This window comes from Arvicola amphibius, chromosome 7 (assembly GCF_903992535.2).
Source record: "Arvicola amphibius chromosome 7, mArvAmp1.2, whole genome shotgun sequence".
In the NCBI taxonomy this organism is placed as follows: domain Eukaryota; kingdom Metazoa; phylum Chordata; class Mammalia; order Rodentia; family Cricetidae; genus Arvicola; species Arvicola amphibius.
In genome coordinates, this window is record NC_052053.1 from 29,418,466 (window position 1) to 29,562,644 (window position 144,179).

The 144,179-nt window shown below is 41.4% G+C and overlaps 2 protein-coding genes and 1 pseudogene across 4 annotated transcripts; all 3 read right to left on the reverse strand.

Moving 5' to 3' along the window:
• Positions 1–1,126: 1,126 nt before the first annotated feature.
• Rif1 (replication timing regulatory factor 1) lies at positions 1,127–52,533 on the reverse strand. 3 transcript variants are annotated; one of them, XM_038336550.1, is made up of 35 exons: positions 52,401–52,533; positions 52,161–52,274; positions 50,503–50,581; positions 48,731–48,827; positions 47,456–47,583; positions 47,273–47,367; positions 45,509–45,698; positions 42,343–42,435; positions 41,180–41,318; positions 40,897–41,048; positions 38,711–38,828; positions 37,744–37,899; positions 37,430–37,540; positions 35,506–35,568; positions 35,188–35,288; positions 33,738–33,824; positions 32,728–32,801; positions 31,586–31,766; positions 30,501–30,608; positions 30,020–30,169; positions 24,264–24,363; positions 20,560–20,824; positions 19,056–19,098; positions 17,962–18,164; positions 16,573–16,672; positions 15,820–15,939; positions 14,991–15,142; positions 14,529–14,612; positions 14,399–14,450; positions 10,818–13,931; positions 7,909–8,055; positions 7,382–7,500; positions 5,686–5,839; positions 3,864–3,972; positions 1,127–3,550 (listed from the first exon to the last, which is right to left on the reverse strand). In XM_038336550.1, exons 2-35 carry the CDS (start codon positions 52,262–52,264, stop codon positions 3,339–3,341), a joined length of 7,200 nt encoding a protein of 2,399 aa, XP_038192478.1. In that variant the 5' UTR covers positions 52,265–52,274; positions 52,401–52,533; the 3' UTR covers positions 1,127–3,338. The 3 variants fall into 3 exon arrangements, with proteins under 3 accessions (XP_038192478.1, XP_038192479.1, XP_038192476.1); XM_038336551.1 differs by having other exon boundaries at positions 33,762–33,824; positions 37,744–37,902; XM_038336548.1 differs by having other exon boundaries at positions 37,744–37,902.
• A 15,006-nt stretch (positions 52,534–67,539) lies between these two features.
• LOC119819509 lies at positions 67,540–67,710 on the reverse strand (annotated as a pseudogene).
• A 3,159-nt stretch (positions 67,711–70,869) lies between these two features.
• Tnfaip6 (TNF alpha induced protein 6) lies at positions 70,870–89,335 on the reverse strand. Its single transcript, XM_038337743.1, has 6 exons — positions 89,204–89,335; positions 84,101–84,238; positions 82,503–82,664; positions 78,084–78,312; positions 75,365–75,405; positions 70,870–71,033 (listed from the first exon to the last, which is right to left on the reverse strand). The coding sequence occupies exons 1-6, from the start codon at positions 89,295–89,297 to the stop codon at positions 70,870–70,872; spliced, it is 828 nt and encodes a 275-aa protein (XP_038193671.1). The 5' UTR covers positions 89,298–89,335.
• Positions 89,336–144,179: the final 54,844 nt, after the last annotated feature.

The following is a 144,179-nucleotide window of genomic DNA, read 5'->3' on the forward strand; positions in this document are numbered from 1 at the left end:
ACTGGGCGGCCGGTACAAACAAGTGGACCCCCCGTAACAGTCCACAACTGCTGGTCTACACCTGCTGACTTAGCTGACAATCATTTCACCATCTGTGCCTGGCAATGCTCAAGCATTGCCCATTAATGGCGGTTCTCCAGTTTTATCCTGGGCAGTCCTAGATGCTTGTTATTGTCATGCTCAAGGTTCCAGTCTTTTATGCTGTCTATTCAGCATTTTTTGGGCCTTCCTCGGGGCCTTAATCCTGTGCACTCTTCCAATTAGTGCTATCTTGCCATCGTTCATTCCCACACTTGGTTCTGAAATCAACCTCAACAATGCAATGAAACCCAAGCCTTAAAGCTGAAGGCGAGACCAGTAAGGGAGTGTTATAAAGTATTTCCTCTGACTTCAAAACCAGCACTTCATTTACTTTAAGCCAAAATTTCATTTACTTTTCATTTTATTTCAAACTTCATTTACTCTAAACTCAAATAAAACCCTCCAATTAATGTTTCCAAACATTAATTATTTTATACTTTCCCCTGGTTTTAAGACAGGTTCTTTTTCTGCAGACTGATCAGACTTGGCACGAAGCAATCATCTGCCTCAGCCTCCCAAGTATTGCAATTACACGAGCCACATGTTCAGTATCCAATTATTAACATTTTAAATTATTGACATTCTAATGACCCTTAAATATGTAAGTGGATTTCCGGCTACATCTAAGTTCCAGTGAAATAAATAGAATCCAAAAGGTATTGTCATTTAACAACTACTTTTAAACTTTAGATTTAAATCCTATTTTTAAACTGTTGTTAATCTGATGAATTGGACTCATAACCCATTATTTGAAATACAAAGACCCTGTAGTGATCAGATTAATATGCAACACCTTCAATAAACTCAGTCAAACATCAAAATCCACTATTTTCTGACACGAAAAATGACATTTGCACACCACTAGCTTCTCTTTAAAAATAGATTTAAAAGGCTCAGCAGTTAACATGGATTTGATTGCGAGCACCCACAGGGTAGTTTGTACCTAGATAACTTTGGTTTTCCCAGGGATCGGATGCCTTCCTCTGGCCATCATGAACAACAGGCACACACATACAGGCAAAACATTCATGCACAGAAAATAGTGAATTTTTAAAATTTTATTTGTATGTGTATGTGTAGGTCCTACCACATGGGTCTCAGGATTGAACTCAAGTCATAACCAGGGTTTGTGGAAAGCACTGTATCTTCTGGGCCATCTAACCAGCTACAGACTTGTTTCAATACACACAACAATTGGGGTCACACTGGAATGTCAGTATGTCTTTTTTTTTTATTAACCATTAGAAAAAAAATCTGAAGGGTTCCATGTAAAAGTGAAACAATACATTGGAGTCAAATTCAGAAATAATGCCTTTTTTCTAGTTTAGGAATTAACGTGGAAATTTGCCCAAAAAAAGTTAAGCCAAGAATACTGAAATAAACTGAACCAACCCTGTTTTTCTATAAACTGAACTAAGTATCAACTAATATTTTAAAACACAATCTCACTGATCATCTGTGCTTTAAGTAAATCATCATTCTGTCACATTCCTGCTATATTTTGAGCTCCCCAAGAATTCTGCTGTACCTACATGTGAGTAGACAAGAGTTAGGGAATGCGGTTGTGAAATGCGCACATCACCCACCCCACATACTCTCCTGGCTAATCAATCCTGCTCACTGAACGTTCATCCACACCTCTTAATACTTAAATATAATGACTGACAATGCAATCCACCATTATCATTGTTTTTAAAAGACAGTCTTATCCTCATTAGTTATTGACTTAGGTCCTTAAGAGTCCGACAGAAAAATATCTAATTATTTATGATAATGAAAAATGTTACCAGTTTTATTTACTAGGTCTCTGCTGGGGAAAAAAGGAGACCTTAAACAACAAAAGGAACTGGCTTTACAACTGCAATGTCCAACAGCAGTTAAACTAAGTTTGAAACTAAGATCATCCACTGATTTTATTTAAAAAACAAGCAAAACATAAAATACAGCCAGGTGTGGTAGCAAACACCTGCAACCCCCAAACTCTGGAAGCAGAGGCAGGAGGATCATAGAAGTTCAAGGCTAATCTGGGCTACACAGAGAAACAATTATCTCCATAAACAAACAAACAAAAACAAACAAAAATCCCAGGTGAAACAAATATGTGAAGCCAGGCACTAACTATTTGGGAAAATTTACAGTTTAATTATATATCCTATTTTTTTTTAAGCCAGACAAAACATACATATAAAAAGGGCAGGTTCAAATTTAGTTTTCAGTGTATGTGATAAAACCAGGTATCTCTATAGACGTTTTATAGTACAACCTACAATGAAAATATCCAGGCTAACTCTCCATTAAGAAGAAACATATGAGGCACATTTTCTAGTGGTTGGGATCCTCTTCCAAACCAAAAGAAAAAAAAAGGTAGTGGCATGTAATATTTTCTGGTTCCGATAATTTTAATTATTTTGGACATTTTAGAAAATAAACTCATGTTTTAACTAAATACAAAACTATCTGTTGCTTTATTTGTAGATACAGACGCCTACAAATATCCACAGTAAGTCATGAAGTACTTTTACTATCCAAATGGATATTGATATTAAATATATACAAATGTTTATATTAAACAAAACAATGGTATTCACAAGAAGCTGCAGAAACTCATGCAATTAATGAAGGCTAAATTTTATAAATTAAAAAAGTCTTCTATACATAATGTACAAACAGTCATGCACTTAAGAGTGAATACTATACCTCATAAGAGCACATTTTCATAGGCAAATGCTGCCGCTATTTGTTAATACCAAATGAATGGAATGTTAGTAAATGAAACATTGTTATTTTAACTACCAACAAGTTGAAAGGGTATTTCTCCAAGTAGTCTACATATCTACACGTCTGAAGGAAATGCTCTCTTCTGTTTCATCAGGTACAACAAATATAAATATTTTGGAAAAATATAAACACCTTTCAGTTCAATAAAGTGTAAATAAAACTCTATCTTACTTAAAATATCTGTATTATGAGCTACACCAAAATATGCATGAGTTAAAGTATGAAAAAAAAAGTATGTATATCTCATTTGCTTTCAAGTTTCAGAAACATTTCAATTTCTTAAAAAACTATGTGTACTGGCCAAGAAAATACAGTAGGGAGTATCTTTACTAATGAACTTATAAAATTGACCTAATAATTCATTATCTTCAGGATTTGATATCAACTTTGCAAAGTTTCTTTTTAAACGGTGCAGATATTTCTAAAAGCCAAAAAATAAAAATCTGGTGGTGAAAAACTTTACATTTCTCTTTAAAATATTAAGAATTTTCATGGGCTGGTGATCTCCAACGTGACTGTAGATTTCTTATTATAGAGTTTGCCATGGTACCAAGTTTCTCATGCATTTCAAATAGCTGGCTTCCAGAGTAACTGTAGAGATCTTCTGAATCCAGCTGAAGAGCCAGAGCACTAATCTGTGCCACAAGATTTTTAGACAATGGGGTGTCTAAGGTCACAGGGTCAACCAAATCTAGAAACAAAGCAAAACACATTAAATCTATACCAGTTTGTTTAAAAATGATCTATATCTCCAATCAAATTGAAAAGGAGAGAAAATAGGCTAAGGTACACATTTGCTCAAGAAAACAAAATGCCAGAAAAGTCTACCTCAGAGTGTTATTCTGTGTATGATATAACTAAACAAAATTTCAAAGTCCTTATCTACACCTTGACGGATAAACTTTTTTTTAAATGTAAAGATGTGAAGAAAGTTAAGTTTTTTTTTCAAGAAAGTGAATTTTCCAAAAAAAGAACCAAAAAACTATCATGCTTGGATAACATACCTGAGGCAAGTCGTTCTTCATCAGTTGAGAGGGGCTTGCTTTCTACTCCATTTACTGCCCTTTCAGAAATATCAAAAACTGGTATCTCTTCAAGTCCACGAGATTTCATCTTGATTATACATTTACATCAGTAAAAAAGAGAAATAAAAAACAAAACTAACTTTTAACTGGAATGACATGAAATGCCCACAGTCTATAACTCATAAACCGCCCTACTAAGTACACAAAGATCGTATAGTATTACAGCAAACATGGTGGAGCAGTCCTGTAATCCCAGCACTCTGGCAACAAATGCAGGTGCAGCTGTAAGTTAGAGGCCAACTAGGGATAGTTAGTCTTGACCCAAGTATTTCCTCAAAGAGCACAGAGATTTATAATACATTAATTTCTTAAAAAACAGCAATAATTATCTAAGTTCAGAAATGTAGAAAAATAACTACGGCTGAATAATCATTGGCTATGTTTTATTTTCAAAGCTACCGACAATTCACTAGCAGAGCACTGCCCAGCATGAATGAGGTCCTGGTCAAGGGCCAAAACCAGAATAAAACTCTAAAGGTATTCTCAGGTTTCATGGAGCACTGCTCAAAGAAGTTACTATTTAAAAAGTTGTCATGACTCCACAATCTTATTCAAAGGCACAAAAAATGTGAAAACAATGCCACATAAAAACTTGGATATGAACTGTGGGAGGATTTCTTATGAAAACCAAAGAAGCAAACCAAAGTCCATCAACTGAGGAACAAATAAAAAATGTGGTATACCCATGGAATACTGATCAGCCATGAAGAGAGAGAGTAAGAGACTGAACCTAAACCTAGAGACTGAAGTGCACATGCGCGCACACACAAATTTTTTAAAAAACTTCCTGACATTGCAAATTAATCGCATAGTGTCTGGGTTTTGCTTACTTCTTTATACAATTAACATGGTCAACAAAAATGTTTTATGTATCAGAAATACAAAAATCAAGTAATTTCAAGAATACAGTACATAGTACATACCCTGAATAGATGTTTGAACATCTAAACTTTGTCCCAAGATAAATATAATATGGATCAGAAGAATTATGAAAGGAAGAAAAAAAAGGCGGCGTGATGGTGAACGCCTTTAATCCCAGCAGAGACAAGCGGATCTCTGTGAGTTGGATGGGAACCTGATCTATAGTTTCAGAACAGCCAAAGATACGCAGAGAAACCTTATCTTGAAAATACAAAACAAAAGACTAATGCATAAATTTGCAGTAGTCTTAGACTCATTTGGATTTGAGCACCTACATCTTAGGAATACTATAGCCATGGAGCCACCAGTTGGCAAAAATTAAAAAGGAGAAAAGATTTTTGAATAAAATTTAAAAGTGAGTCTAGGATACAGTACATAAAAACAGAATAAAAAAAATAAAGCTCCCACTGAGGCACAGAAAGGGTTTTGAACAATAGTCTAAATGCAAGCTTTTATTACTTTGGTAGAGCTCTTTTTGCTTGGTTCTTTCTCTTGCTCTGTGACCCTGACTGTACTCAAGAAGTGTTGATCCAACTATCTCTGTTTCCTAGGTACTGAGATTAGAGAGGCACAATACCACTTCCAGATGAATCACTTATTAAAATATGACTCTTGGGGCTGGAGAGAGAGGTCAGCAGTTACGAGCACTGGCTGGTTTTTCTGAGAACATGGGTTTGTTTCTCAGCACCTCCAGGACTGCTCACAAACATCTGTAACACCAGTTCCAAGGCATCTAGTGCCCTGTTCTGGCCTCTAAGAACTGCAGACATGTGGTACACAGAAAACACGCACGCAAAACACTCAAATAACAAGTTTTTACCTGTTGCTCGTGGTATACCCTGAGAGCCTTTTTTACATTAAACACCTTTGGAGAGCGAATAGGCAGAGTTTTTATTTCAGATGCGGTAAGAGTACTCAAATCACCAATTGTTTTTATGTTCTTGGCTCTGATAAGCTGTCCTAGACCTCTTGCCCTTTTAAAGAAAAAAAGAGAAAACATAATTATACTTTTAACTGATATCTGTGAGCACTTCTCCATTTAAACTCAAAGAATTTATTCATATAGTCCACCCAGCCCATCACCACAATGTGATGAGCAAGCATCTGGGGAATTTAAAATGAAACTAGAATCCTAATGTGTACCTGACTTAATAATGAAAATCCAGTAATTCTCTGTAGTCTACATTTTAGCAACAGCATAGCTGTGTTCTCACTGCTGCACTGAAACAGGCACAGCAGGATGGGAAACTCGTTTTCACACCACAGCTTCCTGTCTATGGCTCAGGCATTTCACCAGCTGTAAGCTATTTCCATTTAACCTATCCTATCCTAGATCCTTTATGTGACTTCCTTTTATGTACATGTCTGAAACAATTCTTTAGAGGAATATAAGGATTGCTTAATTAGGAATTATGCCGTGGTTCAGACTAGTAACTTAAAAAATTACCACTTAACAAGTTATGTGTAACAATTCTCTTAAGACTTAGCAGTCTGGGGCTAGAGACGGCTCAGTGGTTAATAGCACTTGCTGCACTTCCAGAGGACCCAGAATCAATTTCCAAGACCCATAACAGGATATAATTGAAGCACAAACAAAATTCCCTGTCTACACTACAAATTCCTTAGCTATGCAATGTTCATAGACTAACCTCTCTAAGCTTCTACTTTAAAATGCTTCTGGCCCCTCAAAGGTTTACAATGGGACAGAACCAGATATGTATACAAAACATGCCAACACTGTGGGAAATAAGCACTTATTTCTATTAGGATGCAATGCATAGTTTTACTTCTAAAGCAAAGTGAGAAGTAAATGCCAATTAATTCTAAATTTGAGAAGCCTGACCATTAAAGACATTAAGTCAGACCTGGCAATTCAATCCCGTAATAACAGCATGGAGGAAAGGGACAAGAGGATTAAAAATTCAAGGACACAGAACCTGTGTGTGAAGCATGGGGTTCATACAGGTAAGGCTCAGGAAGGTATTTTATTTTTGTGACCCTCCACATTGTCTTGGAAATTTAGTCATTGTGAGTCAACAATCCACAGGGTTCACCAAGTTCTGGCTGACATCAAATTGTGTTCTGCTGTGTAAGAGGATGCCCATGCCCTTGAGCTGGAAATTCCCTAAGAATTACACAGGTCTCAGATCACCTCAAGCTCATGGACTGTGTCGCCAGGAGTGCTCCTGGCCCTAAGGTTCCTTCAAGCAGCATTTCTGACTTCTGTAGTGCTCAGCCTGAAAGCTGTGTCTTCACCAATGCTAAGCAAGCACTCATCAACTGAGCTTGCACCCTAGCCCCAGATCACCCTCATCATTACTACAAAAAACTGAAATGTCATCCCAAGAAAGCCAATGACCTGGTAATCCACCTGACTCAGTTTTCCTTAGTAGCTGGACTCCCTCCTCAAACTGGGAAGTCTTAGCAAAACTATGGCACAAAATAACGTTGGAAAACAAAAACAACAACAAAAATCCCTTCACCTCAGGGTATGAACCATAAACTTGACCACTTACCACATGTTTGATGTAATCTGAGGTAAAATGATGTCGACTGATGCTGCACAGTTTACCAAAGCTGGGTAAACGCTCTCTGTTGTTGGGGATAGCATGGGTTCTTTGGCCATTTCTGTAATCTTAAAATAAATTTCAAAAGTCATTAAGTAGAGGCTACAAGACTGAACATGAGAGTATATAAAGTCACATAGAAACAAACACTTCTGTGAGCCCTTAACCCTAGAGCTCTGGTCCTGGGGACAGAACTTCTTTGGCTGAAGTGGTATTATGCTAGATAGAACAAAGTAGAGGGAAAAAAATTCAGAACCCCAGACAACTAAAATGTTACAACTTAAATTGTACAACTAAAAGCCTCTGTAAATTTTTAGGAAATGAAAATGGAACAGGATAACCTAATAATTTACCTGTGGAATAGCTGACTGGCCTTAAGCCTCTACAAGAAAAGCAATCCATCAAAGCAAAGAAATCTTCAAATACAAGTTTTATTTACAGACAGACGTACATATATTTTAAAGTCCATAGCTTACCTTGGAGTGTGAAGTAGGTGAAGTTTTAGCACTTTTTACTAAGGGGGAGCTATTTGAAGAATGAGGCTTAGCAACAGAGCAGCGCCTATCAATGTCGTCTGCCAATCCTGCTTGGTATATTGGATCTGCAAACGAAACACGCCTGACCTGAAAGTACAAGGCAAGTTTTCATTAAGGAGGCAACATCCTACCTAAAGTGTTGAGTTTCTGTAAAAGCAAAGCAAGACAGTGTTTCCAAGCTTACTTCACTAGAAGCCTCCTGCAGAGTTGTTCCATCTTGTAGATACTGCTTACTACTGCAGATCATTCTAATTATACCCTCCACTGTAGTGTGAAGCGGCGGGGCTGTGTCCCGCCACCCAGCCGCCGGCTAGCTTTACCCCCGAAATAATTACACGGAAACTGTATTCTTTTAAAACACTGCCTGGCCCATAGTTTCAGCCTCTTATTGGCTAATTCTCACATCTTTCTTTAACCCATATTTAGTAATCTGTGTAGCACCATGAGGTGTGGCTTACCAGGAGAGATCTTAACCTGCGTCCATCTCGGAGAGGAGCAGCATGGAGACTCACTATCGTGACTGCCTGAAGCGTCTCTCCAACTCTACTTCCTTGTTCCCACAATTCTGTTCTGTCTACTCCACCTATCTAATTTTCTCTTAAAGGGCCAAGGCAGTTTTCTTTATTAATAATGAAAGTAACACATAAACACTCCTCCATCACTCCACTATCTCTGCAGTGACAGAAAGTTAAAAATGTACAATGTGATGGTTCAAACCTTTTAATCCCAGCACTCAGGGGGCCTTAAAGGCAGGTAGATTTCTCTGAGTATGGGGTCAGTCTAGTCTACATAGTGTAGACTTCCAAGTTCCAACCCAGTCAGGGCTACATACTAAGACCCCGCATTAAAAAAAAAAAAAAAAAAATCCAGGAGTGGTCGTACTCATGTAAATCCAGCAACCGGGAGACTGAGGCAGATCATCTCCAAAGGGAAACCAGTTTGGGGCTACATAGTGAGACCTTTGCCTCAAAAATCAAAAACAAGGGCTAAAGAGACAGTTTAGTGGCTAAAAGTACTGCTGCATAATCATGACATCCAGAGTTCAAATCCAAGCACCAACATTAACAAGTCGTTCTATAAAAGTCTGTACCTCCAGCTCCAAGGGTCCTAATTTGCTCTCTTCTGGCTTATGCATAAACTAACACACACACCTACACGGATTATTCCTTTATGCTGATGTGTCACTAAGACTGATTTAACAAAAAGCAACACAGCCAATAGCTAGAAAGAAGGATTTCTGAACAGGGAAAGCTCTGGGGAAGAAAGAGTTGGCAGCAGCCAGATGTGGAATAATCAGGATGAGCATAATAAAGATGAGGTTCATAAAGAACATAGATTTAAAAATATGGGTTAAATTGTAAGAGCTAGTTAGAAACAAGCCAAGCTAAGGCTGAGCTTTCATAGTAAGTCTCTGTGTCATCTTTTGTGAGCTGACGGCCCAAAAAGGAAGGTCAGTCTACTTGCACACACATACACAAATAAAATCTATACGAATACTGTATAATTTGCATAGCCAATTGGTTTACAGACTACAGACAATAACAACTGGCTTTAGTCATTCTTCTAAACTTGTGAGATTGTGTGTGCACACGCGCGTGCACACATACACACTGACACATGACTATATGTAGAAGTCAGAGAACTTTGAATGGAAGGGGGTTGTTCCTCGGATGTTGTACAACTTATTTTTGTGAGATGGAGCCTCTCATTAGCCTCAAACTCCCTAAATAGACTAGGCTTACTGAGCAGCAGACCACATGCCACCAAAGCCAAGGAATTTTATCTTCAGTGTGGGTTCTGGGAATTGAACTCAGGTCCATATATGCTTGTCTTGCCACTTTACCTAAGCTATCTTCCTAGCCCCTACTCTAAACTCTTTGAAAGCAATACAAGTATCATGGCCACAAGGCAGCAATCTTAACTATTTTAACCACACTGTGGCTAATTTATTTGGCTTCTCTAAAGGTCTACAATATGTCCACATTGAGCTACAATTTTTTATCAGAGAACTCATAATTATTAATATCATTCCGTATCATCTAAGATTGATTTTTCAAGAATGGGCAACATCTAAGTATCTACCATATCCTGTTTTGCCTTAGGCAATAAACCTGCCCTAAGGTATAATAACAAGACTTTAATCCCAGCACTCAGAAAGCAGAGGCAGGTTGAAGATGTCTGGTCTAGAGAGAGGGTTTCCAGAACAGACTGAGAAAACCTGTCAAAAAGACCTAAAACAGACAAAAAGAAAACATCGCACTGTACTTTCAAGGTCTCAGCACCCACATCAAACAGCTTATAACTCCTGATGCCTCTAGTTTTCATAGGCCCCTGCACTCCTGTGCAGACCTTAAAACATACATATAACATATACATATAAATAAAAGTATAAAAATAAATCTTAAAAAATGTGCCTGCTAGCCAATTTCCAAGACTATAACCCTAGCTAGCTGAGGGTCCTATGTATATGTATGGCCCAGGAGTCACTCTTTAGCTGGATTAGTGACCATTAAAGGCATCATGTTTAAGAACATATGAAGTAAGTGCTCAGCTTTTCAATCAACCCCAATCATGATGCCTAGTCCTTAAAACTGGTTCCATATATTGTATCACAGAGAAAGGTATTAATAGGACCCACTCAGGATGCTAACAGTGGCCCACATGCACAGCTGCATCAAGTTCTTGTGTGACACAAGAGACTACTTGAAAGGCTTCCTGTCCTTTCCACAGCAACCACAGCAAATAATCAGTGACCACGACCCTTACACCCTCAACCCTTACTAGGTTTCACCCTGTGACCACATATTCCAAGCAAACATTAAACTCATTACAGTCAGCAACATTCCTACCTTGTTAACTGGTGATGACAGCTCATCTTCGTGGGATCTTTTGAGTCCTCTCTTTAAGATGCTTGTGGACGGAGAAGCCAGTGGCGACCAAACACACCGTGCTTGCATACCACTAGGACTTTCAGTTGCTGATCCAAGGGAGGGATCCAGCTCTAATTTTTCAGGAGAAGCATTATTGCTTTCTGCTACCAGTTCAAAAGTCACTTCGGATGTCAGAGACTGTGGGAATTCCTCCACTTTCTCTGAAGTGAGACAAGCTTCCGGCAGAATGTCGCTGCCCATTACAGTCTGACTGTCATCTGACTTTGTCTCATCCGACTGATTATGTTCTTTTGTTTCAGTTTTGTAATAAACAGTTCCTTCTTCAGCACTCACATCAAGTGCGTCACAAACAAAGCTTTCGGTTTTGACATCTGGTTTTCCAACTGGTGCTTCCTCAGGTGCAGGGGTGCTAACAATTGTGTCCCTGTCCTCTTCCCCAGTGTTGTCAACTTCAGTCTTCAACTGAGCTATCACTGGTGCTTTGTAATTTTCCATTTCTTTGTTCGTTTCCTCACATGAGCCTGAATCAGATTTAACACTATCCCCCTCTAGTTCTGCCCTCGTGGGACGCTCAGTCTGCACAGTCTTTTTGCTTAAAGGTGTCACGTTATCAGGAAGACTCATACCAGAATTAAAATCCTCAGGGGCTGTTTCTTCAGCATTTATTTCAGTTGTGACTGTATCAAATTCATCTTTTTTATTATCTTCCTCTGGTGCCATATCTACAGAAATATCCATCTGGGCACTCTTTTCAGAGACAGCTGCTTCAAATGTGTCGTTTCCTACATCTAATTCCATAGCTTCAACACCCTCTGAACTGGATCCTGCTATTACTTTGGATACCCTCCCTAAGTCACTAACATCAAATTCTCTTTTCAGAATTGCTTCTGAACTTTCTACTTTATTATCTACAGAATATTTCTCTGAAATATCCTTGGAATCACTTAAGCATTCGTCTTCAGCATTAAATTTCTCATTACATGACTTTTGGATTTCATATACTGTTTCACTAGAATCTCTATCATGAGGGTTTTCTTTTACTATTTCAGATGGCAGATTTTTTCTATCTTCTTCCAACCCAGTTTCAGATCTAATTAAATCACTAGTAGTGCCATTCTCTTCTTTAAGACCCAAATGAAAACTCATACTAGGATGTTCATCTACCAACTTTGTTTCAACAAGCTCATCAGCTTCACAAGTTTCGGGTGTGGTTTCAGGTACTTGCGCATCTGTAGTTTTTGTCTCCGTGCTCTTTAAAGCACAACTTTCTGTGTTCTTTAACCCAATAAATGACTTTTCCTGATATTGTGATTTTTCCCCACAGCAGTCACAGCCCTTTGATCTCCTGACTCTCCGGCTTCTCTTGTGTTGGCATTCAACTGCTTGGCTCCATTTCTCGGAAGGCACAGAAATGTCTGATGTCTCCATTTTTGAGCAGTCTCCCACACTGCTATCCGTTTCTCGTTTGTGCAATCTCTTAACAGCATTCCTAGTCCTGAGATTTGATTCAGGCACAGGAGTAACTGCAAGTGAGTTATCTACGCATTTGCTAGTCTTACTTGTGTCATCAGTAACTTGCAGTGAATCTGAAGACCCAACAGACTCCTGAAGAATTACTCTCTTTGTATTTTCTTCAAGAACCTGAGCCGCTGTTTCTGAATCAACTTCGTGTGTCTCGTCTGCAGTTTTTACACATTCCTCTTTGACCACCTTTTCTTCTTGTTCTTCAGTATCAACACTGTCACTGCTTTTGTTTTTCCATTTCCCAGATCGTTTCTTTCTGGAAACTTCTTCCTTTGCCTCAGAACTATCAGATTCTGAGTTTTCAACACTGGAAAGCAACCCCTGAGATGCTCTTCTTGTTTGGTAACGTGTACGTCCTCTCAAAGGTTTCTCAGACGACTTATCTACACTGTCCTGGGTACCACCTCCCTCGGAACTAATGTTCTCCTGGTTTGGCTTTCTTTTATTTTGATCAGCTTCAGCATTACCAATGGGTTCCTCTAAAGTTTTATCATGTAAACCATTTCCTTTTTCAGTCAAATTTTCCTGTGTAAGGGATTCGGCAGTTAGTTTTTGCTTAGGCAACTTGTCATCTTTTGTATGTAGAGGACTCTTCAAAATTGTTTTCTCTTCTTCCTTCCGTCTTTCCTTTTTTTGTTGAATGTTATCCTTATCTTGGCTGTCCGTAGAAGACTCTACTATTTCTGAACGCCGCCTTGAAGACCGTCTGAGGGTTTTTGGATTTGGAGCTACTACAGTTTGATTATCTTCATTTACTATTTGATCTGCTGGTGCTGGAACCGGGAGTTTATTTTCTTTAGATCCCATATTAATGCCTATGTTTTTCTCTTCTGTTGAGGTTTCCAATGAAGCATTTTCTACTGCAGGTTTGGAATTTCTATCTTCATGCTCTAGGGTAGCTCCAGAAGGATGATTGTGATTATCTGACACACATTCTGCTTGACTGAGCAAATCAGGAGGGTTATTTTCTAATACACGTTCCTCCTCCTGTCCAGATCTCACTGAAGGCTTAGACGTTTTATTAGTCAATTGCTCAACTTTACCCCCCCTCCGGCCTGATTTCTTACCACCATTCACTAATTTTTCTGAATCAGATTTTGAGTGAGTCATTTCTCTTTTCCTTGTTTTTGGTGGCATATCAGTTTTAGTTGTGTTTTCCTGGTTATTTCTCACTGTAACGGTGGATGACATGTTATTCAAAGGGGATGGGCTAAAAGGTCTATTTTCTGAACCATCAAATTTCTCCAGAGTAATAAAGGTTTGTCTCCGACTCACAGGCTGTGGAGGAGTTCCAGAAACGGTGGCATTAGAAACTGAACTACTGCTGACCACCAGTGAACTTTCTATACTAGAACATTCAGCTGACACTATCTTTGATGAAATTAACATGTTTTTTGTCGCATCACTATCGGGGCCCAATGCTTCTGAATTGGTTCCAGCAACAGAACAAGAGTCATTTGGTAAATAAGCCTTTTCAGGATGTACATCCATACCAGAGTTTTCCACGGCATCTTGAGAGATGAAAACAGCACTCTCCATTTGCTCTTCCTACCGAAAAACATACAAATAACAGAGTAAACATTAGGTTTATGAAAATTTAAATATAATACAGTGGTAATCCAGATTTTCTTGGAAAACTTAAGTGTAAACTCTGATAATTCAATATACTAACATTTACAATACTGTTTCAAAATCAGCAACTGTCAGTGTGCTTTAAATTGACTTAAAAAACTTAAGTTCAACTTAAGTTACAATTCAGGCCAGGACTGCTGGGAGGCAGAGGCAGGAGCCTGAGAAGAGCCACTGCACAGCAGTTCCAGGCCATCCTGTACTTCAGCTCCAGAAGTCACTTACACATATTTATGGGCAATTCATTAGCGTACAGCTCAAAGTTAGGAGATTGTAACAAATTTTAACAATCAATGAAACAAAGATCTACAACCTTATAATTTACTAGACCTCAAAACAGCAGGATGATTTTTGAAAAACACCAAAGCATCAAAAATTGCTTATACCTTAATTACCCTGGCATCTTCTTTTGGTTTTTCAGTTAAAGTGTGGCTTTCCCTAAGATAAATAATTGTACAAATTAGATTATTTTTAATTATGTAATTATGAAACTAGTCATAAAAGTTTTGTACTTACATAGATTCTTCTTGGCTAAACTGAGCGGAAAATAAGGTGTCTTGTGAAACATCTAGATTATTATACAAGGCAGGAATATCACACCTAGAAAAAAAATCTTATAAATAAAAATCTAAAAACCTGGTGATAGTCCCACTATCAAGAAAAAGTTATAATTCTACCAAAGTGTATTTAATAATCATATAAGAACAGATTTTTCTCCTCCAAAGCTTAGAAACAATGGGCATATTACTGGAAAGATAAAATGTTATTAAATGCTACCATGTATAGTTCCGTCATCTGCCATTAAAATTTAGTATGCTCTAGCTAGATCTGGCTAGATGTGGCCCAGTGGTAGAGCACTTACCTACCATTACTGATGTCCTAAGTAAGATTTCCAAGGCATTCCAAAAACAGACACCTGACACAATGACACATTCTCACATAAGTCACATAGAGGTCAAGAGAAAAGTGTCCACAAACCTTTTTGTCTTGAGGACTTCTTTCTGGTGCTCAGTCAAAATCCTTGCCTTTGCCTCTTTTTCTTCAGGAGGTATGAACACAAAGTCAGTAGATTTTTCCTCTTCCAAAAGCTTATTACTCCTTAATTTTGGAGATGAAGATTCTAATTTCAGCTGTGGGTTTTTAAAAAGATGTGAGTTTCCAAATTATTTTCTAATCTTTCTATGTTTTCTAATACTATGGTATTATTTTTTAATTCTGATTACGCAGTTTGAAATTGACATACATTTTTCTCATCTGAAAATAATGTCTATTTATGCAGTCCAGGTTAAACTGAACATGAGATTCTGTCTCAGACTACAACTACTACAAATGTTAAGATTAGAAGCACACATATAAAACAATATTCACAATAAGAAATAAAATGCCCTTGACTTTCCCCTACCTCTAATATTCAGAAGATAAAGTAGTAAGCCTTTTCGGAAACAATTCTATGGAGTTAGATATACACATTTTACTGGACAACATAAAGTTCTAATCAAAGGATCTAAATTATTGTCATGCAGTACACTGTGCTGTTCATTCATCCTTTCAGCTCTCATCAGGAAAGCTGCCCAGAATAACCACATGTAATACTGAGAGTGACCATGAGGCTAAGCATCATACAGATCTGTCATTACTAAGAAAAAAAAAATCACTGCAGGTTCTATCAGGCCTGTATTTTACATTATACCACAAACCCAAAATATATTTGGTCTTCCACAACTCTTTCCTCCAAATATGAGGGTTTGTGTCCTAAAGCTAGCAAACATTATTTAAAATGCCAGTAAATATACTTTTGAAAACATACTTTGGCCGACAGCTTCGTATTTTCTTTTTTATCCTTAGTCTGTGCCAAAAAGGAGTCTCTTTTTCCACTTGATTTTCTTTCCATGCCACTTATCTTGACATTTAATTGTGAATTTTCTGTCTATTAAGAAAAAAAAAAACATATTAAGTATGTCTACTCTTTGCTTCTTTTGATTATCCAAATTTCAGTCTAATGATTATTCATTTAAACTGGTATAAAATTTCTTACTATTTGAGTCTACTGAAAATAAAGGAAAGCCGCTGTTTAAAAAATCTATTTCTACAGTCAGGTTACAGACTTTACTTTTATAAATTCTGAAGAAAAAAAAAACTTGTTACACTTTTTAAGCTTTGTATCAAATTACTAGACACAACAAATACACATCAGTCTTGAAATTCAGAAGAAAATACACGAAACATACAACATTTGAGAATAAAAAAAACTCATGTAGGTGGAGAACATAAATGTATTCAGCACATTTTTCTCTTACAGCAGGATGTACAATTTGACACGCTAAATTATGTTGAACAAATAGTAAGAAGCTGTTTTCTCTGGTGAGAATTCTTTAGATAAAACAAAAACCACACAGTAAACATCTGTATTTTTTCTCTGGATTATAAACAAAAGTACACATTCCTTCCTAAATGGAAAGCTTCATATGGAATGAGAAACAGGTGGTGCTACTGAATTCTTCCCTGTTCAAATACTCATTTAAACCAATCTACTCAAATTGAAGAAAAAAAATCTACTTACTGCATCTGAATATGGCCCACTGCATTCATCCATCATTTCAACGTTTTCCAAACCAGGCAACAGAAGCAAAACTTTTTGTTTGGCTTCTCTTAATACTGGTCTTTAAAAATAAGTACAAAGATATTAAGTAAAGTACACTCATAATGTTAAAAATATTATGAATCAGGTTCTCATGAATCCCAGGCTGGCCTCAAACTTGTGATTTAGCTCTATGACCTTGAATTTCTGAAGCCATCACTTCCAGTTTATGCTGTGATGGCAATAAAGCCCACAGTTTCAGGTACACTAAGGAAAAACAGCGCCAGTCCGATTTAAAATTGTTATGTAGCAATTATACCTAGTTTATGTCTCTTACTTACACGTATACAACACTGATAATTAGAAAATATTTGGAGATTTTCCTCTATACCTTTCACAGCATTCTCTCTTTCAACTTAATTTTCGAGCAAGGCATAGCAGGCTTTGTGCCTATAATTCCAGCATACTAAAGGTGAGATAACACGAAGTGTTCAACAACAAGCTACGCTACAAGTGTGAACCTTGTCTCAAACTCAAAATGATAAAAACAAGCAAACAACCCCCCAACCCACAAACCCATGAAAGTAGTGGGCTGATGGCTTAATGGTTAGAAGCACTAATTGCTCTGACCCTGGTTCAATCGCCACCATTCATAACTCCAGCTCCAGGAAATGCAATGACCTTTTTAGCCTCCAAAACCACCAGGCATGCACACTGTGTAAGAATATACTTGCTTGAAAAACACTCATACACAGTTTTTTAAAAATATCAGAGTTTTCAAACATTAGGGATTAGTGAGGTGACTGCTCTTCCAAGGGACCTAGCAGCGAACAGTCTAACTCCAGTTCAAGACAGACCCGATGAAGGCCCTCTCTGGCCTCCACAATGACCAGACATGGAGTTGGTACACAGACCCACATACGGAAAACATTCATATAAAATAATTTTTTCTCAGTTTGGTTTTAGAATATGCTAGACATTGTGGCAAATGCCTTTAATCCCAGGACTCAGGAGGCAGGGGCAAGTGAATCTGGGTTTGAAGACAGCCCAACTACATGAGTTCTAGAACAGTCAGGGTTATATAGAAACCCTGACTAAAATTTTAAAAAATTTAAAAGTTTACTATTACTACTCTCCATGTCTGGCTTTATTAATAACCTACAACTCTCTGCCCTTGTTTATTTAAGGATTTTTCTGTTGCACATACTGGTTCCACAAAATGTTAAGTCTAATAGAAGTCAACCCAAGTTTAATTGTTACTACATAGTCTGGGGATACAATTAAACTGTGCAGGTTGTATTAGAACCCAAATACAGGTTTACATCATCATAATGGATTAAGCAGGTATAGGAAGTTGCAATGCTAACATACTTTAATTCTTCAGGATAAACCAGAGTTGTCGCTTTAGCGAATGTAGTGTTCCACAACAGAGCACTCTGCTTTCGAATCTGTTTATTCTTGTGAAGAAATATTATGCACAGAAGTGGAGAAAGTTGTCCAAGAAGTTCACTGTCGTAGGCCCCAGGATAGTTGTGTTGTAGACAAGCAACAATTTCTCCTAATAGCTTTTCTAACTAGGAAAGAGTGGGAAATGCAAAATGTATATTAAACACAATTACTATTTCAATTTTAAAAATATCAACCATCTTTAAGCAACACCATGGTCACCATACATATATACTCCTCTTTAAAAACAATCAGGTAAATTTACTTTAAATGCTAGTACTGTATTTGAAGTTATTTCTTAAGATAAAAAATGTTATTAATTATAATTCCAATTAATAACTATGTATGCAATTTATAATATTATAGCAAACCCCACATAAAGGGTTAATACCTGAGGATTACATGAATTCGAAATAGTAAATTCTAAAGAAAAAACCCAGCTACTAAAGAATGTATCCATACCCTATTGTTTTATGACCATTAAAAAATGAAGCAATGGAAAAGGTAGTGGTGGAGCACACCTTTAATCCCAGCACTTGGGGGGCAGAGGCAAGTGGATTTCTGTCAATTTGAGGCCAGCCTGGTCTACAGAGCAAGTTTGAGGACAGCCAGGGCTAGAACACAGAGAAACCCTCTCTCGAAACGACCCCACACACAAAACAAAAAAATGGAGCAATGGGGCTGGGGGTTCAGTGGTTAACAGCACTCAGTGTTAACTCCAGAGAGAAGACCTCTTCTGACCTCTAAGATAGCACTCATTTATCCATAATTATAAACGCATGCCCATAAATGCAGTAAAATAACAAGGAATGGAGGCACTTGACATTAAAGCTCACAGGCATAATTTCAGTCTCTGGATTCTACACAGTAGGAGAGAACCAACTCCTGTACATGTCCTTTGACCTCCACTCACACCACGGCATGCATTTAACATCAATTATGTTTAAAAAAGATAACTACAGAAACCATATGGTGGTCCTTAGTGATAAAGTGTATTTTTTTGGACACTATCTACTTACCTTGTTGTTCAGACTACTATACACTTTAGGAACTTCATCAAGCCTGAGAAGACAGATATAAAATCAGTAATATTTCAAGATGCCATCGCTGCACTAGTTATCAAGCTAAGTCTCAAAGAGAAGACACAGAGCCACAAAAATAAGGAAAAACAGTCATAGTAATGTAAAATATCCCAAGAATCAAATATCAAAAATGAAGTAAACATAACACTTAGAAAACAAATCTTTAAAAACACCTAGAACAGACTTCACGTGTCTGTGATTAACTACTTGTCCAAGTCTTGTCATTTGTGCACAGGAACAGAACCTCAGGTTTGTGTACACTAGGTTAGTGCTGTACTAAGCTATTTCAACAGAAACACACACACACACACACATTTAAGTGTGGGCAAGTGCCTGTGGAGGTCAGGGAAGAGGCAGAGGTCAAAAGAAGCAACAGTTGAAGTTTGGGTTACCAGCAGTTTAAGCCTACCCAATGTGGATGCTGAAAGCTACACTCCAATCTTCAATAAGAGCAGCAATCTAACTGCTTCAGCCACTGCTCTGGTTTCTCCTTATACATTCTAAAATAATGATTTTTTAAAAAATGTGGCCAGGTGGTGATGCATGCTTTTGATCCAAGCACTTGAGAGGCATAGGCAGCTGAAATCTCTTGACATTGAGGCCAGCTTGGTCTAAAAAGTGAGTTCCAGGATAGTCAGAGCAATTAAACAGATCTTGTCTCAAAAACAAAACAAAGAACCTTGACTTAACAGATGCCATGGTCAAAACAAACAATGATATGCGGGCAAATAATGCTTAAATGTTATCATGACAGACGAGGCTGGATATAGAACCAATGGAGTCCACTGATCAGAAACTGAGATTAAGATGAGGTTTTCGTGTATGTAACTACATACAGTGTATTATCCAACTGCACAGTATCAAGTAAAATATATCCATATTATGTATTTAATAAGCATGTTTCTTTGTGTAAATAAGTATGAAAAGTCACATGTAAAATTGAAAATTACAGGGAGAGGAAAAAGTCAAATGAAATAGTTCTAAGTTGTTTCTATTTGAAACTTTTACATTTTAAAATACATATAGATATATTCTAGAATTTCACCCAGGACAAAAAAGCTGATGCGAAACCAAAAAGTTACTAATTATACTTAAATTACACATATTAGGCTGAGAATATAGGCTCTGTTGGTTAAGTGTTGTCACACAGACAGAAGACCTGAGTGAATTTGGATCCCTAGAACCTGAACACAAAGTCAGATGAGGACACACAGACTTGCAAACCTAGCACTAAAGAGGATATCCTGGTGCTTCCTAGAGTTTGCAGCTGGAATTGGTGAGCTGAAAGTTAGAGGCCCTGTCTCAAAAAGCAAGGTAGGTAGTTAATAGAAGGCAGCCTGTGACAAACATATGTACATAACACATTCATAAACCATGCATACATGCAAATCACACACACAAACTCACATATACTTAACATGAATAAGCTGAAAATACTTACTTTGAGTTTTCATATAGTAAAGCCAGAGGTCTTGTAAAAGTTGCAAATATTTCTCGGATCATAGAAGGCAAGGAAATGTGTCCAAATATATTAGAAAGCATGCTGATGACTGAGTTAACAATGTTAACCAGTGTATCAGAATACGTTTCCTTGAAGCTCAGAGTGTGGAAAGAATGGATCAGTCTCACAATTAGCTTAAATAAAGAAGCCAATTTCCCAAGGGGTTCCTTCTTCTTTCTGGACCACTCTGAAGACCTCTGTGGTGCTAAGACAAAATTGGATTGAGTCTGCAATGTATCACTCACTTTTTACATTTTGCATTCAAATACTAACTACATCATCAAATACACATGTTCTTGTTATCTAAATCCTCAGATAAGCCTTCAAATAATACTTCAAAGTATTACTGAAAAACTATCACTAGACTAACTTTAGAAGAAAACCAGGACAGGTGGTGGTGGTGCACGCCTTTAATCCTGGTACTTGGGAGGCAGAGGCAAGTGGATCTCTGTGAGATTGAGGCCAGGCTGGTCTAGAAGAGCTAGTTCCAGGACAGGCTCCAAAGCTACAGAGAAACCCTGTCTCAAAACTCAAAAAAAATAAAAGAACTGGCAAATCTCAAATAATCCCCCCAAAAAAGGAATTTCAAAGAAATTAAAATACATTTCAGTTTCTGCTATCCCTCAGAATTCCACAACTATTTTACAATTACTAAATCATACAACTGAAATAACAAAGCTAAATTATAAAGGGCTTCCTATACTACGTGATTTCAATAGAAATTAATATTCCTGGCTCATTTGCATGCACTTCATTGGTTCCTACAAATGAGACACTACAAAGAAACTCTAGTATCTATTTTCTACACTGGAACATTTACTTAAACGTACACATTCTCCTTTACATTCCCTCTTCGATCATCTCTACATATTCCAGGTATAAAACAAAGCAACGTTTCTTCTGCACTGAAAGTCATTCTTACTCCAAAGTCACCTGTTTCTGTAAAACAATCAAGTCTTAGGAGAGCTTCAATTTAAGAAAGGGGAAAAGTCTAATTCGTACCTTACTAGCCAGCTTCATAATGAACTAAAACCAGAATTGCTACCAAAAAAGGTCAATCATCCTCTCTAGAATCAGTTTCTTCAACATAAACATGTTAAAAATATGACTCAGAAATTCTCGTACAAAATGTTAAGCCTGAGGTGCCGGGCTATGGCCGAGATGAAAGGGGATGTCAAGAAGCTATCACCCCCCCCCCAAAAATTATCTGGCCAAATTTTATGTTTGTATATTAAGAATACTGGAAGTAAGGTTCTCACTTAAACTGGGTAGGTACAATGCAGCAAGAACCCATGCAGAATCATATGACAACCAAAAGCATATCCACAGAAACCAGTAACTCAGACACGACATTGTAGTGTGGAGCTGCAGGCTGTATTCCCGCCGCCCTGCACCTGGCCACTGGCTAGCTTATGCCCCAAAATAACAACACACAAACTGTATTCTTTTAAACACTGCCTGACCCATTAGTTTCAGCCTCCTACTAGCTAATTCTCACATCTCTTGCTTTAACCCATATCTAATAATCTGTAATACTATAAATGGTGTCTTACCAGGAAAGATTCAGCACGTCTGACCTAGTGGCTGGCTTCATGGCATTTGTCTCCCTGAGGAGAGGCATGGCGGTCTGCCCCAGAGAGGCAAGGCATGGCGATTTATCTCACTTAGGAGAGGCGTGGCATGACTGAGCCACCTACCTCACTTCCTTCTTCCTGTTCTGTCTACTCCACCCACCTAAGGGCTGGCCCATTAAATGGGCCAAGGCAGTTTCTTTATCAATGAACACAAACAGAAGACCCTCCCACATCACCACATCCACATCCATGCCCAAGCTTTCCTCGGTAAGAGGACCCAGAAAGAACAATGAATTGCTCTGGCTTTTTATGTGTAAGTCTCAGATAAAAAGAACAGTTTCTGCGGTAAACAGCTCCAGGTATTAAAAAAGTACAAGATATAGCTGAATACTCTGCAAAACTCACAAGCAGTGGAAATTTCTCAAATTACCATAAGAAAAAGATGTCATTCAGTAATAAGGTGCTTTTCTAGCAAGTAAAGGCTCTGGGTTTGATGCCCAGAACTCATACAATGCAAATGGAATCTACAAAAGAAGAAGAGGGAACAAGGAAACAGTGGAGAAGGTTAAACATCGTGTTAGATACATAATCCCAGTGCTGGGAGGAGAAACAGGAATATGAAGGTGGGAGTTTTGCTGGCCAGTCACTTTAGCCTATCAGTGAAATCAAGGTTTAGTGAAATCCTGTCTCGAAAATTAAGCAATAAGAAATAAGAGCAGTGTTTTTCACCCTTCCTAATGTTCTTCATGTCTCCCAACCATCAGATCCAGAAACTCAAAACTGATAGCTTGAGCTATTATATTGGAACATGTTATCAAACTATATCAAACTATAATCCCACTCAATAACTGTGAAATAAATATTATGAAAACAACAATTCAAAATAGGATCTCATGATGTAATAATGGGTAAGAAATCGACTTCTGATACAGGCTAATTTAATGTAATCAAATAAAAACAATGTGATCATTTCAGAAATCATGAGTGGCAGCCAAGGATGATCATGACTGTAATCTTAGAGGGATCACCAACAAATCCTAGAATGTCATAAGCGATAAGACCATATATTCAAAAAAGTCTTACGACCAAGTGATTTAGGAAGATGAATTACCAAGTAATGAGTCATGAGTCAATGTGCTAGAAAATAAAGTACTTGGGATAAAGGAGATATATATATCTCAATTGGTACAGTGCTTGCCGACCATGCACAAAACCCCCAGCTAAAACCCTATCCCAGGAGTTACTAGGTAGAGACAGAAGACCTGAAGTCAAGGACGTCTCTGGCTGCATATGAAGTGAGAAGCCAGTCTAGAGAGACTAAATAGACGAGTTCCTCCTTGTGACAAGCAACCAACAATATATGTTAACATTACCAGGAAAGAATGAATTATAAATTAAAAGCACCACTACATTAGTTTTGAGGTATTTGTTTAAAAAATTCAAAGTTCCTTGAAGAAATGTGGCAAGTTCAAATTAAAAGGCTGGCCAAGCGCTTCATCTATGAAAACCATGAGACAATAATAATACTGAGGTGATATTCCAGGCTCATCAAGCTGTTTGCTTGTATACCACGCTTTTACATTGGGAACAGTAATAGAACAAATGCAAATTTGAGTTTTTGTTCAAGACTGAGGGTCATGTTATACATATACAGCCCAGGCTACCTGGTGTATTTCTCCCAGATAACCCTGACAACTGCTAGGATTAGAGGTGTGTGCCCAGACCAGGACTGTTACTGGAGAATCTAACCAAAAAATGAGGTTTCTGTAACTTTGCGCTAAAAATTTGCTTAAGTGGTGATATTAGCAAAATAATCTGATAAAAAGTTTGTAAAGTGAAAGGAAAGAGGTGTTAGGATTTTCTCTAGCCAGGTGTTGGTGGCACACCCCTTTTATCCCAGCACTTGGGATGCGGAAGCAGAGGCAGAGGCAGAGACAGGCAAATGTCTGTTAGTTCCAGGACATTCAAGGCTGTTATGTTAGAGAGAAACCCAGCCTTGAAATACCAAACAATTTTTCCCTGAAATGCTATGAAATACTGTATAAACAATGATAAAAAGAAAATACTTACATTTGATTTTGGGCTGATACTTAACATTATACGGTGAAAAGTCGATACAATCAACCATTACAATAATAATTTGAGAGATCCTGTCCAAGAATAACAAATCCTAGGAAAAAAATGTAAGTACCACAATCAGAAACGCTTACTACAGGAATAGTATTCAAGTGTCAATTCACATACAAAAATTTTATTATTTATCCTACAAATACGTGGTCATTAACACTTCTCAACACTCAGAAAATTATTGATCTTTACAGTACCAAAAATAAGCCATATCCACTAATAAATCCCATTTATTTGTTTATTTGTTGATTGACTGATTGGGATCTATGCAAGGTCTTAGCCATAGCTCCATCTAAAACCCCACCCTCAAAACTAGAGTGACAATTCATCTGCGAAGGTACAAAAAAAATACACCCACGGAAGGAGGTTCCAGGGCATCCAACAGCCACCTCCATTCTCCATGGGCACCAGCACTCACACACGTGCGCTCTGCGCTCGCTTGCTCTCGCTCGCGCTCTCTCTCTCTCTCTCTCTCTCTCTCTCTCTCGCTCGCACGCACACACACGCACACGTGCACACACGCGCGCGCGCACACACACACACCCCTACATAATTCCAAGTCTTGAAAATTAATATTAAGCCCCATGAATACAAACACAATGAAAGCCGCTAAATAAGCTCCTCTACATTTCTTCCTCATCCTTAACAAAAAAGAAACAGAATCTAAAAATGCGAGAAAGACGGTAGAAAACACAGGAAGGGTAACACAGCTTTCCCCTCCCACAACATCTACAGCTACTACTTTTCCAGGCATGCAGTACACCTCCGACAAAAAAGAATATAGAGTACAGAAGAAAAAAGACATTCTCCACCACAAGATGAACTATCGACATTCACAAGACTTCCGCAGAATGCACAGGATTCAGAGTCTCTTAAGCACTTTCAGAGATCCAAACATATCCATGAGAGACAGGATTCCATAGTGGGAACTGATACCAGGCTCAACAAAGCAATCTAGGTCAAACAAAATCAACAGTATTCACCATCATATCCAAATGTCCAAAAACTAAGAGGATAAGGATTCACCAAACAAGCGCTGTGCGTTGGCCCATGTTGGGGATTGCAGACCCCTGACCCCTTGACTTTCTTTGCCTGCCTCAAACCTTTTGTCTGCTGGAGTGAACAGAGTAAAAAACTTGTTTTCCTGTGCCTACAGCTGCTCTGAGTAGGAGACCCTAATGAGTTCCTGATGGCAGGGGAGTGAATTCTGGTAGGTTTTGCAGATGGGCAAGGCTATCAGTTAAGGATCCTGATATATGGTTCCCTGGAGCACAATCAAGTTGTCATTCTTAGCATTCTTATTTCAAGGATGACCCGCGTCTCCGCGTCTCTGTGTGTCTCCAGCCTAGCTCCCAGCTTGCATAGAGCAGGCACTACAGGTCCACACCTTTAAACATAGGGGAACAGAGCTAGGTAGATCTCCTGAGTTCAAGGCCAGCTGGGACTACAGAGTAAGCTCCAGGTCAGGAGCTGCACAAAGAAACCCTATCTCAAAAATGCAAAACTCTAAGAAGGCTAGTGAGATGGCTCAGTGGGTAAAAGCGCTTACCACCAAAGCTGACAGTTTAATCCTAGGAACCATTATAGTGGAAGAACCGCCTCCCACAGTTGCCCTCTGACTTCAACAGGTACACTAACACGTATACATGTGCACAGTATAGAAAAATCTAGTCAGTCAGTGTAGATGAAGAGCTGCTAATCGCAAAACAGAAGGGTCAGGCACAATAACCAAGGCTTGGAATGTCAGCAGTATAAAGTCTTACCTATGGAAGTTCTATTAAATTGGAATCCAGTTAGAGTTACAGTGTTTCCCTGTCTCAAAACACACACACACAACTGGGGATGGATGCACACACCTGTAACTCAGCACTGTGAGGAACAGAGTCAGAAAGATAGCTTGGGCTTGCTGGCTGACAGTCAAACTTAAACAGGAAACTCCAGGTTCAGTAAGACTTAAGAGTAAGATGGAATCATAAACCAAGACAGCTAAAAACCCTCCTTCGACCTCTACATGCACATAGGTATCACACCCCCATCCCACACTATGTCCTCATGTGAACCCACCCAAGGAGAGGGGTTCAAGATGGCTCAGGAAAGAAAAGCAATTACCACACAAACCCGACCCCAGAACCTATTGTGAAAGGAAAAGTCAACTCCCAAAGGTTGGCCCTGACTTCTACAACACAGGTTCCCATGTCCCCACCCTAATATTAATAGTAATTTCTAAAATGAAATCAATGGAAGATTAATTAGGACAGTTAGTATGGTAGAGTCCCTGAATAGCATGCATGAAGCCTGACCAAGTAAACCAGGTATTGTAAGTCGCACCTGTAATATCAGCACTCATGAGATGGAGGAAGAAAATCCATAGGACAGACAGACAAGTGATCTCTAGTCCTTGACCCTCCAGTTCAGTTCCCCAGTCCTCAAATCCTGAACCCCACAGCCAAGCTTCCAGTCAAACTAACGATAGATGCTAAGTCCCAGCACAGAAACAAAAAGGCAAAAGTCCAAGACAGCAAATGGATCCAAATAAGAATCTGGAAGGGCTTCCAAAAAAAATTTAAAACTGGTTATATTCTAAGAGAATGAAAACAAAGAGATCAATGAAATGAGGCTGCTAATATAAGACATAAAAAAATAATTCAATAAAAAGATATAATTTACTGCTGAGCAGTGGTGGCTCACATCTTTAATCCCAGCACTTGGGAGGCAGAGGCAGGCAGATCTCTGTGAGTTCAAGGCCAGCCTGGCCAAAGAGTTCCAGGACAGCTCACAAAGTTATACAGAGAAACTCTGGAAAACAACAACAAAAAGATGTAAATTACTGAAGAAAAGCCAAGCTGAAATGGTGCTGGAAAAAGTTCTGTGAACCAATAAAAATCTCAGTAGAAAGCGTTACTAACAGACTACTTATTAATATAGAAAACACAAGGGCTGAAGAAGAGAGGGTAGAGAATTTGGATCACTTAGTGAAGGCAACGACAAATTTACAAAATCCATAAATTTACTTTGGGACACCATGGAAAAACCTACCTTTTGGGTAATGGCCATAAAAAGACTACCAAAGTCAGAATATTACTTTCAATAAAATATAAAGGAAATTTTTCTACACCTAGAAAAAAAAGATGCCCATCAGGCAAAAGCCTATAGAATTCCAAATAGAACTAAAAAATGAAACTGCCCTTAACAGTTTAAATAATTCAGCAGGGCGCTAGTGGCACACACCTTTAATCCAAGCACCTGGGAGGTGGAGATAGGCGGATGATCTGAGTTTGAGGCCAGCCTAGTCTACAAAGCTGGTTCCAGGCCAGCCAAGGCTATAACAAAGAAACCCTGTCTTGGGGGAAAGGGACGTGGGAAGAGGGCAGAATAAAAGAAAGTATGTTGAAAAGCTACTAAAGGGGCAATTCAAGTCTGAAATGAGACCTGGTGCCCTCTTCCGGCCTGCAGGCATGCATGCAGACAGACCACTGTATACTTAATAAATAATCTTTAAAAAAAAAAAAAAGAACGAATGAAAAATGCCATACCAAACAAATAAAGGCCAACACTCAGGAGGCAGAGGCAGGTGAATCTTTTGAGTTCAAGGCTAGCCTAGTCTACAGAGCAAGTTCCGAGACAGCCAAAGCTACAGGGAGTTGGGGGGGGGGGGAGGAGCAGAAATTAACATAAATCTTTCAAAACTCTGATCATCAACATTGTCAATTCTTCAACAAAGTGGTAAGACTAGGCCAGGAGGGCTGGAGAGATGGCTCAGCAGTTAAGAGCACTGACTGCTCTTCCAGAGGACACGGGTTCAAGTCCCATCACCCACATGGCAGCTCACAACTGTCTGAAAATGCAGTTCCACGAGTCTGACACCTTCACACCAATGTACATAAAGTTAAATAAATCATTAAAAAAAATTAAAAAAAAAAAAGACTAGGCCAGGAGAGAGAGCCCAGAGGTTAAGAACATTTGCAGCTCAGCTCTTCCAGAGCACCCACAGGGAGGTTAGCAATCTAGTTCCAGGTCCAGTTTCTCTATGGGCAGTACATGCATATAGTACAGACATACATGCAGGCTAAACACCTACTCACCTGCATTTCAGAAAGAAAAACTGAGGAGCACATGGTATTTAAAAATAGGATCCAAGAAACATACTTCACCATCAAAGACAGAAACCACTTTAAGGTAAGAGGAAAGAGGTATTCCAAGCAAACAGATTTAGGAAACTATTAGTATATTCTAGTATCTGACACGACTCAAACCAAAATAACTCAAATGAGATAAGGTCACTTCATAAAATACACCAAGAGGAAGGATAGTACAATCAATCCTAAATATATGCACATACACAGGTATACCCATTTGATAAAAATTTGTGGATGTAAAACCACAGATAACCAACACTGAGATAATAATAGGTGACTTCAATAAAACACTTTGAGCAAAAGACAGGTCACCTAGACAAAAACTAAACAATCAGACTCCATACAACAAATGGACTCAACACTAGAGACTGAAACACTGAAGAATAACTCTTCTTGGCAGAGTCCATGATCTTCCTCCAAAACTGACCACACCAAGGAAGCCTCAACAGATAACAAAATTAAAATATCCTGTATTCTAAAGCTAGGTATCAGTAGCAAAACTATAAAAAAAAGGAAAATTGAAGAAAAATTTAACACACCAAATCTATGGGACATAAAAGACAGTCATGAGGAAAAGTATTAAAGGACTATATCAAAATGTGAGATCATTTTAATAACTTAATGATGCTCCAAAAGACCCAAGAAAAACACAAACAATCCAAACCCCAAATAGTAAATAGGGATAATCAAAATCAGGTAATAAACATCAACACAAAGAATCAACAAAAGGAAGAGCTTGGGCTTTGAAAAGAATGACCAATGGCAGCTGGCTGCGCTGTAGAGTCTGTCTTTAATCCCAGCAATGGGACAGAAGGAACAGTTATTGTATTGCCATTTCAGTAACTGCTTTCTAGTTGGATTTGACATGTACTTTACAAGGAGGTTATTTTCATGCCTGGTCAAAAGTCCATGGCTGGTGAAGTCATATATTCTGCTCACCAGAATAAGTCCAGAAGCATCAATCAAGTGGCAAAAGAGAACACAGTGAAGTGGCCAACCCAAGTGTTGCAGGAAAGTCTGATTCAGCAGTCACATCCCTCTCTAATGGTCAAAGCCCATGAATTTTCTCTCTGCTGTCAGAAACAGGCAAAAGCTGTGCTTCTTCCCCATTCCCAAGAAAGCTCCAGGTTTTGCTCTGAGTTCTGGACTTTTGATCCATTCAGAAGGAAAAAAGCTGTCCAATATGCTTTCCTTTCCATGCCAACTACTTCCACCCAGTATATTCTCAAAGAAAGATGATCTCATATAATCTATAGCAAAAAAGGGAGACACACACACAGCTCCATGCAGACACACTTAGCAGATTGCATTCTCCTTATCATATAGGAATTTTAACTCAGGCCTAAGCAAGATTCCTACTTTGATGTAGAGAAAACTTCAGAACTACTCTGTACAGGTGAGCACACAGACACTGTAAGGGAGCTAGACTAATTACATTAACAAGACACCCAAGGTAAAGACTTGTTTCTCTACATTAACTGGACCTCTAGTACAGCTTTAGTAAACTTCATTTTTTCATGTTATCTCCAATTTACAAAATATATAGTACAGGGGGAAACTCACTGAAAGTACTTCATCTTCCACACTGCATAGTATTTTAGAAGAAAGCTCTTCACAGCACAAATTCTCTTCTGCTGTTGCCACCAAAGCAGCACAGCGTGCAAATGCTCTATATAATTCTGACCAAGTTTTAAGTAAAGTCTTCATGGTAGCCTAATAACAAAACAGAAGTTAGGTAAACTGACACCAGCATATCAAAAATAACAGGATTAGTACAATTTTGAGACTGTGAAAAGAACTGAGACACTTAAGGTCTTAAGACACTTAAGAAAGACCTGTTATAACTCCCTATTATAGTCCATGTGAACAGTGTCAGAAATTACCAAAAGTCAAAAGCCTATTTCACCCTCTTTGCCTTCGCACAAGTATTCCTCCACCCCACAATTGTAATTTAAAGAAAAATTCAGAGTTGGTACTAATCATATATAAAGGTATTATTTCCAGAAAGGCACAAAACCCTTACAGAAGCAATATACATTCTTACCATAGGAAATGTCTGAGCTGAAAAAATATGGTTTATTGGTAAAGTCAATGCACCATAGATGGCACTAAAATTATGTTCTAAGGCATCACCTTGATTCACTTCATTAGTCTGAAATAAAAAATATGGAGTTAGACATATTACCAACTAATTCAAACCCTACCCAGCCTTAGCCTAGATATAAGTATGACCTCAGTGAGATGAACTAAAACCCTAGGCAGACTCAAGATGGGATTATATTCAAGTATGATGAGGTCACATACAAATAGCAATCCGCCTGCCATGGCAGACAGCTGAAATTATGTGTATACTATTCAAGGTATGGAACTCCTGTTCATGTGAATTTGTTCTCCAAAACCTTTGAGAACTGAGACATGGAAGAGAAACAGAAACAGGGACAGGGAGATTCTAGGTTCCCCAGAAAACAGTATATTGATTGTGCCCCTGAAAGGAGTGGCACTAGAGGGTGTGGCTTTGCAGGATTAGGTGTGACCCTGTTAGAGGAAGTGTCACTGCAGGGGTGGGCTTTGAGGTCTTCTTTGCTCAAGCCTCATTCAGTGAGGCAGTCCACTTTCTGTTGCCTTCTAATCAAGATTGTAGTCAGCACCATGTCTGCCAGCATGCTGCCATGCTCCCAACTATGATTATAATAGACTTAATCTCGGAAAATATAAGCCACCCCAGTTAAATACTTTTTTAAAATGAGTTGTTGTGGTCATGGTGTGTCTTAACAGCAATAAAAACCGAACTGAGACATTGATTTCAATTTTTTAAACAACCCTAAGCTCCCAAGTATAACTTGTAGTTATACTTCACACATGTAATCACATCATTTAGAAAGCTGAGGAAAGAATACTACCGTGAGTCTGAGGCCAGCCTGGGCTACTCTAGTTCTAGAGAAAGCTGCTATAGAGGGACACCATCTAAAAACACACAGAACCTCAAACATTTCATAAGAAATTAGTCAGACAAAAGCCCCTGTTACCATTAAAAAAATGTTTTTAATTTTTATTTAAACACATAGTTGTACCCTAACCCTAACCGTTAGTCCAGACCCCAGGGAGGGAGCCGCAGCAGCTGTGCAGTACCTGATGAATCACATCAGTCAGAGGAGTGACTATAATACTCCACATTCTCCACAGATGCTCCTTGTTTGCCAACTGCTTCGCATTCTGATTAATCACACTCAGTACAGAATCACTAAAAGCCAATGGTGAAGTTGGACCAGAAAGTACACATCCTACAAGTGTTTCCAGATTGAGAAAAAACCTAAAAAATTAGAACAATGTATCAGAATAAGTACTTCATCCAGAAAGACATTTATGCATTAGCAAAATTCTAAGATTAACAGCTGAACACAAGAAATGATGAAGTTGTCTGTTTTTTATTTATCTCCCTAGGCTCTAACACGACTACCAGCCTCTAGGTGCGAGAGTAGTTATCACAACCTGCTACCCACGTACCCCAAATATTAAATTATGACACAAGAGCACTTGTTCTTTCCAGGATCTGGGTTACAGTTTCCTGCCCCCATCCATGATTCCACATCCAAGTGATTTGATGTGGAATCCTGGACTCTAAAGGCAATAAGGCATATACATGGTGCAGAAATACATGCAGGCAAAACATACGCGCACACACACACAAATATCTTTAACACAAGACCGGGTGACAAACCCCAGCACTGGGGAATCAGACACTAAAAGATCTACAATTAAGATGGTCCTGGGCTACAAAGCCACATCACAAAACACAAAATGACCAACTGAGTTTAGTGGGTTATCTGTAACCTAGCAATTAGGAGGTGGAGGCAGAACTGCCACAAGTTTGAGGCCAACTTTGGCTGTTTATAGATAGGATGCTTAAATAATTTTAATTTTAATTCTATAACCAAATTTTAATCTCATTTTATAATCATCTTTCATGAAAAAGGAAGAGGGAAAAATAAGGCATAGGACAGAATTAGTTGTACAGTTTAATCCCAGCAGAGACAGGGAGACCTGAGCACAAGCACAGCCTGTTCTACATAGCCAGGTTAAACACGATGCTAAATAAAAACACGGTCTAAATAAAAACAGTGAAAAACAAAAAGGCCAGTGATAAACACTTTTATCCTAGAAATTAGTAAGTGGAGAAAGGAGAAATCAGTTCAAGTCTGTCTCTTTCCAGGCCATCGAGATTGGTACTCTTGCAACCGTGACAGGACTTAAAAAACAAGGTGCAAACTTACTTTTCATCTGCAACACCACATTCTAAAATATTGTTGTTAAAAATTAACTGGATTAGGAACAAAGCTGGAGTTCCCTGAAAAGAAAACAAAGTCACAATTCCCAGTAAAAAAAAGTTTGTTTCCTACAAGCATTTATTATGATTTATTTTAGAATGAAAACGTTTAGCCTTACTTAGAGTATGATGGAAACAGCAGTTTATTTTAAAAACTACACAGTGCAAGACATAACGGCACACACTTTTAACTATAGCAGCCAGTAGATTGAAGAGGAAGAATCTTGAGTTCAAGGCTAGTGTGGGATACCTAATGAGACTCTCTTCAAAACAAAACAAGCCAGGTATGACGATAGCACTATGTATGAGCTTGAGATTTAGAAGCAAGCCTGGTTTACAGAGCAAGCCCAAGGCCAACTAGGGCTAAAAAGACACAGTCTTAATTTTTTTCTTTTGAAAAAGAGATAGCTCCGTAGTTAAGAGTGTTCTGCTCTTACAAAAGGACCAGGCTTCAGTTCCCAGTACCCAAATTAGGTGGATCACAACCTTCTCTTGGCATCTCATTTCACATTACTGAGGCACAAAGACACTAATAAAATTAAATGAATAAAGAAAAATTTAAAAAAAAAAAACAAATCAAATTCTATTTGATTATAGTTCTCCCATGAGAAATCAAAGATGGTGAGGCATCAGATGACACACCCTAGAACTTGCTGGACTCAGAATACCTGTGTTTCAAACAACAAAGTATATTTCACACTACTAAGCTAATATTACTAAGCTTTCAAATACTTTAGTAGTAACAAACAGAAAACATTCTGTCGAGTGCACTAATGAACCCAGGGAAGAACAAAGGTCATCTACTGGCCCAGTACCATCTTTAATTTTCACAGCAATCTATCATTCTACATACAAGGTTTTAAACGTAACCAAATTCAATTGTCATTTAAGAAATCTAAAGGAATTTTTGTTTTGCCAATCTTTATCATATCACTACACTACATTTAAGATACTTGCATTAAGAATATCCATATTAGCAACCTGATATGCTGGTGAACCTAATACTTTCTGAGGAAGTTCTTTAACTGTAATTTCCATGAGAACCTAAAAGAAAAATTTTACAATAGTTAGCCATAAAAACCTGTTCCTCAGTAAAAACTTTACATCATCTATGTTTCTAACTTAAGTAATAATCACTTGTAATTCATCATAGTATATTCCTAATATATATAATATATATTTACATTGTGATTCATTACAGTATATTCATAGACTATTGTGTATGCTTACATTTTTCATTACAGTATATTCAGACTTGTGTATAATGTTTACATTATTTCAAATGTTCAAAGAGAAAATATCAAAGACCTACTTTTACAAGTTTTTTTTATTAGTATAAAAAGCCAGTATATGAACAAATATTCAAAATTTAACTATTTTTCTAGAATTGGACCTTCATAGTAGTTCATTGTTATAAGAAACTCTGCAAGTCAGGTGGTAGTGGTGGTGCTCGCCTTTAATACCAACACTCAGAAGGCAGAGGAAGGTAAATCTCTGTGAGTTCGAGGACAGCCTGGTCTACAGAGCGAATTCCAGGACAGGCTCTAAAGCTACACATACAAACCCTGTCTCAAAAAAAACAAAAATAAACTGCAATCACATATACACCAAACAGGCCTAGAAAGTCTATTTAAACAGCTTGTTAACTACAATTCTCAGATTATAAATCCAAATACACTAGAGTCTCCCAAACTGTTCCCCAGGTCTTCCTGTGCTTGTAAGAATATGAACTACAACGTGTTAAGTGTCATTAATAGTTACCTTAGCAAAGACATTTTTAGCAAAATTTGGAAATACACTAAAGCTAACAATATTTAATTTGTGCCTTGTCCAGAATGCTTTGTAAACATAAACTCATTTAACTATTTAAACTACTAACTACACTTTTTACAAATACAAATTCAGAACTGATAGGCCAAGTAAGCAAGGCAATTATTGTTCAAATTCCCTTAGATAGACAAAGATTCAACTTAATTTGTTCTAGAGTCCTTGATACCATCTACTATGCTACACCAGCAGTGTATTAAACGATGTTATTTTTTACACTATTATAAAACCTACGTTATTTTTTCCAACTTATTTTTTCATTCTTACTATTGAAGTTTTTAAAGCATATTTAAAAACTGACAGTTTACTATTGTTACCGACCAACCACCATAAACATTAATTGTTCAGTTTAAGTTGCACGTCTTCCTTTAACAACACTGTAGATGTCTGTAGCTGCTGCTGCTACAGCTAATTTACTATGCAGGTTTCAAGTGACATTTGAATGGCAGCTACAATACATTCAGTTAAATTACTAGTCAATATTTAGTATTATAGGTCTGTGCCAAACATTAACTGAACAAGTATCAATATAAACTGAATCACAAAATTAGACTTTAAGGCAATTTATAAATATATTTACCAGTGTTTTTGATACAGGAAATACTTCTGACTTCACTATGTTTTCCAAAGATTTTAGTAGGAGAGTCAAAACTTCAGAACCTGATCTTTCTTTTCTGTTTCCTATGAAAGAATAAAAGAACGGCTATAATTCCAAACATGTTTTAGGTGAGTATACCTACTAAGAGCTATGAAAATTTTATTTTAATTAAACAATTTAAGTAACTTGTTAAAGGATTAAAAGATTAATTTCAGAAACAGTACAAATAAGGTTTACCCTGGCAAGTGAAGCGCTGCATTTTCTGCTGTGAAGGTTACTTAGCAATGTAATAGTACTTACCTGACTCAGTAACTGACTTCACCAAACTAATTAGCTCCTTCCAGATAGCACTAACTACAGCATCTGTCAAGGAAACGAAACTTTTTAAGATAAGGTTCAGTTCCTAGTAACCCATCTCTAACTCCAGTTTCAAGGAATCTGATGTCCTCTTCTAAGCTCCTTCAGCACCAGGCACTAGTACACATACACAGGCAAAATATTTGTATATATAAAATAACTCTAAGAAAACAAGAAAGCAAAACCTATTCTGTGGTTCCTTATACTAATAGCAAATTGAGAATTTGACTATTTACTTATATTTATAAAACCATCATTTCAATCTTTCTTTATAGAAATTAAGCTTTTAAAAAGACAACATGTTAACAATGGGCCTGTCCTATAACAAAGAATAAATGTTTTCACTTTTATTTGTATTTTCTACGTTGAATGCCCATCACTTCTGCAAAAAGGAAAACAATGATTTAAATGGTAAAAGTCACGCCCGGTGTACAAACTTATTTCTTGCACTTAGAGTCAGAGCCAAGCCAGGCGGTGGTGAAGCACCTTTAATCCCAGCACTCGGGAGCTCAGGAGGCAGAGGCAGAGGCAGGCGAGACCAACCTGGTCTACAAAAGCTAGTTCCAGGACAGGCTCAAGCTGCAGAGAAACCCTGTCTCAAAAAACAAACAAAAACAAACAAAACAAACAGAGACAAGAGGACTACCACTGGTTTCAGGTCAGATGTTTTCCAAAGAATACAAATTTCCCCAGTCTAGACTCCATAGCTACACCTTTTATTAAATACAAAATAAATAAAAAGAACCAAAACAAAATGTCTCAGCAGGCACTTTTGCCAACTCTGATACCCTGTGTTTAATCCTGAGACACAACCGACATTAGTGGAAGGAAAGAACTTCCAAGTTGTCCTGTCTATCACACATGTGCCGTGGCAAAGCCTTAATACACACACACATGCATACTTTGTAAAATAAAGCATAGTAATATGCTTTATTTTACCTACTTATTTTTGGGTGACAGGCTCTATGTTGAAAATTGGGTCAACCTTAAATGAGTGACCCATTTTTCTCAGCTTCTCCAAAGCTCAGATCATGTTTGCCATCATACTCATTTTGAAGCATAGTATCTTTGTTGCCTAGGGAGGCATCAAACTTTTGGCAGTCTTCCTGTCTTACCACCTCTATTATGCATTATCTATCTCTTAGTACAATCCAACTATTTTCTTTTCCTATGTAGTCTTGGGTGTCTAAAACATGCTAGATAGACAATGCAGGCAAATATCACAGACTAGCCTGCCTCTCCCTCCCCAGTGCTGTCTGTCAGCCAGTTACAAGTTACTTCAAGGAAAAAATACAAACTTTTTGGTGCACAAATAAATTTTTAGCTTTGTTTGTTATTTAAGACAGGATTTCATTGTGTAGCCCTTGCTTTCCCTGGAACTGGCTCTGTAGCCCAGGCTGGCCTTGAACTCAATACCTACCACCTCCATCCACCTTCTGAGTGCTGTGATGTAAAGGTATGTCCCACCAAAACTCAGGAATATTTTTCCCCCGCTTTAAAGGGGTGGGAAGATGGCTCAATGGGTAAAGGTTCCTGCTTCCAACTGAGAGCCTAAATTCCCAGGATCCACATGGTGAAGAACTTGAGTACTAAAAAGTTTTTCTGACATCCCCATGTGCTGTCGCACATGTAGGGCCAAACACATGGGAACACATAAATAGTTTTAAAAAAAAGACTTTTTTGAGTTTAAAATGTCCTAAACTTATGCTGGGCGATGGTTGCGCACGCCTTTAATCGCGGTTCTCGGGAGGCCAAGGCAAGTGGATCTCTGAGTTCGAGGCCAACCTGGTCTACAAGAGCTATGCAGGATAGGCACCAAAAACTACAATAGAGAAACCCTGTATGGAAAAAAAAATCCTAAACTTACCTGAAGCATCTTTTCCAACTGCAACAAAGCTATCGTGAACAGCAGTGATAAGTGTATGCGCATGCTTAGAGAAGAAAGAAGGGCTGCTGATTAGTGGGTGCTCCAGTGGCTCTAAAGGGAAAAATAAGACAAGTCAAAGATTTATTAAACAAAATTTTCCAAAACAATTATCTAAAAAATGCTTTCACTTAAATTTATACTTATTTCACTCAACAATATCACTATTAAGTTGTTGTGAAAGAGGCCTCTCCTCCATCCACCACAGTAAGTTTTAGATTATTTCAAAAACATGAAATTATTTCCAAAACAAATACCTAAGCTTAATACAAGCTTGTGTTGCTTAGCAAAATTCAAGACTTCTGGACCCAACAAAAAATGAAGCATCATTTCCAGTCCCAAAAGCTGAATGGAAGGGATTGAAGCCATTCCACCTATATTTGAACTCGGATTCATGCGTGGCGTTGCAGGAACTCCTTTAAAACAAAGACAAAATCACTCAAGTTATACTTCCTAGCGATACAATGTACCTTCAGAAATGACAGACACCCTGAAATTAATATTCAGGCCTTTCTGAAACTTGAATAGAAAATCAAGAATGACATATATTAAAGACAATTACTTTCCAATGCCGTTTTAAGTATATTTTAAGACCCATTTTCAATGCAAGCAAGTAAGTTTTTGCTACTTTCTTGGTCATTCCTAGTTGTTTATTGGCAATCAATTCGTGCAGCATGAAATGAGCTAGGTCTGACTGTACACCTTTGCAATCCCAACAACTGCAGGAGGACTTTTGTCAGTTCAAAGCCAGCTTGGTCAACACAGTGGGTTCCAGGCTAGCCAGAATCACATAGTGAGAGCATGTCTCAAAACACAAAGAGCTCTAGTCAGTCTTAAATAATAGGGGGGAAGAATTCAAATCTGGGCTATATACAAAGATAAAAAGAAAACCGAAAAAAAAAAATATTTTCCAATCACCCAAGTAATCCAATTAAAAGTTGCAAAATCAGTAGCAAAATGACTAACAATCAGTAACAAAGAGCATAGATAAGAATGCATTAGAGGTACGGCCTCTGATTCCAATATTTGAAAGGTAGACGTAGTCCTGAATCAATTCAGGACTAGCCTCAGCATGTCCTGAGACAGGGCTAAGTTATAGGAGATCCCGTCTCAAAAAAAAAATAAAAAGAAAAAGAACTTTTTGCTTAAAGGACTCCAGATGAAAGTGCAACCACTCCTTCAAAGACTTTTCAAAAGAAAAGGAAGGAAATCTCTTCCTCTCACCTTTATGTCCAGGAGTCAGTGGACTTAAGCCAGGAGACGTAGACCCTCGAGATGAACTGCCTTGCGGTGAAGCAATACTATCAACACTTATTGTACTCTGAATCAAAGGCACACAAACCTAACAGAAAAAAAGACAAAACAGCAGTAGTTTCACTGTCAAGTTTGTAAAGGTTTACAAGTGATGTGTTTTTGAGGCAGTGTTTCACTGTGCAGTCCTGCGTGCCCGGATCTCACTCTGCAGACCAGGATGACCTTCAACTCAGAGATCCACCTGCCTCTGCCTCCTAAGTGCTAAAGGAATGTGTCACCAACCAGCAAGATATATATTTTCTCAAGAAGCAATCTTAATTTCTCCTGATATGGAGACAGATCAGGTCAATTAAAAATTAAAAATTTAAGATCTTCTACGTTCTAAACACAAAACTGTTTTTAAATCTAAACATGACCAGTCTCATGGAAGAGGCAGCAAAATAAAGTTGCCATGTACCATTCTATATATACTATAATTTAAGATAAACAAATTTCATGGTTAAACTTGGGTCCTATCCCTAATAAATAGCCAAATATTCAAAAGCTTCGCTTAGAAAGAGTATTTCTAAGAGTATTTGTTGTTCTTACAGATCTGGGTTCAGTTCCGAGAAATCACATGGAGCCAGAACCATCTAGGTTCAGAGGACCTAATGCTCTCTTCTGACTTCCATGGTCACCAGGTAAGAACATGGTACACAGACATATATACAGGCAAACTCTCATACACTTAAAATCTTAAACAAATTCTTTAGATGAAAGATTACTAAGATCTAAAAATATACAATACATTCTAGTTCAAAGCATTTTATTTAGACAACAAGTATTCAAACCTGTACTGAATTTTATTGGCTACTTTTATACATTAAAAACTAAAATGGGCCGGGTGGTGGCGCACGCCTTTAATCCCAGCACTCAGGAGGCAGAGGCAGACAGATTTCTGTGAGTTCGAGGCCACCCTGGCCTACACAAGCTAGTTCCAGGTCAGGCTCCAAAGCCACAGAGAAACCCTGTCTCGAAAAACCAAAAACAAAAACAACAAAAAATAATAATAATAATAATAAAAGGTACCAATGGGGGCAAAGGCACCTTCCAAGAATGCAGTTTCTGCTTAACATTGTTTACTTAGAATGTAAGAAATATAGAACAGATCTACAAGTGAAATTTTTAAGGTTTTTAATCACAAACCAACAATAGAATTGCATACAATAGGCTTAGACCAAATTAAATTTAGTGTTTAGTGTCAGTAAATAAATTAAACGACTGCTTGAAACTATGTCATCTAGAAAAAGGAAAAAAAAATTTAGGATTTTTATTTCTCCTAACCTTGTGGCATATAGCACTTGGTATTTCATTAATGGTGATTAGATGACTGCTAAACACTTATAAATAAGCTGGGGAGAGACAGCTCACAGTTAAAAGTACTTGTTGCTATTCAAGATGACCTGGGTTTGACCCTAGTGCCCACATAGTACTTATCTTTAATTCCAATCCCAGAGATTCAACAAATACTTTTCTAGTCACCTCTGAGATGTAGACATACATGCAGGCAAAACACTCACACATAAAACGCTGGAGTTCTTTAGGCAATGAAGCACTGGCTGCTCTTCCAGGACCTAAGTTAGATTCCCCACATCCGTATAACTCACACCCTGATAACCCCTGTTCAAGGATCTGAAGCTTCTTCTGGCATCAGAGGGTACAAACACGCTACAGTATGTAGGCAAAACACCCATACATAGAACTAATGAGATAATTCTTAAATTTTTAAACAAATGTTCTACATTGGTATGCTGGCGTTTGCTGACTAAAGGTTTATGGGTACTCCATCTTAGGCCTCTGGAGAATACTGCACATGAAAAAAACACACTGAAGTTTTTATAAAGAATAAAAGACCTTTAAAATATTGATACCTAACAAACAAACACTTCTGAAATTAGAATGGTTAGAATTTAAGGACACATGTCAGGCATGCTGGTGAATACTTCTAATTGCAGCACTCAGGAAACAGAGGCAGGTAGGTATACTCTGAGGCCAGCTTGATCTACATAGAGAGTTCCAGCCCAGCGAAGAGCTACAAAATTAAGACCCTATAACAAAAAACAACGAACTACAAAGACACATGAATTTAAGTTAATGGTTAATAATTACAATGTTACCTGTTCAAAGTTGCCAGGGAGTTGAGGTCCAAGTCTTATCAGCAAATACCACCAGACTTCTAGTTTTGTTAATGCTAATGTTTCTGTTCTCACATGGATGGAACTCAAAGGCTGCATTAACAACTTGAGTCTTTTTGCACTACAAAGTATATCTTAAAAGAAAATATGGATAAAGTAAAAAAATTACTGAACCAAAATAAGTGAGAATAAACTTCTCACTTTAACAAACTCAGTACAGCTGGACCAAAAACAAAGAAGAAAGAATTTAAAACTATTTACATACCTGGGTTTAAAGCAAAATTATCTATTAAGCTTTTCCAAGCAATGAAAGCTATCTTTTTAATCATGGGTGTTCCACTACGGAAGCCCAGTTCTTCCAGCTGTAACAAAGAATTGATGAAACTCCCACTTCGGTGCAAGGTCTAAAAGAGAAAACACATCAAAATAATTCATTTATTCACTTGATACATGTTCTTGGCTCATAATCAGTAAACAGAGGTCACATTGCTTACAACATAAAAGACCTTTAACATGAGTAACGAGGATGTTTTAAGCAAATTAAAAACAAGCTGAAGGTATAGGGGAAACAGCTTGTTCAATAAAGTGCTTGTGCATTGATGAGGACCCAAATTAAATCAATCCTCAGAACCCAGGTTCAAAAGCTAGGCAGCTGGATGTGGTTGAATTTAGAAGGCAGAGTCAGGCAAATCTGCCTTCAAGGTCATTCTGAGGAACAGAGCTCTAGCCTAGCCAGGACTAAATAAGAGCACGTCTCAAAAAAAAAAAAAAAAACCACCACCCTGAACAGAAAGGCCCCCGAGAAGGCTCAGCACAAAAACCTGAAAACCTGAGCTTAATCTCAAGTGGTGGAAAGAAAAACGTCACAAAGTTGCCTTGACCTCCACGTACACACCGACGTGCACGTACATATAACATACACCACACATGCTGTTTAAGGCTGGACATGGTGGCAAAGACTTGTAATCCCATTGCTAGAAAGAAGCCTGCCTCAAAGACAGAGGTTAGGCAGATAGTAGCAGATGCCTTTAACACCAGCAGAGAGGCAGGTGGATCTGCCACCCTGAGTTCAGTGGGGTGAACAACTCCCCCAAGGAGTCCCAATGAGTCTTGATGGGTGTCTTTTCTCACATTTCACAAATAAATGTAACAAAGAGTTATTTTTTTAAAAAAAGGTAGATGGCACTTAATGAGCACCACCTGAAGTTGAGTTCTGGCCTCCACATGCATGTGGACGTTAATGTGCATCAGTTCACATAAGCATGCACACCCACACATAAGCTGGGCACAGTGGTGTCCTGGGCTTGTGCTGTGGTGGTGAGTGGTGAGCTCCAGAGCAGCCTGAGTGTGGGATACTCTTAAAAAGTAAAAATTCTGGCAAATTCAAATTATGAAAATATCAACTAGTTCTTTATCTGTAGCACTTACCTTTCCAAGAAGTTTGACAAACAAAGGCCACAACTTTAATACATAAGTCTCATTTTTACTCATAAATAGCTTTTGGAGTTCTGAGATTAATTTCTGTAAATAAAAGTAAAACATCAATACTTCAAAAAGAAAAATATCGACAAGTCTAAAAAATTTTCAAGCATTAATTTATTGAGCCAAATAACCTTTCCAAATGTAAACATACACTTTTTCCACAGAAAGCAAAAACTGAAGCATATAAGCAATGTGAAGAAGCTCATAGTTAAAGAAAAAGCACCTAGTTCTACAAATACCAGTTTCATGTTCATCTGACCATCCACATTATCTTTATTAGGCACATCATTAACTAGAATTCAAATGATACTATAGTGATCTTCTTACACTAAGAGCTTCATAGTAAGATGTCTAAAAGCTCAAGAGCCTATGAGACAGCTCAGTGGGTAAAGGCACTTTACTGCTCAAACCTTACCATCTGCAAGCCTACCAATGAGACACCCAATTTGCCCTCTTATTGGGCATGGTGGCACATGTCTTTAATTCCATTACTCAGGAGGCATAGGCAAGCTGATCTCTGTAAATTCAAGGTATATCTGGTCTACACAGTGAATTTCATATTGAGACTGTCTCCAAAAGTAAAAACTATCCGCTGATCCTCTGTGCACCCGAACATGTATCCTTGCACCCAAGCATGTATATCCTAGCACTCACAATATACACAGAATAAATCTGAAAAGCAAATTTAAAAAAGAAGTTTTCACTCAAATGTATAGATTGGTCTATGTGGAGAATTAGTAATAAAAACTAGCCTATGTGGAGAAAGCACATTAGTGAAAGTCTTAAGGGATCTTTCCATGGCTCCTTCTAATTCTCTGCTTCCAGTACACTATTTTATGATTTTTAGTTTTGATTTTTTTCTCAAGATGAAGTCCCACTATACTGCTGTGGATCACCTATTACTTTCTATTGTGGTGGAATAATTTTTGTACACTGTGAAGATGTATCACTCAGATTGGTTTAATAAAAAGCTGAATTCCAATCACTAGGCAGGATTTTCAGGGCACAGAGGATACTGGGAAGAATAAAGGGTATCACAAGCCAGATGCAGAGGAAGTAAGGCAGGAGGAGAGGTAAAAGCCACGAGGCAATATATAAGTAGAAATGGGTTAATTTAAGCTGTAAGAGCTAGTTAGAAACAAGCCTAAGCTATTGGCCAAGCTTTCATAATTAATAATAAATCTTCACGTCATGATTTGGGAGCTAGCTGGCAGGACAGAAAACTCCTCCTACATGCTATGAAAACCAACTTCAACTCACAGAGATCCTTCTTATCAATGCCTTTCAAATTCAGGGATTACAGGTGTGTGTCGCACACTGTGAGAAGCAGCATATACTCTGCCATACACTCCTGCCACCATAAAGTTTATGATTAAAAAATGCATGGTACCAATTAACCAAATGTGCACCCTAAAGAAATCTCCCTCAGGCTTATTAATTTTTCCTTTCTTGGTGTTTGAGAGTCTATGCTTATTCTTCTAAATATTACATCAAAGCTATAAGTAACATGTGGCATTCCATATAAATCATGGTACCAATAAAAACTTCATGGGCTGGTATAGGGCTTGCAAGACAAGCAAGAGGACCTAGATTTGATCCCCAGAACCTTTGTTTTAAAAAAAAAATTAGTACATGTTTGAAATCCCAAAGTTGGAAAGATAGAGAAAAGAGGACCCATTGGGGGCTGGAAAGATGGCTAAGAGGTTAAGAGCATTGACTGCTCTTCCGGAGGTCCTGAGTTCAATTCCCAGCAACCTACATGGTGGCTCACAACCATCTGTAATGAGATCTGGCGCCCTCTTCAGGCCTGCAGGCATACATGGAGGCTGAACACTGTGTACATAATAAATCTTAAAAAAGAGGACCCAAAAGTCTCACTGGCCATCAGGTACCAGGCCAGTGAAATAGTCATTAGAAAAGGGGGAGAGTTAGGAACTGTGCCTGAAGAACACCAGAGAGACTGTCCTTTGGGCCTCTCATGCTTGTATCCATGCAAACACAAACATACACAGAAAAGTCAAGACCTAATAATAAACCAGGCTTGGTCACACATGCCTTTAATCCCAGACTCAGGAGGCAGAAAGTCTGAATTCAAGGCCAGCCTGAGCTCCAGGCCACTCAGGACTTACCCAGTCCTATAAAATGAGATCCTATCTCCAAACAAAAACCAACTTACAATAGTCCTCAAGTCCTATTCCTTTGTGATTAGGTGCTCTGTATCTGTCATTCTCTTCCACTGAAGAAAAGAATCCCACAACATTCCTTGAAAACCAATAGGGTGCACAAACAAAGGGGCCCTTGGCACTCATGACTTTCTCACCTAAAATGAGCTGACACTATTATTAATTATACTTAATAATTATTATTTTACAGTCAATTCTTATGTTTAATTTCTACTCGTGTCTAATTCTAATCTTTTCTTTATACTATTATGTCTCATCTGTTTTGTTACAGTAGGAAATAAACCTCACAGGTTTACACAGTACCACTAACAATGCCTTAAACAATTCACCTTAACACACACAAAAACAAATGCTCAACAGATGTTGCAAAGAATAGAGGTTGGTGAACTTAAAACCTGAATACTCTTTACATGTGCTTACAAGCATTAAATGTGTATCTACTAAGATGCTATACTAATATTCATCATTCACTAGAGAAGTGATAAAACATCTAGACTTTTAAATTAAAACACTTCGCTTGTTATAGGAGTAATTTGAATGTTAACATTTCTACATTTGATTTTATCTAATATTTAAGACTGCACACAAGACATTGTGCAAGCTAAGCTAGCAATCTACCATTGAGTCTAAATCTTTGTTTTGATTTAAAAATAAACTCCTTAGTCATGGTGTAACTACAATAATAATTCAGGCTGAATTTGTTGTTTTGTTTTGTTTGAAACAGGGATTCTTTGGAGCCTGTCCTGGAACTAGCTCTGTACACCAGGCTGTCCTAGAAGTCACAGATCTCCACCTGCCTCTGCCTCCAGAATGCTGGGATCAAAGGCATGCACCACTATCACCTGGTAGCTGATTTCAGGCTGAATTTTAAACTCAAGGTAAAAGCCACTAATACAGAATTCAGCAAACTTACAAAAGGCAACACTTACAGTAGTCATAAGGTGCTCTGTAATTAAGGCTATTTCTTGTTGTTTCTGGAGCAGCAATGGCATCCCCATCTCCAAAGCAGTGGCTCCCCGCAAATGGACCTTTTGTGCCGAGTGAACAACTAATGGTATGACCAATTTGGCCCACCTCACAGACTCTTCTCCCATTTGAACTGGGGCTTGCTCAATTAGCCTGCAATAGAGAATCAATAACTAAGCTAAACTTAAAAAAATGAGGTCAAGTTAAATCATCAAGAAGCAAAGCCAGGCCGGGTGGTGGTCTCGAAAAAAAAAAACAAAACAAAAAAAGAAGCAAAGCCAGATGATACAGGCCTATAAATCCAACTGTTCAAGAGGTTATGATCACAAGGTTCAAGGCCTACCTGAACTACACTGTGTTAAGTCCAGTCCTAGGCAACTTAGTGAAAATGTCTCAAATTTATTTATTTTTTGTTTATCAAGACAAGGTTTCTCTGTTGCTTTGGACCCAGTCCTGAAACTAGCTCTTGTAGACCAGGCTGCCCTTGAACGCACAGAGATCCGCCTGCCTCTGCTGGGATTAAAGGCGTGTGCCACCACTGCCCTGCTGTCTTAAATTTTTAAAAAAGAAAAAGGACATCTGGTTTGAGCAATTTAAGCGGTAGAGCATTTATCTAAAATGCTCAAATCACTCCCTAACACTGCAAAAGAAATTACCAGAAAAATGAGCATCACACAGGATAACGGCCCAATTATTTCAAAATGTATGCATCTCAAATGTATGCATTTGTACAGAAATACAAAAGGTGTATACAGAGAAATAAATTGTACCTGCATACATCTGTATTGCCCATGTGCATATGCCCCGGAATTCTCTTTTTGAATTAGTATGGTTCTTTTTCTTGCAGCACTAGTGACTAAAGCTAGCACCTCATGCTTAAAAAGCACTGACTTTCAGGAGCAACACTTCTAGACTTTTCACAATCTTCATCTTAGATAACTTTTGTTTCCAAGTCAAAGCTTCAATGGGTAAAGGTGCTTGCTGGGAAGCCTGATGACCTGAGCTTTGATCTCTGGAACCCACACTGTGGGAGAAAAGAACTTAATCCCTCATTTGTCCTCTAACCTCCACAAAAGCACAGTAGTATGTACAAACCAAGAATTGTAATTACAAATAACTATACTATCAAATTGAACATTATTAAAGGTGATCATAATCTACCAAGTCAGTCATATAGCACCAGAACACAAAGCAAAGAGCTGAACAACTAAAGAAACCTTAGAAAATTAAACTATGTAAACTGTGCTGCAAGCATGTCTGAGACGAAGTGCAAGAATGCTCCTGGCTAGCTCACTAAGATTCTGAAAGCCTTTACATACAATTTTAGGACCAAACTGTATTACCAACAGAAATATAGCCAAGACTGTTTGAGTAAAAAATAAGAACAGCAACTTACAAGTATGTTTTTTCATCTTATTACCTTTCTCTTGTTTGGTGTGGGTCTAAAGGATACTCACCTTTGTTTTTTTAAACCTTAGTCTTTTAATTTTTTTCCTGTGTGCGTATGTGTACATGTACTAGCATATATGTCTACACATCCAGAGTGCTTGGAGGTCAGAGAACTTGCAGGAATCGGTCTCTCCTTAAACATGGGTTCTAGGGATTGAACTCCGGTTGTCAGGCTTAGGCTTCGTAGCAAACTGCCAACTCCATTGTTTAATATCTATCTCATCTTCATATATACAACCCCCAAAGCAAAACTTCTAATTTATACAAGAACTGCATACCTTATAATAACATTTAATGCTTCAAAATCAACAACAGCAGACTGTATCTCTCCTTTACTTAGTAGCAGTTCCAATGAATCAATAATACTGGATACCTAAACGACAGAACAAATACACACGAATCAAATGAGCCAGAACAGTTTTATTATTATTAGTACATAATTCAGATGCCCCAGTACTCACCATTTTGCTAATAGCTTCAGTAGGAAACGTCTGTTTAGATAATACCCACAGTGCCCTGGTACACACATTTTTGTCTGAACTCTTAATGATACCATTCAAAGTTACAAGCAGTTGTTGAATATTTGCCTCTGAAAAACAAGCAAGTTTTAATTTCAATTATGTATCATAGTTTAAAAATCTTTAAAATCTCAAACACATAATAAAAATAGCAAAGACAGATGAGGGGATCAGAAATTCCAATTTCTTATATGTGTGACATGATGATCGGACAATCTGCAGAGACAGATATCACACTTCTTGTCAAAATACAAAATCCTGACTAAAGCAGAAGACGGTAAAGAAAACAGTAGCAGACTGCAAACCTTTTATTTATCTCACACAACTCAACTATTGTCATCTTCAGATGCTAACAAGTCTTATACAAGAGAAAAAACTGCAACACTTCACTGAGGGGGAAGATGTTAACAACTTCACGATATCCTTATTGCCCACCTCTCAATTCTTTTCCAAGCTGTAGGTCTCCTTTCCAATTGCAGACTATAAAGCAATAGAATTACTTAACACCTGGAAAATATCAGGCTCTATACTTTCAATACCACTTCAAAACTAACATTTACCACTAGTATAGAAGACCTCTTCATCTCATTAAGTTCCTTAGGAAATATGCCTGACACATAAATCAGATAAATTACTGTTAATTTCAAACTTAAAAAAATATTCTATCTGGGTGGTGATGATGCACAACTTTAATCCCAGCATTCAGGAGTGGAGTTCGAGGCCAGTCTGGTCTAGAGAGCAAGTTCTAGGACAACCCGAGCTATGTAACATAAGGAGACATAATAAGGTTCTATTTTGAAGAACCAAAAAGGGGGAAAAACTGTGTGTGTGCATGTGTGCGCGTGTATGCATGTATACATATATGCACACACACATTTTTTTGTAGGATATGTGATTTTATATATTTAATTTTTAGTAGGGGTGTGTGTGTCCCCTACTAAAAAACAGTTTGGGGCCAATCCAAGACTAAGCCAGAAAGGCCCTTGTCATCAAGCATAATGATAATAAATTCAATCCCAGAACTCCCTTGGTAGATGGACTACTCCAAGTTGCTCTCTGACCTTGAGTGTAGGTACATACATACCAAGTAAATATCTTCCTAAATGGGGAAAAAAAAACTACAAATTATAAAATTAATCCATTAATAACAGTACTTTAACTGCATTAAACTATACTTTAAACTTAACAGATATTAACAGCTATAATCATTTTACCTACCTGATAGTCCTGAGGTGATTTTGGGATTATATAAGCAAAACCCCAAGGCTTGCAGAGCAGCACTACTCAACTCTGAGTTCTGGCTGGAAATGTGAGCCTACAAAAATCAAAATGACACTCACAGCAGAGAAACAGTTTCTAGAATCAAATCCAACTACAACCCAAATTCAATGCATTTTAATCCAATCAGTCATCAGGCAACCTTTTGGGAGTAAGTGAAAACAGGCAAAGTATGGCAAAGATCGACTGGAAGGGGTTGGAAAGATGATAGCTCAGCAGTTACTCTGGTAGATCTTGATTTGGGTCCCAGTGCCCACATGGCAGCTCACAACCTGCCTGTTAACTCCAATTCATGGGGTTCTGATACCCTCTTCTGGCTTCTATGGTCATAGCACACGTGTGGTACACAGACATACATGCAGGTATTAAAAAAATTTTTTAAATCAACTGAAAACATTTTTTAAAAAAGATGACATCTCCCACATATTCATGCAAAAGCAAAGAAAAGGCCAACAAATGAAAGATGTTAAAATTAGTAGACAGGAAACAAATGGGGGCATGGTATCTCTACAATGAGTAAACAAAGTCTCAAATGAAAAAAAAGTTGCCATCCTAGGTTTAGAATGGAGCAATGCCTTCTTCCTCTAAGACTAGGAGGGAAGCAGCTGCAGTGTAGCAATTCCCAAGTATCTACTATGTATCAGGCATTTTATCTCAATCCTAAAGTTTAAAAAAAATATGAAGAAATTTGGGGCTGGGGATGTACTTTTCAGTTGGTATAGTACTTGTCTAGCATGCATAAAGCCCTGGGATCAATCCCCGGCACTGCATAAATGCAAAGTGGTGGCACATGCCTGTAATCCCAGCACTTGGGAGGCAGGAGGATCAGAAGTTCAAGGTCATCCTCAGCTATATAGGAAGTCCAAGGCAAGCCTGGACTAGAGACCCTGTCAAAAAAAATAGTAATAATTTCAATAAGGTTGGGATATTTAGTTCAATATTTTCATTCTAAAAACAAAGTATTTGTTAAAAAGTGTTGACGGCATGTCATGAAGTCACTAAGTGGTCAAGAGAGGCTAAGACTACAGACTGCCCGATAGTAACTATTACCACTAAATAAAAGGAGCAAGTTAACTATAACTTTTTGTGTTTACAATTTTTCAAGCAGGTATAATTATCAAAAATTGATCATGAATGAAAACAAATTAACATGTACTGTGGATTTTGCTAGTCCCAGCCTATAATCCTAATATTTGAGAGGCAGAGGCAGGAGGATTGTCACCTAACTACCTGGCTCAAGGCCACGGCTTTACTGGAAAAGTGTCTCAAAAACTTCCTTGCTCCACCAAAAACACGTATAATTGCCATTTTCGGATAACATACTTGTATACTTGAAAAAAAGCAAACAGATTTTATCTGCGACAACTGTTTAGGCTTTGAATTCAAGCAGTCCTGAAGACTTCAGCAAACAAACCAGTTTCCTGACCTGCTGCGGGTATAGCTTGATGGTACATAGAAAGCACTTCACTAGCATGCCAGAGGCCCTAGAGTACAGAAATTAAAGTGAGAGAACACAGAAGGTAATTAACGGTACCTGGTGAACAATACGTAATAAAGAAGAGAGAGCAATCCTGTTAATATAACCGCTGCTATGGTGTATTCGGGGTTAAAAATGCACTGGGTAATGCTAGAGCCCTAGTGAAGAATCATTTACTGTAAAGACAGTCAGGAGTTGCACCTGGAATCCCAAAGATTCAAAAATAAACACAGACCTTTAGAACTGTATAGAGCCGAGGAAGATTTTTCTCAATTTCTGCAATGACTTCTTTTCCTTCTTGTCCAGTCATACGACTTTAAAAGGAAACAGAACACAAACTTAGGCAAAAAGGACAAACAGAAAAGTACTGTAATCACTTTTAAGAATTACTTTCAGAAGCCAGGCAGTGGTGGCGCAAGCCTTTAATCTCAGCACTAGGTGGCAGAGGCAGGCGGATCTCTGAGAGTTTGAGGCCAGCCTGATCTACAAGAGCTAGTTCCAGAACAGGCGCCAAAGCTACAGAGAAACCCTGTCTCAAAACAACCAAAAAAGAAAAATAAATAAAGGAATAAATAAGTAAGTAAATAAATAATAAATGACTTTCAGGAATGAAGAGACAATTCAGTGGCTAAGAACATATCACTCGCCGGGCAATGGTGGTGCACGCCTTTAATCCCAGCACTTGGGAGGCAGAGGCAGGCGGATCTCTGAGTTCGAGACCAGCCTGGTCTACAAGAGCTAGTTCCAGGACAGGCACCAAAGCTGCAGAGAAATCTTGTCTCGAAAAACAAAACAAAACAAAAAAAAGAACAAATCACTCTGGCAGAGGGCCCACGTTCAATTCCTAGCACCCGTCAGGTGGCTCACAACCACCTCTAGCCATTCAACACTGGCATCAAATATTAAGAACTTTTAAGTTTCTGAAGATTGCTTTCAAGCCCTTGGGGGAAAAAAATCAATTCCTTAAAAATGCTTTAGAGTCTATAGAAAACATATTGTAAACTAATCAAAAATAAGTGGTAACTTGATCCAGGTGGTGGTGGCGCACGCCTTTAATCCCAGGCAGAAGCAGGCGGATCTCTTAGTTCGAGGCCAGCCTGGGCTACAAGAGCTAGTTCCAGGACAGGCTCCAAAGCTACAGAGAAACCGTCTCGAAAAACCAGAAAGAAAAAAGGAATAAGCGATAACTTGCACAATTTATTCAATTTTTGACTGTTTTAGATTAGAAAAGAAAATGGGAATCCCCTTCCCTAGTCACATATTTTCTAATTTTATGGTCATTTGCAAAATTTTAGAAAATCTCTGCACTACAGTCTTTCAAATAAAGTAAAAAACCAAGTGCCTGGCGCTATGGGGGGGGAGGGAGTAGACGGGCAGATGTGATGCATGCCTTTAATTTCTGCACTGGGAGGCAGAGGCAGGAGGATCTCAAGAGTTCGAGGACACCAGGTCTCCGGGACAGGCAAGGCTATGACACAGGGGAACCCTGTCCGGGGGGGGGGGGTGAACAATTCTGGGAGCGATTTGAAGGCTCGCGCACCTGTACCCTTAACCCCGAGAAGGCGTCAGCGGGGACCCCCTGCCCCTAACTACAGCAAACCATCCCGGACCGCCGCCAACTTTCGCACCGCGTCCGGGGCCTGCCGGGAGAAGCGCGGCTCTCTTCAAACTCCTTCCCAGCTCAAACTTTCCCCCAAAGCTCCCGCTTGCAAACCAAACAAAAAAAGGAAAAAAAAAAAAGCGCCTCCCCAAGAAGCCCTAGGGCGCCGCCGCTGCGCCCCGCATCTTCTTCACCTGGCAGGCATGGCCCGGGGCGCCCCGCGCTGCCCGCTCGCGTCCCCCCACGGCTCCCCGCGTCCTCCGCCCCGGCTCGGTCTCCCCGGGCGGCCTCACCTGGTCAGAGTTAGGTAGGCGTCCGTCTGCTCGCCGGGCGACGCCGAGGGGTCCTCCCAAGTCTCCAGGAGCGGCTCCAGGGGGCTGCGACCCGCGGCCGTCATCTCGGCCACCCTGAAACGAGGCCGGAAGACACCGGTGACCGGTGGCACGGCTCGCGAGGCGCCCTCACCTGCACGCCGGGCCGCGCGCTCGCAAGGCCGCCCTCCCTCCCGCTCGTCCGCCCGCCCGCCCGCCTACCCGGTTCCCGCCGCCGCGTCTCAGGACGGCGCGGCCGCGAGGGGGCAGAGGCAGCGCCGGCCGAGCCTCCCCCGCGCGCCTCACCCCACGCGGGAAGTCCGCTCCGCCGCTCTCCGCCCCGGGCCGCCGTCCGCTCCCGGCTCGCGCTATTTACACACGCGTGCCGCCCGCTCTTCCACGACAAAGATGGCGGCGGGGGGCGGGCCCAGCGGCGCGCGGGAGCCGGGCAGGCCTGGCGGGAGAGGCTCGAGCCAATCCAACGGGCGGCGGCGGCGCGCCGGGCTGCTCGATGGCCTGCCGCCCGCCCCCGCCCCCTGGGTCACCTTCAGGTGGGGAGGGTAGCCCCGGGGGCGGGGGCTGGAAATCGGGGGTGGGAGGGAGCGCTCGACTCCACCTGATCCAATCCTGGGCTCCTCCGCCGAGCAAGTTTGCAAACTCCCAAGTACGGTGCTTTCTAGAATGAGCGAGCCAATTTGATTGAAAAGTCGATGGCAGGCTGTTAGGCTTGTTTTGTTGTTGTTGTTGTATTTTTGTTTTCTGGGGGTCCAACGCTGATCCTTGCGCCCTGCAAGCCTAGCTCTCTATTTCTAAGCCACACGCCCGAGCCCGATGGCTATGTCAGGGGCACACCTCCAGCGTGCCTACTTTGAAGCGTTGGTCTGTGAGCTTAGCAGATTGATACCAGCTCAATTTTTTTTTCCTCTAGCACCTTTCTCAGCGAAGAAAAAGCGTGGGGGAGGCCAATGCCGTGCATAACAAAGGCCTGGAGATAGGCGGTATTGATGTGCAGATTTCAGAATACCGCCCCTTCGGCCTTGGGACTCCTCAGATTCAGGCCGCTGCCTAGAATCTTCCTTCGGTTTGACCCCAGGTGTGGAGGGTGAGCTTCGCTCGGTGTTCCACAGGTGTAGGGGAAACTACACTACAGGAACCCTTAAAGACGGCGGTTCTCATGAAAAGCCTTCCGCGTGCCTCTAAACACGCTCCACACCCGTTGTCTCAACCCAGAAGGTCCAGGGACCAGGAAGGACCTTGGCCCACGGCTTTACTCCCTACTCCCAAGATGGAGTACGCCGAGACGGGCAGACGAGTTCAAGGCCCCCTGGTCAACACGGGGAGTTCCAGGCCAACTAGGGCTATAGAATGAAACTCTTGTCTCAGAAAGAAAAAACAAAACTGTTAAAACAACAAAAAAACCCGCTAAGCCGGCCCTGGGCCAGGCTCGGTAAGCAGATTACTAACCTAGCACACACGAAGCGCGGCGGGGTCCCAACTTCGGCGCTGCTGTCAACAATCCGCCAAAACTTTTTTTCCTCGTGAAGAACTCTTATTTTTAGAAAGATTCCTTTTCAAGAGTTACGGTCAGTTAAGCACTGTGGTACACCCCTCTATCCCAGCATTCAGGAGGCTGAAGTAGACAAGATCCCAGTTCCAACCCAAACTGACCCTGTCACAAAAGGAAAAAAAAATACATATATAGACGAGTGCTCAGCTTCATTTAGGAGGATTTGAAACCCACCCTTGAGATGAAATCCTTCCCTCATTTACACTTCTCCCACCCACATTCCTTCCATAGAGATTTAAATTCTGCTGCTGCCACGCTAAAACTCACCGAGATCCGCCAGGCTCTGCCTCCCCCGTGCTGGGATCAAAGGCGTGGGCCACCACACCTGGCTCTTGACCTCCTAAAACGACTTTAATTTTGTGTGGTCTGGAAGTGTTGAGAGTTTAAGTAGAGTGACATCCAGCTACAGACAATCTCAGTGGGGTCCCTGCTCCGCGCTTTGGTGTCGTTTTTTCTGTTTCATCTAAAAAGCTTAAAGATTTAAAAAAAAGCCAGGCGGTGGTGGCACACGCCTTTAATCCCAGCACTCGGGAGGCAGAGGCAGGCGGATCTTTGTGAGTTCAAGGACAGCCTGATCTACAAGAGCAAGTTCCAGGACAGGCTCCAAAACTACAGAGAAACCCTGTCTCGAAAAAAACAAAAGCAAACAAACAAACAAAAAGATTTAAAAAAAGCCCCCCTCCCAACGCAGACTCCTCCACACATCTTCTGAAATGCTGGCTATCTCCAAGCTTCTCTTTTCTAGAAAACCTAGTCAACACAAATCTATAATCCCAACACTTACATGTCTGAGGCAGTAGGATGGCTGTGAGTTCCAGACCCACCTGGGATGTATAATGAATACCAGACCAGTCAGAGCTATGTAGAAAGACCATTTGTGTCTCCACAAAACAAGCCAGGTGTGGTGGTGCACGCCTTTAATCCCAGCACTTGGGAGGCAGAGGCTGGCGGATCTCTGAGTTCAAAGGTCAGCCTGATGATTAAACGCAACAAGTTCCAGGATAGCCATAGCTACATAGAAAGAACCTTTTTAAAAATTAAATTAAAGATTTTATATTTATATATACATAAATATAAAAATTAAAATATATTTATGTAAAAACTATGTAATACGTCTATTAATATCTATATGTTTACGTATACACATATCTTTCAGAAGAGTCAGGGATAGTGGAGGGCCATGCCTAGAGTCCCAGCGCTTGGGAAGTAGAGGCAGGAGGATCAGAAATTCATCCTCAACTAAACAGTATGCTAGGAAAGAATTCACCTATGCATAGCACAAATCTTTTTTATTCTTAATTTTTTTTGTTCTTTTTTTTATTGGTCGGGGGCAGAGCTGAGACTGGATTTCATGGTATAGCTTTGACGAGCCTAGAGCTTAAACTCATAGTGGTCTGTTTGCTTCTGCCTCCTAAATGCTGGGATTAAAAGCATGTGCCTCCACACTCAGCTTTTCCTTTTTAATGTGTGTGTGTGTGTGTGTGCGTGCGCGTGCGTGTGCACACGGTCTATTTGAAAAAGAAATGTAAGTCAGACAGTTTGAGGAAGATGGTTCTCTCCACCATGTGAGCTCCAGGCCTCCAACCCAGATTGTTAAGCTTGCTAGTAAATAAACACTTTTACTTGATGAGCCAACTCACCAACCCCCTTTTTCTGTATTTTAAATATATCGGAGTGGGGGATTTGGAATCTCAAGAGCTACAAAAATAATCGGAAAAGAAGAAAAACAGTGTTTTATTAGATGTTGGGCCTTCTGAAAGAACAAACTTAAGAGGATGAACTGAAGTCCTCATGCCTAGGAAGGCGGATGGGTAATAATAGTAAGCATTATTTTGATGGGGTCTCATCATGTATCCTGGGCTAGCCTCAATCTCCTGCCTCCATCTCTTGAGCGCTAGAATTACAGGACTGTGTTGTTGTGTTGGGGGTCAGTCTTTTTTGATTGTCAGATTAAGAGTATTTTTTTTTTGGGCTGGAAGGTAGCTTCATGGATAAAGTGCATCCTCAATAATCGTGAGGACTGGAGTTCAGATCTGGGTGGAGTGGCACATATGCACTATAGCAGTAGGTGGGGGACAGGAATGAGCTATTTGTCTGTGATTCTAGTGGAAGTAGAGGCAGGAGAATCAGGAGTTCAAGGCCATCCTCGTACATACTTGGTTCTAGAACAGCCTGAGCCACATGAGACCTTCTCTCAATCCCTCTGTCTGCCCCCCACACACACTCACAGAGAAAAGGCCAAACACGTGTTAATATAAATGCCATATCGTATTTGTTTCCAAGAGAGGGTTTCTCTGTGTAACAGCCCTGGCTGTCACCCTGGAGACCAGGCTGGCCTCAAACTTACAGAGACTCGCCTGCCTCTGCCTCTGGAGTGCTGGGGTTAAGGGTGTGCACCATCACCACCCAGCTATTCTTTTGTTTTTTGACATAGATCTGTGTAGCCCTGACTGACTTGTACTCATTATAAAGCCAGATTGGCCTTGAATTCCATTCTTCTTCCTCAGACAAAAAAAAAAAAAAAAAAAAAAGCTAGGATTGCAAGTGTTCAATACTTCTAACCCTTTTAAAGCATTTTATTTTGAGGCAGGCAGGGTTTGATCAATCAGTGACCCAAGCTGACCTTAAACTTGTGATCCTCTCACCTCAGCCTCCTTAGTAGCTGAGATCAGAAAGCTGAGCAATCATGCCCAGTTTAATTTTCTAAAGTTTATTGGTATACAGTAATTATATAAAATAACTTATGTCATTTTATACATGTGTGTAATGTAATTTGATTCTATCCAGGCCCCATTGCCTCTTCCTGTCCCTTTCCTGCTTTCCACTGTCCCCAAAGAGGTACCTTTCTAGTCTCATAAATTTTTCTCCTCTCCGTAAGTCTGGATTCTGTACAAAAAAACAAAAACAAAAACTTGATACTTGTTTTTCTGAGTCTGGCTTCATGTTACAGGAAGGTCTCTAGTTCTACCCATCTTCCTGCAAACATGATTTCACTCTTCATTATGGTTAAATCATGGGGGTTAAGGATATAGCTCGATGTTAGAGTGCTTGCATGGTGCTTTCCTCTTACCCTGTCAGAATGGCTAAGATCAGGAAAATAAGTGCCAGTTCATTCATGCTGGAGAGGATGGGGAGCAAGTAGAACACTCCTCCATCACTGGTGAGAGGGTAAACTTGTATAGACACTATGAAAATCAATATGGGTTTGGGATTCAATCTACCTCAAGACCTAGCTATACCACTCTGGGCATATACCCAAAGTACAATTCATCCTACCACTAGGACACTTGCTCAGCCATGTTTATTGATGCTCTATTCATAATAGCCAGAAATTGGAATCAGTCTGACTCTCTCAATAGAAGAATGGATAAAGAAAATGTGGTACATTTACACAATGGAGTATTGTTTTAAAAAAAAATTGACATCATTGCAGAAAAATGGATGGAACTAGAAAAAAGATATCCTGATGTAACCCAGACCCAGAAAAATAAATATGGTATATATTTATATGTAGATATTAGCTGTTAGATAAATGATAACAAAGTTATAACCTATAGATCCAAAGAGGTTAGGCATAGAGGAAGGAACTAGAAAAAAACACATAAATATTCCTGATGGGGGAAATAGAATGTTTTGTGGGTGAACTGGGGAGGGGGCTGGGGGGATGGGAGGATCAGGCGGACATGAGGATGAGGGACTGAGGGATGGAATGCGGTGAGAGACAGAATTGAGGGGCATTTGAGGAAGGTGGGGAAACGTAGTACAGTAGAAACTCCCTAAAATATATGAATGCAATTCCTAGTGAAATCTGCAAATAATGAGGGAGATGGGGCCCCAACTGGTCATCTCTTGTCACCCAACTAGGCTTCCATTACTAGGACTGGGTTATATCTAATTAAGTGGTTGACCAAAGGGGTCCCATGGAAATCCTCAAAAAAACCTGGGCTATTGGCAAGACAATATGTAGCTCTAGCATATAAAAAACAAGTCCCTTTTGCTGAAGATAACACCCTTACAACTCATGAACATGGAGAGATAATGTAGTGCCTACATAGAACCTCCACCCCCTTCCTCGTTCTAGTGTCTTTGGTACAGGAAGGTACTCTGCAGGCTACCAAAAGAGAAGCATGGACATCAATCCAGCCACAAACCCTTTGGTCTACAATCTGTCCTGCCTGTAAAATATGCTAGGGCAATGGTGGCACATAGCTTGGGGGAGTAGCCAGCCCATGTCTGATTTGACTGAAAACCTAATCTAAGAGATGGCACCCACACCAGATACCTCTTGGATGACCAAGAACCAGAGACAAAATAGTCCAGAGAGGAAGGGCAAAACCAAACACTACTAGCCTAAAAAAACAAAACAAAAACAAAATCAATAAAGTGACCCCTGATGATATTCTGCTATACTCTTAGCCATCGCCAGAGAGGTTTCCTCCTACAGCAGGTAAGAACAAATAGAGAGACGCATAGCATAGCCAGACATTATGAAGAGGGAGAGATCTTGGAACACAGCTCTAAATGAGATGTTGCCATCAAATCCCTCCACCCGTGGCTCAGGGAATCCAGCAGAAGAGGAGGCAGAAGGAGCGATGGAGACAGAGGGGATGGAAACACCAGGAGAACAAGGCCCTCTGAATCAACTGAGCAAAGCTCATATGAACTCACAGAGACTGCAGCAGCAATCACAGAGCCTACACAGGTCTGCACCAGGTCCATGTATATTTCAGCTTTCAGTGTAGTACCTTTATGGGACTCCTGTGTGTGTGTGTGTGTGTGTGTGTGTGTGTGTGTTTGAGTGGGTCTCTGATTCTTGTGGCTTCTCCTGGGGCTTCTGGGGCTTCTGGGGCTTCTTCTGGGGCTTCCTTCTGTTGGTTTGCCTTGTCCAACTTCTCTGTGATGATTTTTGGTTTTTCTGATTATATCTTAATTTGTTTTGTTTTGTTTTTGTTTAAAAAATAGGAAATTAAAAAATTAAAACATGAAAAAAGAACTAATGCCCTCTGCTGCCAAGCATGCACCCGTATTCTCATGGGATGTGACCTGTGATTGGCTGACTGAGGAAGAGAAGACTAGGGCCTGGTTTACTGATGGCTCTGAATGTTACACAGGCATCACCCAGAAGTAGACAGCTGCAGTATTACAGTGCCTTTCAGGGACAAAAGACAAAAGAAATCTCCACAGTGGGCAGAACTTCTGATGGTACACATGCAGTTACATTTTGTGTGGAAGGAGAAACGGCATATGTGCAATTGTTCACTGATTCAGGGCTGCAATCAATGGACCAGGGACTTGGGAAGAGCATAATTGGAATAGTGGTGAGAAAGACATCTGGGGAAGAAGTATATAGGTATATCTCTCCACATGGGCAAAGGATGTGAAGATACTTATGTCCCAATGTAAATGCTCACCAAAAGATAATTTTACTTTAGGAGAAGTTCAGTAATCAAGTAGGTAGGAGGACCCATTCTGTGGACGGTCTACCGCTTTCCTTGCTATTCCTGTCATTGCTCAGCAGACTCATAAGCAAAGTGGCCATGGTGGCAGAGATAGGCATGATGCATGGGCTTAACAACAATGGCCTTCCACTTGCCAAGGCTGACCTAACTACAGCTGCTGCTGAGTGCCAGATCTGCCAACAGCAGAGACCAACTCTTAACCCCAGATAAGGCACCATTCCCCAGGGTGACCAGCCAATGACTTGGTAGCAGGTTGACCACATTGGACTACTTCCTCCATGGAAAGAATATTTTGTCCTTACTGGAGCAGATATTTATTCTGGTTATGGATTTGCATTTTCTGCACATAATGCTTCTGCCAACATCACCATCTATGGACTTATAGAATGCCTTATCCATCATCATATATTCCACACACTATTGCTTCAAACCAAGGAATTTATTTCACAGTTAGAGAAATATGACAGTGGGTCCATGATCATATAATCCACTGGTCTTACCATGTTCCCCATCATCCTGAAGCAGCTGGGCTGATAGAAGGATAAAATGTCATTTGAAGACACAGTTACAGTTCCAATTAGGTGGTAGCAGTCTGGAGGGTGTGGGTAGGGTTCTCCAGAAGTCAATATATGTTTTGTGTCAGCATCCGATATATAGTACAGGTTCTGCAATAGCCAGGAAACATAGGTCCAGGAATCAAGGGGTAGAAAAGGGAATAAAAACAAAAGAAAAAAAAAAAGAAAGAAAGAAAGAAAGAAAGAAAGAAGGAAGGAAAGAAGGAAGGAAGAAAGAAAGAAAGAAAGAAAGAAAGAAAGAAAGAAAGAAAGAAAAAGGTAGATCTAGAAATCATGTTACTTAAAGGAAAGGAAACATTACTGTATTCAAGTAAAGTCTAAATACAATGTGCCTTCAAGTGTGGTTACCACTGTTCTAGAGCACTTGTCAGCATCTCTGCTTCTGCCCTTCCCTCTCTCTAGACCAGTAGTTCTCAACCCTCCAAATGCTGCGACCCTTTATTACAATTACTCTTCTTGTGCTGACCCCGAACCATAAAATTATTTTATTGCTACTTCATAACTGTAACTTTGCTACTTTTATGAATCATAATTTAAGTATCTGATATGGGACCCCAAGGGGGTCATGCCCCACAGGTTGAGAATTGCTGCCCTGGACCATTTTCACCCTGCAGCAGTCAGCAAGGTGAACCAATCCTACCAGAGAGATCTTCTGGAAATTGTGCACAAGTGACAAGCTTTTGGCATTAAAGTGCGTGCACACATACATGGCCTTTAGCAACATTTAAGCATATTTTCTTGAACTATTGGCAAGAAGAGATAAACATGCTTTATAACAACATCAGAAGGTTTAAAATTCAGGGTCCAACCGATTCCTAACAATTCCTTTGTAGCTTCAATTAAAAATATTATTATTGTTTTGGTTTTTTGATACAGGGTTTTTCTGTGTCATCCTGGCTGGCCTGGAACTCACTCTGTAGACCAGTTGGCTTCAAACTCAGAGATTTGCCTGACTCTGCCTCTGGGATTAAAGGCATGAGTCCCCATTACCTGACAAGTTTCAAGCCTTAATACTATAGAATTTATGCAAATAACATTAAAGAACTCAAGCTTGGCAAAGTGTAGCCAAGCAGGTCATTAAATTAGATAGATATGCAGAATGACAATAATGCAGGATATATGAGTTCAGGACATCTTTGGCATTAGTAATGAATAAATGGCATTAAAATTGCTTCTGCCATTCCCAGTCAATAAATTGTGCTTTTACCAACAGTACTGACTGAGGCAAACAAATCCTTTACTGAGGAAGTCTTTTTTTTAAAATATTTATTTATTTATTATGGATACAATATTCTGTCTGTGTGTATGCCTGAAGGCCAGAAGAGGGCACCAGACCTCATTGCAGATGGTTGTGAGCCACCATGTGGTTGCTGGGAATTGAACTCAGGACCTTTGTAAGAGCAGGCAATGCTCTTAACCTGTGAGCCATCTCTCCAGCCCCCACTGAGGAAGTCTTAAGGAAACTATGGGGCAAATAGCATGCTTGATTAGCATGCTCAAAGCCCTGAGTTCAGTACCCAGTATTATTTTTCAAGCATTTGGTGCATTCCTGTACTTCCAACACTTGGAAAGCCGAGCAGGAAGGTCAAGAGTTGAAGGTTATGCTTGGCTGCAAAGTAAGCCTGAGGCTACCTTGGGCTATCAGAGGTGCCATCTCAACAAAACCAAAACCATTCATTTGGAGATTAAGGACAGTAGAAAAGGTTTAGCAAAATAATCACACCATTTTACCTAGAAATCAACTACAGATGGAAATGAATATGATTTCCAAACACTGTCTCTTTATGGAATCTTTAACCACTTAAAGATTCTCATATAAAAGTTATATGAGAATTGAAGGATCAGAGTCTCCTGTGAGAGGCAGAGTTCAGACCAGTCTGTGGTCTACAGAGTGAGTTCCAGGACAGGCTCCCCTTTAGTGCTGGAATTAAAGTTTGTGACACCCCTACTTGGGTTAAAGGTGTGAGCCACCACCACCTGCATCTTTTTCTGTATTGATCTTGTATAGCCCAGGGTGGCCTTGAACTCACAGAGATCCACCTGCTTCTGCCTCCCAAGTACTGGGATTAAAGGTGTGCGCCACCACCGCCCGGCAAAGTAAGCCACTTTTATCCATGTTTCCAATGTGAGGAATGACCATATTGGACTTGGAATGCTACTGGGGATCTTCTAACAGGGTTGTCAAGAGAGTGGCCCTATCTCTCCTTAAACAGCATAATTACTGTAAAAAGTCTGCTGCACCTTGTGACAGGATGAAAAGGCTCCTGCCTTGGCTTCTCCTCTATTTGGAATTTACTCTGTTGCCCTTCATTGATGTTGCCCATCATTTATACATAAACTCTATACCAACAGTGAAGTTGCAGCCTCTGCTGGGCGGTGGTGGCGCACACCTTTAATCCCAGCAATCGGGAGACAGAGGCAGGCGGATCTCTGTGAGTTCGAGACCAGCCTGGTCTACAAGAGCTAGCTCCAGGACAGGCTCTAAAGCTGCAGAGAAACCCTGTCTCGAAAAACAAAAACAAAAACAAAAAAACAGTTGCAGCCTCTGTAGCAATAAGCATAATTGGCAATATCTGTGTTGCTGCTGCTGCTGCATTTGGCCAAGCATAAGAAGGCCCATCAGTGCCAGGGCTCATGACTCCTCTGCTTGCTACTTTCATAATTTCATACTGCCATGTAGATCTTTAGACTTAACTCCTTCTGAATCAATGCTCTTTCCCTAACATTATTTTTCCTTGAGAATCTAGAATGTCACATTTTAGCTTCCATCTAGTAATAAGATATAGAATCAAAGGCTCAACCAACAAACTCCTTCTTAGAAGAAAGAAATGAAAGATGTGGCCGTCTTATACAAACGTTGCTGAAAAACAGCAAAAGCAGTTCTAAAATATACTTACTGTCCAATAAGATGTGGCTCATAGAAGCAAGTATATAAAGCTACAGCAGCCGAGTACCCACCTATAGATAAAACTACAGCAGCTGAATATCCATCTTTAGGGTTGGGGGTGTAGCTCAGCTGATAGCTTACCTAGCATACAAGAAATACTGGGTACCGTTCCCAGCACTGCAGAAAACCAGGTGTGGTGGTGATCACTTGTAATCCCAGCACTTGGGAGGTGGAGAGAGAAGTCAGGAACTCAAGGTCCCTCCTTGGCCATTTAGCAAGTTTGAGGTAGCTTGGAATTCTGTCTCAAACAAACAATCAAAACAATGGTGGTGGTGGTGGCAGTATCATATATTGTACCCGACCCTGTCTGTATTAGCTAAGCACGGGATCTGTCTGCCAGCTATTTTTGGTTGATAGTTTTTGCAGTGTTTGTCAGGAACTGAGTCCATAGCTAGGTAGCATAGATCCTCTGCTTCAGGTCCTTGCATTTGAAGGTGGATTAACTTTGTATTTGAATGTGAGCTGACTCCGAATTTTACTTCATCATGTTCTCTACTTTCTGCACTGAAATGAACTCTCTAATTACTGAGGATGGGCCAGGAAGTCTGTGTCTCTCCAGAGACAGGAATGTCTGCTCCTTTAGGAAGTTTGGCACCAGACTCTCTGTTCTGGCCAGTCTGGCCTTTGCTGGTCTCCCTCCAACACAGAGTTCAGTTCCTTCTGCTCCAGTCTTTCTGGATGACCTCTGAGGACTGTCATTCTTGCTTCTCCAGCTACATGTCCTTCTGATTCAGCTTACTCAACGCTTTCAGCTCTCCTAAGCATTGCCTTCTCAAGACATGCTCTTCTGCAAAAAGGGGTTCTCAACAGTTTCTTCGGGGCTGGAGAGATGACTCAGTAGTTAAGAGCACTTGTTGCTCTTGCAGAGGATCCAGGTTCAATTCCCAGCACCCACATGGTGGCTCACAACCGTTCATGACTCCAGTCCCAGGACCAGGCATGCATGTGGCTTACAGATATACATGTAGCAAAAACATTTGCACACATAAAATAAATAGATCTAAAAAAAACTTTAGGGAAAGAATTTCTTCAACCTAGGTGGATGATAAGTCTTCAAATTAATTTCATTGTCATAATAACATTTAATTAATATTCTAGCTGGACTGAACCTCCAAGCTTGCAATTTTGCTTGCCATTGAGGAAGATATTGGCTGGCTTCAGATTCCCATGAAGTATGGTATGATCAACGTTTTTTGTCTGTAAGGTTCTTTTAGCACCAGTGTCTGATGTGGGAGTCCCCTCTATGTGCTGTGATTACCATTAATGGCCTGTTGATAGAGCAGAACTTAGGTAGGCAGGGAAGATGGAACTGAATGATGGGAGGAAGAAGGTGGAGTCAGAGATACACCATGATCTAATACCAGAGATAGACATGCTGAAACTTTGCTGGTAGGCCTTGACCTCGTGGTGATACATAGATTAATAGAAAAGGGTTAAATTAAGATGTAAGAGTTAACCAGTAAGAACTAGAGCTAATGGGCCAAGCAGTGTTTTAATTAATATAGTCTCTGTGTGGTTATTTCAGTTCTGGGTGGCTGGGACTAACAAGCGGCCCTCTCCTGTAACAAGTGTTAATAGAGTAATATAGTTGTTAATGAGGTCAAGATGAGGTCAAGTGATGGTTTGAAAGAGAATAGCTCCATAGGCTCATATATTCGAATGCTTGGTCCCCAGTTGGTAGAACTGTTTGGGAAGAATTTAGGAGGTGTGGCCTCGTTGGAGAAGGTGTGTCCCTGACACTGGGAGCAGGTTTTGAGTTTTTTAAAGTCCATCCCATTCCCAGTCTCTCTCTCTCTCTCTCTCTCTCTCTCTCTCTCTTGTGGATCAGGATGTAAACTGTTATACTGCCCCAGTGAGTGCTGTGCCTGCTGCTATGGTCCCTGCCATGATGATAATGGACTAACTCTCTAAAACTGTAAGCAAGGTAAATTCTTTCCTCTATAAGCTGCCTTGCTCATGGTGTCTGCTTTAGTGATAGGAAAGAGGCTAAGACAGGTCTGTAATTCATACTAATGGACAACTTGTGGATATTACAATTCATGACACAAATTCCTACTTTAGAAACAAACCTCTGTCTCTAGGCTTGCACCATAGAGCCAGGGTCAAGAACTTTCCAGACTGCTCTCTTGGCATCTGCCTGCATTGGTATCTTTGGCTGCAGTTATAGGAATCCTTGGTGACAATGAAACTTCTGAAAGCCTTTGCCTCGAGTCAGCAGGGCAGGCCACCTGCAGAACAAGTTAAGGAAGTTGCAGCAGGGTTCAAGAGGTTTCAGAAGTTGTCTGAGACTCTGAAGGAACCAGACCAATGTGGAAGGAGCTGCTACTGGAGCTCCTAAAATACTAGGACTATAGGTGCCACCTCACTGGACTTGCTTCTATCTGTCTGTCTGTCTGTATATCTATCATCTATCTATCTATCTATCTATCTATCTATCTATCTATCTATCTATCTATCTATCTATCTATCATCTATCTATCCATCTGCTCCTAGCTACTCTGCTTGCATTAGTACTATCGTTAGATGTTTTACTCTCTTGGCTTTTAGTCTTTTGACTTTTCTTGGGGAGGGGAGGTGCCACCCAGCTCCCTAATAAATACACAGAGGATTATTATTACTTATAAATATTATTGCTTATAAATATATTATTACTTGTAAATGCCTTGCCTTAGCTTGGCTTATTTCCAGCCAGTTTTTCTTAACTTAAATGATCCCACCTGTCTTTTGCCTCTGGGCTTTTTCCTTTTCTTACTTCTGTATGTCTTACTTTCATTCTTACTCTGTGACTGGCTGGGTGGGTGGCCCCTAGCAGCCTCTCCCCTTGCTCTCTTGTTCCTTCTTCCTTCTCCCAGATTTCTCCTATTTATTCTCTCTGCCTGCCAGCCCCACCTATCCTTGCTCCTGTCCCTCTATTGGCCATCCAGCTCTTTATTAAACCACCGGGTGTTTTAGACAGGCAAAGAATCACAGCCTCGCAGAGTTAAACAAATGCACCATCATCAAGAGCAATGCGCCTTAAAACAAATGTTCCACAGCAGAGACAAAAGTAATACTGCTTAAAATCATATTCTACAACAAGTACTCTTCCATGTTGGCTGCATAATGGTCCATATTGAATGTTTTCCTTTTCAGTTTATTGTGCTGTGTTTGTCTTCTGAGTGGACCAGACTGATGGATATACAACATGCGTGCTACAGTCCTCAGTGTTCAGAATATGGATTGCGACTGCTTATATTAACTCAAACTTTCATTGTCATACTGTGCTGATTATTTCATTGTGGGCATGGGAATAATGCTAATTCTTTGCTTCATTTCATTGTCCCTCTGCATGTCAGCCTTTATGGAGACTGTGTGGGTGCAGCCATGCAAGAGAGCCACTGTTTTTAATGAAGCTTCACTGTAGAGAGGGAGAGAAAGGAAGGAAAATGTGTTGAACGATGAATGGGGATCAGTTCTAGGGTTAAAGAAAATAGGGGATATACACTTTTGCAGAGAGAGAGAGAGAGTTGAAATAAAATACCCAGAAAGACCTCTATGGGACTTGTGATGGAAAGCAAGTGGAGACTGAAGTAATCTGGGGATTGGTCATTTCAAGAGAATTGCAGCAGAGCCAGTGAGTGACGAGCAAACCCTCTGCAAGCCTTTTCCGCCCAATTGGAAGGGCGATCGCGTGTTACTTCGGATCACGGAAATAGTCATGAATCATGGTCTCTTTCTTCCACTCTCTCCCGACTTGTTTTACTTGTTTTGTAGGCTTTTGATTAACTTTGCTTTCTCAGCCCCATGCTACATAACTAGCTTATAATCTATGCCTTTCCTGTTAATTATTTTCCCCCATACCCCTTCTTCTACCCTGCCCTCCCTTCCCCACTGCATTTAACCCTCCCTGTGCCATTATTCTTTCCCCCATTGATACCAGTGTCGTTCCATACCCCTTTAGAGTACCAGCGTTCCATACCCCTTCCCTTGAAGACTCCCTACCACTGCCTGTTGGCCTTTTCTACTGTTCTGCCTTCTGTGGGTATTTCAATTTAAATACCCATACCCAGAGATATAAAGCTAATATCCACATGTAAGAGAGAACTTGTGGAATCTGCCTTTCTGGGTTTGGGTTACTTCACTTACGGTGATTGTGTCCGACGCCATACATTTACTAGTGAATTTAATAATTTTATTTTTCTCCCCCACCCCCCAAGCTGTGACCATGTAATTGTTACTCTTTTTTTAAAATATTTATTTATTTATTATGTATTCAATATTCTGTCTGTGTGTATGTCTGCAGGCCAGAAGAGGGCACCAGACCTCATTACAGATGGTTGTGAGCCACCATGTGGTTGCCGTGAATTGAACTCAGGACCTTTGGAAGAGCAGGCAATGCTCTTAACCACTGAGCCATCTCTCCAGCACCCTTAGTTGTTACTCTTAAAGACTTATTTTTGACTAGACTTAGACATAGAAATAGAAGCTCTCACGAGGACAACCTACGTCTCTTGACAATCTGTTCCTGGTGTTTTTCTTTGGCTTCCTTCATTTCCTTGGCCACAAGTTTAGCAAATTCTGCAGCCTAGTCCTAACTTTTCTTGGTTCTTTGTTTCTCCAGAGCAATACATGGGCATGTGTGTTGCAGGACATGTTGGGTAACAAGACACTGAATCTTTGTGGGTTTGGTCCTGAGCTTCTACCTTCTTTGTTTAAGGGCTTCCTGACAACATGCTGTTGGACATCATCTTTAGAGAGATGGAGAAGTTTCCAGCTTCTCCTAGCCCTGATCTTTTCCACTGGGTAGAGTCTTGAAGAATCCATTCAAGGTCGCTTAGTCCAACTTAATGAAGCCGATGTCCTTCGCGCACTGCCGGTAACACTGGCGGCACAGGTTCAGTCAGTATTTCCGGATCAGACCGTGGCGGTTTGAGCAGACGCGGCAGGAGCGGGATCCCTGGCCGAACTTCCGCGGGTGACTCCAGTAGAGGTGCTGGTGACCCATCTTGCCTCACTGACGGCCGACGAGCCAAAAGGCGACCCTTTCCTTTTTAGGATAACCAAGTTCCAAACACTCTTGATTGGAGCCACACCCTCCAATAACCTTGCCACTCCTCTTCTCTTGATCTATGATAAGAAAGTCTACCCAACAGCAACTTCACAGGAAGACCTTGTTTATGCTCCCACCACTGATTTAGATCTCACTACCTTTCACTCCTCAGCCAGAGCGTCAGTAGCTACTCCTGTGGCCATGTTCCTCTGAGAAGGAGACTTCTAACTTCATCTTTACACAACCAGTTGCCTAGGAGGTATCACAAAAAGAGCTTTTCCTTGCAGCTAAATCTAATCTCCTCTCTGTCGTCTCTCTCCCCATGCCCTCTCTGGGACAGGATCTCACTATGTAGTCTTAGATGACTTTGTAGAACAGGCTAGCCTCAAAGTCACAGAGATCCTTTGCCTCTCTGCCCATAGGGTGCTCGGATTAAAGGAATACACAGCCACATCCAGCTTTAAAACTTTTTAGGTTTATTTAATTTATTTGTGTCTGTGTGTTGCTCACATGTATATTTATGTATCATGTATATCTTGGACTGAACGGATGCCCACTTATGAAACACCATCTGGGTGTTGGGAATTGAACCTAGGACCTCTTAACCACTGAGCAATTCTCCACAGCCCTCTTTAAATTTTTTTTTTTTTTTAATTTGGGCTTGGAGAAATAGTTCAGTGGTTAAGAGCCCTGATTGGTCATCCGGAGGACCTGGGCTCAATTCCCAGCACCCACACGTCAGCTCACAACTGTCTGTAGCTCCAGTTCCAGGGAATCTAACACTCTTACATCTTTTCAGGCAAAATACCAATGCACATAAAATAAAAATTGAAAAAAATTTTGAATTTATTTTGCGTGTATGAGAGTTTTGCTCCCATGTTTGCCTGTATATCGTGTGCAACCTCCAGCTAGAGTTATGGTTCCTTTCTTTTTTCTTTTTTTTTCTTTTTGTTTTATTGAGACAGGGTTTCTGTGTGTATCCCTGGCTGTCCTGGAACTAGCTCTGTAGACCAGACTGGCCTTGAACTCAGAGATCTGCCTGCCTCTGTCTCCCAAGTGCTGGAATTAAAGACATGTACCACTATGCTCACCTTCTGCTTTTTAAAAATGTGTTCTTTTTTTCATCCCTGCAGATGCCTGTGCACTATGTGTATGCCTGGTGCCCTCAGAGGCCAGCGGAGGACAACAGACCAACCCTCTGTTTTCCTCTGGAAAAGCAGCTAGATGTTCCTCTTTCCTTCCTAACTTCCTTTTTTCTTCCTTCCTTCCTTCCTTCCTCCCTCCCTCCCTCCCTCCCTCCCTCCCTCCCTTCCTTCCTTCCTTTCTCTCTTTCCTGTTTTGTTTGTTTGTTTTTCGAGACAAGGTTTCTCTGTGTAGCTTTGGAGCCTGCTCTGGTACTCGCTCTGTAGACCAGACTGTCCTCGAACTCACATAGATCTGCCTGCCTCTACCTCTCAAGTGCTGGAATCAAAGGCGTGCACAACCACTGCCTGGCTGCAGCCAGTGTTCTTAACCATTGAACCTTATTTCCAGATCCTAATCACTTTTTAAAATATTTATTATTGGCTGGGCACGCCTTTAATCCCAGTACTCGGGAGACACAAACAGGCAGATCTCTGTGAGTTCGGGGCCAGCCTGGCCTACAAGATCTAGTTCCAAGACAGGCTCCGAAGTTACAGAGAAATCTGGTCTTGAAAGCAAAAACAAACAAAAATTAATTGATTAATTATTGTTGGGCCTGGAGAGTTGGCTTAGCTGTTAAGACCTGGATAGCCTAGAAACGGAGTTACAGTGTAGTTATGAGCCATCTGACACAGATGCTAGGAACGACTCATCTCTTAAGGGCATGCTCATCGTGTAAATGAAATTTACAGGAAGCTGCTGCTTGGCTTGAGCTCCAGCACTAGGCCCAACAAACAGAACAGCCCAATGAGTCACCCAGGCTGACTGTGTTGTTTGTCTGACCCTGCAAGGAATCCAGAAAGAGAGCTAAAACCCAAATAACCAACCAGACTACACTCTTGTGTCTCTTTTCTTTTGCTTTCCAAAAGCGAAAAGTTCTGGAACTAGAGATGTGGCTCAGTGGTTAACAACACTTGTTTCCAGAGGACCTGTGTTCCCGTCCCAGAACCCACATGGTAGCTCACAGTTGTTTGTAAACCTAGTTCCAGGGGATCTGATATCCCTTGGATCTTCTGACTTTCACAGGCTCCTGCATATTCATGGTGTGTGTGAGTACACATACACACACACACACACACACACACACACACACACACACACCCCCCTCAACAAATAAACTATTAAAAAATATTCTATTTTAATTAGCTTCTGTTTTTTATTTTTTAAAAAGATTTTATTATTATGTATACTGTGTTCTGCCTGCATGTATGAACATATGCCAGAAGAGAGTACCAGATCTCTTTATAGAGGGTTCTGAGCCACCATGTAGTTGCCAGGAATTGAACTCAGGACCTCTGCAAGAGCAGTCAGTGCTCTTAACCTCTGAGCCATGTCCCCAGCCCTGTTTTATATTTCTTTATCTAGGCCCATGTTCCCATAAAATTAATGACCTGCAAGATATTTATCTCCAAGGGTATTTATTACAGCAATATTTATGAAAACAACCTAAAATCCAAATATAGATTTGACTTAAATAAAGCAGGAAATAATCATACCAGGTGATATTTACAGCTACTCAAAGTCCCATTTTATAGAAAACGCAGCGATCTTGGGAAATGCTCAAGCTAGAAATGTTAACGTTAAAAATACCCGGTTTTAAAACTATACATAATGCAGAATGCTAAAATTAAAAAAATACATATAGTTACATATATACATATACTACAAGTAGAAAAAACAATGAATGACAATTACTGAAAAATCTTAACACTAGCTATTTCTATGTAGAAGAATTAAGAGTTTTTTTGTTTAACTCATTTGAAGTTTTCTGTGTTTTTTTCAATTTTTCCCACAATTATACACTGCTTTCACATTTGGAAAAGTAATAAATACATGTTAATAATAACAACAATACAAAAGTGAGAACAAAGGAAGTCAAAGACCACAAACATAAATACTGTATGTTTTGAATATCTTTTTTTTTAAAAAAAATTATAGATGGCTAAATCGTCCAGCTAAGAATTTTTTATTCCCAGTCGTACTTGTGTTTTTGGCTTGGCTGGATTTGGGCGCAGGATCCACTGTGACATATTTAATCTGGAAACCTCCAGCTGTGATGGAGGCGTCACTCAGAAACTTCAAGGTCATGACGTTGCCTGTGTGTGTGGGAGGTACGCGTTAGAACAAAGAGATGACTCCAGCTTGTTTTGTCTGACAGTGCAATGACATCTCACAGAAGAATACATCATACAGGGGCTGGAGAGATGGCTCAGTGGTTAAGAGTATTGCCTGCTCTTCCAAAGGTCCTGAGTTCAGTTCCCAGCAACCACATGGTGGCTCACAGCCATCTGTAATGAGGTCTGGTGCCCTCTTCTGGCCTTCAGGCATACATGCAGAAAGAATATTGTATACATAATAAATAAATAAATATTAAAAAAAGAATACATCATACAATGAGAATAAGAGAGGGACCAGAAGTAGAGTCTCAAGTTTTATAGTCCGTCTTTGTCTCTCCCAGTAGAGTCAGTGAGGGTTTCTCTGTGTAGCCCTGGCTATCTTGAAAATGGTTCTATAGACCGCGCTGGCCTCAAAACCCAGAGATCTGCCTCCCTCTGCCTCCTAAATGCTAGGATTAAAGGCCTAGTTACCAATGCCTGGTGAGGGACCTTTATATCTAACTCCGAGCCTCTAATCTCATGTGGGAAATGTTTCTATTTCAGAAGATTCTCCGGGGCTCAGTGCTCCTGAACCATTCCACCCCTCAAATAAAATAAATGAAATAAATAAATAAATAAATAAATAAATAAAATTTTAAAGTAGGGTGCTTGCCTAGCACGTTGAGGCTCTAGATATGATCCCTGGCACCACAAGGGAAAAAAAGTCTCCACAGAATTATTAGAACATAACAGTAGTTCAAGCTCATGCGGTGTGGATGGCTGTTTACTAACTGATGGGGAACAATCAGCCTTGCGTTATTAAGAAGCAAACTTAGGGCCAAGTGCTTCTACTAGACAGAAGTCTGTGAGGTCAAGGCTTAGCCTTGTCTATATAGTGATTTACAGGCCAGATAGATCTACATGGTGAGAGAGAGTCTATCTTAAAAAATAAAATCAATCAATCAACTAATTAATAGAAAACCAAACCAAAACAAAAGAAAACCAAAAAAATAAATCTAAATGCCTGCTTCTTAGAGTGAACTCAAAATTTACTTTAACATGTGGACTAGAAAATGCCCAAATAACATATAGGAATATTTCAGGAAAGATTTAATAAAACATTTATTACTATTATTATTACGTATATGGGTGTGTTATTGATGCTTATATGTGTGAGAGCTTGCCATGGGGTGCATGTGAAGTCAGAGGACAACTTTGTGGAGGTTTCTTTCCTCCCTCTTTTACCTGCTGAGCCATCTTTAAAACATTTTTATTTTATTTTTGTATTTACTTATGTTTATTTTATTTTATTTTATTTTGTTTTTCGAGACAAGAGTTTCTCTGTGGCTTTGGAGCCTGTCCTGGAACTAGCTCTTGTAGACCAGGCTGGCCTCGAACTCACAGAGATCCGTCTGCCTCTGCCTCCTGAGTGTTGGGTTTACTTATGTTTTATATGCATGCGTGTTTGTCTGCGTGTATGATGTGTGTGCACCACACAAACGCCTGGTACACTCCAAGGAAGAGTCAGAAGAGGGCATCAGAGCCTCTGGAATTGGAGTTACAGATGTTTGTAAGCCACCATGTGATTGCTGGGATCTGAACTCGGGACCTCCGCAAGAACAAGTGCTTTTAACCTTTGAGCCATCTTGGTAGCCCAGGAAGTCTTTTTTTTTTTTTTTTTTTTTTTTTTTTATATTTATTTATTATGTATACAGCATTCCTTCCATGTGTGCCCGCAAGCCTGAAGGGGGCGCCAGGTCTCATTATAGATGGTTGTGAGCCACCATGTGGTTGCTGGGAATTGAACTCAGTACCTCTGGAAGAGCAGTCAGTGCTCTTAACCACTGAGCCATCTCTCCAGCCCCCCAGGAAGTCTTTCTTAACTTCAATTCTCAATCCATCTTCCAATTAAAGTCTAGGGGGCTGGAGAGATGGCTCAGTGATTAAGAGCGCTGACTGCTCTTCCAGAGAACCGGGGTTCGATTCCCAGCATCCACACAGCAGCTCACATCTGTCTGTCACTCCAGTTCCAGCGGACCTGACACCCTCACACAGGCACATGAGCACACCTACACCCCCCCAACAAGTCTGTATATTACATGTCCTTAACAGAGAGAGCATGTGACCTTTGCCAAAGTCACAGAGCAAAGGTCATACAGTTGAGGCTAGCTCAAGCCCAAGCAGCCTGCCTTCCGGGTTCATTTTCCAGTTGTCACGCTGTATTTTTCTGACACTGGAAGGTTTATCTGAAGACGCATATTCTGGCACTGTAGAAGAAGCCCTGGTTAGCCAGGTCTGGCTTGGACTGTGTGGTCTGAGACAGGAGGGTCAGGATTTTGAGACTAGTGTCAGCTGCGTGGAATTCAAGGTCCGTCTGGCTTGGAACCCTATCTCAAAATTACTAGGTGGTAGAGGAAGCCAAAGAGGAAGTAAAAGCAAGAGAAAATAGTACCTCTAAGATACAAAGAATAATCATGTAACCAAAGTACAAATGATTTAATAAAGGACTGCTAGACATAGAGTGTTCTAAAAATAGGCTGGTTTGCTTGTCCTCCATGTAAGTTACCTGTTTGGGGCTAAGCAAGGAATTAGTCAGATTTCAGACTCTCCCCACTAATGTTTTTTTGTTCTTTCTGAGACAGAATCTCCCTAGCCCTGAGACTCTTTATGTAGCCCAGGTTAGCCTCAAATTCCTGGGTGACCCTCCTGCTCCTGCTTCCATACCCAGCTCTGCTGGTGGTTTTTTTTAAGGAAACTTTTTATACCCCAACTCCCTTGTAAAGCTCTAAAGCCAACCTTGTTCCAGTTTTCTGTTAACATAAACTATCTCCTTGAGATAAGAAAAGTAAGAGGGCCGGGCGGCGCTGGCGCACGCCTTTAATCCCAGCACTCGGGAGGCAGAGGCAGGCGGATCTCTGTGAGTTCGAGACCAGCCTGGTCTACAAGAGCTAGTTCCAGGACAGGCTCCAAAGCTACAGAGAAACCCTGTCTCAAAAAACCAAAAAAAAAAAAAAAAAAAAAGAAAAAGAAAAGTAAGAGGTTTATAGTGGGTTTCCCTTCTTGGGAAGATCGTAGCAATGATAAATTAATAAGATTTAAACAGTAATCATTCAAGGATAGAGCAGAGAGCTTCACAGCTTGTAAAAATGACGCCCCAGAACCCAGAGTGCTGCAAGGCAGGGCGTGGGAGGCAGTTAAAAAGGACTTAGTAGGCCTGCCTGTCTCTGGACGCCACTGCTCTTAGGTGCGAAGCGCTGTGATAATTTTATGGCTTGGCGAGAAAACAGAACCTATCAGAATGCCAAGTCCCGGGCGCTGGAAAGAGAAAGAAAACAGAGACTTCCGAGAAAACAAAGGTTTTAGCTAAAAATAAAAGTTGCTAAAAGAGGTTTAGGGTAACTTAAAGAGTAGTATGGCCTATTGTGATCAGTTTATGTTACTATGAGGGCCTTTTGAAAGGGCATCACTTCTTAGAACATAAGCATGTGAAATAACTCGGGGGAGGGTGTGTGTGCCGTAGCAAGCCTCGCCTATTATTATATCTAGTCTTTTGAGATTGACTACATAAATTAGCATACGAAAACTTTCCTGTGGTTGCCAATAAAGAAAACTTCTTATCACTGTCTAGCCCAGCACTTCCCTTTTGGTTTTTTCTTTTTTTTTGTTTTTCGAGACAGGGTTTCCCTGTAGTTTCTAGAGCCTGTCCTGGATCTAGCTCTTGTAGACCAGGCTGGCCTCGAACTCAGAGATCCGCCTGCCTCTGCTGGGATTAAAGGCGTGTGCCACCACCGCCTGGCTTCCCTTTTCTTATGCAATGGCTGCTGAAAGTATCACAAGGAACTGGAAGGAACATCGTACTGAGATGGAAATGTGATACAAACGATGGGGTCATTTACTAAGATGGGTGTTTAACTACCTGATAGTTCACTTCAGTCTTTTCTCAGTGACTATTTCCAGCTATCATTATTATTGTTATCATTATTATTGACGGGCCTGGAAATAAAACCTAGGGCGTGGGCAAAATGAGCACTCCTCTGTGGAGCTCAGTGCCAGTCCCCGCTCATTTACTTCCACTCCAAACCCCTGCGGATGCCGGCACCAGTTTGTAGGGACTTGTGGATTAAAGCTGATGCCTGCCAATGAGAGCTGTCCATCCACACCATTTTGATCACAGACCTGAGCAAAGCCTTAAGAATAAAAAAAAACTGACATTGTCACAGGCTAACGAACTGCCTCTAGTCTTAGTTCTGTTGGGTTTAGAGGGTGAGTGATAATAACTTTGAGGGCATTATGAAAAAGCAGATTAACATTTCCTGCAATTTGGGTCTTACCTGTGCTAATGATGTCTCCTGGAAGTTCATCACCACAGTATCTGAAAGAGAATTTTTAGAAAAGAGACGTCACACCCAAAAGTGGCAATTATTGACGTGGCTCTTACTTATGATAAAATACTCCTATGCAGACAAGGCAGGGCTGGCCTAGAACTCACAGAGGACATGTACAACTGGAATAAATAATACCCCTTATAGAAAAACCTGAAAATAGGACTATCTCATTTTATTTCGGTCTGTAGTTGATTTTAGAATTAAAACATCTTCTAGTTCCAGGCTCAGGGGATGCTTTATGTGTGTCTATGTGTATGTGTTCATCTTCATGCTGGGGTACCAAGGATCAAATTCAGGGCTTCATGAATACTAGGAATACTTAAGAAAAGTGAACTTGTTTGCATTTCCTAGTCCAAAAAGTTCTCATCTCTCAGTCTCCTGTGGTTGTTTGTCATAAATACTTTCAGTCAAAAATCCCCATAGTTTATGCAAGAAATCCCCAATTTTTAATTGTTTTTGTTTGTTTTAAGATAGGGTTTCTCTGTAGCTTTGGAGCCTGTCCTGGAACTAGCTCTTATAGACCAGGCTGGCCTCGAACTCACACAGATCCGCCTGCCTCTGCCTCCCGAGTGCTGTTTTTAAGTTACAAATTTCAACATAAAATAAAAACCAATTTTGACCAAGCTGAGTGCATACCTGCAACCCCAATCAACAGGAGGACTGAGGGTTTTGGGTGATCTGGACTTACACAGTGAACTCCTGGTCAGAGACCCACCTTAGACAAAGGGAAACACTGAGCCTGCCGTTTTCAATTGCCCCCTCTTCCAGGTTCTTCTACTAAACTCCTGTCAGGTATGGTAGAAATTTGGCAAGTGATAATCCACTGATAAACAATAGCACAAGTTATTAAGTGGGACTTGTATTATAAAACACCTAATTATTTTTCTCAGTTTAGAAATGTGTAGTAAGGCACTCAAAATTTAAACTATATAAATATGTTGGATCATGTGTAAGGTCCTAGATTAACCTGTAAGCCCCATCTGGCAAAAACTAGGTAACTTCCTGGAATGTCGGGAGTTGTAGTTGTAAACTCTATAGTCCCAAGGACCAGGTAGCTAACTTCCTGGGGTGCTGGGAGTTGTAGTTCTTGGAAAATAACAGCAAAGCTTCAAGGGGAACTACAGTGGCCTCCGAGTTTTGTCCATAAGAGCCCTGACAACAGGTGTCTAGGGGCCGCTCAACTGGGTCATCTTGGTCAGTATTTAATATTTTAATAAAGCTTGTTTCAAACTTGGCCCGAAATGCTGGAACTGAGTTTTCGCCAGCGAATCTCAGGATTAACCCAGAGTTTCTTGGATCACACTCGTAATCCCAACACTCAAGAGTCTGAGGCAGGAAGATTTCCATGAATTCAACTGTCAGCCAAGAAATCTGGATCATCTTCTAGGTCAAAATCCTAGACCCTCAGGGCTGGAGAGATGGCTCAGAGGTTAAGAGCACTGACCACTCTTCCAGAGGTTCTGAGTTCAATTCCCAGAAACCACATGGTGGCTCACAGCCATCTATAATGAGATCTGGTGCCCTCTTCTGGCATGCAAGCATACAGGGAAGGAATGTTGTATACATAATAAATAAAATCTTTAAAAAAAAATCCCATGCCGGGCGGTGGTGGCGCACGCCTTTAATCCCAGCACTCGGGAGGCAGAGGCAGGCGGATCTCTGAGTTCGAGGCCAGCCTGGTCTACAAGAGCTAGTTCCAGGACAGGCTCTAGAAACTACAGGGAAACCCTGTCTCGAAAAACCAAAAAAAAAAAAAAAAAAAAAAAAAAAAAATCCCAGACCCTCAGATGAATACACCAACCATACTGAGTCTATTTACTGTGCAAATAGCAGATCAAACAGATTATGACCATACCCAGTCGGCCCTGTACAGAGCAAGATCCTCACTTTCCCAACCTGCCCAAACTGGGGTGAGAACATGAAAAGACTGTGTCCCAGCATGTTGAAAAATAAAGGAAGATGGCAAGGAATTTATTTTAGTTGGTAGAGTGGTTGCCTTGCGTGTCCAAGGTCCTGGGTTCCACCCCCAGCATCTAATAAATCAGGCATGGTGTCACATACTTGTAATCTCAATACTTGGGAGGTGGGGGCAGAAAAACCAGGTTCAAAGTAATTTTTCTTTACACAGTAAATTTGAGGCTAGCTTGGGCTACAGAAAAGTTGCTATGTACACAAAACAAGGCAGAGAGGAAGAGACTGACTTGAACATTTTAACAGTAATTTCATTTCCCATGCCTTTAGTCATGTGAGGTTTTGAATAACTAGACAATGAGGTTTTATAAGTCCAAATCAAAGGCAGCTTCTCTGCTTTTGTAATTAGTGTAGGTACAGCCAAGTAAGAACAATCTTTGTTGATAAATTATTTAGAAGTTGGGGGTGGGTGTGGAAGCATGCCTGTCATCCCAATACTTTGGAGATAGAGGCAGGGGAGATCAGCAGTTCACAGCCTGTCTGAACTATAAAATGAGTTCAAGGCTAGTCTGCAACCCCAGCTCCCCAGATAAGGAAGAGGAGAAGAAGGTTGAGAAGGAAGAAGAGGAGGGAAAAGAGGAAAAGTGTATTTTCTGCTGGAGACAATAGAAATACTGAGGTATCAACAATACTCAACAACCGGAACAGGGAAGAGAAAACTAAAGAAGCTCCCTGGTGGGGAAGCATGACCCACCTTCCTACAAAGCCGTGGACATCATCGTAGCTGTCATATATCTCAACGTAGTCAGCTAGGCAGCCTGGATCATCCTCAAGGTCAAAGTTCAGAAAGCTCAGGTGAATGCGCTGACCGTACTTGAGTCGAATGTGCCAGTAGCAGACCTGGTTGTCGTCATACTCATTTGGGAAGCCTGGAGATTTGAAAATTCGCTTTGGGTCTGTAAAGACGCCACCACACTCCTTGGCTGCAATAGGAAAAGAAAGTTTACTTAGATGTTATTAATTTTATATTATCCATAATATATATATTATATATATATAGTGTATGCTTATAGCTAATAGCAATTTCTAAATTTTCTTTAAACAAAATTTTTTAGTGTGTGTGTGCATGTGCATGTGTGTGTGTCTGCTTCCTTTAGGAGTCAGTCTCCTTCTACCATGAGCCACAGCGACGGTTAAACTCAGGTCATTAGGTTTGGTGACAAGGTTCTTTTACCCATGGTGCCATCCTGCACACCTAGTCCCTAAATTTCCTAAAATTTGAATGGGAATTGTAGGAGGAGGCCGCTTGTTGGATCCAGGCTGTTTAGCCTAGAAATAATCACACAGAAACCATATTAATTAAATCACTGCTTGACCCATTAGCTCTAGCTTCTTATTGGCTAACTCTTACATATTAATTTAACCCATCTCCATTAATATGTGTATTGCCACGTGGCTGTGGCTCACCGGGTAAAGTTCCCAGCATCTGACTCTGGCTGTGGCTCCATGACTTCTCTCTGACTCCACCCTTCTTTCTCCCATCATTCAGTCCAGCCTTCCTGCTCTGCTCTGCCCTGCTCTGCTATAGGCTCAAAGCAGGTCTTTATCCATTAACGGTGATCACAGCACACAGAGGGAAATCTCATATCAGTGGACTACTTGTGAATTTTTAAATGTGAAACTAGCAAGAATAGCAACATTTGTGTTTGTGTTTACACTTTTCCTTGCTTTGATTTTTTTTAAGTCATAAAATGTAAAAGCCCTTTACATATACTTCGGTGTATTTTGTCAAAAACACCTTTATATTGCCAACACTCTCATCAAGATGATGAGATTTTATCCTGTAGCTGGCAGACTGGCTTTAGGAACTCGTTTAGACCAACAGATGCTGTAAATTCTTTTTGCAAGATCATTATAAAAGTCACTTTACCCTGTCTCGAAAAACCAAAAAAAAAAAAAAAGAAAAAAGAAAAAAGAAAAAAAAGAAAAAAGAAATAAAAGTCACTTTAGCTGGGCAGTGGTGGCATACACCTTTGATCCTAGAACTCCGGAGGCAGAGGAAGAAGGAACTCTGTGAGTTCAAGGCCAGCCTGGTTTACAGAGTGAGTTCTACGGCAGCCAGGGCTACACAGAAAAACCCTGTCTTGAAAAACCAAAACACCAAAACTAAAACAGACAAACAAAAAAGTCACTTTAATTAAAATAATTTGTAAGCTATGTCCCCTTTTTCTCTTTCTCCTTTAGAGACGGGATCTCCAGGCTGGCTTGGAACGTGCCATGGTAGAGCAGGACAGCCTTGAATGTGTGGCAATCCTCCCTACGTCTACTCCTTGTACTGGGATTATTGGTGTGCTATGCCACATTGGTTTTCTCTTGCTCTTTTACTGAGGCTTCAAGACAAATCTAACATGTGCTAAGCAACACCCCAGCCCTAAATCTGTATTCTCTAGAACTCTAGAATTCAGGATTTGGCGGCAGATTGATGTTTGTCTTTGCCACTTGTTTCATAGACTGCTTCATATGTGGATGTCATAACCTGGTTAAGAAAAACGAATGAAAGATAAAAGCTAAACCCAAAGAAAGTCAGGATTGATGATCTGCAATGTGATCTAGAGAGAAAACTACAGAGGAGCCTAGGTCATTTTAAATTCTCTGTGAATTAAGTGTCTGTCTAGAGGTTATAGAAGGTGGAAGCTAAAAATCTAACCTATTACTAGGTGTGGTGGCGCACGCCTTTAATCCCAGCACTCGGGAGGCAGAGGCAGGCGGATCTCTGTGAGTTCGAGGCCAGCCTGGTCTACAAGAGCTAGTTTCAGGACAGGCTCTAAAAAAGCTGCAGAGAAACCCTGTCTCTAAAAACCAAAAAAAGAAAAAAGAAAAAAAAAAAAAGAGCTAGTTGCCAGGACAGGCTCCAAAGCTACAGAGAAACACTATCTCGACAAAACAAAAAACAAAACAAAAAAAATATCTGGAGAAATGGTTCAGAGGTTAAGAACTGACTGCTCTTCCAGAGGTCCTGAGTTTAATAACCAGCAACCACATGGTGGCTCACAACCATCTGTAATGGAGTCTGGTGCCCTCTTCTGGCCTCCAGGCAGACATACACGCAGAACACTATGTACATAATAAATGAATAAATCTTTAAAAAAACAAACAAACAAACAACAACAACAACAACAACAACAAAAATTCCAGGTAAGTCAGGGCTACATAGAAAGACTCTGTTTCAAAAAACAAGAAACAAGATCATCACCAACGACAGAAAATTAGTTCTGGATCTTGAATTCAAGTCCTCACGCTTGCAAGGCAAGCACTTTATTGACTGGGTTCTCTGCACAACAGTTCTGGGTGTCCTGAAACTCACTCTGTAGACCCTACTGGCCTTGAACTCACAGAGATCCGCTGGCTTCTGCCTCCCGAGTGCTGGGATTAAAGGCATGAGCCACCATGCCTGACTAACTACATTATCTTCTTAGCTTGAAAACTTTTTAAAAAAATATTATTTTTATTAAGAGATGGAAATTCCATTTGTAGCCCAGGTTACCCACAATTTCCTGATTTTCCTGCCTCAGTCCACGGGGTACTAGGATTTAGCCAGGTGTCACAGGTCAAGTAGGAATATACTCAATAAGTAGCTATTAATACTGTTACAGGTCTTTTAAAGACCAGGTCTCATAAAGCCCAAGCTGGCCTTGAACTTGCTACAAGGCCAACACAGGCCTTGAACTCTGATCTTCCTGCCTATATCTTCCAAGTGCTGGATTACAGGCCTGTGCCAGCAGGCCTGACTAGGATTCTAATTGGTGAAGAGAGAACATTCATACGTATTGACGATAGCGGTGCACTTTGGAAGCAGAGGTAGGCAAATCTCTGTGAACTGGAGGCTAAGCTGGTCTACCTAGTTCAAGGCCAGCCAGGGATGCTCGATGAGACGAGGTGGTGAGTGCTCATCTATTCTTTGCTTTGCAGTGAAACTCTGCCGTCAAAACCAAACCATTCATACATGAAATCAGTCCACATCATTTCACACGTTCTGCACGTGCATGAACAACTGTATGATTGATTGCACACTTTCATGCGGCTACCTGGTGCCCTTGCGAGTAAGAAATGGGCTTTGGAGTCCCTGGCACTGGAGTTATGGATGGCTGTGAACCACCGTGTGGATGCTGGGAATTCAAGTCGGTGCTCTACAAGAGCAACAAGCACCCTTCACCTCTGACCCAACCCTCCAGCCCCCAGCTTCTGTACTGTGACAGAGCCTAGGATATTGCTGTCACTCTCCTACTGTGAGATGGGATTCCATGTAAGGTAGACCCAACCAGAACTTCATCACAGCACTTCAGTGTGTTAGCCGATGCCAGGAACGTAACACACTACCCCACACTCTGTGGTGCTGTCTGGGGGAACAGATCTGAAAAGCAGAGTCTGCTCTTCTCTCCAGGAGCACGAGCAAAGAATCACTCTCCTTTAGCGAGAACGTGAAGGAGGGAGCACAATGACCCGAGCAGCAAGGAAGGGCCTGTGAACCGCAGGGATAATTTAGCATCGGCTCCACCTGTGAGGTCCCACAGACACGAGCTCGTTCCACCTTGACGAAAGGTCAGAGAGTTTGAACTTAGTTTTACTCTTTCAAAGGTGTTGGCAACAGGTGTGGCTACAAACAAGCGATCCTGACCTAGGCTGTGGTTATTGAGCGATTTGAGTAAAGAGGTGAATCGACTCCACCTTGGTATTCTTGCTCCTTTAGAGGAGATTGGCAGGAGGCTCCAGAGAGTAGCTACCTGCGTTATACTTGGTCTATTCCTTGTATCATGTTAATGAAGACTGTTGCCTCCCCCACGTCTACTTTTATAAGCACACGGAAAATAAATGTGGGAATTCATTCAGAATTCACCGAACATCTCTCCTGATGCTGTTCTGTGTTTCTTATTTCTCTCATATCTCTGTTCCTTTAGCTTAATAATTCTAATCCTCACGCTCCTACCCTGGAATTTCATTGAGGCTGGTCCCCGACAGATGGCAGCCCAACGTGTGGCTTCCGACAACCACATTCCCTCACTTTTAGGAGGAAAAGCTGTTTTCTTTTAGTAATCTCTTGGTAGGTAACTGCTTTGAGGCTGTTGTTTGTATAACTGCTTTTGCAAATGCAGAATTATTGTTTTAAGGAACAAACCATGTGGGTTGTAGCAATAGGCATCCCATCGCTCACTCCTGTTGAGCCGGATTCCATAATCGATAATACCAGTTTTCCCAAATCCGCAGTTGGGCCCGGGCTTCACGATGGGGTATCCAACTCTACCCTTGGCCATCCATCCAGCAGCACAGACGTGAAATCCTGAAAGAGGGAGAAAAGTTTATGGACTCACCCCAAAAAAGTCCCCAACCTGGTAGGAGGAGGCAGTCATTCCCTATCATAAGTTTCTCAAGTGTCCAAACCCACCTTGTGTAGAATGGGAACACCTACAACTGTAGCACTCTGGAGACTGACCAGCAGGATTTACAGATCAAGGCCAGACTAGGCTATAGAGACCAAGCATGGGGCCTTAGGCTAAGCCTTTAGCGCCGCAAACACAACACCAAACCAAACCAAAGTTTGAATAAATCATACCTTCTCTCTCTCTCTCTCTCTCTCTCTCTCTCTCTCTCTCTCTCTCTCTCTCTCTCTCTCTCTCTCTCTCTTTCTATTTTGAGATAGGATTTCTTTGTGTAACAAGCCTGGAACTTACTTTGTCCTGGAACTTACTTTGTAGACCAGGCTGGCCTTGAACTCATGGAGATACCTCTGCCTCCTGAATGCATACACCAAGTTCTGCTTGCTTGCTTTCTTTCTTTCTTTTTTTCTTTCTTCCTTCCTTCCTTTCTTTCTTTCTTTCTTTCTTCCTCTTTCTTTCTTTCTTTCTTTCTTTCTTTCTTTCTTCTTTCTTCCTCTTTCTTTCTTTCTTTCTTTCTTTCTTTCTTTCTTTCTTTCTTTCTTTCTTTCTTTCTTTCTTTCTTCATGATTTCATATAATCCAGGCTGGCCTCAGTCTCTGCTCTTGCCTTCACCTCTGAAGGGCTGCTAGGATTGCAAGCAAGCTGCACCACCATGCCTGGCAATGAACTTTGAATTCTGAGTTTTACTAGCTAGTGGTCCTAAAACAAATGCAGATAGACTAGGCTTAAGTTCCACGATGAGTATGAGAACCGTCTGATTTCAGATTGGAAACTGAGTGTGTATTTGAGTGTGAGATCTCCCTTTATTCCGAGGTCTCTGATGGCCTTTTCCATGGAGATCCCTGTCAAGATGTACAGGGTGCCTATCTCACCTACTCTCCCACTTGAAGCTCTCTCCAGGTCTTTTGAGGGAGGTGCTCTCTCACTCCACGCCCACAAAGCCTCATCTTTCTCTCTGGCAGGATGCTTTATCTCTTTGCTGATCTCTAACTTTTCAGGTCCCAGTCACGTCTCCCTGCAGCCCCTGATGATCTCCGGAGGCTCTCTCTCCTCACCAAGCTCACTCAGATGGGTAATGGCCTATCTCAGCCATGACATTTATTTCCTTGGTTCTCACTGGGTGGTAGGAACCCAACCCCCCATGGGTTGCTGTTACTAGGAACTTCTGACCCAAAGCAGACAGAATGAAGGAATCTCCAGAAAGTAAAGATATCCTCACAATATAGAGAGCATTCCCAAAGGGCTAGAGAGAAAAGTCTTAATAAGCGTTATAGGAGAGGTGGAATCCCCCACCCCCCCCAGGCTGAATAAGAAGAAAAACTGTTATCAAGTTAGTTACCAATTTTTCTGGCTGCTTCCAGCTGCTTGTAGGTGGCGAGGCGGCCGCCTTCAAACTCACACACGGTCTTGGCCTCTGAATAGGTGAGCTTGTATCTGCCAGCCCGACCTTCTCGGTGGTACACGCCCGCAGCTTGTTCTGTGAATTTACAAAATGGCATCAACGCGCTATTAATTACTCATTCTTATCAACACACTATTATTCGCTCTTGTAGAACAAAGGAAATTTTGCCTCAGCAGGAAGATTACATCAGATACATGTTCTTGCCAAAGAAATTTCTAGGTCAGCTGCCGTGGTAGTTAGGTTTTTATTGTTAGAAAGCTTGGGGAGAAAAAGAACGAGGGGGAATATTAGGGGGAACAGAGGACATATAAAGAAAGACTGGTGTTTAGATTGTTTCTGATAGCATGAGAGAAAAGGTTTTTGTTTTTTTTTTTTTTTTAAAGTTTTATTTCCAGACTAACTACAAGTAATAAAGTTTTGGTATTCTTTTGGCTTTAAGCCATAAAAGCTTAGAAAGGTGGATGAAGGAAGCTTAGAAGGCAAAATAAACCAGGAACAATGACTTCATTATGGTAGCTCACGAGGAAGCCAGACATGTCCATTTGAGAGAGTGATTGAGATAATACAATTGAGATTTCTCAAAGAACTTTAAAATAGTGAGGGAATCTTGTGGAACCCCAGCAAGCAGCAAGTTGAGCTCTAAAGAGAAGAGATTTGAACCCCGCAGAGAGGAAACTGGCATATTTCTACTTTTTCTCATTTGTTTGTCCCCATGTTGTGCCCCAACATATTTTAGGCGATGACGAGGCACACACATCCTGTCTTCCAGTAGGTCACCATTTCAGTGGATTGTTTGGGGACTGCAGTCATGTCTCCATAGAAACGATATGAAGAGGCTCCCCAGACAATAGTCACAAGTTTATCTCCAATGGTGTTAGTAGTCCCACCCTGTTGTCTGGATTACTATTGAGCATTTGTACTGCTCTGCCCAGTCGGCCACTGTGGAGATGCTCCCAGTGGATTCTCGAATGCCTCAGCGCACAGCAAGACACAGATCCAGAAACGTGTCCTGATTCACTCATTTTCTCCTCCCCAAGCTAAAATCAACTCTGCCACAGTTTGATGGGAAATGATGCTGGTTGTGTTTCATGTTTTCCTAGACTCCATGGAGCCCGTTCTCATAAATTACACGGTAAAGGCTTAGAGAAGACAACAGTCAATTTGATACTTCTGTTTATTTGTTTATTTTAATGCAAGTTCTCATGTTGACCTCTAGCTATGCAGCCAAGGAAGATCTTTGAATTCTGATCTTCCCGCCTTTACCTCTTGAGTGCTGGGATTACAGGCATGTAATTCTTGGTTTTATACGGTACTAGGGAATCCAACCAGGGTCTTTTGCATGCTAGGCACACACTCTACCAACTGAGCTTCCATCCCACACTTACGAACCAGAAAATACTAGCAGAACCAGGCCTTCACCAGTGAAGATGATTTTCGCTTTGTAAATGACCTGTTCCCATGTCTTCTTCATTTGCCAAAGCCTCAATACACTCGTTAATTTCCACTTTTATTCTTTTAAGCTCATAGGTTGGTGAATTTTCCTGGGTGTTGTGGATCAAGCCCTATCCCCTCAAAAAACTTAAACATGCACGAGTGGGCAACTAAAGTATATTTATCAGTTTTTTAAATTAATTTAAAAATTTATGTGTACTCATCTTTTCTTCCTGCACATATGCCTGTGCACCACATGTGTGCTTAGTGTTTGAGGAGTCCAGAAGAGGGAGCTGAATCCCCTGGGATTGGAGTTACAGATGGTTGTGAGCTTCCAGGAGAGTCCTGGGAATCAAATTCTCATCCTCTGGAGGAGCAGCCACTGCTCGTGACCACTGAGCCATCTCTCTAGCCCTGTTCTTTGGTTTGGATTTTGTTTTTACGTAGGGTCTTAGTATGAAGCCTGGGCTGGTTTAGACCTTGTGATTCTCCTGTCTCAGCTATTTAAGTATGAAAATTAAAATACTTACCACCACACAGAACTAAGTATATGTATCTTAGACACTATGCCTTTTGGTAGAGAAAAAGGATGCATGCTTAATTAAATTATTTATTATAATTATTGTTGTTGGGGCTGGGGAGCTGGCTCGGTGGTTAAGAGCACTGACTGCTTTTCCAGAGGACCTGGGTTCAATTCCCAGTATGCATATGACAGCTCACACTGTCTGTAACTCCAGTTCCAGGGCTGTCATCCTCACACAGACATACATGCAGGCAAAACATCATTGCACATAAAATAATAAATACAAAATTATTGTTGAAAATGAAAATTGTACAAATTATTTTAATGGGTGTCAGTTTTTCCTCAAGCTTGTTTCCTTAATATTTTACTCCAAACATGAAATACATTTCTGGGGAGAGATGAGCAAAGAGTGTTGGAAAATAATTTTCAATTTTCTTACCAGTAATTTAAAAAAAACTATCGGAATCTGATGTCATGTCTGGTAATAAAATTATTATAACTAAAACAACAAGCTTCATGTGCCTAATCTTAGTTTGTTAAATTTGCTTTATAGGCAAACACACTGAGAATTCTTGATGTACATATTCAGCTATCTAACTAAGGAAGTTAATGAAATAATTTATGACAAAGTCTCACTATGTAGCCTCTGCTTTCCTTGGACTTGCTATGATCCTGCTTCAGCCTCTTGAGTGTTGGTGATCACAGAACTTCTTTCTCAGGAATAATTCTATGTGACTTTTTTTGGTTTCTTATTTGTTCTTTGAGACAATGTCATTTTCTATCTCCGGCTGGCCTGGAACTCACTATGTAGACAGGATTGGCCTCGAACTCATTGAGATCTGCCTGCCTCTTGAGGGCTGGAATTAAAAGCATAGACCCCTACACATGATCCTGCCTAGGAATGATTATAAACAAAGCATTTTGTGTGTGCTCTTGTTTATTTATTTATTTACTTCTTGAGTCAAATTTTTGTTATGTATCCCAGGCTAGCTCAGAAGTCCCCACCCAGTCTTCCCAGCTCAGTCTCCCAAGTACTGGCAATACAAAAATATGAATACTACTACCTTAAAGTATTATTTGTTATTTAAAATATCTCTGGGTTTAGAATTATAAGCTATGAAGATGAAACTAAGTACAACAAAACTCTAACTTTTAAAAGATGCATCTGTCTAAAGAAGCAATATTTTATTAATTTTCCTTGGTTTATTCCACTTAATTTATAAAACTGATTTTTTTTCTCCTTTTGGCAAAGGACAACAGTGGACTAAGGTTCTGGTGTCTGCTGGTTCTTCTGGGAGGAGTTAGGTAAGCTTGGAGACGTCCCCACTCAAGCCTCAGTTTTCTCATCTAACAAATGGGAATAACTATAGCTATGCACCCTGGCAGGAGCTCACGGCATGCTACTTTCCTGTCTTTGGCAGACTTAGTACGAAGACTCGAAGTAAATGTTCTCTGTGTCTTCAGTGTTCATGATCCATGCTGACCGACTGACATCTCTTGTCCCTTAGCTCCTTTCTTGCTAAGTTGCAGTTAGGAACCGAGTTCCAATGTCCTGTTCATCACAGTTGCTACCAGATCCTGCCCTTCAAATCCAACTCTCTTTTCTCCCTTTCTCAACAGTTACTAATATTATATCGACTCAACCAACTGTAAACAATTTGTGCTGGGCTGACTGGGCAGTCCTTTGTTCCAGATGGAAGCATTTGACGGGGTCTGAAGCCCCTGAACCACAGTGTGCCCTTAACAAAGGTTTGGCTTGCTTCTCTCCACTGTTGGGCAGAACTGCATTTTATTCACGTTTACATTTCTGTAGCATACATATTCATTGCAAAAACAATGAGTTCAAATTACTGTATCCCAGGAGAATTTGGTAGCATTTCTAAACATCCCCATATGTCTTTAATTCTGCCTAGCTTTATGGTGTTTTCCCATTTCTGACAAGTGTGTATTTATTTCCTCAGCTGGATTGTGTGTGTACACATCTACGTTAATTTCAGAACCCATCTTGACCAAATGGTCACACCGCAACTAGTTACTGGCTCAAGCTGGAAAAAGAGGCGGCAAGGCTGTGCCGTTCAAATCCAGCTTCTTAATGAAATCCTCCTGGTTTCAATTACCACCAAAGAGAACCCCGCTGAAAGGGAAAAATAATCTACAACCATGTGTTGCCTCGGAAGCATAAAACCAAGATCTAGGTTAATTTTGCTTTCTCTTTATTTCTTTATTCTGTGCAAGAATAAGATGACCCCCTACCAAGCAATCAAAAATTTTTTTTCTCTACTAAATACAATAATGAGCAAAATGCAACACCAACTTGAATCATAAAGAGTCTCAGCATTGCTTTGAGTGCTATAATGGGTTAATATTCATGGCTGTACTAGTATTCGTTATTGGCCTATTGTTCATCTTTAGTGTTTGGCCTATGTCATCCCTTACATTTAACAAGACAAAAAGAACTTCCCTCAGTTAACCAAATGTCTAGGAAAGTTCTCACATGGCAAAAAGAACCACAGCCCGATGAATGCATGAAAGAGTACAAAGCATGTTCATTTTCTTTCCTGTATCACGTTCTAGTTTTGTTAAAATTGTTGAAAGATGGTTAGGAAAATTAAGATGGACCTAATAGCTCAGAGAGCATGGAGCTCAGAAGTACTGTAGGAGCTCTGCATCTCCTGTCTTACCTGAATTCCTTCTGTGAATGCAGTTGAAATAACAATAATAATTATTAATAATAAACCAGTATTATAATAAACCGGTAGGTGGTCTAGTTTCATAAAGAAAGACTCACCAGTGAGCTACCATGTCTGCTTTGAAAATCTTAAAATATATTTTCACCAGGACACACCTTAACCCGTGATTTTTTTTTTTTTTTGAACAATACATTGTGTAAAAGGAGAGCCTTAAGTTTTAAAAGCAAACTTCCTTTGTTCGGTGGCATGCCAGTTCAGTATATCTCTTTTTAAAGATTCTTCTGTGAAAACATCAACTTCGAACATGCTAGAAACTTTTACTCCTTCAATTCAGTCCTCTGTTGAGGTCAAAGGATCGACATTCCCAACAAGAAGCTCGTGAGTGAGATTTCTTACCAAGCCATATGGAGTTGTGAAAGATTCCATTCTTGTAGCCCCATCCGTGAACCTCTTCCCACAGCAAGACGCACAGGCAAAGGAGAAGGACCATGTCTTCAGTCGCTGAGCCGTTTACAGTGTCGGGGCTGCCCACGAGAAATTCTCAGAGTAGCGGCTGGAATGCGGCTGAAACATCTGGTTTCCACATCTTTTAAATAGCCCCTTTCGGCTGTGAGGTCAGCATGTACTCTCCAATGGCTCTTTCCGTTGCAGAGTTACACAATTAGTTCAGTGTCTGAAGCAAGCCCTCTGACTCATTTGCATTGGCAACCGGAGCGGAGGGTGCAGGATGAGCATCCACAATTTTAAATTCCCTTTCTCAGAAACATGTCCGTTTATTCTGTCGGTCACCAACACTTTTAGGGAGTTTGTGTTATTGGGGGCAGATTCAGAAGACACTAAAGAAAACCAAACTCCGGCAGGAATTCGCAGAGAAATCCAGAAGGTCCTTGTTTGCACTGTTAATTTTGGGGTTTGTCTTAACATTAATCTTAACTTGATTGTGATAGTATCGCATAGCTTTTCCTAAAGGTTGCCAAGAATGCAAGAATGCCTGTGTAGAAAGTAGAAAATTTAAAACAAAAGTGTATGTCGTTTGGCAAACCCAGCAAGGAAGAACATTCTCCCTCTCTCTCTCTCTCTCTCTCTCTCTCTCTCTCTCTCTCTCTCTCTCTCTCTCTCTCTCTCTCTCTCTCAGCTTTAAGAAAAAGAGTCCAATTTCAGAGAGTCTTAGGACATTCAGGTCGCCTTGGAATATCCTACTATAGCAAGGAGTATTTTAAGTTTTTATTAGCAGACTTGGAGAACTTCAGAGCTGGGCAACCCCACTCCCCCTTATAGTCGACAGCCTGCCAGGCAATGGACTGCAACGCTGCATTACTGGTTAGAAGGATAGAACCTGAGTCATATTTCTGGTCTTGGGAGGAGACCTGGCATCCTGAACTGTCTAGAAAGTCGTTGATGGATAGCTAGCTAAGCCTGACTCCAGTATCCCTAAGCCTTGTGAGATTACTATATAACAAGAGGCTTTTCTTTCTACTAAGGACCAACCTGGCCGGATGGCAAAGCGTTATAATCTTGGCAGACTTGAACTACAAAACTTCTCCTTCCAGAGATGCATATGTACCCACCCACTCCACAGAGATGTCTGTGCACCTACCCACTCAACCTGTTCTCACACCTGTCACCCTGGCCAGACCCTGTCTCAAAATAAGAAAATAAGAGAGAGAGAGAGAGAGAGAGAGAGAGAGAGAGAGAGAGAGAGAGAGAGGGAGGGAGGGAGGGAGGGAGGGAGGGAGGGAGGGAGGGAGGGAGGGAGAGAGACAGAGAGAGAGAGAGAGAGAGACAGAGAGAGAGAGAGAAGAATCTAGTGGTACAGTGCTGGCCTAGCAGCATATAAGATCATAAGATCCTAGGTCCTACGGCAGCACCATACAGACACAAACGTATGCCATTCTCCTTCTTGTCAGAATCAGTACAAACAGGCTTGTCAATCATTTGAGGAGGACAAAGCCTTACAGAGAAGAAGTCTTGTCTAGAGGTTTTAGAAAGCACTAGGAAGCCCGTAAAACACAACAACAAAACCACATAAGTTGGGGTAGTAGTCCCTCTGGACCCTCTGGCTAAGACTATTTCTTTTTGTTGTTCATTTTTTTTAGACAAGGTTTCATTTTTTTTCCATGATATTTACTGAGCTCTACATTTTTCTCTGCTCCCCTCCCTGCCTCTCCCCTCCCCCCTTCAACCTTTCCCCAAGGTCCCTATGCTACTCGGGAGATCTTGTCTTTCCCTAACCCTCTGACTGACCTAGAACTCAGTCATGTAGACCAGGCTGGCCTCAAACTCACAGAGATCTGACTGCCTCTGCCTCCCAAGTGCTGGGATTAAAGGCGTGCGCCACCATGCCCAGCTAATCCTGTCATGCCAATCCGGTTTCATTTGCTGTATCACAACCCTCGTTTCTACCACACTTTCCTAGTTTTTTTTTTTTTTTTTTTTTTTTTTTTTGGTGAGGGAGGCAACCTTCTAGACTTGCTTTAGTATGAAGTTAGCTTTAAGTTCTGGAAAAGTCTTTTTGTTGGTTTTTTCTTTAAAGATTTATTCATTATATACACAATGTTCCTTCTGGCTGTACACCTCCATGCCAGAAGTGGGCATCAGATCTTATTACAGATGGTTGCGAGCTGCCATGTGGTTGCTGGGAATTGAACTCAAGACCTTAGGAAGAGCAGCCAGTGCTCTTAACCTCTGAGCCATCTCTCCAGCCCCTTGTTGGTGCTGTTTTTGTTTTGTTTCTGAGACAGGGTTTTTCTGTGTATTCCTGGCTGTCCCGGAACTCACTCTGTAGATCAAGCTGACCTCGAACTCACAGAGATCCGCCTGCCTCTGCCTCCCGAGTACTGGGATTAAAGGTGTGTGCCACCAAGCCCAGCCTGGAGACATCTTTTTAATGAACGGCATATGCTTCTCCTTCTCTCTTTCCTCAAAAGGACAGTCTATGGGGTAGAGAGTTTACTGGACCCTATACCTATAGTTATCATAATTTGAAAATTTGAACTTTGTGCCCTGGCAAATGAAAGATGGAGAAAAAGTCCACTGATTAGTTAGAGTTTAAATTTGGTGCCCATGTGGGAGAGGCTATGGAGAACAAAGATGGTCCGTGAGAATTGTAGCTGTCTCTGGAAAGCGAAATTACGTATTTATAGTTTGTGGTTTAGGAAGCAAACACAGCCTGACGTCCGCCCTGCAGCGGGAATGCCACAGCCTCCCCTCTGTGCTGTCGCTTTGCCCGCTCACGCAGTTTCAGCATCTTTCTCAAATATCTCATCTCCCCATTTATCAAAATCCCCCCCCCCCAGGAAAGCATCTGCAAAGATGCTCCAAGGACAGCAGGGTATGAGCAGTTAAGTCGTTTTCTATGAAAATCTCAAACATTTCTCTGATGGAGCAACCCAATCTGAGACAGGATTTCTTTCCTCCCTCTTTTAACAGCTGTGCAGAACATAAAGATTTTCTTACTTCTTAAATACTTACAGTATTTGACAACCTTATCCCTCATCTGTCACTAAGGAAATAGGAAACACTGACTAAGTCTGGCATGCTGGTAACACACAGAAGAATCCCAGTATTCGGAATCCCAAGTTCAAGGCAAGCATGGCAATGCCTAAGGATGTGGGCTCTGGTTTTGCGTGTGCTCAGTTCTGCTGTGGAAGAACTGATGAATAAGGTTATATATGGAAGAGCTGTAGGTGGATAATTGGGGCTAAGGAGGGGAGAGAGAAGGAGTGTTACCAGCGAACTTAATATGGAAACTGCCGAAGAAATGCTCAGCTCCAGGTCACGCTACCCAGATCTTCCTTTTGGGGAGCGAAGAGAAGATGCAATAGCAAAAATGTCCTCTCAAGGCCAGGAGACTCCACCAGTCAAGACTTTTTGTACCTGACATGGACCGGCGAAACCCAGCAAGGCTGCCTTTTGAATTAGAGACTGTCTTCTGGCATTTTTTTTCTATAGGAGTCCCACACTTACTTATAAGGCAATGGAGTTATATTGGATACTTGAAGGCCTAGAGGAGCACTATGCATTTGAATTGGGGAGGTGGCTAGAGCAAGCACTCAAGATCTCCTGAGCTGGTGTAGTGGCCTAATGATGCCATTTGTGTAGAAATCTGAAGGAGAAAAATAATAATAAAATAACAATAATAATGCTAAGGCAGAATCCAGGCAGTCATCAGAAAGTGAGAAGGAGATATTTTGTCTTCTTTTCCCACATGGTCAGTCTCAGCTGGGCGGTGTCTTGAGCATTCTGTACTTGGCTTCCAGGTTAACTTTGACACAGTCCCCACATTGTCCAGCTGCATCCCTTGCATATGAAAACCCCATGAACTGCCTCCATGATGCCATGCTTCCCGCCGTGATAATAGACTAGACCTCTGAGCTTGTAAACCAACCCCAATTAAATGTTTTCCTTAATGAGAGTTGCCCTGGTCATGGTGTCTCTGCACAGCAATAGAAACCCTAAGACACCTTATCTTGGAAAAAAAAAAGAAAAAAAGAAAAGAAAAAGAAAAGGAGAGAAGAAAAAACCTCTAAGTCTCAATGACTTAAAACAACAAAGGTTTATGGTTCATATGTTACTATAGATACATGAGATACTGTAGTCTTTGGTACTGTAACATCCAAGGGATGCAGATCCATGGATACAGAGCAGCCACTATCTCAGATATTTCCTGCCATGCCAGAAGGAAAAGGCATTCTGGATCCCTAATAATTTATTCTTCATTCTGAGATGACATAATCATCTCGTTGGTGAGAAATAATGATGCAGTCACACCAAATCTGGCCACGAGTACAACATTGCCACATACGAGGCCGAGAACTGGAAAGTTTGTCGGTTGCTAATGGCATACTATGGAACTATGGGAAGTCCAGTATCTTTCAAACATCTGTTTTCCCATAAACTCAAAAGCACATTATTCTGTTCAGTGCTGTGCTTGGTTCTGTACTTGCTGTCCAAAAGAGTTGGGAGATACAACTCTCCAACATTTCACTTCTTCAAGAATTTCCTCTTGTTCTGGTTTATGCACCATCTTATTGCCTGGCCCCGAACAAGTTGGCAGTCCTTACTGATGGGTAGAAAGCCAAGCACACGTATAGTTTCTCAAATGTTTGAGAGACTGAAATGTTTCTCAAAGGGCCCCCTGCTCTCAAAGGGCTGCTAACTGATCGGCTAAATTTGGGAAGTCATTGAATCATTTTCTAAATCAGTTAATTTATTCCAAATTATATTAAAGAAATTTTAATTGTCTGTGTATAGATACGCCCCCTTGTGTGCAGGTGTGGGCCATCACACCTGCTGTATGTAACGTCATGCTGGAACTGGAACACAGGGCTTTGTGCAACCAGACCAGCCCTCCGCCCTCTGAGCTCCTTTCCAACTCTGGTGAAGGGAGCAAGCAGGGAGGCCTATGGCTGTCACAAGGGCCTGTGTTTTGGGGACATCATAATGAACTTCGACTTCTTGTAGCTAGTTGCTGAGAGGTGACAAAGGCCACTTGGGTTTCATGTACCTAAAGAGTCCATCTAAGTGGGGCTTCTCAGCAAGAGGATTAAGCAGGGACAAAAGAAGAGGAACAGAACAAAAAAAAATTCAGGGAACCCTTGCTATAAATATGCTATTTATGTAGTGACTGAATGGGCTTATGATTGACTACACAGGCGTAAAGGTACTGGCTTAATCACATGACAATAGCAATACTAAAAATCATGACCAGGCAGATCATTCATATTTTGTAAGCTCTTAATGAAATGAGTAATTAAACAGGTCAGTCCGGGAAAGGATTAATAATTTTTCTAAGGAAAAGAGAGAGATTCATCATCATCACAGCGTCAAAACCAGGTCGTAATTCACAAATCTGTGCTGCAGTCCAATGGCACACAGATGGTAATTCTGAATTACTTTTGAGATGGCATTTGAAAGGCATATCTTCTGTTCCCCCAAGACTTATTTAGTTACTATTTATGTGTCTGTATATCTGTCTATGTGATTCTATGTGGATCTGTGTAGGTAGCCAAGGAGATCAGAGTGTCCAGATCTGCCCCAACTGGACCTACAGGCAGCCGTGAGTTGCCTGATGTGGGTGCTGAGAATTGAACCCTGGGCCTGAAGGAGCAGAAAGAGCTCTTAAACACGGTGCTATCTCTCCACGCCTTAAGTAATTTATTTATCCGGGCCGTGGTGGCTCACACCTTTAATCCTGGCACTCAGGAGGCAGAGGCAGGCAGGTCTCCGAGTTTGAGGTGAGCCTGGTCTACAGAGCGAGTCTCAGGACAGCCAGGGCTATACTGAGAAACCATACTTTAAAAAACCAAAAATCAATCAATCAATATTTATTTATTTTTTTATTGATAACAGAAAGAAAGTGCTGGGAAACATGATCACAGCATCACACAGAGATGATTTGATGTTTTTTTGTAAATTTTTTCTGAGAGTAGTTTCCATCCAGCAGTATGCTGTGTAGAAAAGTAAATAAAATACAGTCTTGTAACCATCTGGCAAGAATGAAGCTGTTCTAAAGAAGACACTGGAGACTGTTGAAACAATGAACCCACAGACTTTGAAATTTCCCAGAAGTCTTATGCCGGAAGAAGGAGAAGGCAGACTTTGAGCTGGCAGCCAGAGGAGGAGGAACTTGTTCCCTGGAGATTTCACACAGTTCTGATGACCTGTCTTTTGACCTGCAGAGGAGACTGGAGCCCAGACAATGATGGTGGGCAGGAGCACTTGGCTTCATAGTTATGCTTACTGCTTGTTCTCTATTTAAATCAAAACCTTCAGTCAAAACCCTGACAATGGACTAGTGTGTGTATGTGTGTATGTGTGTGGCCCATGGCAGAATAATTTCTATCCTGCCTCTAGAACCAATCACTATGCCCATCAAGCATTACATATATACCATCAAACTCAGTAGGATGGGTCCTCAAAAACCTGAAGATAGAACTACCCTATGACCCCTCCCCCCAGTAGATGCGTATCTGAAGGAGTCACTTGTACGTCTGTGATTTTTGCAGCACTGCTCATAATAGCTGAGTTATAGGATCAGCCTAGATGCCCTTCATCAGGAGAATGGAGAAAATGTGGCATATATTCACAATGGACTTTCTTTAGCCATAAAGAAATGAAATTATGTTATCAGTAGGAAAATAGATGGAACTCTGTTGCTATGGGCAAGATGTTTATATCTTCTTTATATCTTCTTCAGCACATGGGTAGTGCTCCTCTCTCTTACTTTTGGTCGCAGGGTTCCACTATGTGACCCCGACTGGTTGACCTGGACCTTGTGATCTTGTTGCCTCAGGCTCCTCAGTGCTGACATCACAGGCCTGCATCTCCTTGCGCGACTTTATCTCTTCTTTTGGTGCAGCAGACAGAGCCAAGTAGAAGAAGAATCGAGCATGTTTTGTATCTTTTCTTTCTTCTTTATCTTTAAGAAGCATCACTAGTAAGGAAGTCCTAGGTTTCATCTGTGACTCCCTTTCTCTCCCAGCAGTCCTGTTTTCTCTAGGGACTGCTCCAGGTGGCTGCTGATGTCTAGCTGGTAGCTGAACCAGGAGGAGTTTGGATGCCCTCGAAATCAGGTGAAAAGTTGAAAGTTTGTGGCCAGCAGGAGGAACCCACCAATCAGGAACCTCCAATGACATTCAAGTGTACTAAATCTCTGAGATGCGGGTTTAGTGAACCTAAGTGGTACAGGGCCACCACTTAGTCTGGTCTTCTGTCTCTATGCTACCGTGGCACTGTGTTTCATGTTTCTTTTCCACTGTTCCAACAGCTTCCTATCTTCTAGCAACTGCCCTTGGTCCTCAGAATCCTTCATAGAGCAACCAGGGTGGGTTAGGGATGTAGATCAATGGTAGAGTGCATGCCCTAGATTCGACCCGCCAGCAACTGCACACCTCCAAAGCACAAATCAGACCCTGTAGGTCTCCCAATTAAGAGCCCAAATTTTCTTATAACAGCAAGAATAGCATTTCTTTTCTTTCTTTCTTTTTTAATGATTTTATTTCATGTGCATTGGTGTTTTGTTTGCTCGTATGTCTGTGTGAGAGGACTGGGTCCCCTGGAACTGGAGTTACAGACAGTAACTCCATGAGCTGCCACGTGGGTGGTAGGAATTGAACCCAGTCTTCTTGAAGTGCAGCCAGTGTGCTCTTAACCACTAAACCATCTTTCCAACCCAAGGATATCATTTACTTTATTTTTCCGAGACAGGGTTTCTCTGTAGCTTTGGAGCCTCTCCTGGAACTCTGTAGACTAGACTGGCCTCAAACTCGTGGATATCCGCCTGTCTCTACCTCTGGAGTGCTGGGATTAAAGGTGTGTTCCACCACTGCCTGGCTTGATTAACACTTCTTACCTGAGCATGTGTGGAGCATGAGCAGTTTATCATTGGCTTTATCACTAAGAAAATGGTACTTCTTTCCCTAGCATCCATTAACTGCCATTGTCCTTCAAGGAGGTATGGGACCACATGGCCTCTCCCTCATCCATGATGAAATGACTGGCCCAGTCTTGTTCAGAGCTTGTGCAAGTACTGACAGCTGCAATGGCTTCATGATCACACAGGCTATGTCATGACCAGAGGAGTTCTACGTTCTTTCTGCCTCTCTTCCACAATGTTCCTGGAGCCCGGGAAGGGGTGATACGGCTGTCCGATTTAAGGCTATGCAGTGCACTGACACTCGGTGCTCAGTATTTGACTAACTGTGAACCTCTGTATTAACCATGCCAGTAACAGCAAGAAGCTTCTCTGACCAAGGGTGAGCAAGGCATTAAGCTGTGGATTTAAACATGACTATTCAGAAGAGAATTTGACAAAATGACAGGGTCATTTCTTTCTTATGGGAGTTTATTTATTTATTTATCCATAGGCAGGATCTCATGTAATCTAGGCTGGCTTGAAATTTATTTTGTAGTTAAGGATGACCTTGCATTCTTGACTCCTGCCTCTCTCTCCCAAGTGCTGAGATTATAGGTGTGTGACACTGTCTCTGGATTATTATCATCATCATCGTCATTATTTTGGTTTTTTGAGACTGGGTTTCTCTGTGCAACAGCTCTGACTGTCCTGGAACTCAACTTTGTAGATCAGGCTGCACTTGAACAATAGAGAACGGCTAGCCTCTGCCTCCCGAGTGCCGGGATTAAAGGCGTGTACCCACCACTGCCTAGCCCTGAGTTTATTCTTTTTAATTATGCATCAAAATGCATAGTTTACATGCAGGAAGGTGTAGCATTTTATAAACTCCGACAACTCCATGCAGAGATAGCTGATTAACATTGCTAACGCTAATACTAAATGACTGATACCGACTAAAATTAGCGGAGAGAGACAAAGAGGAGAGCTAGGCGATGTGGCACAAACTGGGGAGAGAAACAGGTTCAGTCTGGTTGCCTTGACTTCCTTGCCATCGTGGACTATATAACCTGGGATTGCGAACTATTATAATTTTCTCAGGGAACTTTATCACAGCCACAGACCTGAAATAGAATGGTAGCTCCGAGTCTTCCTATCGCCACCGCTCCGGTGCCCGGATTTCCGGCACACGCAACTGAACCTGCTCTATGCCATAGCCGGGATCAAATTGAGGATTGCGGGCATGCTAGGTAAGCGCTGTATTGACAGACCCACACCACCAACCTAGGTCCACTGCTTTTATTCTTCTCTTTGCTATTTCATTCTACACATCGGCATTCCATTGGGCCAAGGCTTCTTTCTCACTGGCGTCAACTCTTTAAGTCAGGGTGGTCACTAACCTCCCTCGGTAGCTTCCTTGGTCTTTGGAGAGACAAATTTCCAGGCTCCTTCTTGCCCCCAGACCCTGACCTCGTGAGTTAAGGAGTAAGAGGAGGAATTCTTTGCTGTTTCCTGTCTTTACGGCCTCAGTGATTCAGGGAGTTGAAAAGCTTAACCCCCCACTACCACCGGCAGTCCTGGCTCTCAAGGATTTACCCCCTTCCTACCTTTCCTTGACCTGAACCTGAAGGACATCAACACCCAACCTGTCCACCTTGGCGTGCTTTCCAGAGATACTGTGTCGTACACAGGTGACACTCACTTCTATGGGCTGCAAGGTTCTGATTTCCTGTGACATTTGACACTGTCAGCATTCTCCATCTCAAGGGGACTTCTTTCCTTTCTTTTTAGCTAACTCAGTGTGAAGACAAGGCCAAGAGCACAAAGTTTCTGCTGTACTTAAAACAGATCTATCTTAGAAGATAACATGACTCAGGAGGACGTTCGATCTAATATCGTTCAACACATACAGACCGGAAGCCATCATGATGTTAGCTGACAAGGAAACCATTAAACACTAGCTTCTGGTCAGAACACAGTGAGTCTAAGGAATGAGAGGTAAGAATTCCAATATTAAAGGCATGGTGGCGCATGCCTTTAATTCCAGGACTCAGGAGGCAGACGCCTTCGGACCTCCGAGTTCAAGGCCAGCCTGCTCTATATCGCTCTATAGACTGAAGGTGCGTGGTTGATCGGCAGTTATGATTCACCAGACAAGCTTTAATATATATAATTCAGTTTTAATAAAGGAAAGGAAAGGGAACTTACAAATCCAAGGTTCCAGCGAGGAGGGCAGGAAAACAAAGAGCAGGCAGGCCGCAGGCCCGCAAGATTTTATAAGTCAATATTAGCCTAAGGGGGACACGCCTAAGAGGGACACGCCTAAGAGGGACACGCCTTTAGACCAAGGGGGACACGCCTTTAGACCAAGGGGGACACGCCTTACAAAACAAGGTTTTTGGCTAGGCTTCCCCTTCATCTCCCCCTTTTGTCTAAATAAGACAGAACCAAACCAAATACAACTGTATTCAATAGGAACAAATAATAAATATAAAATTACAAACAATATTAAGAAGAAACATATGCATTCTATTTCAAGGAGTCTAAATAATGTAGAGGGAAACTACAATTATCTAATCTTCAACCCCATCAAAGATCTGAGAAGGGAAGTAATATTACTTAAGCAACCAGGAAGTACAAACAAGAAACTTCCAAAATGTGCAACAAATGACAGAGACAACTAACTACCTGGGCAGTCACCCAAAGTTTCATTTTGCAATGTTGAGGCAACCAACTTTGGCTAAGGCCTAACACAACTGACATAACATTTTTCAAAGGCAAGGAACTTTTTGTAGAACTGTCCAACCCTGTCTTGGCAAGATAAGACAATCCTGTTTTTATCCATTTACGGATACTCTGAAACTCTGTCAGTGGTTGAGGTATGGGCTTTTTCTTTGCCTAAAGGCCACTTCTGCCAAGAAGAAGACAAGCTCCCAGTGGAGTGTCTTTGGTGCTCAACATTCTCTCGGGAGTAGAGTGGTGTTGCCAGGAGTGATTGTGTCTCATAAGTACCAAACTCTAGGTTAGATTAAAGGCCATGTTCTACAGCTCTTCAAAGAGGTCGAAGATTATACTATCTATACTAAATATAATTTCTATGTATCTAAAAAACCTGAAAAACAACTGTGCAATAAATGAGGACAATATCCCTAAACGTAAACAATGTCATTATACAAATAATATCAGAGGTAGAAATGTACATTGCAATATGATAAATATCTCAATATAACAATTGTTTTAAACAGAGGTAGAAGCATACTCTCATACAATAGAGGTAGAAGCATACTCATATACAATGTTCAATATACAAGAATCAACACCAATGCAATTTTCTAATAACAATAATTCACAAATACCAATCATCCCATCAAACCAGGTAATTCCCCCCCCTTTTTTTTTTCATAAACACCCCTGAGTCCATATAATACCTCCCCCATCCCCTCAACCCTATACCATCTACTAAATGATGTCCCTAAACCAGAGGGCAAACTCTGTTGGGAGAGGGGGCGTCGTCCTCTAAGATTGCTTCTAGCTGACATGGGGGCGACGTTCTTCTCAGGGGGTTCCATGAAAGCAAATGATGGTAAAATTCCCAGAATAACATTTTGTCGAGGAAATTGTAACTAGCCTCTGAGTGTTTTGAGGAGGTCCGGCCAGAGTGTTGTCAAAATTGTACACCATTTGAAATTGTCTTGTGTAGTTGGTACCAAAAAAAAAAAAAACCAAAAAAAGGTCTAATTTTAGCGCTATTAAAAACATGACGTCATAGTAACCAGGTGAAATTGATGTTGTGGGGCCCCATCTTCATCCTGGAAACTTCAAAGATTACTGAAGGAAAATTTGTTGTTTGTTACAGGAAAGGTAAACATTATCTACAAAGACATATACAGACATATATATTCGATGGAAGGTATAATAAAGACAGACAGATATGAGGAAAGGCAAAGAAAGTTTATCAAGTATCATCATCATCATCATCATTATCATTATTATTATTATTATTATTATTACTATTATTATTCTGTCCCATTTCATGGCTCCTGACCTGAGACAGAAACTCTGAGATATCTCTTATAAACAGGCTTGGAATTGAAGAAGGACTGAGCCATAGTCCAACTCCAAAACCAGCTCTATATACATATAAATAAAGGCACAGTATATATGTAAAAAAAATGTTTTATACTTACTAAACATATTCGGGTTCTGTGTTGATCCATATTAGGTTGTAACTAGTGTCCATGCATCAGTATTTAAATATCCAGGGTCCCTTAAGTTCTTTGAAGATGAGTGGTTTCCTGTGGAGATAAGAAAAGAACCCTGCCCCCAACCTATATGCTTTTCTTACCATCAGTATGATCATCATCCTTGTGAATGAATTATTTTTCTTCTCCAAGGGGCTTCTTCTCTTCAAACCGAACCTTTATTAATTTTGACGGTATCCACAATTTTTCCTCTCCTGTGGAGACAAGAGCAAAACCCCTTCCCCAACGCAGCACATCTCCTGGCTTCCACTGCGAGGTCAGCACATCCTTGAAATAAACTGGTTGATTTAATTCAGCAGACTTTTCCATTATCCAATGTCTTTCTGCAGCCGTTGTCCCCTTCTCATTAGCGTTGAGAAAATTCAAGGTTAATAAAGCACTATGTAACCTATTTCTAGGGGTATTTTCCACCCCTTTCTGTTTGTTTAACATATCCTTTATAGTTCTATTTGATCTTTCTATGACTGCTTGACCTGTAGGATTGTATGGTATACCTGTAACATGCTTAATATTGTAATAAGCAAAAAACTGTTTCATTTTCCTAGAGACATAAGCTGGACCATTATCTGTCTTTATTTGTGTAGGTATACCCATGATGGCCATAACTTCTAATAAATGAGTGATTACTGAATCAGCTTTTTCTGAGCTTAAAGCAGTTGCCCATTGAAAACCTGAATAAGTGTCAATGGTGTGGTGTACATATTTTAATTTGCCAAATTCTGCAAAGTGAAACACATCCATCTGCCAGATTTCATTCCTTTGAGTGCCCTTTGGATTAGCCCCTGCAGGCAGTGGTGTTTGGTTATAAAAAGAGCAAGTAGGGCATTTCTTTACAATTTCCTTAGCTTGTTGCCATGTAATAGAAAACTTTTTCTTCAAACCTTTGCTATTGACATGATGTTTTTTATGAAATTCAGAGGCCTGCAGCACACTACCAATCAACAATTGATCAATTTCTGCATTACCTTTTGCTAGAGGACCTGGCAGACCCATATGGGATCTGATGTGTGTTATATACATAGGGCAAAGCCTGTTCCTGATCATGTCTTGTACCTGGATAAACAATGAGGTTAGTTCTGTATCATCAGGTATAAATTCAGCAGTTTCAATATGTAAGATTACTCTTTCTGCATATTGTGAATCAGTAACTATATTAAGTGGTTCTTTAAAATCCCTTACCACCATAAGAATGGCATATAATTCTGCCTTCTGGACAGAATCATAAGGGCTTTGTTCCACCTTACTCAAATCTTCTGATTTGTAACCTGCTTTCCCTGATATATTAGCATCAGTATAAAATGTACGTGCTCCAGTTATCGGAGCATCACGGATGATTCGAGGGAGAATCCAAGAAGTTCTCTTTATAAAGTTAAGCCTCTTGCTTTTCGGATAGTTGTCATTGATTTCTCCCAAAAAATTAGCGCAAGCTCTTTGCCATGGTTCGTTATCTTCCCACAACTTTTTTAGTTCATCAGCAGTGAAAGGCACTATAATTTCTGCTGGGTCTATGCCTGCTAGTTGACGAAGTCTCAATTTGCCTTTTATAATTAATTCAGAGACTTTTTCCACATAAGTTTTTATTTTCTTACTTGGTTTATGTGGTAAAAAGATCCACTCTAAGATAATATCATCTCTCTGCATTAAAATTCCTGTAGGAGAAATTTTGGAAGGCAATATGACTAGAATACAACTGAGCTCTGGATTCACCCTGTCCACATGTGTCTCTTGTAATTTCTCTTCAATCATTCTCAGCTCCTTTTCTGCTTCAGCTGTTAATTCTCTGGGACTGTTTAAGTCTTTTTCACCATCCAAGGTTTTATTTAAATGAATTATCATATCAGGTGTTATGCCAACAGCTGGTCGTAAGCTGGAAATGTCTCCTAACAACCTTTGAAAGTCATTGAGAGTCCGTAACCGATCTCTCCTAATTTGTGCTTTTTGTGTCTTAATTTTTTGCAAACCTATTTTATAACCTAGATAATTAACAGAATCTCCTCTCTGAATTTTTTCAGGAGCAATCTGCAATCCCCATTTAGGTAAAAGTATTTTTACTTCTTCAAACAGTCTTTCTAAAGTAGCCATGTTTGAATCAGATAACAGAATATCATCCATGTAATGATAAATTATAGACTTGGGAAATTGCTTGCGTATTATTTGCAATGGTTGATTTACAAAATATTGGCACAGGGTGGGAGAGTTCAACATGCCCTGTGGGAGGACGGTCCACTGGTATCTCCTTGTAGGTTGAGAGTTATTATAAGTAGGCACTGTGAAGGCAAACTTTTCTCTGTCTTTTTCTTGTAAAGGTATAGTGAAGAAACAATCCTTTAAATCAATTACTATGAGAGGCCATCCTTTTGGTAATAAAGATGGCAGAGGAATTCCAGATTGCAAAGAGCCCATAGGTTGAATAACCTTATTGATAGCCCTGAGATCTGTCACCATTCTCCACTTACCAGATTTTTTCTTAACAACAAATACAGGAGAATTCCAAGGGCTGGTAGATTCTTCTATATGTCGAGCATCTAATTGCTCTTGTACCAGCTGTTCTAAAGCCTGCAACTTTTCCTCAGCTAATGGCCATTGCTTTGTCCATATTGGTTTCTCAGTCAACCATTTTAGAGGCAGTGCTGTTCGTATCTCTGAAGGGCCATCAATTGCTTTGCATTCTTGTACAGCCCGAACAGCCGGTTTCAGCCTTCTGTAATATCTTTTAATATTTCCCTCGGTGATAGAGGCTCTAGAAGCAGCAGGAATGTTAATTTGGGTATTCCATTGCTGCAACAGGTCACGGCCCCATAAATTCACTGCAATATTGGCTACATATGGCCTTAATTTTCCTATTTGTCCTTCTGGCCCTATGCATTCAACCCATCTCGTGCTCTGCCTTACTTGAGATAGGGTTCCAATTCCCAGGAACTGAACATTTACATCCTGAAGAGGCCAATACGGATGCCAAGATTCTGGAGTAATGATACTTACATCCGCACCTGTGTCCAGTAGGCCAGTAATAAAAATGCCATTTACACACACTCTTAACTTTGGTCTTTGTTCATTTATAAAAGTCTGCCAAAATACACGTAACTCATCTTTCAGGCCATTTTTGCTTTTAACAGCAGGCATGGGGCTTTCTAATTTTCTTGACGAGGCATGTTCTCGGCAGTAACTGGAAATGACTGGACCACATTCGCCATGGGGGCCTGCGAGAGGCCCCCCATTGAGTTTCCCAGTGGCAACAGGTTGCCTTGTCTATCTCTTGTTGACCTGCACTCATTTGTCCAGTGTCTGCCTTTTCCACATCTCCTACATATACCTGAAGGCTGAGTCCTCCTACGTCTGTTATTTCTAGAAGAGGCATTATTATTATTATTGTTATTATTATTATTATTATTATTGTTGTTGTTATTATTATTATTATTATTTCTGAAAATCCGTTGTCTGCAATTCCTTTTAATATGTCCCATCTTGCCACAATTAAAACATTTGGTAACTTGATGCCTCCTTTTTGCATTAGAAATTGCTTCTTCGACCCATGCTTCAGTGCCATAGTCAAATGATTCAACATTCATTGTATGTAAGACCCATTCGTCCAAGGGCGCTGATCTCATCTTTAAAGGCCCCAGGATCCTTTTACACTCCACATTGGCATTCTCATAAGCCAAAGATTCAATTATTATACGTCTTGCTTCTGGGTCAGATATCCCTATCTGTACAGCTTTAGTTAGCCTTTGTAAAAAATCACTAAAGGGTTCTCTCTGACCCTGTTTAACTCTGATATATGATTCCAGTCTCTGTCCTGGGTCTTGAACCCTGTCCCAAGCCTTTAAAGCTGCTGTAGTACATATGGATAAGGTGTGTTCATCATAATTCGCTTGTTCCAGAGGATCGGAGAAAAGTCCTTCACCTAGAATTTGATCTAGGGAGATCTCAATTCCCTTTGCTCTTTCCTGCTGTTCTAAAAGTTTAGCCTCTTGTCTGAACATGCATTTCCAATTTAATTGTGACCCACTCTCTAGAACAGCTGATACTAATTGTACCCAATCATGGGGCGTTGCCTTATTGCTTATAGACCAAGTTTTGAGCATCTCTCTAACAAAGGACGAATGTAGCCCAAAGTTCATAATGGCTTGTTTAATTTCTTTGAGATCATTCATACGGACGGGTTCCCATGTATATTCCTTGATGACTTTAGGGTTTTTGGAACCAGTCACCTTTTCTGACGTTACTATTGGAAAGGCAGGTAGAACTTTATGGAAATTATCCCGGAGAGTTTTACTCATTGACGGAGTTAAATTTCGCCTTTGTACCGTTTGCTCCTGTTCTATAATTTCCTCAATCTTTTCTAATCTGCTTACTATTGCCTTCTGTAAGGCCTGGATCTCCTGTCCAGAATTATGCTCCAAGGCCTTCATGGAGGATTCCAAAACATGAAGTTTGTCCAGTAGAGTTAGTATCTCATCCTTGGATAGAATTTTCATGGCATGAATTGTGCCTTCTTGTATTGACAATCTGTCAGCCAATCTGTCATATCCTTTAGACAAAGTCCGATTTTCACATTCAGCAGTTTTAATTCTCTCTGATAATGTTTCAGACAGGGACTGAAGTTTACGATCCAAATCAGCTGTTCTCTCCTCCGCAGCAATGAGTCTCTCCTTAATATCAGACTGTAGTTTTTCTAAATTTTGCTCATTTGACCGAGTCATATCAGACAAAGCCCTATTCCCTTCCTTGAGACCTTCAAACTCTTTCTTGGTGTCAGTCTGAATTGTTTTTGCAAATACCTCGACCGACTTAAAGTTGTCACTCAAAACAGTTGTGCCCTTTCTTAAGCATTCAACCTCTGTCCTAAGAATCCTGGTTTCATTCTGTAAGGACTTTATCATTTTTCTATTTTCAAACCATGTAAGGGAGAAACCAAATACGAGAAAAATTGCAAGCCCTATAAACATCCAAGTTATGGGAATATCATATGTGTCCTGTAATATTTCTACCATAGTATAATTAAATAGATTGCAGAAGCTTTCAACGGTGATATGGTCAGACATTTTTTTTTTTTTTTTTAATCAAAAGAAATTTTACCTGAAATGACCGTTCCCTGCCAGTAGGTCGCTAGGGCAATAACCGCTCGGCCAAACCGAGTCACACACACGTCCTTTGCTCCGTACAAGCGGGGCTGGGACAGGCTAGTCTGGGAAACTGCTCTGAAGCAATCAAGAGCCCAAGGCCGAATCCTTGCCACGCAGTGTGGGAACTGGAGCTGAAGGCTCCCAAATGCCCGAGTTGGACGCCAAATGAAGGTGCGTGGTTGATCGGCAGTTATGATTCACCAGACAAGCTTTAATATATATAATTCAGTTTTAATAAAGGAAAGGAAAGGGAACTTACAAATCCAAGGTTCCAGCGAGGAGGGCAGGAAAACAAAGAGCAGGCAGGCCGCAGGCCCGCAAGATTTTATAAGTCAATATTAGCCTAAGGGGGACACGCCTAAGAGGGACACGCCTAAGAGGGACACGCCTTTAGACCAAGGGGGACACGCCTTTAGACCAAGGGGGACACGCCTTACAAAACAAGGTTTTTGGCTAGGCTTCCCCTTCAATAGACAACCAGGACAGCCAGGGTTACACTGTCTCAAAACCACACCAAACCAAAATCTATGGGAGAACATTTGTTTATCAACATTATTTAAGTATTTAAAGTGGCAAAATAGCTATTGAATAACTGGGTAAATTTAGAAATAATAAAAAAATGATACGATTGTTATGTAATTTGAGATCTGGAGAAGGCATGTTTTTCTGACATTCTTATTTGGTAGACATAATAAAAAGGGTCTTGAGACATTAAAGTGACTAGTCAGGGTCATGTTTACCAGACTAGACCAAGACGCAAAGTGTGCTGAGTAGTGTACACTCATCATTAACGGGGTCGCAATGTTGTCCTCTGGAGGGGAAATAGGGTGTTTTCCGAAAGGCGTCTTTATAGTCACTGAGCCGCTGCATAGCTAAGGTTCATGTAGATCCCTGGCTTTCTGGTGGGGAGTGAGGCTAGCTGGTCCAAGGCTGCAATGGCAGCCTTGAAAAGGAGATAGATAACATTACCCACACTGAGTCGGAGTAGATGCCAACAAGAAATGTAATCTTTAAGCAAAGAATTCTCTTTAAACTGTGTTAGTATCTTGGTGAGATTAATCTGCTGGGTCCAAAATGTTCTCTGCAAAGGGAAGCATATGCACAGATGTTGGAAGACCCAAACAGATCTCCCGTGGAGAATGCCAGCTGTCTGCTTCACAAGTACAGCTGGGGATAAAGGGCTGCTGGAGAGGAAGCATGGAGGTGGGAGGACACCTTCTGAGACTCACACACTTCTGAGACTCACATACTTCTCTGCCCGGTTTCTTTTCTCTGTTGCTTGCACTCCCACTTCTTAGAAGTCTTCTTGCTCAAAGTTTATCTCTCTGTGGATAGTTAAATGCTTTATTTATTTATTGTCTACTGTGCTAGGAATCAAACCCAGGCCCTCAAGTCTGCTGGCAAAACTCTGCACCACCGAATGGCATCTCAGCCTGAGTTCACTTATTTATCGAGTTTGAGTGCTTGTTTTAAGGAAGGGATATTTTTGTTTTTTAACTTAGTGGCGAACAATTAATAGAGATCTCTGTATATTAGGTATCCTTTGCTATCAGGTGTTATGTTGAGAATAAAATAAATAAAAATAAATATATAAACTAAATACATACAAAACATACATATATATTTAAATGTTATTTTTGTGTGTTTAAATACCACTCCACACATACTATTAGATTTAAAGAATTCTTCCTTTGGAACAGATTGTAGCCCTTAAAACTCTGCTTTGATAGAAAGTCTACAGTGGCAATGTGGAAATACTGAAATAACACAGATATAATAGATATAGTTATGACAGATGAAAAATCTTAAAGGTTATACAATAAAAAAATTTAGAAGGATGTATGTAGTAATTCACCCTTTAGAAAGTGCTCCGTTTTATGAGCTTAGACACCATGATAAAACAATTTTAAGGATAGTTATAAAATACTAAAAGCCAGAATGAATAGCTGTAATTAGCAGGGTGTGGTTTAAGCCCAACACTTGGGAGGCAGGGGCAGGTGGATCTCTGTGAGTCTAAGGCCAGCTTAATCTACCTAGTGAGCTTCAGGGCAGTCAGGGCTGTACAGTGAGACCCTGTCTCAAAAGGGTGTGTGTGTTATAAATGACTAAAATGCTAGCTAGCATATGTAAGGCCCAGGACTCAATCTCTAGCCCTATAAAATAATATTGGCCATGGAGAGACATTTTCTTTAGTGGTGTAGCTACTGGTAAGGTGTTAATATTCCTACAAGTTAACCTTCTACTCATCCTGTAAGCAATCCTAATAAAATATATTGGGTTATACACACACACACACACACACACACACACACAACATATACACACCACACACATACAAACTCCCACACAACCCCCTCACGCTCATGCACACATGGCCCCCAACACAAATACCACACACACAAACACCACATACCACATGTACACACCACACCCGTACACACTACCACAGACGCACACACACAAACACCACACACACACATACACAACACACCAAATGCACCCACCAAACACACACACACATACCACAGACATACACACAAACACTACACACATACCACATGCACACACCACACACACAAACACTACACACACACCACACCACACACATACCATAGACATACACACAAACATTACACACACACCACACACCACACACACATACCATAGACACACACACAAACATTACACACACACCACACCACACACATACCACAGACACACACACAAACACCACACACACATACACAAACACACCATATGCACCCACCAAACACACACACACATAATACAGACACACACAAACACTACACACACACCACACACACAAATACCACAGACACACACAAACACTACATACAAACACCATACCACACTCACACACCACACACATACCATAGACACACACACAAACATTACACACACACCACACACCACACACACACATACCATAGACACACACACAAACATTACACACACACCACACACCATACACACACATACCATAGACACACACACAAACATTACACACACCACACACCACACACACACAAATACCACAGACACACACACAAACACCACACACACACACACACACCACACAAAACCTCCCCACTCATGTTCACACACTGTACACACACAAATACCACATACACAACACACACACACAAACCCCCACACAACCCCCAACATGTACATACACAAACACCACACACATACACACATGAATACACACACCACTCAAAAACAGAAGGGGAACAAGTTGGGATGGGGATGAGGATCAGCAGGAGGGGGAGTGGGGCAAGAGGTATGATCAAAACAAATTAGATACATGTGAAGACACAGTGAAGCCAATTATTATAAATGATTAGGATATGTTTGAAAATTTTAGAAAAAATGCTGAATGGATTTTGAAGGGGAAGCAACAAATGAAGGCAGTTGCAATTACTGACGCGAAAGTGCATTAGATGGTGCAAGCTGAGATATTTAAAGAGGACAAATTCCCTCTGAGCCTGACGTAGGACAGACAGGTAAGGACAGACAGACGAGAAGCAGGGCAGAAGGCTGGTGGCTCTGCAGCTTTCTCACTCATTCAGGCGGAGGAACCGAGATCTCAGGGTCATGCATGTTCTAATACGTTTGTTGTTCACTAGTGCTTCTCACTTCTTTTACTTAAAAAAATTATCTCTGTGTGTGCGTGCGTGTGTGTGTTCAGATATATGTGTGTCATGGCATGCGTGGAGAGATCAAAGGATGACTATTGGGAGTTTGTTCTTTCCTGTCACTTTGTGGGATCTGGGGGACCTTACTCAGGTCATCATCCTGTGTGCCATGCCTCTACCTGCTGAACCATCCCGCCAACCCTGAAACTTCTTTTTAAAAAGTAATTGTAAGCCGGGCGGCGGTGGCGCATGCCTTTAATCCCAGCACTCAGGAGGCAGAGGCAGGCGGATCTCTGTGAGTTCGAGACCAGCCTGGTCTACAAGAGCTAGTTCCAGGACAGGCTCCAAAGCCACAGAGAAACCCTGTCTCGAAAAACCAAAAAAAAAAAAAAAAAAGTATTTGTAAGATGGACTGTAGTGGCACACGCCTTTAATTCCAGGATTTGGGAGGGAGGCAGAGGCAGCTGAATTCAAGTTCAAGGCCAGCCTGGTCTTTAAAGTGAGTTCGAGGACATCCAGAGCTACTCAAAGAGATCCTGTCTTGGAAAACGTACTAATAATAATTATAGTAATAATAATAATAATAGTTTTAACTTTATGTGTGTTTTACCTACATGTTCGGATATGCACCATGCATGTGCCTGATATCCAAGGAGGTCACCACTGAAACTGGAGTTGATAGCTGTGACCCACTGTGTGGTGTTGGGAATTGAACATAGGTTCTCTGCAAGAGGAACAAATACCCTTAACCGCTGAGCCATCTCTCCAGCTCAGTTTGGAACTTTTTAATGTTGTAATCAACCACTAAAGCTGGTCAATTTTGGGAAGGGCTAAGTATAAAACCAGAAAAAAAATGCCTCTTGTCTTTATCATGGAAACTTTGGTACCTCAGTTGCCATTAATAATGTAGACTTTGAGGTTAGAGGATCCTGGGTCTTCAAGGATTTTATTTCCTTTGGCTTAGAGAGAGAAACTGAGGGTGTCAATACCCACAGCTCTGTACCCCATGCTAAGAAAAGACATTTTAAGGGTGCATGGCTCTGCTGTGCAGTTGGATTCACTCAAGCAACTTTCTTTTATGCTCTCCAGGGAAAGCTGATTTATTTCAGTCTTTATTCAGAGAAGTTTATTCTTGCGTTGCTGAGCTGTCTTGGCAAGATAAGGTGTTTACTGCTCAAGTCGAGCAATTTGAGTTTATTCTCAGGATTGCACGTAAAGACTGAATGAAGAGAAATAAGTTATCTTTTGTTTCCATGCCTATGTTGTGGCTCACTCCCCTCCTACTCCTAGTGAACAAGTGCACATATGAATAATAAAAATAAGTTAGAAAAGTGTTACTGTTATTATTATTATTTTGCCTTTTGAGACAGGCTAATCCTGGCTGTCCTGGAACTCATTCTTTAGACCAGGCTGACTTCAAACTCACAGAGATCGCCTGCCTCTGCCTCCAGAGTGCTGAAATCAAAGGCGTGTGCCATCATCCTCCAACAAAGGTTCCTTATGATAACAATATTTTCTGAATCAAAAAGAGTTGAAAACATGTCACTGACCTGTGATAATTTGAATATAGAGTGTTTTGCAAAAAGTCCCTGAAGACTTGTTACCCAGCTGCTGGTGCTGTGGATAGGTGATATAATTATAAGGGGGTTAATTTCATTCATGTGCTGTTTAGAGGTGGGGTCTGGAGGAGGAAGGCTCACTGCTGGCACATCTTTGAAGGGAGCATCTTGTCCTGGCCTTCTTCTGTCTCTTGCTCTATTTCCTGGCTTCCAGGAGTTGAGCAATTTCTTTCTGCCACAGGTTCTTGCTGCGTGATGTCCGGTCTCACCCCCAGGCACACAGCAACGGATGGAGTTGAAGGGATCAAAAATCCTTAGATTATGAACTGAATACATGCTTTCTGCCGATGCCTCAAATGCATTTGTCACAGCAACAAAGACTCCCTAAAGTAGTATGATTTGTTGAGTGATTAAATAAATGTATGCATGGAAATAATCCTGGGAAAACCCAGCTACCAATACAGCAGCCGCTCTAGAGAGTTCATAGGCACAGCTGTCAAACAAGGAATATGTCCTGCCCGAGAAGCCCTAGTCACGCTGAGAGCCACCGCACTTAGGAAAGGGAAGCCGGTGACAGCGGTGGGCCACGGGGCTGAGGTCCGATGACGTGGCTTTGACCTTAATCGTGTTGTTTTCCTACACTGAGCTGCACCTTACTTGCCTGTAAAAGGTGGATCAATATCTCCTGCAGGGCTCCTCTGAGAGTCAAGGGCTGCATGCGCAGCAGGCACTCAGGAGCGCTGATTCCCTTGGCGACGTAGTGCCCTTCTGAAGAACCAAGGTTCTTGAGGCTGGAGGGATGGCTCAGAGGTTAAGAAGAACCAAGGCACGTGAGCATGAGCCAGAGAACCCCCTTCTCTTTGTTTTAATAAGGTGTATCAAAACATGGCTATGTAGCCCAAACTGGGCTCAAACTCACGATCCCCGCCCCCCCCCCCGCCCTTTGCTTCTAAGTGATGGGATTATGAGTGTGTGGGAAGACACTTACCTTTTTTTTTTTAACCACCTTTTAAAAAATTTTTATTTTATGTGCTTGAGTGTTTTTTCTTGCTTGTATGTCTGTGCACCACATTCATGTTTAATGCCCTCAGAGATCAGAAGAGATCATCTAATGTCCTGGACTTGGAGTTGTGGACAATTGAAATCCACCACATGACTCCAGGGGGTTGGGTCCAAATTCCCTGCAAGAATGAGAAGTATTCCTAACCGCTGAGCCATCTCCAGTACCTAGAGAACGTTCTTTTGTTTGTTTGTTTTTCAGACGCGGTTTCTCTGTGTAACAATTATGGCTGCCCTGGAACTTGCTTTGTAGACCAGGCTAGCCTCGAACTCACTGAGATCAGCCTGCCTCTGTCTCCTGAGTTCTGGGATGAAAGGCGTGTGCCACCACTGCCTGGCTCCTAGATAACATTCTTATTTTGAAAAATTTAATCATGAATACAATGTAACTGGTTGGCCCTATTTTATTTAGAATTTAGAATAAAACATTTTTTAAAAAGGAGGGCTTCTACTGAAGCTGTCATTATGGTCGTTTCTTTCCCTCTCTCCAAAGGAATAGGGCTGTGCAGCAGATTGCAAAGTGAAGGGCAGGGGAATGGTTTTCAACTCAATAGCCTCTCTCACCTCTCTGCCCATTAGACTCTCCCTCCCTCCCTCCCTCCCTCCCTCCCTCCCTCCCTCCCTCCCTCCCTCCCTCCCTCCCTCCCGTCCTCCCCCTGCTAGGAAATAAAGAGAAGAAAAATACCCAAGAGATAGTGAGATCTTCAGGGTTTTCCAAAGGGGAATTTCCCTTCTTTCTTTCCATGCGTGGCTTTTCCCCTCTCAGTTGGAAAGCGTGCCGTGCCGGCAGGATGCGAGAGCATGTGAGGGCGTTCTGTGCTCTCTGCCAGGAGATTTCCCAAAGCAGAAGTGGGCAGATGGAGAAAGAGACCCAGAGAGAGCTGCTCTAGTCCAGGGAACAAGAGGGGGCCAGAGCACAGATGTCTTCTGCTGATTTTGCTTGTTTGTTAGGAACCTGCTCCAGGCTGGGCACAGCACAGGGGTGGGTAGCATGCTTGTCTGGCATGACCAAGGCCCTGGATTCACCAAAGAAATGAATGAATTGCATCCTCACACACAGAGCGACGCTCCCCCACAGCCCTGCCCAGCCCCAGATTCCTCTCATTTCTGTCACTTTGCGGTTCTTGTGGGTGAATGATTGTTCACTTTGAAAGTGGGCAATGCTACTTTTTATGTCAGAATTAAGTTTTTCCTCAATCTTGTCAATAGAATTGTTATAAAAATATTCTATTTTAAAACATAGGGTCTCATGTACCCCACGCTGGCTGAACTTCTGATCCTCTTGTCTCCCCACCTGTGTGTGCCACCACAACTGGTTTAGAAGATTCCGGGGCTCATAACTAGGTGTGGTGGTTTGAATAAAAATGGCCCCCATAGGCCATAGTGACATTATAAGGAGGCGTGGCCTTGCTGGCGTAGGTGTGACTTTGTTGAAAGAAGCATATCACTAGGGGACAGACTCTGAGGTTTCAAATGCTCATGCCCAAACCAGGTCTAGTGTGACATTCACTTCCCACTGCTTACCGAATACAGATGTAGAACTGTCAGCTACCTCTCCAGCACCATGTCTGCCTGCATGCTGCCGTGTACCACCATGATGATAGTGACTAAACCTCTGAACTGTAAGCCAATCCCAGTGAAATGTTTTGCTTTATAAAAGTTGCCATGGTACTGGTGTCTCTCACAGCAATAGAAACCCTAACTAATACACCAGGCAAGCACTCTTTCAACTGGGCTGCATCCAAGGCTCTATTCTAGTCTTCAAGCAAAATAATAAGTTCAGTTGTGGATTGCTGTCTACCTGTCAATGGCCAACTTCTGCCTTTCCCTGCTAAACTAACTGTCCTTTCCCACGGAACAGAGTCCTCTTGACCTTCCTGATTATTTGAGTATCAGGATTGTTCTTTCTTCTTTGCTGTAGTGGGGTTTTGGTGTTTAGAGGAAGCAGAGTGCTACAAATAATCATTGCTTAGTTTTTCTCTAAAATATAATTTTTAGATTAAGCAACTTTTTATTTTATTTTATTTTATTGGACTTTTACTGTTTTGCCTGAACATGTCTGTGTACCACATGCATGTAGTGCCCATGAGGGCATCAGATCCCCTGGAAATGGAGTTAGATGGTTGTGAACTGCCATGTGGGTGCTGGGAACTAAATTCACATCCTCTGCAAGAGCAGCACGTACTCTTAACCCCTGACATCTCTTCAGCCCCTACTTTTCTTCTTCTTCCTCTTCTTCCTCTTCTTCTTCCTCCTCTTCTTCCTCTTCCTCTCCTTCTCCTCTTCTTCCTCCTCCTTCTCCTCCTCCTCTTCCTCCTCCTCCTCCTCCTCCTTTCTTTTTGAGACAGGGTCTTAGGCAGGCCAGGCTAACCTTGAATTTAGTATGTAGCCAGGGCCCTGATGTAAAGTTAAGCTAGTTTTGAGATGGAATTATTAAACATATTTGTATGGCAGTGGCTATTCTTGTCTTGGATTAATTTTTTGAGTGTGTCCGTGTCGTTCTATTATTTCATTCTGCCACACCTACTCCAACCCATTACTCAATCCTATCCAGCATCTCCGGGGATTATTCTGTAATTCTTATTACACTGTGCTGATCTGGTTAAGTTATTTCAGGGGAAGACACTGGTAAGGTCATAATGTGTTCCTGGAAAATGGAAGTATTGAATCAGCTCTCAATGGTTCTGTCTTCCCAGTCTTCCTACTTCTGAATTACACTAGGAAGTCCCATAACAAATTTATCCCAAATGACATATTGCTAATAAATCTGGAGAACATTTCAAAAGTCCCTGAGAGCCAATGGAAACTTGTTTTATACATTAATCCAAATGTATAATATTTTTCCTACATTTGTGTTGCACGATCCTCCTAGGAAAAGTGGGAGGGGATTTGAAATGGAATTAGAAAAGTTTGGCAATGTTTGGGACAATTCCTCATTAATAATAATAAATGATGAAACCAGCAGCAAAAGCAAAGTGCATTGGGTGTTTAAAAGGTCTCATGCTATATTGTAATGTCAAAATTTTTTTTTTTTTTTTTTTTTTTTTTGGTTTTTCGAGACAGGGTTTTTCTGCAGCTTTAGAGCCTGTCCTGGAACTAGCTCTTGTGGACCAGGCTGGTCTTGAACTCACAGAGATCCGCCTGCCTCTGCCTCCCGAGTGCTGGGATTAAAGGCGTGCGCCACCACCGCCCGGCTCTGTCAAAATTTTTAATAAATTTAGTTCTTATGACTTTCTCCATTCTGGGGAGACCAAGGCTTATGTGGCAACACCAAGGTCTGTTGTCTGATCTTCAGGTGTGAATGGCCTCTGGGTGCTACCAACAAGAGAGCTAATTTCTTGCCTGGCTGAGACAATGGTCGGTTACCTCTCCCACAGTGTGGAGTCTGGTGCTGTGAGTTTGCTTGCAGTTCCCCTCTGGGTGCCCAGAAGAGGCAGGTGGTTTTGGGGTTCTGTCCCTTTGTGGACCTGCCCACATCACCCTGTTGGAGTGCTTTGTCCCTCTTTAGCAGTGTCTTGACTGAGGTACTTATTAGCTTGGGTGAGGACAGAACCCTCAGTTTAGAAATAGTCTTACTCAGAGTTAAGTTGGGTGGTGGCGGTGTGCGCCTTTAATCCCAACACTTGGGAGACAGAGGCAGGTGGATCTCTGTGAGTTTGAGGCCAGCCTGGTCTACAAAGCGAGTCCTAGAAAGGCTCCAAGCTACAAAAAAACAACAAAACAAAACAGAAAAACAAACAACAACAAAACAAAACAATAAAACCCTGTCTTGAAAAACCAAAAAAAGAAAAAAGAGGGGCTGGAGAGATGGCTCAGTGGTTAAGAGCTTTGCCTGCTCTTCCAAAGGTCCTGAGTTCAATTCCCAGCAACCACATGTGCTCACAATCATCTGTAATGAGATTTGATTCCCTCTTCTGGCCTGCAGGGATACATGCAGGCAGAACACTGAATACACAATAAATAAATAAATAGATAGATAGATAGATAGATAGATAAATAAATCTTTTAAAAAAGTATTCCTCAGCGGATCTCTGTGAGTTCGAGGCCAGCCTGGTCTACAAGAGCTAGTTCCAGGACAGGCTCCAAAGCCACAGAGAAACCCTGTCTCGAAAAATCAAAAAAAAAAAAAATATTCCTCAGAGTTTTAATGGGACTGCCTCATTGTCTGTCTTGACGTCTGATAATTCTGTACATGCCCTGTCAACATTAGAATCTTCTAAAATATTCTCTTTGTTGATAGAGTCTGAAATTTCTCAAAGTTGTGTCAGGGTCTCATGTAGTCTTAGGTTGACTTTGAATTTTCTAGGTAGTCAAGGAAGAACTTGACCGAGTGATCAGATTCTAAATGTACCACCATTCCCTGGCTCTGCCATGACTTGACCAACTATGAGGGAAGGCTGTAATTCTGTGAACTCATTGTGGTTTGGTCTTCTGCTTTGTTTCATTGATCCACAGGTCAGTACCATGCTGTTATATCACTATACCTCTGTAATATAGCTTGAAATCTGGAATGACAATCTCTCTAGCATTGTTCTTTTTGCTCAGAATTGCTTTAGCTATCTGAGGTATTTTGTAATTCCATATGACTTATAAATTTTATTTTATTTCTATGAACAATGTCATTGGGGATTCTGTTCGGGATTACATTGAAACTATAAATTGCTATTAGCAGGCTAGTTACTTTCACAATATAAATTGACCAATCTAGGAGCATGGGAGATCTTCCCATTTTCTGGTGTTTCTCTCAACTTCTTTCTTCAGAGATTAAAAGTTTTCATTGTTGATTGTCTTCCATCTCCTTGGTTAGATTTATTCCTAGATTTTTATTTTGAGGCTATTGTGAATGGGAGTGTTTTTATGACTTCTTTCTTAACTTGCTTGTTATCACTATATAGAAAGACTACATTATTTTTTCTTCTGATTTTGTATCTTGCCACTTTACTGAAAAGTGTCGATCACTTCTAGATGTTTTCTGGTGGAGTGTTTAGGAACTCTTACGTATTATCTGCAACTAGAGATTGTTTAATTTCTTCATTTCTTAATCATATTCCTTAAATATCCTCTTTTGCCCAAATGCTCTAGCTAGTGCTCCAAGTACTGTATTAAGAAGAAACAGTGTTGGTGGACAAACCTGTCTCAGTCCTGATTTTAGTGAGATCGTTTCAAAGTTTTTCCATTTAGGTGATGTTGGGTTTGTCAACATAGCCTCTATTTCTGAAGTATGCTCCCTCCAACCCTCTCTCTAGGACTTTTATCAAGAAGGTATATTGAACTTTCTCAAAGGCCTTTCTACATCTATTGAGATGTTAATGTGATTTTTTTTATCTTTAAGTTCATCTGTATGTCCCATTATCTTTATTGATGTGTATCTATTGAACCATCTCTGGGGTAAAGCCAACTTGACCATGATGGATGATACTTTTGATATTTGTCTGCATTCAGCTTGCAAGTATTTGAGAATATTTGCATCTGCATTCAGTAGGGATATTGGCCTGTTACTTTCTTTTTTGATGTCCTTTTAACTGGTTTTAGCATTAGAGTGGTACTGGTTCCAAAGCAGGAGTTTGGGAGTGTTCCTTCCCTTCCTATGTCTTTAAAATAAGTTAAGAAGTGATGGTTGTGGTTCTTGGAGAGTGGAATTATGCTCACTCACATTTGAGTCTTCTGGCCGAGTTCTGCTGTGCATCCCTCTGGGCCTCGGCTTTTCCTAGTCAGGTTTGTATTACAGTTTCCATCTCCTGATTTAGTATGGGTCTGTTTAGGTGGCTTACCTCTACTTTGACCATATTTGCCCCTGCCCCAGTTCCATCCAGATCCACGACTTTCCCTGCCTACCCAAGTTTATGCTGCCTGCCTTTAAACCCGTCAAGCCCAGTTCGTGCAGCTCACGTTCTGTTGCATGTGTATCCTCACTTGGTCACATTCTCTTACGATGCTCTGAATGTCTCTGGTGTCCTACTGTTTCCCTGTTCATCTCTGAGTCTGTTTACTGGGTTTCCTCTTTCTCTTGGCTAATTGGGCCCAGGGACTGTCCCATATTGCTCCCCCCTCCCCCAAGGAACCAGTTTTCTTTGCTGGAGCTGGTAGCAGCTGGAATTAAGCATCCCTCAGGCTTCCTGCTGCTCTCCCGGCTCCCTAATGGTAAATAAAAAAGAAAGGTGAAGTGGGTACCTTTTAGCGGCGGTCCCTGCCATTGTATGCCCTAAGCAAACATGTGCACAACAGTTAGTGCAAGAGCTTTATTGGGGGAGGGGGGAGAGAAAGAGCAAAAGGCATGTCAGCATGGGGACATGAGAGAGGCAGGCAGACAGGAGAGAAATAAGAGGAAGAAAAGAGGCAAGAGAGGAAAGAAGAGGCAAGAGAGGAGCAAGAGGGGTAAGAGAGAAAAGGGACAAAGAGCAAGCTGAGCCTGGCGGGCACTTTTAAGAAGTGCACGTTGGTATAGCTGAACGTGGAAAGGCACCTGAACTGGCAACAGGTGATGATGTAACCGCTTTGGAGACAGAGGCAGGCTGCTGCCTGGGGACACTCTCTCTCTCTCTCTCTCTCTCTCTCTCTCTCTCTCTCTCTCTTTCTCTCTCTCTCTCTCTCTCTTTCTCTCTCTCTCTCTTTCTCTCTCTCTCTCATTCTCTCTCTCTCTCTCTCACCCACACACACCCACACCCACACCCACACGACTAACGCCCTCCCATTGCATTTAAAAAATAGTTTCAGAGCCTTTTTTTCCTTTTTTTGTGGCGATTCTTCCTTCTATTTAGAAAAGGATGAGAGACAAGCTGAACAGAGGAGTCACAAGGGATGTTTCTGGTCACGTGGGACTTTGAGCCATTGGTTCTTCAGTGTCAGCTCCTGAGCCTCTTCATTTTCCAGGAAGAAGCTACACATTTCTCTCAGACTCACTATAGAGATAGGTGGTTGCCATTCATGTCTACTTTTGAGCTTCCAAAAATTTCCTGTTCAATCTTTAACAATACAAGCAGCTTGTGTCATGTTAGTGGGTTCGGGGAGAGGATGTCAACGTGTTTGTAAACCCATAGCCTTCCCCAGTTTACAGCTGCCATTAGCTTCTCAGGGCTGAAGGGAGCATCTTGCATTGGCCCTGCTGCCTCCTGTGTACGTTTAAGCTTCCTCGTCTCCAGTGTTTGGTTGTTGGTTGCTAACAAAACAAGACTATTTGATAACTTGTTGAGATGTGAAAGACACAGGATTCTTACAAAGAAATGAGTAATCTTATGATTAAGGGTGACTTAAGAATGGTGCCGAGTGCTCCCAGAGCCCCACCAAGAAGTCAATATCAATACTATATCCCCATTAGGGCAGCGGCTTTGCCCTGGGCCACCGCTACCTCGCAGACCAGCATTTTGTTTCTCCACTCTAAAATATGGTCTCTTAACATCTCAGATTCATTGTGCAGACGGCTTTGGAGCATCCGTTTATTGGGCACTTTCTTCTACACTTAGTTCTGCAAAGAGATGGAAGGAGAAAACACAGAGGTCGGTTTAGCAGAGTCAAAGTCCCTGTTGCCTTGGTGAACCACCATGTCTGACCAGCTCTTCCCTGAGATTTCCCATTTCTTAAGCCTGTCCATCTGGTTTCAATGATTCAGTGAGCTCTAATGACCCAATAACTTGCCCTTGGGTCAGCCAGATAGCTTAGTGGGCAAAGGTATCTGCTACCCAGCCTGGAAACCTGGATCCCATGTGGTGGAAGGAGAGAAATACCCCCAGCCCCACACACTAAATAAATGTAACAGAAAAACATTTTTTCCCCTCATGCTGTGGATAGCGTTGCCTTTGCTTTCAGCCAAAGGCCCAGACAGATCACCCTGACAGCCTAGGAAGGGAGTTTGCAAGCGATCCACAGGGCTGGAGCCTGGGGTCAGGAGAAGGAGATCCAACACTTCTTTAAAAAGTAAACCTAAAACACATGCCCCATTTTGAGCAGATTAGCACCAGCCTTCTCTGCTTATGAAAATAACAGTTGTTCCTGCTCACTATCTAAGAGCAGGGCAAAGGCCCACTGCTCTGCCTCCGAAGCGCGTTTGTCTTACCAGAGCCAAAGGGAATGACTCACTAATGAGGCCCAGATTTCCCTTGGTCTAACACGCCAAGGCCATTGTTTAGAGCAATCCCCTAGAAAACAGCACAAATCTAAAGTGTCCAATAAGTTAGCAGAGAAATGCAAATTTCAGACCAATAATATACCATTCCTATACAGTCCCTTAAACAGAACAATTCAGTTAGGTCTACAGTCTAACAGTGTGACTTGACATTCCCATATTAAAAAAAAAGCCACAGCTTTGTTAAAGATCCTACAGGGCCCATGACTGCCTAGACCTTTGTGATAGTAGAGTGTTGGAATGTTGCAGATCTAGAGCTAAGATTCTCTTGGGCTACGTTTAGTCTCCTTAATAGCCATTCGTGGCTCACCTTGTGACTCTCAGGTGAACCCTTTGGAATGTTTTAACCACTGACTTCCGTGAACCCATAAACTCAGACCTCCATCAGATAGTGTCTGAAACCTGTAGTAGAGGCTTCTCCATTTTGTTGTGCGCTGCCTACCTGCCACGCCCTGCAATGCATCTAGAAAATGTGTTGGTGTGTGACTTCCTTTTACTCTGTGGCTATACAACTTCAGAAAATGACTTCTACACTGGAACACATTGCTTGGAGCAAACTGAATCTGTATTCCCGGGGTGGGGTCTGTGGTCACTCACATTTGGTTCAAGAATAAACTCTTGTTCCCTTTGTCTTATTTCTTTTTTCCTTTCCTTTTTCTTTTCTTTTTTCGAGACAAGGTTTCTCTGTAGCTTTTGGAGCCTGTCCTGGAACTAGCTCTTGTAGACCAAGCTGGCCTCGAACTCAAATATAAGTACCAGGACTTGGGGATGGCTCAGTGGATGGAGTTCTTACTTTTCCTGTGGAGTGCTTGCCTAGCTGAGATGAGCCCTGGTTTCATTACTCAGCATCGGAATAAAAAATTATCCGACACTACAGGCATCCGTGAGGTGAAAGCTGGAAGGGCACTTGCCTAATCTCCCTCTCCCACGTGCCATTTCTTCTCCATCGTTAGCCTTGGCTGTGGTTAGATGTGTGTTCTTTCACATCTGGTGGTGACTTTTTATCGCTGTGTAGCTAGTCACACACTCCTTCACATGCATTTTTACATACCTGTCTTATTGAGGACACTCCTTGACACGCTCTTTTCACTTCTCTACCATGGCTTGGGGAACTTCTCACATCAATACATAGCAATACTTCCTTCAATTTTTTTTTCTTCGAGACAGGGTTTCTCTGTAGCTTTGGAGCCTGTCCTAGAACTAGCTCTTGTAGACCAGGCTGGCCTCGAACTCACAGAGATCCACCTGCCTCTGCCTCCCGAGTGCTGGGATTAAAGGCGTATGCCACCACCACTGCCGGGCTGTACTTCCTTCAACTTTTAAGAGTGAACGCAGAGTTTTCTTCTGAACTCAGGTTGTTGGCCTTTTTTCTCTAGCAGTTGGGCTGTGGTGGCACATGTCTTTAATCCCAGCACTCCAAAGGCAGAGGCAGGAGAATCTCTGAGTTTGAGGCCAGCATGGTTTTCAGGACAGCCGGTGTAGGCAGTTTTTCATCTGGACCACCCATCAATTCCGCCTGCCAGCTCACTCCCAAATAACCACGAAGACACTTACTATTAATTATAAATTCTTGGTCGATAGCTTATGCTTGTTACTGATTTTATCTTGCAACTTCAATTAACTGATATTTCTTATCTATCATCTGCCACGAGGTGGTACCTTCTTTCAGTATGGCACGATCATCTCTTGCTTCTCCTGTGTCTCCTCGGCCACTCCCCAGACTCCTGACTCTGCTCTTCTTCCCTCTCAGTGTTCTCTCTGCCCTTAAAATCTTGCCTAGTTATTGGCCAGTCAGCTCTTTATTAGCCAATGAGAATAATACATATTTACAGAGTATAAAAAGATTGTTCCACAGCAAGCCAGGGCTACACAGAGAAATTCTGTCTTGAAACAAACAGACAGACAGACCACCTATCTATGCAAACATGTCTATGCTATGTTGTCTATTATCAAGTGCACTTATATAAATGGAAAATTGTTCTCAGAAGTTGAGTTGTGAGCTAATATTTGTGAATGTTTAACATGTTGAAGATCCTGTCTTCCTGGCCTCCCTGTGGTCCTTTATAGCTTACTAGAGAGGCTGAGTGTCTTTGTTCAGATCATGCATCTGTCCTGTAGACTGGGCAGGACACATCTTATTGCTTCAGCAATGTATTCAGGGAAAGCATTTTCATGATATGTAGTAGAAGTCTATGAACAAACAGCAGTTTCACCCCCTGACCCCCATTCATTTGAAGAATGAATATGGAGAGAATGTCCAGGTTGGATGTGAACTATCACATATAAGCATATACTCGTATGTTTATAATCCCAATACTCAGGAGGTTGAGGCAGAAGGATCATAGATCTGAGGTCAGGCTAGGTTACAAAGTGAGATCCTTTCTAAAACCAACCAACACCAACCATTCAAAATCCCCAAAATAACAAAAAAAAAAAAAAGCAGTGTTTATTTGACTCTTACATTGCCTGCCAAGGAATCTATTAGTGTCAGCTCACATTAATTTGAGAACAAACTTGTGTAGGTCTATAATACCCGAACTCTTAAATTAATTAAACACGCACAATCTACATCTACAATATTATGTACTTATCTTTTGAAAGCATCCCAAGACACACAGAACATGCAAGGCTCATATACACAGTGGCGCGGATGGGCAGTGCTGTACCACCCGCTGCACTGAACTAGCTTGTGTGTTGGAGAGATGCAGAGGTAGAGTATGGGAAGGGAGCTCAGAACCCCTTCCAACCCCTAAGAACTTCTGTGAGTTTTGCTGCCTGGCAGCTCCCTGGACCCTGATCTCTGGGGTTTTTAATGAGGACTCTACTACAAAGACTTGGTTACTGGAAGACCGGGCAGAGACACATGACAAGGCCTGTGTGTGGAGAGTCTTCCTTTCCTCTCTATGGCGTTTCTCCTCACCAGGGTCACATGGCCTCCTGAGAGACAGGTTGGTCAGAGTCACAATCCAGGAACTAGCAGCAAAAATCAAAATATGAATCATCATACCCCAGACTACTTTTAGGTTAAACCATCAGCCAGTTGTGTTGTGACCGTCGTCTGCCTCTCCGTTCAGAGACGATTTGTGTCTCTGATTTCCGAGGGTTTGGCAACCATTCCCTCCTGCTTCTTGGCATCTTGACTCTCAGCTCCATGCCAGCATTTAGTTTCTGCTTCCTTCTCTCATCGGGAGTCAGTTGTCACAGTCTGTTTGTGCCATATCTTGCATGACTCTTCTTCCTCGCTGTGCGTGTGTGGGCAGTTTTGAAACCTTCCTTTCCATTCCTTTCCCAGTGAGATACCAAGTGATACCAAGTGATGGCGAAGCAAGCAGGTGTTTTCCCTTGCCAGCTCACAGGGCGGTGCAGACGTCTTGCCACGCACTATCAGTGGATTAGGGTAATGACGTAGCTGTGCTCTTAGGGGTCAGCCAACACTGTGTTTTCAGGGTCAGCAGACAACCCTGTTCACTGCTCTTTGCCGTCTGTTTTCCCATCCTGTCAGTAATGGAATTCTCAAGGGGGTCTTTAGCTGCCAGCTAAGGTGGATCTCTGTGGGCAGGGCTGAGGTAGATTTCATGAGTCTATGCCTGCAGTTAATGCACAATAGAACATAAGACAGCGATAAGAGCCAACCTTGCTGTCGAGACTGTAGCCAAGGGCAACTTAGATGAAGACGGCAGATCAGCAGTGAAAGAACTATTCTACCCAGCAGCCAGCCCCAGCGAGTAGCACGACCCGAAATCTGGAGTCGTCTCATCCCGATGCCTGGAATGTTACCAAGGACAGAAATTAACTTCACATTTTTCTTGAGCAAAACTCGAATTGCTTTTTATGGATTTTTCATAGTGATGTGCTTACATTTATATGTTCAACAAAGAAAGCCTTATTTTACCCACTGTAAACTACCATTTTGAATATGAACAACAACATTTTGTAGTGGGGAAGCTGAGAATTAGGACAAAGAGGAAGAAAAAAAACGGTTAAGAATTTTATTTCTGGAAGTGATTTTAGACTTCAGTGAAATAAAGACAACATTCCTTCAAGATGTATGGACCTCCTTTCTGTGCATGTGGGCTCTGTGCCCATGTGACTTCTATTTATAACAGCGAGAAGGTGGAGGAAAATAACGTTTTATTCTACTTGGGAGTTGGCTGGTGCCGTTCATTATTTGTAAAAAAATCTGTCTCCTTTTTTCCCATTCCTATATTTTAGCCAGACATGATGTCATAGGAATCTTCTATATTTTCTTGTGAAGTAAAAATTATTATTAGGTTTCTCATTCTTTAATAACCTTGTCTTCCAGTTCCTTCCCAGAGGTCTAACAGAACACCCTGACTAACACTGATCCCCAGCTACGTAATGAGGTGTTCCCACGCTGTGCCAACACAGGAAGAGCCCCATAAGGAGAGATCCCGCAAACCACAGCTTTAATAGCTTGTCTCTGATTCAGCCTCCTTCTCGCTTATTCCCCTCCATATAGGGAGGAGGTGATGGGAGGACCCATATGTCTAACTTTTTTGACATTGACTGAAAACAATTCAGTGTTGAAAAGTCCAACTTCCATTTTTAAGAAATCCAATCAGCTTGCTCTGTATAGACTTCTTTTTATTATCATTTCATATATATATGAATATATGTATATGAATTTATTTACTTTGTTTTTTGTTTTGTTTTTGAGAAAAGGTTTCTCTGTGTTATAATAGCCTTGACTGTCCTGAATCTTGCACTGTAGACTAGGCTGGCCTCAAACAGATATCTGCCTGCCTCTGCTTCCTGAATGCTGGGAATAAAGGCAGGGTTTTATATACAGGATATATACAGACGTTGCATGTTCAACTTAATGAGTTAAACTATTCTTCTCTTTGCATTTATTTACTTATATTGTGTGTGTGCCACAGTGCATGGAGAGGGCAGAGGACAACTTTTAGGGGCCGATTCTTTCCTTTTGTCACGTGGGTTCTAGGGATCCAGCTCATGCCATCAGGCTTGGCAGAGAACACCTTTACTGGCTGAGCATCTAGTGGGTCCTCAGTTCAGTGAGTTTTGACAAATCAAGACACTGATTGTTTCTATCTCCTCACCGTCCTGAACAGCAGATACTCTGATGTGGGTTGAGTGTCCGTTCTGCAAAAGCCACATGGAAAGTTGCTGCCATTGCAATAGTAGTGGGAACTAAAAGTATTAATTATAAATAGAATGTCATGTGTCAAGAAGTGGGCTCATTGGCTGAAATGGCTGAGCAGTTAAGAGAGCTGACTGCTTTTCTAGAGGACCTCCATTCAGTTCCCAGCACCCATGTTAGGTGATTTGCAATCCTTCCAGGGGACATGATGCCCTCCTCTGGCCTCTGCAGGCACTGCACACATGTGCACAGAGGTATACACAGGCAAACACCCACACATAAAATACTAAAATCTCAAACACTGAATATCATACTAAGATCTCAAAAACAAGTTTCAGTAAGTAATATACATATATTACTTAATATGTACTTAATATCCATTAAGTACAAACATTAACTGATCTATAAAGACATCAAAAGAGGAAGTGAGACCTTCAAGAGGTTCTTAAGTGATTATTAACAGGCAGAAATCGTGAGATCACCAACATGTGAGCTCTCTAAGTCTTTATGCCTGATTTGGGCTGCAAGGGTGAGTGACTCTCAGTACACAGTGGGCTGTTTGAGTTGCTGGTATCACATGTGGACTGTTAGGAGCATTATGTGTCCTTTAGTGAACATGTGTTACTTAAGATGTTTTGCTTTGGGCTGGAGAGACGGCTCAGGGGTTAAGAGCACTATACTTGGAGGCAAAAACATCCTTTAAGAAAGTTAGATGAGCTGGGCGGTGGTGGCGCACACCTTTAATCCCAGCACTTGGGAGACAGAGGCAGGCGGATCTCTGTGAGTTAGGTGATTGTTTTGTTCTGAGACAGGGTCTCGCTCTGCAGTGCATGCTGGCAGAGGTCCTTGCGACTCCGTCTCCCACAGGCACAAGCCACTATCTCCAGCTTAAATAACACCTAGTTGGGTCTTTGCTCATTGCCGGCCTCACAGTCAATTTTTGTCTATCAATCACCTGTTCAGTCCCCTCCTCTTAAATGTCATTTCTGGTAAGTCAGGTTTTAATCAACACTGTCATGATTTGTTTTCCACTTGTTCCTTGTCTCTGTTTCTGTTTTCTTGCCTTCTCTTGGGTGATCTCAAATAACTTAAAATGTTTCATTCTGATGCCAGGTGGGTAGCATACACCTTTGATCCCAGAACTCTGGAGGCAGAGGCAAGTGGATCTCTGTGAGTTCCAGGACAGCCAAGGCTACCCAGAGAAACCCTCTCTTGAAACTCAAAAACAAAACAAAACAAAAAGTTTCATTCCTTTTTAACCTATTGACATGATTTTTAACGTATTCCTTTGTAGTGCTAATTTTTAGTGTTGCAGAGACTATAAGAGCCATCTCTAATTTGCCACTGACTACAAATATTGTTTTGCTCTCCCTCCCTCCCTCCCTCCCTCCCTCCCTCCCTCCCTCCCTCCCTCCCTCCCTCCCTCTCTCCCTCCCTCCCTCCCTCCCTTCCTCCCGCCCCCCCTTTCTTTCTTTTGAGACAGGGTTTCTCTGTGTAGTCCTGAAATCCTGGAACTTGCTTTGTAGATCAGGCTGGCCTCGAACTCACAGAGATCCATCTGCCTCTGCTTCCTGAGTGCTGGGATTAAAGGTGTCGCCACCACTACCCAGTGCCTGTTTTACTTTTTAAAACAATAGTATAATCTTATAACTGGGCAACAGCTCTGTTACTGCTCGGTTTCTGGAGCTCTGGTAGACATGTGTGTTGCTTCTACAACATATTTCTAATTTGATGTTTGCTTTTATCTATTACATCTAAATAAAAATAGTAATGCACTGTGAGGTGCATATGAATTTATAGCAAGTATAAAAGTAGTGCATGTAATTTAGAATACCAATTTACATTTTATTTGCCTAATTATTTTCAGTTTAAGGTGTTCTACAATTTATCATGGAAAATTCAGAGTTTCATGTTGTAGCGTTTTCCTCAGCTTTTTCTATTTTGTTTTGTTTTGTTTGTTTTCCCAGACAGGGTTTTTCTGTGTAGCCACGATTGTCCTGAAATTCACTCTGTAGACCAGGCTGGCCTCGAACTCACAGAGATCCATCTGCCTCTGCCTCCCGAGTGCTGGGATGAAAGGTGTGTGCCACCATCACACGACTTTTCCTCAGCTTTTAACTTGAAGAATTTCTCTTGGTGTTGTAGACACCAAGAAAACTTTATGTTTTCTTGAAAAATGCCTTAGTTTGGAGGCTAGAGAGCTGCTCAGCAGTTAAGAGGGCCCTTAATTAAGGGATGGGTCTTACAGAGGACCCAAACTCAGTACCCATGCTGGGCTAACACCCTCCTGTAACTCCAACTGCCAGGGCTCCTGCACCTGTTTCCATAGACACCTGCAATCATGCACACACACATATACACACAATTAAACATGAAGTAATTTTATATGTCTTCATTTTTTCTTCAAAATGCATATTCAAGGTGTGGGGATTTTTTGGTTGTTGTTTATTTTTGTTTTTTGGTTTTTTTGAGACAGGGTTTCTCTGCAGCTTTGGAGCCTGTCCTGGAACTAGCTCTTGTAGACCAGGAACTCACAGAGATCCGCCTGCCTCTGCCTCTCAAGTGCTGGGATTAAAGGCATGTGCCACCACTGCCCGGTTCAAGGTGTGTTTTTAATTTCCAATTTCTGAAAGTTTCTCTTCCCCCTGTATTAAGCAATCTGTTTTTTTTTTTAAATCAATTTCATACATTACATATTTTGGACCTCTTCACCCCTCCCCCACAACTCTATCTTATCCCCATTCCCACCGGCTCCTTCTCGAGCTTAGCAAGGTCCCTCCTATTTGAGCTAAGTTGGCTTGTATGAGCACGGGTAGGGTATTAGTTCCTGGAGCATGGACAAAATAACTGGCTATACCACTGAAGAAAGTACAGCCAATATCCTCCGCACTTTAAAGATTTTACTCCTGTATTGGTTGATCTTGTGTGTCAACTTGACACAAGTTAGAGTCATCAGAAGAAGGAGTCCCAGCTGAGGAAATGCCTCCTTAAGTTAGAGCTATATAGCATTTTCTCATTTAGTGATCAATGGGAGAGGGTCCATCTCTCCCATTGGATGGTGGGTGATGCCATCTTTGGGCTGCTGGCCCTGGGTGTTGTAATTTATTTAAAAATCACCGCAAAGAGAAGTTACCCCATACAACAGGGCTCATCTGGGAGGTTTATTGGAAGAGGAGAGAGAAGGGGCAGAGACTTGTCCCTGGGGACAAGAGTGGTGGAAAAGAAAAAAAGAGAGAAAGAGAGAGGGAGGGAGGAAGGAAGGGAGAGAGAGAGAGAGAGAGAGAGAGAGAGAGAGAGAGAGAGAGAGAGAGAGAGAGAGAGGAGAAAGACACAGGAGGTGGGCAAGGCCCATCTTTTAAAAGGGAACATAACACATGTGCACATGGGGTGCTCTTGGTGGCTGCAGCTGAGGAGGTACACTGTCAGGACCGCAAGGGCAGGCCAGTACAGATGCCTGCATACTAACACTGGGTTCTATAAGAAGGCGGGTTGAGCAAGCCATGGGTAGAAACCAGCAAACAGCTCCCCTCCATGGACTCTACATCAGCTCCTGCCTCCGGGTTCCTGCCCTGTCTGAGTTCCTCTCTTGACTTCTTTAAGTGATGAACAGTGGTAGGGATAAACCTTTTCCTCCCAAACTTGCCTTTTGGTCATGGTGTTTCGTGGTAGCAATAGAAACCCTAAGATGATGTAGGAGGTTCTTCTGTCTATGTGTTGCTTTCATTGGTTGAATAAAGAAACTGCCTTGGCCTTTTGATAGGGCAGCCCTTAAGTGGGCGGAGTAGACACAACAGAATGCTGGGAAGAAGGGAAGTGTGGCAGACGCCATGAAGTTCCTGCCTGAGACTGACGCTGGTTAGAATCTTTCCTAGTAAGCCACGACCTCGTGGTGAACACAGATGAATAGAAATGGGTTAGATCAGGATGTGAGAGTTGGCCAAGAAGAGGCTAGATATAATGGGCCAGGCAGTAATTTAATTAGTACAATTTCTTTGTGGTTATTTCGGGTGTAAGCTAGCCCGGCTGGATGAAACAAAAGGATCCGCTTCTTCTACAACACTAAGACAATGACATTGGCTTTTAGCCTTTGGATAAAGAAAAAAAAATCAGCTTTAATTCAAATTTTTCTTTCTCTGTTTATATTGCTTTTTAGTTTGCTTTAAGATGTTGTTTCAGTAGCTGGCCTACACTCCTCTCAGGATGTGGAACTTGTGTTTGTTTGTTTGCTTTAAGACAGAGTCTGTGTGTACCTTTGGCTGGCCTGGGAGCAGAACTGGATGTGTAGACCACGCAGCCTTGGACTTAGGATAGTCATCCTACCTCTGTCTCCTGAGGGCTGAGATTAAAGGTGTGCGCCACCACAGCCCAGTGTGAACTCTTGTTTTTGATCCCTAGACTCCTGTTAAGGCTTCCAAGTGAAATGCCCCCAGGCTCATGGTCAGCTTTGCTCTCCAGCAGGTGGGGCTATTTCTGGAGGAAGTGGAAACTTTAAGGGGTGTGGGCTAGCTGCAGGAAGTGTCTGCTGTGAGGGTTGGTCCTTGGGGCATTTCATCTCTGACACTTCCTTCTCTGCTTCCCACCTGCCCTGAGGTGAAGAAGCAGTTTCTATACAAACTCCCACAGCCAGCATCACTGCTGGGGTGCCCGGGGCCAAGCAGCCATAGGTCAAGCCTTCTGAACCTGGCACCAAAAGGAATCCTTTCTCCTTTCAGTTGTTTGTGTTGGATGTTTTATGCCAGCAATCTTAAAACCAACACAGTTCTCTAGAAGGAAAACCAAACCAGAACATAACAAACAAACAAACAAACAAAGCAATCCAAAACAAGGCAGCAAATAGCAAAGGCCGAATCTGAGCCTGTAAGAGCCCTTGGCAAGCCCCTTGAAAATGTTAATGAGGTACCTGGTAGGAGCACAGCCTGGTAGACAAAATGGTTTCCAAGGCACTTGTGTGTGTTAAGCCTTGTACTGCAGCCTCACACCAGATGTGAACAAGCATCATCTTCCCACCTGCCTCTCTTGAGGAGCAGGCTGTCCCTTCAGAGTGGTGGCACAGGTAGTGGATAGTGGGGCATGGCTGAGTGCCAGCTCATGGGTTGCCCTCTGCCCTTTCTACAGAACCCAGGCGAACAATTTTTGCAACGAGAAGTAATCCCCCCCCCCCTTTTTTGAATCACACATGACACCTTAAATATATTGTAAATATTCAATGGGATCTTGGAAATTTGGGCCTGTAAAATTTTAGTACATTTTTTGGATAACGGAATTCCGTTATTTATCACTATCTTAATATCATTCTCCGAAACATGGTAGCTTTCAGCAACACACACTTATTATTTCGTACAGTCTTCAAGGCCAGAAATGCAAGAGTGGTACGGATGGGTGGTTCTGGCTTACAATCCCTGATGACATCATAGGTTGAGGCTGGAGTCATCTCAGAGCAGAAGTTGGCCCCGACAGCCCTCTTCCAAGCTTACGCACACACGCACACAGTGAACGACTAGCATGGACTCCTCATAGGCCATAGCTTAGGAGACTCTGTTCTTTGCCAGTGGGGCTTTCCCTTGGATGCTTGAGTATCCTCACAAGACAACTGACTTCCCTAGAATGAGGAGAGAGGGGAAGGGAGGGAAGGAGGGAGGGAGGGAGGGAGGGAGAGGGAGGGAGGGAGAGAGAGAGAGAGAGAGAAGAGAGGGAGACCAGAGAGAAACACACACACACATACATGACAGAGAGGAGAGAGAGAAACACAGATAAACATACACACACACACACACACACACACACACACACAGACACACAGAGGAGCAAGAGAGTGAGGTCAGTCTTTTATGATGTAATCTGAGAAGTGACATCTGCTCATTTCCGCTCTGTGCTGCTGATCTCACAGACCAAACCTGCTCTTATGTGGGAGTACCCAGAGGAGGGTATCATTGTGTGATTGAATTTTTTGTTTGTTTCAGTAATATTCATCTATTTTTGTTCATTTATTTAAAACTTAAATATATTTATTGTGCTGGTCAGGTGTGTTGGCATACACCTTTAATCCCAGCCTTTGGGAGGCAGAGTGGGTGGATCTATGTGAGCTGAGGTCAGCCCGAGGTACGTAGCTAGTTCTAGGCCAACCAAGTGTTGGGAGCAGTGAACCCCCAGAAGCTGAATTTCTTGTAAACAACTTGTTTTCCCCTGATCTGAGTGCCTACAGCTGCTCTGAGCACAAGACCCTCAGGAGTTCCTGATGGCAGGGGAATGGTTTCTGGTGTGTTTGGCTGGGGTGTGGCTATCCCTATATAAGCTGCCCCGGGCACAATAAAGGGGGCATTCTTGGGGCATGCTGGCATCAAGGATGACCTGTGTCTCTGCCTGTGTCTTTGTGTGTCTCAATCTCCAGCCCCTTGCCCGGTTCACAAATTGTGTGGTAGCGCAGAGAGCACAGACGGGCATGGTATACTACAACCAAGGTCATATAGTGAGACCCTGTCTTTAAAAACAAACTCCAACAAAAACAAAAAAGTGTGTGTGTGTGTGTGTGTGTGTGTGTGTGTGTGTGCGTGCACGCACCAAGCCCACAGCACAGTGTCCAACTTGTGAAAGTCAGTCCTCTCCCTCCACCATGTGGGTCCTGGGAATAGAACTCACGTCATCAGGGTTGACAGCAAGCACTTTACCCAAAGCGCTTGTGTACTCCCTGCTTGTTTGTTCATACATTTTAAGGCTTGTAGCCCGGACAGGCTTCAAACTCAGTACAGAGAGACTGGCTTTGAACTCCTGGTCTTTGCAGTGCTGGGACTACAGGCATGAGCCACCATGCCTGACTGTTTTGTCCATCCTAACAGGCTTATGTTTGGACTGTTAGTTCCTAGTCTTTCATCATGCCCACACCCCACACTCTGTGATCCATATAAAAGCAGATGCTTTCTTCTTTGGTCCTGAGCATATTGCACAAGCTAAATCAGAATGATGTTTGGTCCATTAGAAGCGTCTGAGCTGGGCACCGTGGCAATATACCCCTATTCTAGCATGTAAGAGGCCAAAGCTGGAACATCACAAGTTTGAGACTCGCTTGGGCTACCTCGTGATCTCCAGGCGAGCCTGAGCTATGTGATGAGACCATGTCTCAAAACCCCCAAATCCAAACCAATCCAAACCAAACTGAAACCAAAGCTAGACGTTTGGGATTTCTGACCACCCTCCGGTTCTGCGTCCCTCAGCGTGTGACCTGCATTTCCTTACATTTCTACAGCTCTTTCCAAACCTTCCCTCAAACTTACTTTGTGCTTTTCTCTTTTTGCAGATATCCTGCTCTCCTACGTAAGAAAAACAGATTTAAAAAATCCTAGTAAACAAAATCAGACTATTCAGAAGTGAATTTCAATGCTTTTCTGCCCAATTCCCCCTCTTTCTAAAATCGTAGGTTCTCGCTCACACTTCCGCCCTCATCAGGAATCAACTCTAAATTCAGGAACTGCACACATGAAGGCATAGAGTTCAGCATCGTAGCTCAGGGCTCCCACTGAGCACAGTCCCATAGCCAGCTGTGCCACTCGATCTCGGGCACACAGAGCAGACGTCTCAAAGTCAAGCCACCTCTCTGCCAAGTACCACTGCCTAACAGAGTGACATGTTTGCTTGAAGAAGACTTGACGATGAGTGGCCCAAGAAGCAGACAGAAGAAGAGAAGAAAGAGGAGGAAGAGCAGAAGAAAGTTGTGGATGTGATAGACACAGCAGTATACGTTTGTCATCTCAGCTATTCAGAGGATGAAGCAGGAGGACCACTGGAAAGTTATGGCCAGCCTCCACTGTTTTTTGTTTTTTTGAGATAGGGTTTCTCTGTGTAGCCTTGGCTGTTCTGGAACCTCACTTTGTAGACCAGGCTGGCCTTGAATATGTAGAGATTCGCCTGCTTCTGCCTCCCGAGTGCTGGGATTAAGATGTGAGCCACCATTGCCTGGCCACAACTGGTTTTAAACACATCTTTCTATATGGATGCGCCGTCAAGTTTGCCTGTAGCCCCTGCCTTGTTGAGAGCTCTTAGCTCCCATGCATTGCTCCCTACCTGTGCTGGACATGGATTTGATTTCGACTTTTTAATTTGTCTTTGATTTATAGCATGTGTGTGTGCACATGTGCTTTTCAGCTACTCCTCCTCTTCTCGGGGCTAATTAATCCTTCATCTTTGCTCCAGAGTGGTCCCATCATCCTTGGCTACCTTATCTCCTTCACAAATGCATCTAAGCATGCTTCGTCTTCACCCAACTCTATGAAACTTTCCTTTGCTTAACTCCCTCTAGCTGCTATCTAGTTCCTCACTGCAGAACGATAGCCAAGCATTCTCCTCTGTGCCTATCACAGAATCTGTCACAGGAATCTGGAGTCTGCTGACCACTTTTTGTATTATAGTCTTACTTCAATGAATCACAATATCTTATATTCTTCCTCCTTAAACCTGTGTCTCTCCTTGCTCTGATAAAAATACCGAAAGTTACATCGATTCCCTTTTATCATTAATATTTTATTCATATTCTAATAGGAAAATGAGCTAATTACCCAGGGATGAAAATGCTTACTACTACTTTTTTTTTCTCCAGGTTTCTCATCTTCAGGGTGTTCAGAGATGTTGTGGAATTTTCCTTCTATCTAACAAAATAGACTTCAAACTAATATCAATCAAGAAAGACAAATAAGGACATTTCATATTAGTCACAGGAAAACTCCATCAAGAGGAAATCTCAATACTGAACATCTATGCTCCAAATACAAGGGCACCCTCATATGTAAAAGAAACACTTCTAAAGCTTAAATCATATATTAAACCCCACACACTAATAGTGAGAGATTTCAACAATCCACTCTCACCACTGGACAGGTCATTCAGACAAAAAATTAACAGAGAAATAAGGGAACTAACAGATGTTATGACTCAAATGGACTTAACAGACATCTATAGAATATTCCATCCAAATAGAAAATAATATGCCTTCTTCTCAGCACCTCATGGAACCTTTTCAAAAATTGACTACATACTAGGTAACAAAGCAAACCTCAACAGATACAAAAAAAAAAAAACTGAAATAATCCCATGCATCTTATCGGATCACCATGGTTTAAAATTTGAATTCAACAGCAACACTAATTCCAGAAAGCCCACAAACACATGGAAATTAAACAATGCTTACCTGAATCATTAATGGGTTAAGGGAGAAATAAAGCGAGAAATTAAAGACTTCCTAAAATTCAATGAAAATGACCACACAACATACCCAAATTTATGGGACACAATGAAAGCAGTGTTAGAGAAAAGTTCATAGCACTAAACGTCTACATAAAGGAGCTGGGAAAATACCACCCTAGTGAATTAACAGAACATTTGAAAACTTTAGAATAAAAAGAAGCAAACTCACCCAAGAGAACTAGATGGCAGAAGACAATCAAATTGAGAGCTGAAATCAACAAAATAGAAACAAAGAAAACAATACAAAGAATCAATGAGACAAAGAGTTGATTCTTTGAAAATATTAACAAAATAGATAAACCTTTATCCAAGCTAGCCAAAAGGCAGAGAGAGAATATCCAAATTAACAAAATCAGAAATGAAAAGGGGGACCTAACAACAGACATGGAGAAAATCCAGAGAATCATCAGGTCATATTTCGAAAACCTGTACTCCAAACATATGGAAAATTTAAAGGAGATGGACAACTTTCTGGATAAATATCACTTACCCAAATTAAATCAAGATCAGATAAGCAAATTAAACAGACCTATAACTGCCAAAGAAATAGTCATCAAAAGTCTCCCAACCAGAAAAAGCCCAGGACCAGATGGTTTCAGCTCAGAATTCTGTAAGATTTTCAAAGAAGAACTAATACCAATACTCCTCAAATTATTCCACACAATAGAAACAGAAGGAACATTGCCAAACTCTGAGGCTACAATTACCGTGATACCGAAACCACATACAGACATTACTAGAAAAGAGAATTAAAGACCAATCTCGCTCATGAACATTGATTGAAAAAATACTCAATAAAATACTGGCAAATCGAATACAAGAACACATCAGAAACATCATCCACCATGATCAAGTCGGCTTCATCCCAGAGATGCAGAGATGGTTCAACATATAAAAATCTGTCAACGTAATCCACCATATAAACAAACTGAAAAATAAAAACCACATGATCATCTCATTAGATGCTGAAAAAGCTTTTGAGAAAATACAACATCCCTTCATGCTAAAGGTCTTGGAGAGAGCAGGGATATAAGGAACACACCTAAACATAATAAAGGCAATACACAGCAAGCCAACAGCCAATATCAAACTAAATGGAGAAAAACTCCCAGTGATCCCACTGAAATCAGGAACAAGACAAGGTTGTCCACTCTCTCCTTATCTACTCAATATAGCTCTTTTTTTTGTTTTGTTTTGTTTTGTTTTTTCGAGACAGGGTTTCTCTGCAGCTTTAGAGCCTGTCCTGGAACTAGCTCTTGTAGACCAGGCTGGTCTCGAACTCACAGAGATCCGCCTGCCTCTGCCTCCCGAGTGCTGGGATTAAAGGCGTGCGCCACCACCGCCCAGCCTCAATATAGTTCTTGAGGTCCTAGCTAGAGCAATAGGATACCAAAAGGAGATCAAGGGGATGCAAATCAGAAAAGAAGAAGTCAAACTCTCACTATTTGCTGATGATATGATAGTTTACATAAGAGACCCCAAGGATACCAAGGAACTTCTACAACTTATAAACACTTTCAGTAATGTAGCAGGATACAAGATAAACTCAAAAAAAAGGTCAGTAGCCTTCCTGTACACAGATGATAAAAGAGCTGAGAAAGAAATCAGAAAAACATCACCGTTCACAATAGTCACAAAGAGCATAAAATATCTCGGAGTAAGACTTGTATGACAAGAACTTTAAATCTTTGAAGAAAGAAATTGAGGAAGACACCAGAAAGTGGAAAGATCTCCCATGTTCTTGGGTAGGTAGAATTAACATAGTAAAAATGGCGATCTTACCAAAAACAATATACAGATTCAATGCAATGCCCATCAAAATCCCAGAAAAATTCTTTACAGACCTCGAAAGAATGGTACTCAACTTCATATGGAAAAGCAAAAAACCCAGGATACCCAAAACAATCCTGTACAATAAAAAAACTTCTGGAGGTATCACAATCTCTAACTTCTAACTCTACTACAGAGCTACAGTACTGAAAACGGCTTGATATTGGCATAAAAACAGACAGGAGGACCGATAGAACCAAATTGAAGACACGGATATTAATCCACACACCTTCGAATACCTGGTTTTTGACAAAGAAGCAAAAATATTAAATGAAAAAAGAAAGCGTATTTAACAAATAGTGCTGCATAACTGGCTATCAACATGTAGAAGAATGAAAATAGACCCATATCTATCACCATGCACAAAACTCAAGTCCAAATGGATCAAAGACCTCAACAGAAAGCCAGCCACATTGAACCTCATAGAAGAGAAAGTGGGAAGCACACTTGAACGCATTGGCACAGGGAACCACTTCCTAAATATAACCTCAGTAGCACAGATTCTGAGAGAAACAATTAATAAATGGGACCTCCTGAAACTGAAAAGCTTCTGTAAAGCAAAAAATATGGTCAACAAGACAAAATGACAGCCTACAAAATGGGAAAAGATCTTCACTAACCCCACATCAGACAGAGGTCTGCTCTCCAAGATATACAAAAGACTCAAGAAATTGATCATCAAAAGAACAAATAATCCAATAAAAAATGGAGTACAGACCTAAACAGAGAACCCTCAACAGAGGAATCTAAAATGCTGAAAGACACTTAAGGAAATGCTCAACATCCTTAGTCATGCAATGCAAATCAAAACAACTCTGAGATTCCATTTTACACCTGTAAGAATGGCCAACCTCAAAAACACTGATTACAATTTATGCTGCAGAGGTTTTGGGGTAAAAGGAACACTTCTGCATTGCTGGTGGGAGTGGAAGCTGGTACGGCCCCTTTGGTGTCAGTGTGGCGATTTCTCAGAAAATTAGGAAACAACCTTCCTCAGGACCCGGCAAAACATCTTTTGGGTATATACCCAAAGGATGCTCAATCATACCACAAGGACATGTGCTCAACTATGTTCGTGGAGGCATTGTTTGTCATACCCAGAACCTGGAAACAACCTAAATGCCACTCAACTGAAGAATGGATAAGAAAAATGTGGTACATTTACACAATGGAGTACTACACACAGAAAATGACATCTTGAAATTTGCAGGAAAATGGATGGAGCTAGAAAGCATTTTTTTGAGTGAGTTAACCCAGACCCAGAAAGACAAATATCATATATACTCACTCATAAGTGGTTTATATACATAAAGCAAAGTAAACCAGCCTACAAATCACAAACCCAGAGAACGTAGACAACAATGAGGACCCTAAGAGAAACATACATAGATATAATCTACATAGGAAGTATAAAAAGACAAGATCTCCTGAGTAAATTGGGAGCATGGGGACCTTAAGAGAGGGTTGAAGGGGAGGGGAGAGGCAGGGAGGGGAGCAGAGAATAATGTATAGCACAATAAAATTAATAAAAAAGATACTAAAAAAACCCAAACCTACTTTATACTTTATTTCCTCATTAAGGAAAAATGAAACTTAATTGACTAAAAACTAGAAAATCCAAATTAAGGTACAAAATAAGTTGCTCCCTAACTTCACTTCCAAATAAACCAATTATTTTTATGTTGGGAAATTTTCTGTGTATATAGACATATCACAACAAAGGTAGAATTGCTCTGGACTTAATGTTTTGTAACTATACTTAAATATTGCTTTAAAATATGATTAGTATAATTAATGAATGAAGAAACTTAATTTTGAATTTGAGGTCCCCCCCACCCCAGCAATGCTATGATCTGAAACCAGAGCCTTATACATACAAAGCAAGCATTCTGTTTCTGAGCCACATTTTCAGGAGAGCGCGCGCGCAAACACACACACACACACACACACACAGAAAGAGAGAGAGAGAAACTCACATTTTTAACATACAAAATTTTTTCTTGAAGCTATGTGTGCGTGCACACACATGCTATGGCATGCATGTAGAGGTCAGAGGCCAGCTTTGTGGGGTCAGTAGTTTTCTTTTACCCTGTAGATCCTGTGGATAGAGCCCAAGCAATTAGGCCATTAGGCCATTAGACTTGGGTAAAAGCTGAGATGGCTCAGCTCTTTGAAAAAAAAAAAATTAAATGAAAATAGTTCTTTGAGTCTAACATGAGAAAGGAGCAGAAGTTCACCGAAGAAAGAAATAGAGCCTGATCTTGGGCATAGTGGTTCATGCTGGTTATTCTAGCTCTTGGGAAGCTGAGGCAGTAGGTTTGCTAAAAGTACAAGGCCAGCATGGGCTACAGAGTGAGTTTCAGGTTTGCCTGAGCTACAAGGTGAGACCTTATTATTATTATTATTTTTTAAAACTGTAGAAAGTAGAGTGAGATCCTTGATAGACAGTTGCCCAAGATGAGCTCTGATTTCTTTAGTACCGAGGTTCTGTGAATGAAGCCAGGAGACAGGAATGTGTAAGACTAATTTGACTGAAATGACTAATAGGGAATTCTCAGAAATTGAAGTAGAAAGTCAGATTTGTTTCGTCATGATGGCCAAGCAGGCCAAAGGGCTGCGTTCAGAAGTCAAATCCGCAGCCTAGTTGATTCTGCCCTTGTTGGGCAGCTGGGTGTGTTCAATGTGCTTTGGGAAAACTGAGAGGAGTTGATTTCTGTAAGCGATGAGCTGCCGTCAGAAAACTTTCTCTTCCTCCTTTCCTTCCATTTCCCCCCCCAGCCCCCCGCCCTCTGCTTTTCTTTTACATCTACAAGAAATGACCAACTGGGCACACACAACGTTTACTGTCAACTTTTAGCTGTTGAGTGCTGAGATTTGAACCCCAGGCTTTCTGCCTACCAGACCAATGTTCTGCCACCGAGCTGGATCCCAACCCTGCCATTAACCATTTGAAGTGGTCCATTGGTATCCATCACACCCTCACTGTTACGCAGTTCATCTCTGGACTCTTTGGTTCGCACACTGAAACCCCGAAGCAAGCAACGGTTCCTTCACCTCTTTCTCAAGCTCCTGGCGTCCACAGCTGCACTTTCCACATTCGTGAATGACTTCCCTAGGGACCAACTGCAAACAAAGCCATATTAACCTTCTGTGAATGACTTATTCACTCAGTACACTGTCATCTTAAAGCCTTTGTCCAAAGTTCCGTCTTTGAAATACTACTCTAAGCACCGAGTAAGTCTCTAGCCTGTGTCTTCATCATTCATTGAGCTGAACTTATCTGGGTCATAATCTTAGAGCCAATACTCCTTTCAAGGACCCAGACTTCTGGGCCCCGGGGTTAATTACTGTTGAACAACTTGAAAGTTGTCCAACATTTTAAATTTTTTTCTGGTAGTCTTCAGTTCTTGGAGTTTTTTTTTTTTTTTTTTTTTTTTTTTTTTTTTTTTTTTTTTTTTTTTTCTGAGACAGGAATTTTCTGTGTAACAGTCCTGGTTGTGCTGGAACTCACTTTGTAGACCAGGCTGGCCTTGAACTCACAGAGATCTGCTTGCCCCTGTCTCCCAAGTGTTGTAATTAAAGCCATGCACCATCATTTCCTGGCTCTTAGAGATTTTTGATTCTCAGATGTAATTTCCATTCTCTCAAGGAGTAAGGCATCTTAGGGCTAGAACTGGGGTTAAATGGGAAAAAGAGGTTAGTTAAGGCTATAAATGAGTTCCTGTTACCTTATTCAACAGGTGTTTGTAGGTCACATGTGTGAGGCGTACACCTCCTTAAGATGACTATGATAACACTCCATCTATGCTACCCAGATTGTCTTTCATGGAGGGGGAAGTTGTAAGTGCCTGAACAGTGGGCTTGACACTACTTACGTTCTGTGCCCAACAACCAAGGCAGATGCTGGGAGAAGGCTGGGCTTTTCACTTCCATATGGCTGAGCTGACAAGCCAGGAACAGCCAAAGATGGGCAAGAGATGGTGCCACCTTCTTCACCCACCTCGTGCACCCAGCACCTTCCTTCTGAGGGCATGTTGGCAACTAGCTGCAGGGGAGAACCAGAGAAGATGCTTCTCTTAGCTTTGTTCTTTTCTGGTTATACCCTGGCCCCATGAGCCATTGCAGTAGTTTTAGTGAGATCTGCCCATGTGGAAGGATGGAGCCTTGCAGCACTCAGAATGATGTAAAGAGGAGTTTCTCCTGAATTTCAGACACTTGGGTGTGTTATCACTGTCATCACAGTAGATGAAATGGGGTTGCCTTGGAATCACAGCCACCACACTTACCCCTCTCCTACTGTGTCAGCAGACTGATGCAATCTCTTTGGTGATTTTTCTGGAAAACAGTGACTTTTGTGTGGGTGTAATATTACTCTGGTTTATACCCCCAAAAGCAGAAATGGACCGCGATCTTCATAAGTACACATTGAGCTAATTCTTTCTTGCTTTCTCCTGGAGTTCTCCTCAATAACCTTTTCATCATAGTAGCAGGCTCCAAGAAGCTTCAAACCATGGAAGCCAATCCAAAGATTAAAAACATATAAACCATTTTTCTCAAGCAGTGAAGCCAATCAGAATGAAATCTGAGAAAGTGTCATTTTTCTCCTCTCTCATGTTTGCACCATGGAAGAGAAACTTCCCTGTAAATAAGCGATCTTCTTCTTCTTCCAGAACAAAGTCAATTACAAAGAAGCCTTTTGAGCGCCCCTGGGAATGAATGGAGGTCCCACTTCTTTGACTCACTTGAGTAACTTGGTGTGAGTTGGCTCTACCGTTCTCAGTGATGATGATCTCACTATTTTATGCATCAAGTCTAAAACGTTAGTTTACACAGTCAAGCTGCCTTCTCTGATGAAACACCTCCTGTCTGAGACCAACTTGTTGCATCTTAATAAATCTTCCCTATTAGACATGAATCAGACTGCACTTTACGGTGTGGTGCCTATGAGTTAGGTCAACCAGACGAAGGTGGTCTGGTTCCAGGTCATTACTGACATTTGTCCTTTGGCACCCATGAGTAGAGCTGGTAATAGTTGCTTAGCTGGAAACCTCAGAGAGCAGCGTGACTGTCCAGGGGAGCAAGATCCAAGGCCATGGCCGGTGCCTGGATCTTGCTGCTTTGCTGTCTCCAAGGCGAGCCCAAGAGAAAACGTGTTAGATGCAGTAGTTGTCCCAAGGGGTAGTTCTCCTACAGTGTGCCCCTTACTGCAACCACACTAATGTTAAAGTAAGCGCTGTAAGATGCCACTCAAGCCAGGGTTCTTAGCTAAGGTTCCAAAAGCCTGTGGACATCATAGAGATAAGCAAGGCATTTGGTATCTCAGGTGGTTTTGTATACTGGTGGCTGTTTCTAGAAAAAGAATCCACAGCTTGCTTCAGAGTCTCAAGAATGCCTCACTCTTGTCTTCTGTAGACAGAGAACCTTCATTGCCAGTTTGACAGGATTTAGAGTCATCATGGCAGCATGTGGTTGGGTGTGTCAGCGAGGGTGCATCCTGTTCAATTCAAGATGGAAAACCCACCCTGAAAATGGGCAGTACCACCTCCCAGACTGTAGTCCTGGGTTGAATACAAAGGAGAGAGCGAGGGTAGGACCTGCTCTCATCACTGCTTCCTGACTCTGGTACACAGTGGCTACCCACTGCTGTCTCCTGTTGTCACACTTTGCCACCCTGACTTCCCCTTTGGGACAGACACTGTCCTTGAACTGTAACCCATAACAAGCCCTTGGCTCCCAAAGCTGCAGGGCTCCCGGTATTCTGTCCCAGCAATGAGCGCTATGATCCAGGCATATCCGTGATTCTGAATGACTTCACTGGGATGTCCGCAGTTTCTAATTATTTACTTAATCTTTCTTAGGAAGTAAAGGGTCAGAGCTGACATAGTGGCTCCTCCCTCTAATCCCACCATTGGGAAGCTAAAGCAGGAAGATCACCACACAAGTTTGAGGCAAGCATGGGCTACAGGGTGAGTTTCAGGTCAGACTAGATTACAGAATGAGATCTCACCACCATCCACCCTCCAAAACCAAGAAGGAAAAGCAAAAAAAAAAAAACAAAAAAAAAAAACCAAAAAAACAAAAACAACAACAACAACAACAAAAAACCAAAAAAAAAAACCACATAGTGTTGGGAGCGAGTGAAGTCCTGAGTGAATGTGTATTGTCTGACATGGGCTCATGCCCCATGTCTGGAAAGTATTGTCTGACATGGGCTCATGCCCCATGTCTGGAAAGTGTTCTCTGAGGCCATGCTTGAGCTCACTGGCTGAGGCATTGTTTGGGTAGGCCTAGGACACACTAGGTAGCATAAGAGGGCTTCAGACACATAGAAATTTTCTCTCTCTCTCTTTTTAAATTTATTTATTCTTATTTTATATACATTGGTGTTTTGCTACGGGTGTTCGAGTTACAGACAGTTGTGAGCTGCCATATGGTTGCTGGGAATTGAACCCAGGTCCTCTGGATGAGCAGTCAATGCTCTTAACCACTGGGCCATCTCTCCAGTCCAATTCTTCTGTCCCTGCCCCTTTACATCAGGAATTACAGGCATGAACCACCATGCCTAGCCAGATAGCACCATCCTGATGGGCTGACATGACACCGGGGCATCACCCCTATACATAAAAGCACTCTGTGGATGCTAGCTGAGCACTAACGTGCCCCAGTGTTCGCTGAGGTTTCGAAAGGGTAGAGGGAGTGCCTCAAACAAGGTGTGAGCCCGAAGGGGCCTTGTTTGCTCTGGAGCTGGGAGCGATCCAACTCAGTTGGCTGTGGAGAAAGGGCATGACGGATGGTACAAGAACGATAAGTGTAGCCAGCCAGTCTCGGTTGACAGAGCGGCTTGGGACCGGGGAAAGAGTACACGGAACGCTCTGTGGTTTGGACTTTATATATCGGCTGTCATCTGTAAGTGTTTAACATGTGGCGGGGTGGGCGGGGCGAAAGGAAAAAGGGACTCAGTGGCAGGGTGGGTGCCAGATGTTAATTAGCCACCATGGAAAGCCTTGTGGGAACAAAATCATCAAGCCATGAATTTCGATTTAAGAGGCTGT

Excerpts from the sequence above, each read along its gene's own strand:
- Rif1 (XM_038336548.1), bottom strand. The coding sequence starts at position 52,264 with ATGACGGCCGCGGGTCGCAGCCCCCTGGAGCCGCTCCTGGAGACTTGG. Across the intron at positions 37,903-38,710 it reads ACTGACTCCTGGACATAAAG|GAGTTCCTGCAACGCCACGC; the intron begins GTGAGAGGAAGA and ends TTTGTTTTAAAG. Across the intron at positions 35,289-35,505 it reads GAAGTCAGTTACTGAGTCAG|GAAACAGAAAAGAAAGATCA; the intron begins GTAAGTACTATT and ends ATTCTTTCATAG.
- Tnfaip6 (XM_038337743.1), bottom strand. The coding sequence starts at position 89,297 with ATGGTCCTTCTCCTTTGCCTGTGCGTCTTGCTGTGGGAAGAGGTTCAC. Across the intron at positions 82,665-84,100 it reads GGAAGCAGCCAGAAAAATTG|GATTTCACGTCTGTGCTGCT; the intron begins GTAACTAACTTG and ends TCCCTCTTTCAG. Across the intron at positions 75,406-78,083 it reads GTCCACGGCTTTGTAGGAAG|ATACTGTGGTGATGAACTTC; the intron begins GTGGGTCATGCT and ends ATTCTCTTTCAG.